The 144,179-nt window shown below is 32.2% G+C and overlaps 6 protein-coding genes across 7 annotated transcripts; 3 read left to right on the forward strand and 3 right to left on the reverse strand.

Moving 5' to 3' along the window:
* Positions 1–326: 326 nt before the first annotated feature.
* LOC134722184 (docking protein 4-like) lies at positions 327–11,636 on the forward strand. 2 transcript variants are annotated; one of them, XM_063585765.1, is made up of 7 exons: positions 327–536; positions 1,309–1,437; positions 2,956–3,184; positions 3,782–3,850; positions 5,970–6,165; positions 6,953–7,092; positions 9,016–11,636. In XM_063585765.1, exons 2-7 carry the CDS (start codon positions 1,360–1,362, stop codon positions 9,045–9,047), a joined length of 744 nt encoding a protein of 247 aa, XP_063441835.1. In that variant the 5' UTR covers positions 327–536; positions 1,309–1,359; the 3' UTR covers positions 9,048–11,636. The 2 variants fall into 2 exon arrangements, with proteins under 2 accessions (XP_063441835.1, XP_063441836.1); XM_063585766.1 differs by having other exon boundaries at positions 327–469.
* A 4,443-nt stretch (positions 11,637–16,079) lies between these two features.
* LOC134722185 (E3 ubiquitin-protein ligase ZNRF2-like) lies at positions 16,080–29,554 on the reverse strand. Its single transcript, XM_063585768.1, has 4 exons — positions 29,087–29,554; positions 24,478–24,573; positions 22,462–22,567; positions 16,080–20,617 (listed from the first exon to the last, which is right to left on the reverse strand). The coding sequence occupies exons 1-4, from the start codon at positions 29,382–29,384 to the stop codon at positions 20,560–20,562; spliced, it is 558 nt and encodes a 185-aa protein (XP_063441838.1). The 5' UTR covers positions 29,385–29,554; the 3' UTR covers positions 16,080–20,559.
* A 120-nt stretch (positions 29,555–29,674) lies between these two features.
* LOC134722186 (bifunctional dihydrofolate reductase-thymidylate synthase-like) lies at positions 29,675–56,552 on the forward strand. Its single transcript, XM_063585769.1, has 12 exons — positions 29,675–29,895; positions 31,091–31,140; positions 33,440–33,545; positions 34,922–35,042; positions 36,490–36,605; positions 37,931–38,000; positions 47,878–47,972; positions 51,974–52,020; positions 53,013–53,118; positions 53,622–53,757; positions 54,322–54,431; positions 55,618–56,552. Exons 1-12 carry the CDS (start codon positions 29,804–29,806, stop codon positions 55,694–55,696), a joined length of 1,128 nt encoding a protein of 375 aa, XP_063441839.1. The 5' UTR covers positions 29,675–29,803; the 3' UTR covers positions 55,697–56,552.
* A 3,485-nt stretch (positions 56,553–60,037) lies between these two features.
* LOC134722187 (sodium-coupled neutral amino acid transporter 7-like) lies at positions 60,038–76,680 on the reverse strand. Its single transcript, XM_063585770.1, has 9 exons — positions 76,375–76,680; positions 72,605–72,726; positions 71,984–72,182; positions 69,477–69,618; positions 65,436–65,528; positions 64,524–64,581; positions 63,523–63,782; positions 62,708–62,907; positions 60,038–62,395 (listed from the first exon to the last, which is right to left on the reverse strand). The coding sequence occupies exons 1-9, from the start codon at positions 76,484–76,486 to the stop codon at positions 62,205–62,207; spliced, it is 1,377 nt and encodes a 458-aa protein (XP_063441840.1). The 5' UTR covers positions 76,487–76,680; the 3' UTR covers positions 60,038–62,204.
* Positions 76,681–92,135: 15,455 nt separating this feature from the next.
* On the forward strand, positions 92,136–108,949 carry LOC134722188 (uncharacterized). Its single transcript, XM_063585771.1, has 8 exons — positions 92,136–92,253; positions 94,711–95,700; positions 97,565–97,694; positions 98,962–99,127; positions 101,961–102,981; positions 104,546–104,663; positions 105,277–105,431; positions 108,149–108,949. Exons 2-8 carry the CDS (start codon positions 94,742–94,744, stop codon positions 108,252–108,254), a joined length of 2,655 nt encoding a protein of 884 aa, XP_063441841.1. The 5' UTR covers positions 92,136–92,253; positions 94,711–94,741; the 3' UTR covers positions 108,255–108,949.
* An 8,026-nt stretch (positions 108,950–116,975) lies between these two features.
* LOC134722189 (laminin subunit alpha-4-like) lies at positions 116,976–130,498 on the reverse strand. The gene is made up of 5 exons (XM_063585772.1): positions 130,068–130,498; positions 122,729–122,826; positions 121,333–121,525; positions 120,481–120,636; positions 116,976–118,177 (listed from the first exon to the last, which is right to left on the reverse strand). The coding sequence occupies exons 1-5, from the start codon at positions 130,158–130,160 to the stop codon at positions 118,079–118,081; spliced, it is 639 nt and encodes a 212-aa protein (XP_063441842.1). The 5' UTR covers positions 130,161–130,498; the 3' UTR covers positions 116,976–118,078.
* Between the last annotated feature and the right edge of the window lie 13,681 nt (positions 130,499–144,179).

Consider the following 144,179-nt stretch of genomic DNA (forward strand, 5'->3'; position numbering starts at 1 on the left):
TCTGTAATGGACAATAGTCTGTCTCCTTTGGTCTGTAATGGACAGTAGTCTGTCTCCTTTTGTCTGTAATGGACTGTAGTCTGTCAGGCTCCTTTGGTCTGTAATGGACAGTAGTCAGTCTCTTTTTGTCTGTAATCGACAGTAGTCAGTCTCCTTTGGTCTTGGATGGACATTTATCTCGGTCTATTATGGTCTCCAGGGGATAGTAAAATCAGTCTCCTTTGGTCTGTATTAAGATACCAAATTTATACCCCTGTTTCAACATAAATAAACCGGATAAAAATCCGCGTTTTCCGAAATTGTTTTTTTAATTAGTCACACCGGAAGTAACAACCGGATTTTTTTAACAAGTAAAAATACTTTCAAACTTTAAAATACATCTCTGCATTTCATATACTATAGTAGGGAAAGTAAAGATATTTAACAGTTCTCTTTTTGAAATCTTCAAGATACATTGTTGTTAGCTCAGGTACAATAAACTTAATTTCATAGAATTGGACGGGTTTCAAGGTTTTTAATGAATCATTGGCACGAAGGTAAATATATATACTGATATAGTTCAATAACTTTTGTACTTAATGAATGGCTATTGTTTATTTTGAATTTATTGAACCATAAAACTAATTTTTGACTCTTCACATTTTACATAATCCGCTTAAAATGTGAAGAGTCAAAAATTAGTTTTATGGTTCAATAAAATCAAAATCAATAATTGCCATTCGTCATGTAATAAATTTCTATAAAAAATAAGGCTCAAAGAACTTTATATACTATTTATCTTGACAATAACAACATACACACATGTTGGCGTATGAATACACAACGTCAGAGTGGGCGTGTCGCCATCAAAATTGACAACATTAAAAATAAAACTACTAATTTTAACCAATCAGACGTCAGAAGACAGTAAATTCACAAAATTTATTTATTGTACAATACATCTTTTCTTCCGTTTAGCATGCTTAGAAATATTAGGGAATTTATTGTAGGACAACTATTTGAGTATGTGTGTACACTTTACAAAAGGTTATCCGTAAATCCTCATAAATAAAAAACAACCCACATTTCATACCTTTTACTTCTACTTCTACAAGCATGACCAGATGCATGTAATACATGTAGGTCATTTCTGGAATCATGTCTTTCACCAGTAAAGATGGTCAATTTTGCACACCTTTATGATGTCATTTACCAGACAGAAGACACACCTGTATCCCTGCTCTAGTAAAAGTTTCCAGCACTTTCCACTGTTTAATCTGTTAAACATGTATAAATCAAATATAATTAGATAATTCTTTACTTTCGTAGATATGTAGTTAACTAAGTGTTGGACATTCAGTAAACAGTATTGGCTTGAAGATGGCAGATCCTCAATATGATAAAACTATGATCAAGAAAGGAAATGTCAGGGTAAAGGGACGAATACCTATAGGCAAGGTATGTTAGGGTAAAGGGACGAATACCTTTAGGCAAGGTACATGTACAATGTATGTCAGGGTAAAGGGACCAATACCTATAGTCAAGGTATGTCAGGGTAAAGGGACGAATACCTATAGGCAAGGTATGTCAGGGTAAAGGGACGAATACCTTTAGGCAAGGTACATGTATGTCAGGGTAAAGGGACCAATACCTATAGTCAAGGTATGTTAGGGTAAAGGGACATTACCTACAGGCAAGGTATGTCAGGGTAAAGGGATGAATACCTATAGGCAAGGTACATGTATGTTAGGGTAAAGGGACGAACACCTATAGGCAAGGTATGTCAGGGTAAAGGGACAAATACCTATAGGCATGGTATGTCAGGGTAAAGGGACAAATACCTATAGGCAAGGTATGTCAGGGTAAAGGGACGAATACCTATAGGCAAGGGCAGGGTAAATGGACGAATACATATAGGCAAGGGCAGGGTAAATGGACCAATACCAATAGTCAAGGTATGTCAGGGTAAAGGGACCAATACCTATAGTCAAGGTATGTCAGGGTAAAGGGACCAATACCTATAGTCAAGGTATGTCAGGGTAAAGGGAACAATACCTATAGGCAAGGTATGTCAGGGTAAAGGGACCAATACCTAGAGGCAAGGGCAGGGTTAAGAGACAAATTCCTATAGGCAAGGTATGTTAGATTGAAGGGTTACCTTGCCTGAAGCCCAAGTACATGTATTTTGAGATAAAGGGAAGCATAACCTAGGGGCCAGATGTGTCATTAGGGTACATTTTGTAATGGTATTTTTTTCTAGAAGCAAGCTACAATGTATTTGAGCATAATGAGAGTGACAGGCTTTTTTTAATATTGAATAGAATACAATAGAATATTTTTATTTTCTAAATTACAGGGCCATAAAGGTCTTAAAATCAGTTACAATTGATTAACATTTAATTGGTAGCAACAACAATAATAGCGGTAAATACATACATGTATATATTTAGTATATAAGCATTAGTTAGAATTAGAGCCAAAAACCCCATATATATTGTGAATAAAATTATGAATAAAGATACATGTATAACAAGTACAGACATTTTGATATTGAGCATAACCTCATTTTGATTTCCTCTCAGGATTATTTATTCACATTGTTTCAGTATTGCCACTGCTTTCATGCTGTTCTTGATCATATCTATAAAATGTCATGCTTTTTAACACTTTACTGTAATACACAATTAGTCATAGATTGTAGATACATTTTGTACAGATATTTTTTACTTTATCATAAAATTGAGAAAGGAAATGGGGAATGTGTCAAAGCGACCCGACCATAGAGCAGACAACAGCCAAAGGCCACCAATGGGTCTTTAATGTAGAGAAAAACTCTCGCACCAGTAGGCGTCCTTCAGCTGGCCCCTTAAGAAATATGTATACTAGTATAGTGATAATGGATGTCATAGTAAACTCTGAATTATACAAAAGAAACTAAAATTAAAAATCATACATGTTTATTAATATCTATTTCAGTCCTGGAAGAAAAAAATGTTAGTGTTATATGGTCCGTCTAGTAATGGAGCTGCACGATTGGTCAAGTATTCAGGAGAGCAGGCATTTGCAGAGGATGAGCCTTCATCACAGATTCCACTCAAAGATGTTGGTAGTGCTCTCAGATGTAAAATGTCTGAAGGGTCGCATGGAGACGGCATTACTTTACATATGTCTGATCGCAGCATTAAACAGTTCCTTTGTGATACAGGTAACTATATATATATTCCTTCTTCAGTTGTCATATGGATAAAGATTTTTATAACTAACTGTATGATACTAGATTAGCTTTACACAACCACTTTTATAATTAAAAGGTAATTGTGCAAATATAAATTAACTAAACCGTGAAAAAAGAGGTAAGATTGACCCATTTTTAGTTTTTGGCTTCCAACTTGTTTAAACATGTTGAAAGGCCATACTTTTCCTTCTGTTTAGTGCTTGAAACATCCTAAATCAGTTAATCATGTTAATACATGTAATACAGAATAAAAAGAATTTATAACATTTTTTTTGTCTGAATGAAAATTTTTGTAATAAACTAAATTTGATATCATTATAAACCTTTACATACTCAGGATAACACTTGTTACAGCTTCATACCAACATGAACAAGCAAAGTGTAGAGAGCATGAATCTATTTCATATTCCATAAAAAAAATAACAAAAACTGAGAAATATTAAACATGTTACGTCATAGTACTTAATTTGCAATCTCGTTAATAGGAGAATAAAAGAAGCAAAATTATTTTATGTTTTCTTAAGAGTCTACATAATTTTATTTACCTAAAGCTTTTATTGATTACAGAATCTGAATCTACAGAATGGTTGACTGCCATACAGACAGAATTGACCAGAAATGATAATCTGCCTTCAGGTTTGTATATATATTTACAGGAAACAAATTTACATTATTCTTCCCCGATTGTTATTTCTTCTTAAAATTTGTGAGAACACAAAAATGAAAAAAAAAACAGTTAACAAGCATCAAACAACTTTATTAAGGTCAAGGAACAGTAAATGGGCTATGTCACAGATTTTTCTAAAAATTCACATACAACCTTGGCTCGTTGAACTACAACTGAAAATCGAAAAAATAATACATTTATCTCTTTTATTATCAGAAAAATTGCAGATTGATTTCTTTTAATGTGGGTGAATATTTGTATAGAAAGCACATAAAATCGGAGAAAAACCTTCTAAAATTTGTCTTAAAATCGCCAAATCTCTAATTCCACTCCATAGATTTTTCTTAAAAAACTATATATTGTTTACACATAAATTTCTGTTTTAATGATATAAAATAATCATAGGGTCACCGACTTCGTTTTTTGTCTAATAATCAATCTGTTACCTTGTTGGTAGTGAAAAACGTCAAAAATCAACGTTTTACGGCCTGCAACGTGATAACGTTACGATTATTTCGACGTTTTGTTGGATTTTTTCACAAAGAACGCAACTTTAAATGAAGCATACCATAAAAACGAAGTCGGTGACCCTATCTTTATTTTGCATCATTATAACGAAAATTTATGTATCAACAACATATAGTTTTTTAAGAAAAATCTATGGAGTAGAATTAGAGATTTGGCGATTTCAAGACAAATTTTAGAAGGGTTTTTGCCGATTTTATGTGCTTTCTATACAAATGTTCACCCATTTTGTAAGAATTCAATCAGTAATATTTCAAATGATAATTGAGATAAATGCATTATTTTTTCGATTTTCAGTTGAAGTTCATAGAGCCAGAGTTGTATGCCAAATTTTACTGAAATCTGTGACATAGCCCATTTACTGTTACTTGACCTTAAGTTATAAATTAAGTAAAATATATATATACTCAAAATTGACAACAACACTTCAAATGGTCTGCAATTGTATTTGCTATGGTCTACATGTTTTGCCTGTAATCATGGTAGTTTTGAGTATATTTTAAATGTTGCAATTATTTGCATAATTTGACAACTCTGCATACCAAGGTATCCACTTCAAAATTATTCACACAGGCATTGGTTCACCATACAGAGTTTAATGAAATATATATAGTATTAGAAATTAAAATGGTCTTACAAATTTATTGTTCTGTTTTTTCAGGCATTTTTGAAATCGTGGAGATGACTTTATTTATACTGTATTTACACCACAATCTGTAATAAAAGTACATTCAATTTTTTATACAATCAGTATAGGTTTAGTAAGACTATATATGAATGATATGTATTAAAAGTAAAAATTTCAACAGGAAAAATAAATTAGAATACATATCTTAAAAAGTAGATGAAAAGAATTTTTATCAGAAGTTGAAGTTTGATACCTCTCTGTTTAGAAAGTATCTAAAACATAGTAGGAAATCATGTTTTTATATTTAAATAAAGACCATTGTAAGAAATTGACAACTTTTTACGTAGACATTATTGAACAAATTTGAGATCAATGACTTTCAGGAAATAAAAAGAAAAATTGGTATTCTTTCTTATTCTCTTGCTACTGTTGATCAGGGCTTCCAAAATTATTTTCAGCCAGCCGGAGAATTTAAATATTATCCCGATTTTAATCTCTTAAGACAAAATATACAAAAGGCAATTATGGTAATCAGTTGGCTATCCCAATGAATGGCATTTAAAAAACCAGTATTAAACATTCTTTGATACAAATTTGAAGAGTTGAAGTTAACAGTTAAATTGTCAGTGCATCATTTTGAAATAAATCCACAGTATTCTTAAAGTAAAGTAAAATGTATCAATATTTAGTTGATTTTCAGTTAGATATCTCCCCTGAATTGGTTGTTAATTGGCAAACATATATCTCATAGCAAAATCCCATAATTTAAAAATTATTATAAATTGATACAGACTTATAAGGAATACTTGAAGTATAGTCTGAACTTTAAAACATTTTAACTAATTAAAATTTTGATTTGTTAGTAGATGAACAAACTTCAAAACAAGAGTTTGCAATACAATATCATTACATTAAAATGTTTCTCTACATTTCAGGCATGTTCCGAGTCTTTCTTTTACCATGTGCCACATTAAATGACAGTGGAGAGTGTATATTATATGTGACTTCTGATTGTGTATATATTTATGATAATGAACAGAAAAATAAACAAATAACTGCATGTGATATCACTCATATACGAAGATATGGTGCCGATGCTAAAAGGAAGCAATTTCTTATAGAAGCTGGAAGGTAAACAATTGTATTTTAGAATGATTAATGTGGTACATAACTCTACAGGGAGATAACTGTAAAGTTTACCTGAACATTTTAATCACATTTTATAGTTAAGGAAATATAACACTCCTCAATGATTAAGATGTTTGTCAAACTGCTATATATCCAATGAAATTTTTCTGATAAAGGTTTTAAAAAATTTTTTTTTTATCAAAGGGTCAAAGTTGACATTTGTTCTTTATTTTATGAAAATTAAGCGGGCCAAATCAATTTTAGTCAAGGTGTTTGGTAACATCTTCATGATTGCTTTGGTTTGAGACAACACCATATTGTTTGCTATACACTTTATCTCTATTTGTTCGTCCTTACTGGACATCACAAAAGTTCCATAAAAATTTTTGTATAATAGAAAATATCTGACGTCACAATAGAATAGTGATTGTTGTATTACATCAAAAATTCCAGTAGAACAGATTCTCTGGTCAAGCAGCACAAATTTCTAAAAGCGATCAGGTGTAATATTACAAGCTGATTATTCCAAAAGAGACCACACTGCTAAGGGCACTTAGAGAAATTATCAATTCAAGTATCATGAATATCAAAGTCTTTGTGCATCTCTGTTGTCATTTTCTTTGCATCTTTGGCTATAATCATGATGAATTTTAATACTTAAATGGTTAAGAGTTAAACAGCAAATATGATCAGAAATAGTTTCAACACTGTATTGATTGAATGCTACACTTATATATGTCATATTGATATTAATGTATGTGTGGTAATTTATTGAATTTTCCTATTACAGTAAGAATCCTACTGGAGAGGGAATCTATTTATTCAGAACAGTTTTTAACCAAGAAATTCATGATCAAATAGAAGAGGCTGCTGACAGAATAAAGAAAAAAGTAGCAGGACGACAAAGAAGTGTTCCAACTATACCTGCAAGTAAGTCTTTTAAAACACATTTATATTTCTGTGAGATATCTCTGGCAATTAGTATATATAAGAAGATGTGGTTTGAGAGCTAATGAGGCAGCTCTCCATCAAAATTACAATTTGTAAAAAGTAAACCAAAATAGGTCAAAGTATGGCTGTCAATACGGAGCCTATGTTCACATGGAACACAAAGGTCTAACCAACAAAAACAAGGAAATGAGAAACACTTATGAATCACATAAACAAGCAACAACCACTGACTTAGGACAGGTGCCAACAAATGCAGCAGGTTCATAGTTGCTACATGCAATTTTTTAACCGGATTTTTGTGACAAAAATGTCGGTTATTGATTTGGGGATGTACGGGTGGCGGTCGGTCGGTCAGGCAGGTGGCAATCAAATGTTGTCCCTGCATTAACTCATGAACCGTTCAACCAAAGCTTTGGAGTTTCCAGTCGTCTCCGTGCATTTGTGCATGAACTGTTATTCCAAAGCTTCCCAAATTTTAATATGTTGTTACTGATGACAAAATGGAGGTCAAGTTCAATAATGACGATTTTGACTTTTACAGTTCAGGAGTTATGGTTCTTGAAAGATTGAAAAATGGTGTTTCCAGTCGTGTCCGTGCATTTTCTCATGAACCATTCAACCAAAGCTTTTGAAATTTTTATATGTTGTTACTGATGACAAAAAAGAGGTCAAGTTCAATAATGACCATTTTGACTTTTACCGTTCAGGAGTTATGGTTCTTGATAGATCGTAAAATGGCGTTTCCATTCACGTTGTTACATTTACTCATGAACTTTTCAATCTAAGCTTTTCAAATTTTAATATGTTGATACTGATGACAAAATGGAGGTCAAATTTGATATTGACGATTTTCACTTTCACCATTCATCAGTAATGATTCTTGTGATATTGCCAGGACACAAATAAAAGTTAATAAATCCGGTTTGCTGATTTTGTGACAGCCTCTTGTTTAAAGTTGAGTTAGTGGAAATTAAATTAATCCTTTGCGTTTGTTGAATGACTATATGGTGAATCAGTATGTTATCAATCAAATAAAGAAGAACAAACTCTTGTTTTTTTACACTAAAATATCTCTCCTGCTTGGAGTATATTTTAAAGTCTATAGATTTCAAAAATAGGTCTTAGTTGATGTTAATAGACAACTTTTGAGTTTGATGCATTTCCGTCAAAAACTGGTTTTAGTGAACGTCATTTGAGCGTTTAGAGGCATCGTGACTTGCATTCAATGTTGAGCTAGTGGTTGGAAAACTATAATTTTATATTGTACCAATTATACTGCAAATTGAATTCTCAAAATTGACAATCAGCACTGCTGTCATTAGGGAATTGTCATTAAGTACCTACAGAACAACCATTATTTCTAGTTTATCCTACCAATGACAATCACTAAGACGCTTGATGAACGTAAATAGTGCAGGGATACAGGCAATCCCCTCTATCTGGTAAATGATGTCATAAAGGCGCGCATAATTGAAAGTTTTTTCCGGTGACAGATGAACTCGAAAGTTGTCTACTTAGGTCTTCCTTACTCTTGTACAATGGGGACACAGTAATACTGATCTTCTGTCTGTTCGTTCCTCCTACAATTATTTTTGTCAAACTTTTTCTTGTAACACTGAACAGAATGACTTAAAAGTTTATATTTATTCAGCTTTTACAATGCTTAAAAGTTTTTTTATATTGTGAATGGTTTTTTTTCCATTATATATGTTCATGTTTTTTATAAGTATATATTCTCGGCTGAAGCCCTTGATCATGTAGAAACTTTTTCTCAGGGATTTCTTTCAGGTGCCAAAACACCATGATTTTATTTTTAAATTACGGAAAACTCTATGGTAGTCAATATTATGCATAGACAACATGTGAGCCTCTTGTTGATATATATATTTTTTTCTTCTCCAGAGCAGCCTATTTATATGAACCAGAAACCCTAAAGATACATCGGAAAATTAATCAAACCATGTTAGGCCTTCACAGACATTCCTATTGGAATTTGCTCAAGATATTGAAGTGGTGATTTTGTTGTTAGGACTATTCCACTATTATGGACTATTCCTATTAATATAATAGCCCTTAGTCATGTTTACAAGCATTTTTAAAAGACTATATTTTTATATTATTAAGTTATGAAAAAGTGATGTAATTAGTGCTTTAGCACACTCGGTATGATTTCATTAACTGATCATGTGTTGATGTTAATCTGTTGTATGCAAAGGCTTATATTTGTACTGGAACTCAGGGTCCTTGTTCAGACTATTCTCTTATTTAAATTTGTTATATTAGAATGTTCTAACGTTGTGGTTCCTATGTTATTAATTATATTTATAATACAACATTAAGTCATGCAAAATAGTTATCAATTTTCCAAGCTATATTACTACTTTTCAGATTTAAAAAAAAAATTAGTATATTTTGAACAACGTTATATGCATATTATTCCTTAACATTTCAAGAATTTATCAATTAGATATTTAACTTGCAAAATCTGTTCTAAAATTAAATCAATGATTTCATTGTAACACATGTTAGAGTATTATTCAAAATTTGAGTTATCTCCCTTTGTCCATAATTGTAATGAAACCAACTACAACAGACTCCAATTCATAATATATTGCCTTCCAATATTAATACAATGGAATGTTTAAGTTTTAGTTTGCACTGCAATCTTTGCCCTTCACTGTTCATGACAAGCACTTTAATTAGGTATGCTATGAAGTGTGCAACGTTCAGTTTCATTTAATTTACTCTGACAATCTGCATCAACAAAGTTTTGTTTTTTTAATTTAGATGTTCAAAAATATTCTTTACAAAAATTTATACAGCCATTTTAATTATAAAGCTTAACATTAGGGTAGTTTTGGAGCATGATAAAAAAGAAATATATAGAATATTTTATTGTTTGCTGAAATGTAGATTATGTAACTCCTGCTTCTTACCACCAATAAATGGTGTGAATCTCTCAAATATAAGCAATTAATCATTCAGAAAATGGTAAATGGGACCATTTGTAAAAGTTAAGGCTGCTTTGTGTCCAATGACCTGTACTATAGAGTCATTGTCATGATAATCTTATACTAACAGCAACCAAGATCAAAATAGTCTTATTTTTCACATTCTGCAAAGCCAGCAAACATTTCTTGATGGGGGGAAATAATGGCCAATATTATTATAGTATATTATATAAATGACTTATCATATACCACCAATGTATTTTAATGAGATATTTGCATGCTTTTTTCATCGAAGAATATATATCTGCTATGTAACTTTTACATTTTTTTTTAAAGAAATTTTGCTAATTATCAAAAAACATATTTTTTTGCTATTTGTAAATTGTGCATCTTTAAAAAAAAAAGTAAGCAATAGCTTGTTACTTCTTTCTTGATCTTATAAAAATACATAATTATTTTACCCCGTTCTCCCCAGGAAACAAAACATAACAACAAAACAGCACCCAGTATTGTACTGTTTTGTTATCAGGGTCTATACATTGTACCAAGGGGATACAATCATAGCAACCTAGCAAAGGGGGGAGGAGGGTTTCAATAGCTGCTGCCAATCATAGGAAGAATGATTTCATGATTGTTGTGTCCCCCACCTTACGTATGTTGTTATACAGTATATGTTAATATGCATAATGTTATGTATATATATTTATATGAGATTTCACCTGTAACGATGTATTGATGTGCAATGTTCTGTCGTGTGATGAATCATTCTTAAGTTTTTGTTGGTAATCTTTGTTTGATAATGTTACAATACTATCAATGTTAGTGATTCATAATGGGGCATTAATAATACATTTAAATCATATAGGGTTAACTGTTGTAAAAATATTCAAATTAAAATGCATATTATACTCGATCATTAGAAATAAAGTTCAATATAATTTTCCAAATGTTCCAAGGTTCCCATCTGTCATGGCTATGTATTCAGGATTAGCTGAAGGGATTTTTTGTTTTTGTTAAAGTCATATGAAAGGAGTGACCGGTGAAAAATAATGTTATTCCAATTCTTACACCAATGTATACAAACATCATAAACTTAGTCTTCTGTGCATAATTTTTTACGCATAAATTTCATATATTCGTCAATTTTTTTTTCAATCGGTCAGTGTTGTTGTGAAAATATGGCAGGTGATTAAAATTAGTGTTTTGAAGTGGAAGTTTAACAATTGTTACCTGTTTGTCAACAATCACAAAAAAAGGGAAATTGAGCAAGTATTTAACATGTACAATCAGGTAATAGTTTATTTAAAGGGCATCCATGCATATTGCGATCAATGGATTTTTTCGAGATGGGGTCACTCTGAGGTCAATTTGCATACAGAAAATATGTCGGGGGAATTGCTTCCTTCGAATTGCTTCCACGAAGGAAGCAGGAAGCAATTAAAATAAAATAAACTTCTTTTAAATGTGGATAAATTAAAGAATTTTCTTCAAAAAAAAGGATATGTACATAAGTTTTATACTGAAAACTATCCATTGAGTTTTAAAAAACATATGCATAATTTTTTTAAATTTGAGGTTTCTTATGACTTTAAGTCTTGTTTGTTTTATTTTAATCATTAGAGATAGTTCATGTTGACATCTTTAAAAAGGGAAATAATGATAAAAGTATTTATGAAATACTTTAAAAGTGTGCAAGAAAATCTTGTCACCCTCTGTGTTATGATTATGATTAAGTGAAGTGATTTTTTTGTAATTTTTTTTAGAAAAGGGACCAAACACTTCTGTTTTAATTTAAAAGATACCTATGTGTAAACTATAGACGAATTTTTGTTTTGGGTTTTACAGTAACTATACTCTTTCGTTAATTCAGAAATGAATGCATTTTTATTATTGCAGATAACTTATACTGGTACACATGCAATATCTAATTCAAGTTTTTTTATTGGATGAACAAACTTGTAAAAAAGAGAGTTCATATGTTTGTAGAGCCTAACTTGCATTTGCTGTTTGCAATTATTGGATATTTGTATTTTATTTTTGTTCACAAGACTTCCTGAAGATTTACAAATACTACACAACAAAAAAATGTGATTTTATTTATTAAATAGCTTGCTTGCATGTTACAGATAAAACTGTTTATACTTTAGTAGCCCAGTACCGCTTATCAGAAGTAGAGAAAAAGTTGAGGAATAGGCTTCTTTTAGCCATTGTTTATTTAGTTAGTTTTTTTCTTTGTTTATTAATATCAGTTGGATTTAATCACATCATAAATCAATAGCAAAGTGTTTGCATATAAAACACAACAGACAGGTTTATCAAATTAAGCATCCTAAAATTATTAACTTTTATTCTTTATTTTGATATACATAGAAGAAAATTAATATTTTTGAAAGAAATGTTTTTATACTTGCATATTTTGTAACACTAAGAACATTATAATTAAGAATTTTTTCTGTGTTGTGTAATGATAATCTTGATAAAATGATAATAATCAGATTCATTGATACGTTACATAAATGGCCATGCTAGAATTCATGTAAAACAATTCATTCTATTTACCTATAGCATGTTAAATATTGTACCTTTATTTCTTTGCTTTCTATTTTTTTTTTATAAATTATTGAGATTTTAAAGATACTGTAAATTCAGGATTTTTATTAAAATGTTTTAATTATTGCTAAAATTGTGACATAAAGCGATTTAGAAAACATCCAAAAAGCTACATTCTTTTTATTTGTAAAGAATTTCTAGAAATTGTAATAATAATTCTCACAATTTTGTCATTTGTTTATATCAATTGCAATTATAAATGCTTTTTAACAAAAATCTGAATTTACAGTAGTTACTTTGGTGAACAATGAAATTATACGCTATTTTTTAAATTATTAATCATGTTATATATCTTTTTGGAAATAAATTTATTCATGGAAGTTTGTTGTTCAAATTCTTGTAGCTTATTGCTATTAGATGATGGTCATTCTTAAACTGATCAGAATGCCTACGGTTTTTAATTTCAAACTAAATTTGGTTTTATTTTGGTAGAATTATTAATATTTTATTGCTGGTTTGGTAAAATGAAGAATACTTTCAAACCAGAATAATGTCCAATTAAATCTAATAATAATAATGGAAGTGCAGAACTGTGAGTTCACTGCCAAATTTCAATTCCATTCTGATTTTATGGTTCCTTTCGTGTCCTCTTAAAGAGATTCTTGAAAGGTCATAAGTCATTTAAGAGATTAATAAATAATATAAGATGTGATATGAATGCCTACTTTCCATCAAAGACTGGAGAGAAACAGTACAGAGATATAACCAACTTCAGGTCCAGCCTTCAGCAATGAGCAAAACCCATTCCATAAACCAGTACATGTAGTAAATTATAATAGGCTATGATACAACAAAGTGTAAAACAATTCAAAAGGAAAAAACAAACAAACTACTTTATTTTTTAAAGCAAATAATATGTAACCCTTTTCTGTATAAATGAGGAGTTATAAAATAGTGTGATGAATGTCAAAATTTGAGCTTCGCACTCACCCACATATGGATTTACTGATCCCGTATATACTGATCACCAGCACACTATGTACACAATTGTATTAGCATTGGCACATCTTCTTTCCATGGAGATTGTTTGGCCCTGTCCCTACTGTCATGGTTCATGGGCTTTAAATATTTTGCATAACTTTACATGTTAAATATTGCTACTTTTATTTCAACATAACACAAACATATCTCTATATCAACAGTTTATTAGAAAAACATTTTGGCACTAAGGGGCCTAGCAGCAGTCTGCACAGTTAACCACTGGTCTAATGCCCCAGACTAGTAAAATTTCATTCAGACGAGTGAGTTTTGTCAAAACTTTGTTTGGACAAATAAAAAAAATGTCTGAATATTGGTCTGCGGACTAGTAGCAGAAAACGTTTTTGGTGCAGACTGTAGCAGTCTTCTGTATTACTAGCTTGTTTAACACTGGGGCTGTGAGTTTGATATCCTACACATGGTCAATGACACAAGATGTCAAAAAACACAGAGCTTAAATGTTTCCTTCTAATGTATCAGAATATTTGCAATTACAAAGTGACCTGTTGTCACTGTAAAAAGGTGAGCTAAAAATAGATGCAATGAAATGACAATATAGTGGGATCAACTACATATGATGACAAAGATACAACCAAATAAATCTATCTGTAACATAATCAGGAGAAACAATTCATAAGGTACTTTTGTAACAATACTCCAACAACTATTAGTCCCATTTCTGCCATAATTATTTCAAAAACAAAATGGTGGTAAAAACCGTCAGCTATTTGTGATGGCAAACAGTAGTATATATACTAATTATCAGAGCTTTCTGAAACACTGTCTCATTCACAAGGTCTAATTGTCTCAAAACTAGGTTCATTTATTCAAGGGTACCAATTTTTGTGGTTACAAGAAAACTTGCCTATTCATGGATATTTAATTTCATGGTTTTGGCAAAGTCTGCATTCCTTTAAAAGTTGTTGTTCTCCTGAACCAGCAAAATCCACAAAAAATGAATCTACAGTACTCCAAAATTGTTGAAAGTCTTTTAAAATTTATAATAATTGTCAAATGAAAATGACAGAACAATATTGCACACAATCCTTAACAAGTAAAATAGCTTTCGTTTAAAGGATTCAAAGGAGTTGGATTTGCAAGGTGCCAATGTTACATTACTTAAACAAAATGGCAATTGTCAAATCATGCTAATAATATAGCATGTACAACAGAATATGATAAAAAAAATAACCAAACCAAGTATGAAAGCTTTCTGTTGAATTTTCACTGAGTTTTGGGACTAATAGACAGAGAACATTAAAATATCCCTCGCTAAACATACCGGCGTGGGGACAATTATTTTGGATGACAGCAGACACAGGAACTATCAAACATGTTAAACCCCGCTATATTCTATATATAGCCAACTGTTCCAAGTCAGGACTTTCAGTTGTTGTTATTGGTTCAGGTTTGTCATATTTGTTTTTTCTGTATTTGTTGTTGTTAATTAGACTTAGTTTCTTTGTTTCATATTTTTTTTGTCCAGGCATTTTGGAGAAGACTATAATGTATAGGTTTTTCTCATTGAAGAAGGCTGTATAATTAAGAAATAATTCATGGGGGCTTGAATATATCGTGATTTTACCACGGGTTGGCCCTTAAAGACAAATATTTTACCCTGAGCGATAGCTAATAGGTCTAATACGGCAATTCTTTTGGATCGAAGCGCTCTAGGTGTAGGCAAATATGTTCCATTCCCATAAATGAACGCACTATCAAATTGGCGTAAAAGAACGGAGCAAACTGAATTAGTGACATGCTTAAACTATTTAAAATAACATATATAGATAGTTTTTGATTAATTTAAATGATAATTGACTTATATGTCTTAAATGTTTCAAAAGATGTGGCTTATAACACATTTTAGCACCGTTTGTTTACGTTTCCATGTTGTGATGATTTTCAGATTTAAAAGCGTGTATTTTCCCGTAAAATGCTCATATTCTAACGTCATCGTTTTATGACGTCGCGAAACTCATTCATAAAAAAACATATGACGTGGGAGTACGATCGGAACAGCCCATGCAATATATTCAAATTTTACCACGGGTGTGTACTCAAAGCGTTTGAAGGACGTCATGTTAGAATTGCCTATAATGGATTAGATCTACTTCATTTGAGCTTTGGGGGGGGGGGGGGGGGGTTGTTCTCTCATTGGCTATCATATCACATCTCCTTATTTTCATACAAAAAGAGTGTTACAGGGTCAAACATGTTTGTAAGCACTCAACCTTTCCCTGACCTTAGACTGTGGGCTAACAGTTTAACATAGTAGCAATTGTAATGGACTGGATTCACCAGATCAGCAGTAAGCACAAAAATCAAAGCAAAGGATTTGGCCATACTTTTGGTCTTTTTTGATAATATTGTCTTGCCTGTAACAAATGTGTATATATGTGATAAATAAATAACTGAACAAACAAACAATTATTTGAAGTCAATCTGTATTTTCATTATAATAAGTAACAACAACTGAAGCATTATATAAATACTGTCAAATTACTTACATTATACATTTCATGATTTATTTTACAAATGGTGCACATTTCACTCTCAGGCCAGTTATAAATAAGTTTTAGTAGTTTAACATTTAGTAGTCAGATTATATCTGATTATTATTGTAACATGTTGAGTATGAAATGTACCTAGGAACGTGTTTAAATTATAACAGGTATATCAAATTACTAAGGAATTAATCGTTTAAAGTAAATTATATATACTCTTTACCCTACAACCTCCTTATTCATATACTTATATTTAACCTCCTAAGGCTCCTTCAATTCATAATTTAATTATTTTTTCATATTTGTTTTTTATAGAAAAGTATATATATTTTAAATTTATTCACAACTGGCCACTGGTAGCTAACAAAAGTTATTAGCCAAATTTCCAACCTGATTTTCAATAAAATGAAAAAAATGATCTCTTATCTTATAAATAGATTATATTGTATTGCTTTGAATGGAACTATCATTGATGATAAATGTATTACAAAAATCACAGCTGGATGTCAACAATGAAAAAAAATATATAAAGCATTCTGTAGAAATATGAAAAACTTTTCTGTGTCAACATTATTTCAAACATTTCATCAATTTTACATTTAAAATTAATTTTAAAATCTATAAAATAATAAAATAATTTAAATTGAGAAATGACATTGGGAATGTGTCAAAGAGACAACAACCCGACCAACCTGTGTACTCTGAACACTTAGAAATCACCTTTATAAGTTACATAATAATATGGGCACCTTGTACTTTACTTGACATTATTTTGTATACCTAACGAAATACAAATATTACTTTTACACAAGTGAAGCTTATATTCACCACATATCTATTTTGACATTAGCCCAATAAAGATTTTCAGTAACAGTGAAAAGTGATTTTTTTTATAGAAATGTTATTTTTTGTGTGTTAAGAAACATTTAAAATTGAGAATGGAAATTCAAAATGTGTTAAAGAGACTTAAACCCAAACAAAAAACAGAAAACAGCAATGGGTCTTGTTGAATATTTAATTTAATACATTTTCTTTTAGTATAAACATGAAAAGACATCAATCAACACAAAAGATTACAGTGGTGGTGAAACAAAGATTAAATCAGTAAAATTAATGATAGAAAGGCACTAAATTAAACTTTTCCATGAGTGACAATTGTTCAAGTATCATTTCAAGATTTATATTTGCAAGGCAATTTCAATGAATTTGATGTCAGTTCAATGTATTGTCATGAATTTTCAACCTTATTAAATCAATGATAAAATGAACTAAGAAGTTAATTTATAGAAACAAAGGTAGACCGTAAATTATCATACATGAGAAACCAAAAGTTTTAGTATATGTGAATATAGGAGTTAAGTTATTAATTTAACATGGTAAAAGTAACTGATTTTCCGGATATTCTTGTCCTTAATTTGATTTCAACTTTTCTTACAGCAATTTCACACAACTTGACACTGGAGAGGTTTTTTTATGCTGTAAATAGTAGTGGTATTTTTTGTTGTAGATAGCAGACATGATAAAGAAACAAAATTCTTTTAAATATTGACTGTGAAGATACTAAACGATAAAAGACAAATCTATAAACCATCTAACAATGTAAGTATATGGGTTTTTATTACCCATAATCCATCCCTTCAATGTCACTCTCAGAGTATTATATGATTTACATCTATAAATGATAAAAACATGCAACATAATTTTTCAATTCCTTTCTGTGAGAATCTTCAAAAAACAAAATGATATAAAATGAATTTAAATGCTTATTTGCTGCAAATATCTTTTGCATTTTCTGTATACAAAATAATGAGACCTGAATCAAGTGAATGTCAACTAACATCTAAAATATCACAACATAACACATAAACATGAGAGCACTGTATACTGTTAATGTAGATGTACTTTGAACATCCTGTTAATAGAATAACATCAATAGATTTTCTTGGTACATAAGTTTTGAGGCACATAGACTAACAGTCATATCAAGCACATTTTTCGTTTCAGTTTTAAAAGAAGAAATGTTATTGCAGAGAATTAAGAACTGTATATAATTTTCCATGTAAAGTATTTTTTAAAACAAGTGTAAAACCAATTCCTGCAATGTTAATTTTCAATTGGTAATATATATTGAGCCTTTATACTTTAATTTAAAGAATTTCATCCAAATCCAAGGGGTATATTCAGTGAATTTTGTTTTAAGCTGTTGCCCTTTTTTTTTGTGAAATCTCCAGCAAACTGAGAAAAAAAAAATAGATAAATAAAAAAAATTAAAATTAATGTTTTCACTCACTGAATTAAATTCATATAGCACTATAAATTCTCAAAAATATTTGTTGACCTCAAAACTAAATTTTCATAATTGAAAAATGTCTAGACCTACAAAATTTTCTTTATTATCATAATTAATATTAAGAATGGAAAAATGTATATGGCAAAAACGTGTAGAAAAAATAAATGTATGTACCCTTTTTTCAGTTCTACCGATTCTAACATACATGTATGACAGCACAGCAATAAAAAGGAAGAAAATTTTGATTACAAAATTTCTCTGACTGTAACAACTCAACATTAATTCCTTAAGAGTAAAATAATAAACAAAATACATGTAAACTTGCATGTGTACATGTCTTACAATGCATGATTAAAAGTAAACATAATTTACATATTAATAAAATAAGATATCTGATAAAAACAAAATGGAAGATGTGTTTAAACATAAAATAAATACGGCAAACTATGATCAGTATCAATAGCAATATTTTACAACTTAAATCATCTCTTTGGTTTCTTTGTCAAATTCTTGTTTTTAGTCAAGTAAATTATCAACTGACCTTTAAAAATATTTAGAAACCTATTGTCTGGTTCTAAGATACTAAATTTAGGTATTTTACTCTATGATTATATCAATGTCAACTTGTATTGACCATCAGAGTTTTTGTCATTCAAGTGTAATCCTTTTTCTAAATATGTCAAATTACTGCTTTGTATCTTTTGGTATCAAGTTGAAGAGACCATGTATAAAACACCGAACATAGAAATAAAAGTAGATAAGTATACAGATCCATTTTATACAGCTTTGATTTGACTAATTTAGCAAGAATTCATCAAAGCTACACAATTCTGTTAACCATTCATTTTTCTCACTCAGGCGTGTAGAACAATTACATGAATACCTGGATGTAATCTTTGATTTATGAATTGTAACTCAACAGGTCAAAACTGGATACAAGAAAAAGAATGATAGAGAAATATACACATCCATCCATCTAATATTCAATCAATTACCCCGGTATACATGTAGTTGACGTATAACATAGTGATCTCAGCTTAAACCTAAATACAGTGTATATAAAACATCCATTCAGACAACAGATTTATACAGTTTAGAATTTATAACTGTGGATTTATTATTATTCCAAATGTTTGTGGATTACTCTAGTAAAAGTGAACCATGAATCTAAATGTTCATTAGGATTCTCTGCATACTGTCACAATACCAAGATATAAAATATCCACAAGAATTACAATTAAAACCAGTCCCAGGTTTATTTGTAGACAATCGGTACATTATGAAACAAGCAAAATATTACATGCTTTAAATCAGATCAATTCAATTATAACATACATTTAACTCTAGCAAGACACTTTATATACAGATATAAGCTTTGCAATTAAGTGTAGTTTTTGTGTACTGAAAATTTGACACAAAAATCACTATATATACTGGTACATTTTTAACACAAAAATATCATAAGAAAAACAAATGCACTTGTCAAGGCCCTTTTCAAATAGATTTTTCATCTCATAATGTACTTTAATGATGAGTCAAGCCATTTTCAACTGATAATTTAAGCTTGTTCATATTTAATCATCCTGGGACCTGCTACTACTATATGGTATAAATTTTGCTCTTTTTTTGAAGGCTGTATAATATAAGTTGTTTACATTTGTGTCAGTTAATCTTTGTTGTTATCACATCAAATGTTCTTATTTTTATTTTAATAATTTTCAAACACACACATTAGAAAGAAGATTTTGACTTCACAGTCAGTAGTGTCTTTGCTGGACTCGAATGTATGTTGCAACCGAAAAGTTCTATAAATGGTGAGTTACATAAATACATCTATCTGTTGTGACTCTGCAATTAGATGTTTGTTAACAAAAATATAACCATGAGATGATCACTGTATCTATTTTTGTTTGATAGCTATCATGCGCTCCTCTTTATAAAATGCACCATCTCAGGAACGATAAGAATAGTGTTAAAATGTTCAATATACACAATGTATATATCAGATCATTTCTGTTACCATGGTAACACACATCACACAAATTCTCCTAATAGTCTGTAATGACTTGTGTATAAAAAATGAAAGCCCAAGTATACTGTTTTATTGTTTGTCTCAGTCTTGTGGATGTTCTGGACAGGATCGGTTTCTTTCAAACCATTTGTCTATACACCTACAAGTCACAGAATAAAACATTAAGACAGCGTGAGCATGTGTTTACTACTATTACTAGTCATAGATACTCTATTGTTTACAGTATATTACCAAAATAAAGTGTGGACACAGAGATATATCATGCCTTTCTGATAGTAATTTTGACAGTGTATTTTTTTATTCACAAAAAAAGTATGTAAGAGAAGATCATGCATTTAAAAAAACAGATTTTCTTTAGTCAAGATTTTCATAAAAATTGGCTCTTTAATTTATACCCACTTCAGTTGAACTCTGGAGGATAGGTGTCTCATTGCCAACCATACCACATCTCCTTGTTTCTATAGTAAGAAACTGTATAAAATATGTTGACTGCAGTATTACCAATCAAGTGAAAAATGAGCAGAAAGATCATCCTATGTTTATAACTTTAGCTGACATCATAAACTTATGCTTTATGGTATTTACATATGCATGGTCATCTTAAGCTTGCTATAGCTATTTATCGCTATTCTAAGAAATTTTCCTTTGATCTTAGGCCACGTTTTTTTTAATTTGTTGGTTTACGGATCCGCCGACCTGATTTTGCTGATTTTCAAAATAAAAATAAAATTGACTTTTCACGTTTTTTATTCCCGCCGACCCTTATAAATGCATTATCCCTGAAAAATAATTAAAATTTTCTTCTATTATGAAATGAAATGCATTAATCATTAACAAAGTTGATAACACTTTCTGTTGTGAAAAATAAAGCTTCCAATTTACGTTTCTAAAAATAGACAAATCCATTATAACTGACCTTGAAATGTCTATTGCACAAATAATTTTGCGGAACGAAACCTGTGTTTAAAACCAATTACAAAATAAGTTCGTTTCCCTTATTTGTCATCAGTCCGTAAGATGCATCATCTCAGAGAAATAGACTTGTCCAAATGTGGACAGGGGGAATATATCAATTAAAGTACTGAATATTAACAAATCATTTGAAATTTTCTTGTTTCATAGATAACAAAAAATATCGATCATTGGGATAAAAACTAACCCGATATTGTCGTTTTTCCAGTGGACGAGTCTATTACGTTTTTCGACACTTGTGTTGAAACTTATTTTTGTACGACGTTTTTATATTTTTTTTCTTTATCAGTTTTTGTGCTTAAAGATCACTATTCACAAAGTTTTCTGGAATTGATTGAGAGCTACGCGAATCTGTTTTTCTTGTTTGTGAAATGACGATTTAATTTCGTCTTTGTCCGTGCAACCCCCCTTTTTTACAGGAAATTATTAAACGATGTCATGCGATGTTCATGATCACTGATCAATAATATTTCATCGAACTTAATATTAAGAAATGATGACAAAACAGCAGATAAGACAAACATTTTGTTAGTAAGGTGAAATTATTAATATATATTTATTTTGCATATTTTTTCTGTTTTGAAAGATATTTTTTTTCTTTTTTTTTCTGACGGACCCACCCGACTTTTTTATGCGAAAAATCCATAAACCAACAAATTAAGAAACCGTGGCCTTACTGTCTGATAATTTTCTTACTCAGTGGAGTCGAGTGATATGAAAATTATTGCTAGAAACTAAGGGGGCACTTGGCGTTGCTAATGAAATTGACAACATGGTCATAGGTAAAATAGCAATAAACAGATTATCATTGGTCACCTCAACTTGATTGCTTTTCTCACTTTCGCGAAATCTCAGTAGCATGGGTTCGAATCCCCGTGAGGGAAGAACAAAAAAATTGTAACATTGTTTGGTTGGTGTTTAAACAAGTTGTATATAAACATATATTATATAGTGTTTTCTTGATTTAAACTCATACATTGTATCAAAGTTTAGCTGGCATGACAAACTTACGCTTTATGATATATACATAGGCATGGTAATCGTGCTATAGTGTCTCCTTGATTTAATTCATCAAAACATATCACACATTCCCCTTTATCTTCTGTTAGAACATCCTCTGCAAATAAATAGACATATATATCTAGTACATATTTTTTTATTTTGTGAAAGCGTTTTCTTGAACATAATACAACTGAGAATGGAAATGGGGAATGTGTCAAAGAGACAACAACCCGACCAAATAAAAAAACAACAGCAGAAGGTCACCAACAGGTCTTCAATGTAGCGAGAAATTCCCGCACCCAGAGGCGTCCTTCAGCTGGCCCTTAAACAAATGTAAACTAGTTCAGTGATAATGAACGCCATACCAATTTCCATATTTGTCATCAGTGGCAAAAAAGAAATTTTCACTTGAAAACATACACAAAATTTGATTTATCAAGAACTATTTATTTTCTAAAAGTTCTTTTGTGTGATTATCTACTATGTAATAATACAAAGCATATTATATAAACTGTTATCACAGAGATATGTCTCGCCTTTTTGTAATTTTGGCAATGAATTGTGCCAATTAATGCTAATACAATTGCAAACCAAATATCAATGACCTACCACAAGTGGATCCCCATAAATTGACCTAATCACAAACTAATACATGTAATGTAAGCAAACCAATCAAAGTCAATAGACCATGACTGAGGGGGCGGAGCCAAATAATCTCCATGGCAATGAGATGTGACAATGCTAATACATCTGCATACCAATTATCAATGATGTACCACAAGTGGATCTCCATAAACTGACCTAATCACAAAGTAATACATGTAAAGTAAGCAAACCATTCAAAGTCAATAGACCATGACTGAGGGGGCGGAGCCAAAAAATCTCCATGGTAATGAGATGTGGCAATGGTAATACATCTGCATACCAATTATCATTGACGTACCACAAGTGGATCTCCATAAACTGATCTAATCACAAACTAATACATGTAAAGTAAGCAAACCATTCAAAGTCAATAGACCATGACTGAGGGGGCGGAGCCAAATAATCTTCACGGCAATGAGATGTGGCAATGGTAATACATCTGCATACCAATTATCATTGACATACCACTAGTGGTTCCCCATAAAACTGAGCTAAACACAAACTAATACATTGTTGACGCCGTCACCGACGCCGGAAACAGCATACCTATGTCTTGCTTTTTGACTCCGTCAAGGCGAGACAATAAGAGATTATGCATCCAATTGGCTCTAAAATCAAGTGTCTTTCATACTGTCTTTACAGGTTAAGAAGTTTTTGGGAAACACACTGTATACAATACCTCATTTTGTTATAAGACTCTATACATGCTCTACATCTTTTTTATAGTTTTATGATTAGACCTTTGGTTTTCCCCATTTGAATTGTTTTACACTACTTATTTTTGGGACCCTTTATAGAATGCTGTTCAGTGTGAGCCACTTGAGGCTCCGTGTTGAAGGCAATACTTTGACATATAATAGTTTACTTTTATAAAATGTGACTTGGATTGAGATATTTCAAATTGGCACTCAAACCACATCTTCCTAAATACAAGTAACAGAATTACACAATTACAATCATGACAACTGAACATGCTGAAAGGAAAAATGATTACATTACTATTGAGAGTTCAATTTGTGGCCATGCAACAGCTGGGACTAATAGGTATTTGATATGACATTCTGGGAATGACTGGTATCTTTGTACAATCAAACATGTACATGGTCTGACAAGGCAGTGTCAAACCTATAAAATGATAATCTTGTAAAAAAAAAAAAATCAATGATGTTTACGTTGCAATACTTAAACACAATTCTTGAAAGTGAAAAGTTCTGCAATATTTCCCCCAAGGTTTGAAAGTTCTAACAATTTTTTCTTCTTCATCATGATCATATTTTATTGACTATATCTTACCATTATAAGTAATCTGAGGTTTGGTTAAACATATCTTACCATTATAAGTACATGAAGTAATCCGAGGTTTGGTTAAACATATCTTACCATTATAAGTAATCCGAGGCTTGGTTAAACATATGACTAGGTGACATTCTAGATCATCTGGGGGTACAAATTTAGAACACACAGGACACTTTATACCTGAAATAGAAATCAACAAAATGTCAGTGAATGGTGAAATCTTCAAGATGGAAACTCTGCAGGTACACACAGGGTAACTATCTTACTTTTTATAAAAAAAAAATTATAAAAATTAATGTTTCCAACTTATGACAAACATTACAGGGCTCACACTACTTCAGAATTATAGAGAGAAGTGACTTCTCTTTTAGAAACTGATAGTGAGAAGTGGTGAGATTTGAAAGAGAAGTGTGCAGTACACTACAATGTTTGGATTTTACTTTAGTATAAATGGTCATTTGTAAATAATGTTCTTTTTATATTGTTCAATTTATATCTGAGTATACAATTAAAGTAACATTTTAAATTAAAAGTTCTTTAAGTTTTACTAAGGTCCTTGTGAGAAACTACCAACTAAATATCTAACAATAAATTTGTTTTTAAAAAGGTAAAGAAATTATAATATATCAATTCCAATTTAATTGAAAACTATCTTGTGTATGAAATTCAGCGTTTCTCATCAAAAGATATATAAAGTTAAGTTGGGCCATAGTATACTAGTCAACAAAAGAAACGATACACGACTTTCAAATAAAATTTATCAAAAAGTATTAAATATAAAAAAAAAATGAGATACACTATTTTAAAACGCCTTCATTTGCAATGTATTCACATGTAATAATGAAAATCAAAACTTGTCGGAAAGCATCTTAATTTAGTGTAAACGATTGTAGGGTGCAAATTAGTTTTGCGGAAAGTTGAATAAATCAAAGAGCTGAAAGCTCTGAAGAAAAATGACGCCACTGTCTCTAATATTGGGATAGTTTTTATGCAAGTCTTGATTTTCACATACTGTAATTAGTTTAACAATGCAACATGTATCGTAAGCATATAATTGATATTCGTATATGTGTGTGTGTGTGAAGTGAAGGTGACAACTGGCTGGTTTTTTAAGACAAATGAATAGGTCAAGACTAGCTGAATTGTACAAATAAATGCCGTAGAAAGGCTTGTATATTTCTCACTGGTACATAGTCTGAATCTGAGTCCGTTCGCTTCCATTCACGTTTGCGCCCACTCATTTTCACCCCTTTCACTTTCACACCCATGTTCGCACCCAATCTTAATTGGTTTTGTGTTTAATAGCTATGTAAGCAAGTGTTTTCTTAAAAGTATAATTGTTGTCATTGTCTCAAAATAAAGTGAGACAGCAATTTTTTTTTTGTGTTGAATAAATCTTAATTATGTTTTGGATAAGGTATTGCTAAAAATAATAATAATCCTTTCTAAATAAAATGGTATTTTGTCAACATTTTATTTTGTGTTGAATAACTCTTAATCATGTTTTGGTTAGTGTATTGCTATAACTTGTTTCATTGACTTGTTTCAAAATGAAGTGAGATTCTGACTATGTTTGTTTCTGCGTGTTGAATAAATTTTATCATGTTTTGGTTATATTAGTGGATTGCTATATTTTGGTTTCAAAGTTTTATTGTTTCGTTGTTTCAGATCAATGGGACCAAGCTGTTAAAAACAATTATCTTTTGTGTTTTTTCCTTTAAAATCTTCAATGTTTTACTCATACCAAGCTATAAATACATTCAGTATTTACACCAAAGCAATTTAAAACAACAACCATAATTTTCCAATTATTCAACTTGAATTTGAATTAAAATTGGGCGTGAATGAGTAGAGTGTGAATGTGCGAACGTGTAGGGTGCGAAAATGTATTGGGCACAAACAGACCTGATGCCACACAGTCTGAACCCCCTTCTCCCACAAAATATTAAGTAAATAATCTTTTTGTTACTGCTATCAAAGGTCTAATGAAACTCAGATAGTTTCAAACATTTGTCAAAGAATTCTAGTCAAACTGGCACCTAGTCAAATTGGCACCTGAACGTCGTAGGAAGGCGTCCCAGAAAAATAATAAAATAGCCTTGCCAGACGTCATAATTATTTGGACTAATACATGAGATATTGTGTATTTTTCTGCATTATTTTAACCAGTTGAGCATTTTACAGGATTGTTGGTTTAATGCTGTTTAAACTTTACTGAAAAACAAACACCTTAAATTTGCTAATTATTTGGCATGAAAGTTTGATTTATTGAAAGGGACTCATAGTTTTCCATTTTATTTTAATAATTGACTTGTTTTTACAATTACACAAATTGTCTAATTGTTAAAACAACAGCTTTGGTAAGGGCTTCGTTGTTTACCTTTATACACTACATATTCACTTTCGTTTCGTGGTTTACCAAAATACACAACAACATATTCACTATGTACTTGGTAACAGTAATTAATTAATTGAATAGAAAATATTATATCAAATATTATTGGATGCCGAATTGACGTCGAATAGGTGCCGATTTGACTAGATGCCAATTTAACCAGGTGCCGACTTGACTTGTACGTTTCAATTCCTCTGCGATCGTTTGCGGTATTTTCTTGAGAAAACCTATTTTCCATCATCAAAGAGAAGAAGAAACTGCTTTAAAATGATTCTGGAACGCTTCATGATTGTTAAAATAAGTTTAATTCACTCAAAAACAATTTCAAAACTTGCGATTAAACAGGAAGTTTCCAAAGCACGTGTAAAAGAAGAAATTAACCGGTAAGAGTGGAAATCCGTATATGACAGATATCCCTATAGTACGACTTTGAAAGTAAAACAGTTCAATCCTTTTGTAAAACAATCTTTAATATACCTATCACATTAATGTTTGAATGGTCTTAAGCTTATTCAAACCATATAAGTCGGTATGAAACACCAAAACGGAATGAACAATAACCGATTACGTTTTGTAGTTTACAAATTCTAAAACTGGTTCCCGTCAATCTACAACACTTTGTTCGAGTGTAGTGGAATACAAGCAAAAACCAGTGTAAACTGGGTCCTGGCTGGTTTAATACTACACAATGATGCATAATGATAACACAAGCAGATTCCAGTTTGTTTGGAAAATAGGAAATACGAAACCAAGCGCGGTAGGCAGAGCAATGTAATGAAGTTCAGGTCGGCAGTTATGGAACAATGACTGCGTCATTTTCCAAAAATCGACACATAATTTTCTAAGTTCTAAATTAAATTTCAAATTTGTTTAAAAATATTCAATATGCTAATCAAGTAATGTTCATGTTGTAAGTAATGGGTTGAAATATTGGGTTTTTTTTCAAATTTTTGAGAAAAAAAGTGTTTTTTGAAATCTCAAAAAATGCAAAAATATTTTTTTTACTTTCGTCTCAAATCAATGCTTTAGATATGAAAACAACACAAAGTAAATTTGGAACCTTTCAGATAAGTTTTAAGATTGTTACTGCTTTTTGAATATCACTTTACACATACTGTCTATGGTAAATCAGTCGATAATGTTTACATTTTAACGATTTCTCGTGGGGACTAACTTTGCTTAACAAATAAACTGTATGATTTTTAAAAACAACTTGATGGCAAACACTGTCTTTACCTTTAAATAAGAGGTTGGCATCATTATTTGGAACTTCCTTTTTTTTAAATTGTCGTTTTATGTAAATTTTGTAAAAAACAAAAAATCGTGAAAAAAACGTCACGAAAGGAAAAAAAATAAAAATTTTAATGGATTTATATTTCCATAATGATTAAGTATTACTACCTTCAATATTGGTCTATTGAATGGAAAACTTTATCTTTAATTTGAAAAAAAGTCTTGTATTGTTTCTTTTGTTGACCAGTATATAATGATATTAGTATAATAGTCCAGGGCTCACGCTACCAGGCGACTTGGGCGAAGAAGTCGCTTTCCTGACCGTCACTTCCCTTTCCCCGACCCCCAAAAGCGAAAACAAGTCACCCTGTTGTTTACAATAATCGCTTTTAGTGGCTTCCGTCATCGGACATTTTCAATTTTTACCAAGTTGATGAAACACCAATTTTTTATTGGTAATTAAAGAACTTAAGGAGGTAGACCTAGGTGAAGGGAAATAACTCTTAAAATCATCAGTACGTTTGTGTCAACCATTTTCATAAATATATTTTAAGCTTCTAGGTTACATAGATTATTTTCAATCTGTATCAGGTAAATGCTTACCATACATTGATGAAACGTGACTTTTACAAACACATAACTGATTTAAAGAGTTATCTCCCTGAACCAAGGTCTTCTACCTTAAGACTTAAACAATTCATTATCTTAAGAAATTAGGTTGAAGCATTGTTTTTGCAGTGTGTAGAAAGTTATTGAATAAAAATACAACTTTGTATCACTTCTTGCACTTCCGCAACGGCACAAATGAACGGTGCAATTTCCAGTGCTCGTTACTCGAAAACGTACATCAACCTAACTATCGGCTGCAAATAAGTTTGTTACTTCATTTAAACGTGATAAAAGTTGCCTCCAGTAAACGTTTTCAAGTAACAAGCTTTATTGCTTTCGCTTGCAAAATTGAGGTCTAAGACTGTAACCGTATAAATGTAAATGACAATTGAATACTTCCCATAAAACCTTTATTCATAATATTCATTTTCTTGCAAACTGCATTTAAATACTCACCATGAAGGGCAAATAAATGTAATGGTAAAGAATGTGCTATGTTAGTTCTTCCAAAAATGGGGCCATCCTCAGGGGTACTAGAATCCGAGTCTGGAGAACCAGCTCCTCTCGCATCACCATTCCCATTCGGGATTCCCATTGAAGAACCTGCAACAAATGCACCTAAACTTCGTGCTCTCTGACGAGCGCCATTAGCTGTGCCAGACAACCCCATTTCAGAAGCACCATGACTTGTTCCAGGAGCACTTCCAGAAAAAGTTCGACCCCTTGGAGCGTTTGTACTTTGTTTTCCTCCCATTTTATTACGACATTTCTATTGAAATCATAGTATCTTTTCTTACAACTGTCAAATTAAGGTAAGGGACACACGTTTTCATTTTCATGATAAATTGTTTGTTTATGTGGAATCATTGTCTTCCGCCATGTTGTCTTCCCTGTTTGCGTCATGGAACCAACACAATAAATGACGTCAGTCATGTGATCAAAGTAAACTGAAACAAACTAAAAACTAAATGATAATATGTAAACATTGGGTGCTTTCTTTGAGGTCCGCGTTTTAATTTGTTGTCGACACGTGCAATGCATGGAGGTCCGCAATTATAACGAAATATCAACCAATATTATTTCGGGTTTAGGCAATGTTTTTTGGGGGATAAAGGGAAGCTACTGCATATTTCCCGCCTAAATGGATGAAAGTGAAACTAAAGGTTGACAAACATGTCCCAAACCAAATCAACATTGAATTTAGTAGTAGCAGCTTGTAAAAGTAGAGGCATAGGTAAAAATGGACAACTCCCATGGAGAATAAGGTATATATATGCATGATATGAGACAATTCTCCACAAGAGAAAATGTATACTAATTAAATATATGACTGACAATAAAATATATTTGATTTTTTTTTATATTCATGTGTATATACATGTCTTTGACTACATGTAGTATTTAAACATGGTATATGATATGCAGACAGCTCTTTCACAAGCAAAAAACCCTTACTGACAAATATAAAGGTGTACACTATACACATGATACAGGTACAGCACATATTTTACGGTAGTCCAAATAATGAGGACATCCTGAAAGTCTATTTTAATTTTTTTCTGTGAAGCCTTCTTATGACACGTCATAGGAAAATAAAAATAAAAAGGTCTTCAAGATGTCATAAATATTTGGACTACTGCTTTGTATTAATTCTACTGTAACCTTAGGTAGCATTTTGAGATTAACACATTTCATGAGTGGTACAACTCCAGACACACATTTAGCAAACTATTAGATCAACCAACCACAAATTGAAATCTTACTCATTTGTATCCATGCTTAAATGCTTAACATGCTTGAGAATAGTGAGCAGTTTAATGGAACTTCTAAGGCAAAAGTGAATGTGAATTGATCAATACATAAAGAAATTTAATCATATAAATGGTTTTGGTTGTGTCATAATTGAATTGTTAATTTAAATTTTGACAGAAAGCCATGATCAATACTTTCTAGATTGATATACAATGTATATGATAAAAAAAAAGTGATAGCATTGGTACCTGCATTTTTAGCATGTTCAGTATGAAATTGGATCCCTGTCAGTAAATACATCTCAGTAGTTAGTCTCTGAAGTAACAACAAAAAAACATGATCACAGAATTTAAAGTTAACAGATAATTCCACATGTTTTATACAACAACAGAATTGTAGTTAAATTGAGCAAGACTACACATGTACATCATTTTTAACCTTAAACATGACTCATCATGCTCTGTTGTAAAGTCTGCTTACTAGATGTATAGTAAAGCGCGCCACTCGATTGTAACGTCACTATAGTTGACGTACTTCCTTTAGCTTTCATTACATTATCAAACTAGCAAGACATCTGTTATTTTACTTCATGCCATTGTACGAAATCTTACCCACTATACGCAATCCTGGTCACGGTACCAATATTGCATATAGTGGATAATATGCTCACTGCACAAATGTTTGTTTGACTTTCTCATTTTTTTTCAGGAAAGATATAGACTTTTTCAAAAAGATTACTATGGAAACAAAGGACCCAGGTAAACATACCAAGTTTCTGGTCACTTTCATGTTTATATGTATTGCATCACTATGAGTAAGAATATCATTTTGTGCTGTAAACATTTTCTGAAAAGCTTTTTCTATGTTTTCCAACACAACAGTCAAGAGGAAGAACATCTATTTACTGTAAATTCAAACATTATTGGTTTATATTATTGCGAAAAAAGCCACAAGGGTTCAAAACACAATGATTTAAACTTCTTTTAAAAATAATTTACATGAAATAAACAGGAGTTTTCTCAAAATGGTAAAAATTAAAATCGCATTGAAGGAGGCCCAAGGGTATAAAAAAATCAGCAAAAAATTAAACATTTGTATTTTCATTACAAATTTAATTTATTACCTTATTAGCTATTAATTTATAATATGGTACAAAAATCACCCAGACAAATCGATATGGATTGGCCACAGATGACTTTCAAAATATTTATATCATTGAAAAAGCTCCACATGATCTCTCTTTGGTGCAAAAATGTCATTTTTTTACGTTTAATTTGAAATATCTTTTTTACCTCATTGGTGACATATATTTTTTATTACTGTTTTCAAACATGCTGTGCATAAACTAAATAATTGTAAAATTATATGATTTCTATAATTTAGTTCTTTTTTTTATTTCGATATAACCAATATTTCTGCTATTAGTTTAATAGTAAAAAAGGTCATTAACAAAAATGCATGCTTCTTTTGCAGGCATATTGTGAACTTAAATGAACGGTGACCCCATATTTTTATTTTTATTTCTATTATAAGATAAAGTTTAATCATAGAAAAAAAAAGCAAAATCCTATATAAGAAAAAAAAGTTAATTTAGGCCTGTGAGTCCCCTTCAGACTTAGAAATGACAAAATCGCAATAATAAATAAATGCACACAATAATTTCTGAATTTTACAGTATAACAAGAAGTGAGTTCCCTTCGGTTTATCTTAAATCTGTACAGATTCAGATATAAGATAGACTGCTCAAGATAGTTTGAACATGTTTCAAACTTAATATTGTCTAAGAATATCACTTGATAAGGGAAAGTTTTGACAAAAGATTTACTCTCCTGCATGACAAAAAACAGGTTTCAGTTATCATGATTATGGCTGCAAATGAAATATTCATCATAAAAAAGTTTTGTATCATTATATTGAGGATGCAGATGCACTAGCTATAAGTTGGTTGACCGTTATGGAATAACCATTTCACAAATGATATCAGATAGGTTCCTTACATTGTAACTACAATCCCCTTCCCTTTCATGAATGTGACCTACTGAATTAGACTATTTACCGAATTTGTTTTCACATAAGCAACACGACAGGTGCCACATGTGGAGCAGGTTCTGCTCACCCTTCCGGGGCACCTGAGATCACCCTTAGTTTTTGGTGAGGTTCGTGTTGTTTATTCTTTAGTTCTCTATGTTGTGTCATGTGTACTATTGTTTGTCTGTTTGTGTTTTTCATTTTTAGCCATGGCGTTGTCAGTTTATTTTCGATTTATGAGTTTGACTGTCCCTGGTATCTTTTGTCCCTCTTCTATAACATGTATACCTAGATATAGGAAGATATACCTAGTCTTTTCAGTTTGTCAACAATTTTTTAAAATGCAAAAATGCAAAAAGCATTGAAGTTCCAACAAAAAAGATTTTTTTTTACCCATTTTAGAAGAAACCATAATGAAAAGAGAGAAACTGTGAACAGCAGATATGTTCAGCAATGTAAGATGAACATGTAAATTAATTGAGATGTGCATTATTCATGTTATTAGCTTTTGGTTAAAATTTGTGAATGAACTTAGGGAAAACATAAATATTGAGAAATATCTTATTATGAAATTATAGAAATTACCTGTTGCAACTTGTTTTCCAATGTCAAAAAATATTTTTGTGATATAAGAAAAAAATTATCGTTATCCTTTGTTGAAAATAAAGAATGAAACATATTTATCAGTGCTCAGGATTAAAAAAAATTTGGTAAATATACAGAATATAATTTTTTCTCTCGATTATTTTAATATGTATAAACCAATGCTTTTCAGATTTCAAAATTGAGGTAAATTTTCACTCTGCTTTTCAGGATTTATGGACCTAGATGTTTAAAAATTTATAGGAATCCAGATATTAATGTATTACACAATCTCTTACTTTTTACTTACTAATATTTTTTTTTTCAGATATAAATGTTGCCAGCTGAAGGCTAGAATTTTGTAGTGCACATTATTGAACACAAATATCAAGTGTAGTAGTTTGACTGAAGAATGAATCTTGAATTTGAATCCTATTATTTTTGCAGACAAGAAGAATGTTGTGATCATGGGAAGGAAGACATGGTTTTCTATACCAGAAAAGTTCAGGCCACTTCCTAAAAGAATCAATATAGTACTTAGCAGAGAAATGAAGTAAATACTAACAAATATCACCTTACTTTTGTAAAATTTACACTTCATTGTAACTGTTTATTGCAAATTTCCAGTATACCAATTTTGTATATTCTTCTTATCAATTTTCATAGATACTGTATGTACTAGGGTAGACAAATGTAATGGACTCTTGCTAATATAAGACTTTTTAAGTTGTTAAATTTTTATGAATACATAGGAAAAATAAGAAGATATCAAGTGGGGAATAAAATCATGTCAAAATAAAAATTATCAAAGTTCAAATGAAGTGGATGTTGGTCATGTATGTTAGACAACACAATGGCAAAATATACCAAAATGAGAAACAATAACCTCAAAACATTATAATTTATACAGAACACTGGTGACTGCACACAAATGAAATATACACATACATGTACTAGCAAACTGTTACCAACATTTGGCATCATTAAGTATATCATGCAGCCAAGACATTTTGAATTTCATTTTTCCCATCAAGCTCTACTGAACCACCGTTTAATAGATGAATAACTTAATAGCTAAATTTACTATGCATTACATAGGAATGTGTACTAACTGTATTGGATTGGGACATGCTCAACCATTGTCAACAGAATAAATGAAACAATAATGTTATATTTTCGTTTGAGTAAAATTAAGAATGGAAATGGGGAATGTGTCAAAGAGACAACAACCCAACCGTAGAAAAAAAAAACAGTAGAAGGTCACCAACAGGTCTTCAATGTAGCGAGAAATTCCCACACCTGGAGGCGTCGTTCAGCTGGCCCCTAAACAAATATATACCAGTTCAGTGATAAGGAACGCCATACTAATTTCCAAATTGTACACAAGAAACTAAAATTAAAATAATACAAGACTTACAGAGGCTCCTGACTTGGGACAGGCGCAAAAATGCGGCGGGGTTAAACATATTTGTGAGATCTCAACCCTACCCCTATACCTCTAGCCAATGTAGATAAGTTAACGCATAACAATACGCAAATTAAAATTCAATTCAAGAGAAGTCAGAGTCTGATGTCAGAAGATGTAACCAAAGAAAATAAACAAAATGACAACATTACATAAATAACAACAGACTACTAGCAGTTAACTGACAAGCGACCATGTGACATTAGAAGTTAGCAACAGTTTTCATAGTACAGCCTATAACTACAAAAAAAACTATACAGTATAGCAAGCTATAAAAGGCCCACAAAATTGAAAAACTAATTCAAAAATTCAAATATCTAGAAATATTCAACTAGTGACCTCAGTCTCCTGACAACAGTATAAGTTCACTTATGCACCATGGTTTCACAATGTGTTTTTTGGTCACTCATTGGCTTGTATATTGCAATTCTTGAATTATAATTATTGTCAACCTTATATCACAGAGAAGCTCCACCTGGTGTGTACATAGCCAGAAGTTTTGAAGAAGCTATCACCATGGTGAACAAAGACTTGTCAGACAAAGTAGAATCTATATATATCATTGGTGGCAGTTCTATATATAAGGTTAGTATATATACACATTTTTGGCTGATATAATTGGTTATTTGGTATCAACCATTTGGTTATAATCATAGCAATTAGTTAATGTTTGTGTTAACTATAAACCATATACTTATGTAATGTGCTGTAAGCACTGTTTGAAATGTATTTTGTTTAATGTTAACATAATATATACAGGAAGATGTGGTGTGAGTGCCAATGAGACAACTCTCCATCCAAACAACAATTTAAAAAAAGGTAAACCATTATAGGTCAATGTATGGCCTTCAACACAGAGCCGCGGCTCACACCGAACAACAAGCTATAAAGGGCCCCAGAATTACTAGTGTAAAACCATTCAAACGGGAAAACCAACAGTTTAATCTATATAAAAAAGGAACTGTTCAAGCATTATTTTTGTCTCACCTTGACGGAGTCAAAAAGCGAGACATAGGTATGCTGTTTCCGGCGTCGGCGACAGCGATGGTGTCAACAATGTATTAGTTTGTGATTAGCTCAGTTTTATTGGGAACCACTAGTGGTATGTCAATGATAATTGGTATGCAGATGTATTACCATTGCCACATCTCATTGCCATGGAGATTATTTGGCTCCGCCCCCTCAGTCATGGTCTATTGACTTTGAATGGTTTTCTTACTGTACATGTATTAGTTTGTGATTAGGTCAGTTTATGGAGATCCACTTGTGGTACGTCAATGATAATTGGTATGCAGATGTATTACCATTGCCACATCTCTTGCCATGGAGATTTGTTGGCTCCGCCTTCCAGTCATGGTCTATTGACTTTGAATGGTTTGCTTACTTTACATGTATTAGTTTGTGATTAGGTCAGTTTATGGAGATCCACTTGTGGTACGTCAATGATAATTGGCATGCAGATGTATTACCATTGCCACATCTCATTGCCATGGAGATTATTTGGCTCCGCCCCCTCAGTCATGGGCTTTTGACTTTGATTGGTTTGCTTACATTACATGTATTAGTTTGTGATTAAAATTACAAAAAGGCGAGACATATCTCTGTGATAACAGTTTATTACATTAATTGCCATCCTTGACCTTTGGTCAACACAATCAACTACAAGCATAGTATTGATAGTATTGATATTTTATTTCTCAATTTAAAGCTTCTAGTCATAAAATTGTACAGAGTACATTGGCAAAAGAATAAATTGTACTGGATAATGACCTGATGTTAATATTTTCCCTTGTTGTGCAAATTTAACATATTCAGTAGACACTTGAAAGTTTTAAAAAATGTCAAAAATTCTTTCATCAGACGTAGTTTGAATTTAAGGCCTAAATTAGCCCTTATATGATTTTATTCTTTGGTAAGACAAATTTGTATGAAAGAAAAAGGACAAATGTTTGCAATGAAATTTAGAATAAATATTTTCATCTTGTGGAAATTTAAAAAGTGTCTTAAAAATTTCCAATGTTGATCTTTTCAGGCAGCAATGGATTCAGACTATAATATAAGAATATTTCTGACCAAGATTTTAGCAGATTATGATTGTGATACATTCCTTCCACAGTTTGATGAGAACCTTTACAAGATTATAGAAAAGTGAGTCAATTAAGATTTATAATTGGTGAAGGATTTTTTTAAGTTTGTATATGGGATGATAACTTCTACATGACTGGCAGTGGGGTCTTCCTTTTGTATTGGTGCCTTTAGAAAACTATTCCTGATAACCATTAAAACAATTGAAAGAAATTCACCATTTCAGAATCTAGTGCATTCTGGGTAATATTTTTAAAAGCGTACATTAAAACGTTTTATAGGTTTAGAATAGAAAATATTCAATGGAGTAATGTTTTCATTTTGGTGTACAAACAATGAGATTACCCATAATCCTTTAAATTCTGAAAAAGCAATTAGTCACAAAGCTTCCTTGTGTGGTATTACTACAGTTATTATGTAGGTGATAATTCAGCATCCAACATAACCAAGAGTCAGCATGCTAGTTAACAGCAATATCATCTTTGATATACCATTTAACCTTTATAACACTTGGAATAAATTAGTCTGCTAGAAATAATTATTTTGTTTATATAACTTGGAACATGTATCTTATCAAAATAACTAACTATATAAAAAAAAAGATGTGGTATGATTGCCTTGCCAACTGAAGACTACTGAACTCTCCACAAGAGAACAAATGACACAGAAATTTACAACTTTAGGTCACCATAAGGTCTTCAACAATGAGCAAATCTCATACTGCATAGTTAGCTTTAAAAGGCCCAGAAATGACAATGTAACACAATCCAAAAGAGAAAACTAGCGGCCTAATTTATGTACAAAAAATGAAAAACAAATATGTAACAAATAAACAAACAACAACCACTGATGTACAGGCTCCTGACTTGGGACAGACACATATATACAAAATGTGGTTAAGTTAAACATGTTAGCGGGATCCCAACTCTCCCCTTACCTGGGACAGTGATGAAACTGTACAACATAAGAATTTATATCATTCAATGAAAAAGTTAGAATGCATAGTTAACATGGTAAATGATGCAAGATCCTTGATATCTAGCTTGAATCTCATACAAATAATTTTTTAAGGAGGTTAGTATCAGTATGTCGACAACAAATGTCATCAAAATTCAGATCCAAATACTGTAAATTCAGAAGTTATTGCATGCATTTATTATTGCGATTTTGTCATATTAGACTTAAATGCGATTTTTAAATTTTACTATTTTGAGAAAAATCCTGTTAAATTCATATAAAATATTTCAAAATGCAAGTTTAAATTATTGCGTTTACAACTTAGTTGCATTTTTCGCAATAATAAAAACCTCACATTAATTCCTCATAACTTGCCATCGGAATGTTGTATGTATAAACAAAATGTATATATCTTTTTGCTCTTATTTCAGTTATGAAGGAGTCCCAACGGGAACACAGACTGAAAAGGATATTGACTTTATTTTTGAAGTTTATGAAAAGGTCAGCTAATTAAAACTATCTTCCATTCCTGTTGTTCATATTCATATATTCATTTCCACTTCATTGCACTGTATGTTGTTTAGATTTTCCACTCCAAGGTGTTGCTATTATAGAACTATTATAGGACTGTTCATAACATTTAGCCATCTTTAGATATGAATATTGTATGTTGTTTATGATAAAGTTCAATTTTTGTTATCATTGTTTGCCTTTTCATTTTATTTACGTGCACCAAATATCATTCCTTTACCTATAAATTGAAAATTGAAAACACTTATTGCTGATGGTTATCAAAGCCTCTGTCTCTCTCAATATGTCATATGCTTTATTGTGTTTCTTTGTTACTTATGGAATGGCTCTGTACCTCCCATCATTGTGTTTTTGTGCCATGGTAAATGTTTGTTTATATATATTTGTTTGTTTTATAGAGATTAAGATAATAACATAATGTTGACAAGTGAGAGATTTAGGTAGCTATAAAACCAGGTTTAAACCACCATTTACTACATAAGAAAATGCCAGTACCAAGTCATACTTATCATGAATATATTAAAGAGTAGAGAATGGAAATGGGGAATGTTTCAAAAAGAAGATAAACCAAACAAAGGGCAGAAAACAGCCCAAGGCCACCAATTGTTCTGTATAGCAGAGAGAAAATCCTGCAACATCAGGTGCAATTCAGTCTGCCCCTACACAATAAGCCTAATGTATATTTTTTTAGGAAAATGGACCGAAATTTAAAAACTGACCAAAATTTAAAAATACACATAACTAACAAAGGCTTTGTAAGTATGCAGAAATGATTTTTAGGGATAGTGATCCGGCAGCGGCTGCCATGGCCGCAGTGGTAGCAAACTTCTTAAAAGCTTTATATTTTAGAAGGTGGAAGACCTGAATGTATCGTACTTTGTTTATAGATGCCTCATGTTATGAAGTTTCCGTCAGTCACATGTCAAATGTCATTGACCTCATTTTCATGGTGATTTATTGGTTTAAGAAAAATGTCGAGAACAAAGTAATAGGATAACTATATTTGGTATGTGCATACCTTGCAAGGTCCCCATGCCCGTCACCTGACCTCGACCTCATTTCATGGTGATTTATTTGTTTAAGAAAACTGTTGAGAACATAACCTGTACCAGTAAAAATACAAGTGGGGAATTTTTCATGACTTTATGTTGCACCAAGTCAGGAAAATGACAGTTGTTATCTTCTAGTTTGTTTGCTTTTTGTTGCACTTCATTGTTTCTGATGTATTTTTTTTTTTTACAGTTGATGAGTTTCCCTTGGTTTTAGTTTGTAACCCAGATTTGATTTTCCTCAATCAATTTATGACTTACAAACAGCGGTATACTACTGATGTCTTCATTTAACTTATAAAGTACATGTGATTCCTTTTCTGTTAAGGCAGCAACCATTTGATTTTCTGGGGGGGGGGGGCTATGGTTTTTTTTCTGTGCAAACTTTTTTTTTCGCCTTCGGCGACAAACCGAAAACATTTTTTTTCTTTCAATTTTAGCATTACATATAGTGGCAGCTGAGGGTGAAACAAACAATTTTTTGTCTCAGGGACCAAAACAAATTATTTTTTTCACCAAAACCTGGAAACAAACTTTTTTTTCTAAAAAAAAAACATAGCCCCCCTCAGAAAATCAAATGGTTGCTGCCTTAGAAGATTGTAAAATTTTACACTTCAAACTTAATGTAATTAGATAAAATATTAAGTTGCAATTTAAATGGAGTTATAATACAAATTTAGTGACCCATCCTTTGCTCTATCAAGCTCATCTAACTACTAAGTAATTGCTCATCATTCTTAAAATCATCCAGCTACGTAACTTACAAACAATTCATTAGTGCTAGTATGTTTATGTCATTGTGTGTATATTGTGACTCTATACACCACAGTGCAGACATTTTTTTATTTCACAATACTCTGTTCTTCAATTATTATTTCATTGGCCTTTAAGTTCGTCAATCTCAGATTTTAGGATTGGTCAGAATTTTAAATATTGTCATACACTTTGACAATATTTCTGTCTATAAATTGTAGAAAGCATGCAACGCAATTTTAAACAGATACTACCAACATTCGTAAAGTAATTATACCCTAGCTCCAAAAGAGGGTGATCTACAGGATAATATGTCCCTTGATTCTGTCCATCCCTTGAAGTTTTGGAAATAAATTTCTCATGACATACAAATTAGAACTTCCAGAAATTTGGTATCATGCTTCATGTGAGCATGCTATGTAGTGCAATGCATTTTCACATGAATAGTTCAGCAACTTCCTGTTAACTGGATACATAAACTCATATATACCAGGATTAAATTTTTGAATTTGCACCAGATGTGCTTTTTGCCTATAATAGTTATCAAAGGTACCAGGTTGATAAGTTATTCTCCAGATGCGTGTTCTTCTCCAAAAGACTTGTCAATGACCCTCAGATCAAAATAGTTATGCAGCCAAACAAGTACAAAGTTGAAGAGCATTGAGGACCCAAAAGTCCAAAAAGTTGTGCCAAATACGGCTAAGGTAATTTATACCTCGGATGAGAAAATCCCTAGTATTTCGAAAAAAATCACACTTGAAATAGAGATTTATAAAAAAAAAAATGACCATAAAATTGATATTCATGTCAACAACAAAGAACTGACTACTGGGCTGGTGATACCCTCGGGGTAGATACGTCCACCAGCAGTGGTATCTACCCAGTTGTGGTAATAATTGTCAAAGGTACCAGGCAGATAATTTATTAAGCCAGACTCGTGTTTCGTCTCTATAAGACTCATCAGTGACACTCAGATCAAAATTGTTATAAATAGCTAGCTAAACATCTCACTTGTATGACAGTCGCACAGAAGTCCGTTATATTGACACCAGTGTGTAAACAAAACAAACAGACATAATAGGCATCCTCATGTAGTTTTAGTTTATTCAAACACAAAACTCCCCTAAACAATGGTGCACAAAGTCTTTCTTTCATATTTTTGTTTAGTTGATTTTATGTCAATGAATACGTTACCATCACAAAAATCTGAGTACATCCACCGGCACAAGTCTGACAGGCTGAAAACCTCAAATAAAAATATCATCCAATGAGAAGATGGATGACCAAGCAGTGCCGGTATACTCATGCCTTTATATCATCCATTTAATTTCGCCTGCGCATCGAGACATACATGTTACAACTTACAGAGAAGACTTAGAAGTGTTACTTATTTGCAATAGTGAATATTGTAGGTATCCCCATACCCTTGTTTATTTGACATTTTTTTTTATCAAATATTGTTGTTTATAAGTGCTTAACTTCATACTTCTTTAATTTTTATGGAGTTTGATGCTCCCAGTCCTTACCAGGCCATTACAGGTAGTGATGTTTATATAGACGGTTCGTAACCCTTTCATGTTACCACAACAACGGTAAGGCAGGGAACCCCTCCTAATAGTAGTCAACTAACCGACATTTTTACCTTTGAGACTTCTAAGACTGGTCAACAGACCCTCAATGCAGGTTTAGTCGGTTATCATGGAGGTGTCCCCACCATTACCACTGTTACGCATACTTTTTCTAGGCCAGTTGACACCACAGGATCAATTTCATCTTACCCTGCTACCTCTATGGGTTTAAACTTACCTGGTTTAGAGCACCAGCGTCTTATTGTGGCTTCACTTTACCCGCTTCGGCTAGTAATGCCATGTCTTGGTCTAGACCTCCTTGGTCTCAGGGTTATACTTATTCAGGCTTTCCTGGTCAGGGGTTTCCTGGTCAAGGTTTTCCTAATCAGATTTTTCCAAGTCAGGTTGCTGGTCAGCCCTTTCCTGGTTGTTGGCCTTATTGTGGACCAATACCAGTTATTGTTCCTCAGAGTGATACATCTAATCTGTCAGTTCCTGCTCCTCCTTTAGCAGTGTCTAGTAGTTGTAGTAGTATATCTGCACCTGCTGCTCTGCTTACCTCTTCTGTTAGGCATCAGTGTAATCAGATAGCTGACTCTGGCCCCTCCTTAGATGGGTTCAAGAGTATTCTGAACGATTTTCGCCAGTTTGTTTCTTTTGAATTGATGTCTTTCTCCAACCACCTGGGTACACTAGAGAACAATGCCAATAAGTAAAATTCTCAAGTGATTTCACTCCGTCCAGATCATGATAGTGGCCCCAGGCAGTCAAGAAGAAGGTTTTACTTCTGATGAAGAAGAGGAGAATTCAGTTCAGGTCCCTCAAAATGTTTCTCAGCCTACTGTTCCTGTGTCTATATATATTACAGATGTAATTGGTCAATCTTCTACCAATTCGGTTTATACAATAATGAAAGATGTCAACAAGGTGCCATTTCAGTCTCCACCCAGACACAAGAAACTAACCTCTACTCTCGAGGCTTCATGTGGTCTGTCCGTAGACGATAATAAGTCGCATACTAGTTTCCCACAATCTAACCATATGTCTAACTCCCTACAGATCATCAATGATGGGATTGTGGCTAATGAGTTCCAATTTTCCGAAGTTAGTGGTTTTGGGCTTGCCTCATTCACTGAGCAACTCCGCTCTAAAGACTATGACATTTTTGACTCTAACTTGGATAAACTGGTACCCAAGTGTGACAAGGTTTTTTCATCTACAATTGCTTCCAAACCTGCCAATGGACTGCGTCTATCTCAGTCTGGTCCAAAACGGAGAACCTTCTTAGGAACGCATGTAGTGTTTTAGGCACTGCTAAACACTTTTTATGAGTTCTTAAAGACTCTTCTCTTCCACCAGACGTCAAACCTTTTATATTACAGTTAGACAAGGCTTTGGGTTCCTCCCAATTGTTGATAATGGGTTCCATCGCCAACTGCAATTTATCTTAAAGATCTGAAATTTTGGATAAGGCAAAGTTGTCAGATAATCTTCATGATGCTTTAATCAAGTCTCCATTGGATGCGAAGATTTTCGGATTACAGAGGTACAGAAGCATCGCAATCAAACCCCAGCCACAGTGAAGGTAAATGTATCTCTTTCTGGAAATAATTCTAAACGAGGTAGTTATTCTTCCGCTGGAGGCTCATCTTAAAATTCTCAAGAGAAGACGAGGAAAATTACGAACGAAGGAGGTAATAAACCTAAGAAATCTTCAATCCCTAGGTCTAAACCTAACACTTTTAAGAGAGGTGGCAAGAGGGCCAATCCCTCTTCATATGAAGTTACCACCTCGTACGTTACTGTCAGAACCCAATCCAGAGATGTACTACAAAACTCCTCTTCCTCAATTGCCAGTAGGGGGCGGTTAACTCATTTTCTAAAAATATAGATAAGTATTACCTCAGATTCTGTCAGTAATTCGAGTGGGATTGACTCTTCAATTCAACGAGCAACCACCTCTTTTTCCTGCTACAATTCTTTGTCCAATACTAGTACTCAAGATCCACAGAAGTTTTTTTTATAAAGAGGACAGTGTAGGAAGTCCCTGTATCTTCAATAGATCTAGGTTTCTATTCTCGTCTCTTCCTTGTATCGAAGGAGACAGGAGGAATGAGACCAATCATCGATTTGTCTATCCTCAATTCTTACATGACTATTCCCCATTTCAAAATGGAGACCAATCGTTCAATAAGAGCTTCTATTTTCCCAGGTATGTAGAGAATATCCCTGGATCTGACGGACGCTTATTTTCATGTTCCAGTTTGCCATTCATACCGTAAATTCCTTTGGTTTGTTTGGAACAAAAGGGTTTATCAATTCAGAGCTCTCCCTTTTGATCTGTCAACTGCACCACTAGCCTAAGTTACCAAACTCATGCAGGTAGCAATTGCTTACCTTCATTTACAGCTATGCAGATTCATTCTTACCTTGACGACTCACTGATCAAGGAACTTTCTCCCTAGAAACTCTACTCAATACCGATGCAGTCATCAAATTGCTGCTTTCTCTGGGGTTTCTCATCTCTTTGGAAAAGTCAGAACTCATTCCGTCTCAGGACTTTATTTTCTTAGGCGAACATTATCTTACTCATCAGTGCATAGTTCGACCTTCTCAGGAAAAGTTTCAGAATCTTTGTTAAAAAATTCATCTGTTTTTATCTCAAAAAACAGTTACTGCTTGCTAGTTTTCACAACGGCTAGGTCTCTTGAAATCACTAGCGGATGTTGTTCCACATTGTCGCCTTCACATTCAACCTCTTCAATTTTAACCACATCAACATTGGCTCACAGGATTGGGAATTTTCAGTTCCAATTATTCATCAGGAATTGTTTCCTCATTTCGTTTGGTGGACTTCTCAAGCAAACGTTTTGAGAGACCAACTTCTGTCCTCTCCAGTTCCAAATCAGACTCTGTTCACAGATGCCTCCAACCGCGGTTGGGGAGCTTATCTGGAAGATCTTACAGTGTCAGGAGTGTGGACTCAAGATATTTTGAAGGAACACATCAACATACTAGAAATGAAGGCAGTTCTTCTTGCACTGTCTCATTGTCAGTCCCTTCTTCAGAACAAATCTCTGGTTCTAGCAACTGACAACACCACTGTGGTGGATTATTTGCGAAACCAAGGGAGAACTCATTGTTACGAGCTGTATCTTTTAGCAAGAGAAATCCTCCTTCTTTGCAATCACTTTCATCTACAGATTGTAGTTCGTCATGTCCAAGGGAACCTCAATGTGTTAGCAGATGTTCAAGAACACTTACCCGAGTCAATACATAGTGGGAACTTCTATCAGTATTTCAGACAATAACACTTCATTGGGGGTCTCCTCATGTAGACCTGTTTGCAACAAGCCTCATCTATAAAGTTCAAGTGTTCATGTCTCCTGTGCCAGATCCGAAAGCTTATGCAGTAGACTGCATGACCTTGGACGGGAGGTTCGCTTACGCCTTCCCTCCGTTTAGATTTCTGTCACAAGTTCTTCGGATGATCTCAGCAGAGCGAGGGTTGTTCATTCTTATTGCTCCAGCTTGGCCCAAACAAGCTTGGTTTCTAGATCTTCTTCATCTGTCTTGTGCTCGTCCACTGGTTCTACCAGTACGACACAATCTTCTGTCCCAGTTCAAGGGCAAGATTCTTCATCCAAATCAAGAGACGCTACATCTGTTCGCGTGGCCTATTTCAGGGATAGCTTCAAGGAGAGACGTTTTTTTTCTGAATGCGCAGCCAGACATCTCTCCAGTGCAGTTAGAGATTCCACTAACATTGTCTATGATGCCAAGTAGACTATCTTCAGTAGTTGGTGTAGTGAGAAGGAAATTGATCCTTTTCAAATTTCTGAACAACAACTAGCAGACTTTCTGATTCACCGTTTTGAAGTGAAAGGATTATCTCCCTCTACTATTAAAGGCCAAAGATCACCTATTTCTATGACGGTTCAACTGTCTAGAGGTCCAGACTTTGGTAAAAATAAATTCATTTCTTTTTTAGTAAAGAATTTCACTCTTGAACGCCCTAGACAGAGTTTTAATACCGTCTTTGAATTTGAGTTGTTTTATCAGCTTTAAAACCCCTTTGCTGAAAAGGATGAAAGTGTTGATGTCTTCTTGCCTTGGCCTCGGCCTCTGGTAGAAGAAGTGAAATTCATGCTTTTTCCACTGCTGATTACTGCCTTCGTTTTAATAGGTATAAGTCATCTGTTACCCTATTAAACCTCCTCAAATTCCAGGTTATTTATTCCTAATAACAAAGGAAAACAAGATTTGTCTTCTAAAACCCTTTCAACTTGGATCTGTAAAACTATTGAATTAGCCTACAGTTTTTCTTATGAAGAACTTCTGAATAGTATGCATGTTAAAGCCCATGATGTTAGAGCTATTTCTACCTCCTGGGGCCTTTTTATTAATGATTCTTTAGAGGAAGTCTTATAGTCTTATATTCACTTATAGGTTCTTTGCATCGGAACTAAACACATTTATTTCTAAAAAGCAGTTGTTGGCATGACACGGGTTATGTTCTTCTCATTTATTTTAAGATAGTCTGATACTAAACCCCTTACGAGAGGGATTGTGCCTGATATTGATATGATGAAGACATACCCTTTCAATCAGTTTAATTGAGGTCTGGAGCTGGCCTGTCAGTTAACTGCTAGTAGTTTGTTGTTATTTAAGCCTCGGTCACACCTTAACGGATAGCTCGAACGGACGCCTAACGGATAACTTTTTTTCAATCCGTTCATGTCCGTTAAACGTCCGTTCTTATCCGTTAGGCGTCCGTCCATATCCGTTGCATGTCCGTTAAGCGTCCGTTTTATCCGTTGACGTCAGTTCTGTCAGGTGGAAAACTTTGAGCATGTTCAAAACTTTGAACGGACGTCCAACGGATAAACTGTCCGTTGAACGTCCGTTAGGCGTCCGTTTTGTATCCGTTACGTGTCCATTATGCATCCGTTACGTGTCCATTATGCATCCGTTGGAGATCCGGTAGACCAATTCACCAACGGACGTCTACCGGACGCCTAACGGATAAAACGGATCTTAAACGGACATTAACGGAAGGATAACGGATGCCTACCGGATGTAAAACGGACAAATGCCAATTGAAATTTCGCATGGTTTATTGCCTAAAAGTTTTAAATGGTTTATTGCCTTTAATAATCAGATTATTTTGTTCATCCGTTTTATCCGTTACGCTTCCGTTAGGTGTCCGTTTCATCCGGTACTCGTCCGTTGGATGTACGTTCGACGTCAGTTTTGTCCGGTACGTATCCGTTTCACGTACGTTCAATGTCCGTTGTGTGTCCGTTAGTCATTCGTTACATGTCCGTTAGTAAACCAACGGACTCTCAACCGATAAAAATTTTGTCAACGTATAACTTTTTTTTTATCCGTTAGGCGTCCGTTCGAGCTATCCGGCAAGGTGTGACCGAGGCTTTATGTATTATTGTCATTTTATTTATTTTCTTTTGTTACATCTTATGACATCGGACTCGGACTTCTCTTGAACTGAATTTTAATGTGCGTATTGTTATGCGTTTTCTTTTCTAAATTGGCTAGAGGTATAGGGAGAGGGTTTGAGATCTCATCATCATGTTTAATCCAGCCGCAATTTTGCGCCTGTTTCAAGTCAGGAGCCTGTGGCCTTTGTTAGTCTTGTATGTTTTTAATTTAAGTTTCTTGTGTATAATTCGGAGTTTAGTATGACGTCCATTATCACTGTACTAGTATACATATTTTTTAGGGGCCAACTGAAGGACACCTACGGGTTCGGGAATTCTCGCTACATTGAAGACCCTTCGGTGGCCTTCGGCTGTTGTCTGCTCTATGTCGAGTTGTTGTCGCTTTGACACATTCACCATTTCCTTTCTCAGTTTTATTATCTGCAGGTTTCTGGAGAACTGAAAACTCTTTCATTTCTCAGTATCTACAGTCTTTAGCTACTCAAGCTCAGAGTTTGTAGTATTCAGAACTTTTAGTTTCCCGACAAAGAGTTGTTTTCCTTCTGCATTTTCTGGTTCAGGGGATTCAGCTTTGTGATAGATTTTACTCAGAATTTATGATGGTAACGTTTTTATTGATATAAAATTGTACATTTTTAAAGTAAAATGAGATTTTTTTTAATTAATACTTACCATCATAAATTAAAGGTCACTCCCAACCTCCCCTTCATCCCCTGGTTTGTTTTTTTCCTACGGCGTCTTGCTTATTATAGGAAATTAAATGCATGGTTAAACGAGCACTGCTTGGCCATCCCTCTTCTCATTTGATGATATTTTTATTTGGGATTTTCCACCTGTCAGACTTGCACAGATGGATGTACACAGAATTTATGATGGTAAGTATTTATTTAATAAAATCTCATTTTACTTTAAAAATGTACAATTTCCTTCCCAGTCCATACTAGAAATATCATTGAGTGATTCTACTAACATTTAAATGAATATGATCAGAAATAAAATGCATGTTTTTTTCCCTTAGAATATAAACCAGATGTGTGAATTTGATATCATGGCGGCAATGTGTAGCAACAGAGGAATTGGAATGAACAATAAACTTCCTTGGCCATGCATAGAGTGAGTGTATGTTTACCTGTTTTGTCGGCATGTCTTATACGTAGTCACATGGAATTAGCTGAATGCAATATCTTTTCTCTACACTTTTTCATAGCATTTTGACTTTCATTCAATAATAGTGGTTTCTTTTTAAAAGCGAGTAAAACAAAATTGCAGTTTGAAGTCCTTATTAATTTGATCTACTGCACTCACGTTGAAAGTAGATGTTACAGATTAAGAACCTCTTTCCCAAAAAAACTTTCTAGAAATAATTGAAGAAGTTCAATGGATATAAAAAGAGACTTTTGAATGAGGAATAGCTACGAGACAAAGAAAGAAATAAACCATATTGCTTTTGTTTAATCATTAATGAAAGAGAAATAGTGAGGTAAAAATTCGCTTTTAGCAGCTAGTTTGATTCATTTTGGTCAAAATAAGCACCGGATTTCAGTGTCTATAAAATGTACACTTTACAATCTTATAGTCATGATACCTTATAAATGTAGTATTTGAGATACAGACGTGACTATGAAAACATAGCCTTGATCAATGATCAATGCAATGAGGTCAGGTAAATTCTATCTCTCAAATATGTCGACCTTGCAAGGATCATATATCAAATAAAGTTATCCTATTACACATACATACATAAGCAAAATATTCACATGACAAAATATTTCTTATAGCCAATATTAAACCATGAAAATTGGGCATATATATATTATTAAAATATAAAAAAGAAGATGTGGTATGATTGTGAATAGGAAAACTTTCCACAAGAGACAAATGACACAAAATATAACATCCATAGGTCACGTGGCAGACTATACACCCAGGTCTTCTATTTCCTGATAAACAAGGCTTGAACATGTTGAAACAGATAGCTAATGCCAATGATGTCACCAGATTTAGACACCCTATCATGTCTTACATTTTCAAGGAAGAAAATTTCTGTTAACAGTGCTTGGATTTAATAGAGAAACTTTCTATTTATACAAAACCTGAATCTTTATTCAGTGTAAAAATTTAGGAAAAGCAATAAAAAGTGAGCATGTACTGCTTTGTTAAAATCAAAATTGAGAATGGAAATGGGGAATGTGTCAAAGAGACAACAACCCGACCATAGAAAACACAACAGCAGGAGGTCACCAACAGGTCTTCAATGTAGCGAGAAATTCCCGCACTCGGAGGCGTCCTTCAGTATTGTACAGTATAATACTTCCAAGAAAATGATAAGGATATTGTCTGTGTTCCTTAGACTTCATTTTACTGTTCAATTACACAAAAAAACTATACTATCACTTGAACCTTTAGTTGTTGTGAGTAGTAGGACTTCCTTTTGTATATATGTATATTCATTCCAATGTGGGGTATACATGTGTATCAGTGTTCTACTGATCTACATCAATTCACAGTTCAGTCATCAACTTTATGTAAACAGGACAATGATTGTTTCCCATATATAAGTAATAAGTCAATCGTATAAGGTATAATAAAATTGAGAATGGAAATGGGGAATGTGTCAAAGAGACAACAACCCGACCAAATAAAAAAACAACAGCAGAAGGTATAATGCATATTTCATGTATTTATTTTTCCAGACAAGATTCGTCTAAATTTTGAAAAAAAGGTGAAATATTCTAAAGGGATATACTCTAAACCAAATGTCGCAGACAAACTGACGAAAAGACAAACAGTCTACAAAATAAACATATTATATATTGAAAACCGAGCTAGACGAACCCAGCGAAAAAACCTGAACCTACAAAACTCATTATTGTTAAGTTTTCGTGATCATTGGGTCCGTTTCAAGTAATTTTAACTAAAACGTCAGTTATATTTGGTGTCGTGACCTTCTGTCATGTTTCGTGTGACCTTAGACTTATTTCAATGATCTTTTGATTATGTTACTTTTGTGTAATACATGTAGTTGGAACTTGATTTAAAATACTCTTCCAGCATAATTTCAATCATAATCAGTAAAGCTGGCGAGACATTTCAAATGTGCACTCTGTTTCTGTTCAGTTGTAAAGGAGGTCGATATAACAAGATAATTGTTGACACTAAATGCTTGTATTCTTTTTATGTCTTTCAGCTTTTGATTTTGCCATTTGATTAGGGATTTAACGTTTTTAGCTCACCTGGCCCAAAGGGCCAAGTGAGCTTATGCCATCACTTGGCGGCCGTCGTCGTTAATTATTTCAAGAATCTTCTCCTCTGAATCTACTAGGCCAAATAATTCCAAACTTTTACCGAATGTTCCTTCGGGTATCTAGATTATAAATTGTATCCGAAGTTTTGATCTATCAACAAACATGGTCGCCATTGCTAAAAATAGAAATTTAGGGGTCAAATGCAGTTCATGGCTTATATCTCAAAAACGAAAGCATTTAGAGCAAATCTGACAGGGGGGTAAAAATGTTCATTAGGTCAAGATCTATCAGCCCTGAAATTTTCAGATGAATCAAACAACCCATTGTTGGTTTGCTGCCACTTTATTGGTAATTTTAAGGAAATTTTGCAGTTTTTGGTCATTATCTTGAATATTATTATAGATAAGGATAAACTGTAAACAGCAAAAATGATCAGCAAAGTAAGATCTACAAATAAGTTAATATGAGCAAAATTGTCAATTGACCCCTTAAGGGGTTATTGTCCTTTAATGACGATTTTTCACAATTTGTTCATCATATTTGCCAACTTTAAAAAATCTTCTCCTCTAAAACTTCTCAACCAAATTCAACCAAACTTCAACTGAATGATCAGTAGGGTGTATAAAATAAAGTTTGTGTTTTATTTTCCATTTCGTCAAAAAACATGGCCGTCATGGCTAAAAATAGAACACAGGGTAAAATGCAGTTTTTGGCTTATATCTCAAAAACTCCAGCATTTAGAGCAAATAAGACAAGAAGTTAAAGTATTAGGTCAAGGTCTACCTGTCCTGAAATTTTCAGCCGAATTGGGTAAATGTTTTTTCAGGTATAATGCCCCTGAATTGATGATTTTAGAGAAATTTTGCAGTTTTTGGTTATTATCTTAAATAGTATTATAGATACAGATAAACTGTTAATAGCAAAAATGTTAAGCAAAGTAAGATCTACAAATAAGTCGAATTGACCAAAATTGTCAATTGACCCATTAAGGAGTTATTGCCCTTTAAAGACTTTTTTCACAATTTGTTCATCATGTTGACTTACTTTAAAAAATCTTCTCCTTTGAAACTGCTGTATCAATTTCAGCCAAACTTAGGCTAAATGAGATTCAAAGTATCTTGTAAAAAATTTATATTTTATTTCCTTGTATGTCAAGAAACATAGCTCCTATGGCTTAAATAGAACATAGGAGAAAATGATTATTTTTTTTTTGCTTTTGAAGAAAATAGGACGATTCAAAGATCTTTAAAAATAAATTGAAAAGCCAAAATAATCATTGATGAGAGATTTAACAAAAAAATTAAGGTGAGCGATTCAGGCTCTTGAGATCCTCTTGTTAGTTTTCATGAGAGTTCGGTATTTTTGTTATTCTTACTTTTCATTGTCTCCGGAGGAGCTTGTTGACCTAGATTTGTGAGAAGTGTTTAATGCTTGTTGTTTGTAAGATAATATATAAAATGCTGAAGATTCCACAGAGCTGGTTATGTAAATGCCTACTATGTTAAACTTGAAGCTGATTACTTTCGAGTAGTATTGCCAAAGTAAAACGGCAACATTGAATAGTTGTTTAATTTAAATAATTCGATTAGGAACAGAGAAATCAATAAAACGGAGGAAAACTGAGGAAATCCAATAAACTAAAAAAAAAAATCCAAAAAGAGTGAGACCCGATGCTCATCTTGTTATGCTTTGCAAGGACGTATGTTAGTTAAACGTCCTTGTGCATGAATAACCCGCCATTGTAATTTTCACACAATATAAATATCAGAGTCTGGAATAGGACACATGCAAACGGTATAATAACAAATCATAATACCATATTCCTTCATTTGTCATATGATGAACAATTGGTTGAAATACTATTTTCAGGAAAGACTACAAATATTTTACGCAGAAATGTAGTCCAACCATTAAAGGTAAGATATTCGGACAAAATGAGAACTATTACATCCTGTTGGTTGATGCAGATAATTCAGATAATTGATTTATTGCATGATTGATGTGTAACGATGTACACCATCATTAATAAAAACATACCTTGCAGCAGAAAGTTTGAAGTTTGATTGAAGTAGTGTCTTTTGTATTAACGACATTTTTCGCTTTTCTTTATTTCAAAGATCGTCAGAAATTACTGTGTCGGACGTTTGATTGATATTAATAGTTATCAAAGGTACCAGGATTATAAGATATTGTCTTACTGAAAATGCTGATCTAAATTCAAGCTGGTGATCCTGACATTAGGTTCTGAAGCCAATGAGTTACGTGTTAAATAATGTTATAGAATACTGCTTGATAGATTTTACTGTTAAGCATCCATAATGCTAAAACTCTTTTGGTGATGATCTTAAACTAAAACTGTATATTACGTTGAATCTTGTCGAAAACACATGTAAACATCTTAAAAGTTGTCGTACAGATTGTAGAAAAACGATGAAATATTGATGCTGTCATTGTCATGCATCCATGATTTCTGTGTCGGATGCAGAACCAAGTTTTATAAGAGGCCACTGCGGAACACATTCTAAGTTGCAGGCATTACGCAATGTTTGCTGATGTCTTTTACATTAATTTGTTACAAATTAAATCAATACGATTAATTGTTTCATCCCCATAGAATGGTTTTGGTTTTTGGATGATTTGATTCTCATTATGGCTGCGGTCACAAACCGTATAGTTTCAAACAGATTTTCATTCAAAATACGTGAGCCAAATTTTAAACTTCCATCAGTTTCAAATGAAACCAAACAGTCTATCACAAGCTAAGAATGCTCACTTTTCTTTTGTTTTAATGTTTTTACGTAGATGATGATAACTAAACAAATGTTAGCATGCTGTAATCTGCTTATATGCTCAATCGTAAATTGCATAAAAGCACTCATTGACAAATTTCATTTGTAACATTTTACAGGAAATCACACAGTTGTAATAAAAGGGCGAATGACATGGGAAAGCACCATAGGTTGGGAACGGACATACCCTGGCTATCTGAACGTCATTATTTCTCAGTCAAAAAGGTGAGGAAGTATGAACCTTCGGCTTGTTCAAGGTTAAATATAATACAATGCAATTTCCAAAATAGAGAAAACCCTTTTGATTATAGATAATTTTTCAATTTCAAATACCTTTCGAGTACACCAGATTTCCTATACTGACCCTTTAACTAAATAATTTGATTAAGCATTTGAAAATGTTGGGAATTGTGTTTCTACATATCTGTTATAAAACGAACGGTTTAATAAAAACATGTGAAGAAAAAACAATTGGATTTACACAGCTAAACAGTGCTGTTTCATTTCCAGTACATGTCACAGGACATTACTAACTTTTACGATTGATTGTGCCTCAAAATTGGCAAAATAAGATCAGTTAATTTCAGGAGGATAAAAATGAAAGCAAAGTTTATTTGAAGGGATACAATGAAACGAGTATAAATGTGGACTCTGGTTAGCTTTTAAGTATCGATTGATACAGGGACTGAGAGATACCTGGATATAGCTTCTTTTTTTTCATTCAACAGGGATCAATTAGAATCCGATGAGTTTGTAAATAAAGTAACAGACAACTTAGAAACAGCCTTGATATATGCAAATAAATTAAAACGAGAAGGAAAATGTGAACGAGTATGGGTGTTAGGTGGTCAAAAAGTATATGATGTAAGTATAAACTTCGACAATTAGGCATATATTACCTTAGTAGTACTTGACACAACTTGTTGGAATTTTTTATCCTCAATGCTTTCAACTTTGCACTTGTTTGGCTTTATAAATATTTTGATATGAGCGTCACTGATGAGTCTTGTGTAGACGAAACTCTGAATTATAATCCTGGTACCTTTGATAACTTTTAGTGTTTTTGGGGATCAAAATGTACAGGATGAAAGTATAAACATTGACAATTGAGTGCTTTTCTGGAACCTGGAACGCTCAAATCAAATAAGAAGCTATATAAGGTTCACATATTATACATTTTGTTTCTTAATTAATATTAATAACTGTTGATATAAATGTCCTTTGTTTTTTATGATTCTTTGTTTACTCCTTGGTTTTGATTGTTATTGTCTTTCAGTAAAAGATGAAGGACTCTTTTTAACTTTTATCTTTATATTAATCAATTTATAACTCTGCACAGTTTTTTTTAACCTTTTCATTTTGGTGTGTAAATGAAGGCAACATACTTGATTTCAAGGTCAATGTCTAATGTGTCATTTATTATTTTAGGATGCAATACACCACCCATGTTGTACGAAAATATACCTTACAGAAATATACAAGGAATTCCCAAGTGATACATTCTTTCCTCCAATACCAAGCTGTTTCAAGGAAACTGGGTATGTTTTTGAGGTTTTACATTTGCAGAATATATCATATGTGCATAACAAATGCTTTGGAAATGAGGACACAAAGTGGTTGAGTCAGAACAAGTGCTTTGGAAATGAGGATACAGAGTGGTTTAATCAGAACAATTATAAACGGAACTCTGTCTACATACATCATTAGTTAACATTTTAAAAATGTAAAAAGTAAAATCACAAAAATACCGATGATTCAATGAATTAATAACACATGAGTTGACTTGCATTGCCAATTCTGATTTAAAGACTCATTTGGTCAAGTTGAAAATATTCCTCCAAAAGAGGGGCGAAAAATACCAGAGGAACAATCAAACTCATAATCGAAAATGAACTGACAGCGATCGTTCACATGACCTAAGGGCATACGATACAGTTACAGGGAAGATGATGACGTTGCTAACGTAATTTGTTATTTTCGCGACGTCAAACTGTGACATATCGAGAAAAGATGCATTTTTCGACTGATTTTTATCATTCAAACTGATTTAATTTGAAAACGAGTTCATGGACCCCTATTTTTCAAAACGGCATTTTATTTCATTTTGCAGGGAGATTATGTGACTCAAATTTTATAAAACTGTAAATAGAGGGTTTTTTTTAATTTTGATAAACACGCAGTAAAAAATGACGTTTTTCCTCAAATCATGAACATTTAACAAATATGAGTTATTTCTGAATAAAAAAATGCATATTTTTTTAGGATATTTATAAAATACAGCAATTACCGAGTATTTAACTAAAAACAATTTGTGTTTATCTTATATAACAAAAAAGTTATGTCTTTCTTTCGAAAAAGAAATTACGGCCACAATCTGAATTTCGAGCAAATATACAAAATTTCGACCTCATTTTACCCAAAAAGTAGCACATGAAGGTATATTTTTTATTACATATTTGATTTAATCAGGTAAAAAATAGCCTATATGCAAATTTTTATAAACTTGTAAATACAGAATCAAAACTGTATCGTATGCCCTTAATGCAGTATTAGCGTTAGGGACAGTTATATTGAATGATTCTGGGTGAAATAAGGCACAGGTTATGAAAAAAAACGTGACTATTTCTCCTGGTTACTCACATAAATTTTCTAACTATGCTTTTAATGTTTTTATAAATATTTTCGCCTACTAGTATCTTTATATTTATGAAATTTATGTTACAGGGAGGCAGGAGTTGACCCAGACATACAGGAAGATAATGAAGTACAATTCCAGTTTAAAGTGTTCACACGAACAGAATGATTTATCATTTACTTTTAATATTGTCTGTAACGTTTTTCGTTTATTACACGCATCGCTGCGTGTTATGATCATGATATAATTAGATTCCTTATTCTCATTACCGTTATAAAGTAATTCCTTACAATCTATGTATATCGCCTTTAATCAGAGTGTTCTTTTTAAATGTCAAATCAATCATGTTAAGCAACTGGTGCCCCGTTGTTTTGTGTATACAGGTGCCTCGGTTGACCTCCGATTCAGTCCGGGCTCTTGTAGTATAGCTACTGTAGAATATTTCTTTGTTCAGAGATATTTAACCATATTGTAATCAGGTTACTAGAGTAGTATAAAAGTAAGAGAGAAATAGCTGAGAGACGAGATACGATATACGAGGAGGAGAGACGATTTTCTGTACGAGAGGTGCGTACGTAGGAGATTTATGATTATGTCACTGTATTGTTGAGCCTGCAGTTTAGATGTTGTAAACTTGTATTACGGTAATGTGTACTTTGGATTTTGCATAATATAGTATTGAGCTTTTAATCGCCTTTGTGTTAATGTTAACTTGCAAGACTTCGTTCAGACTACACCAGGATCCATTTATTTATTTTTGTGACCAGGATTCCTTAATCACACTACCAGAGATTTTTAGGGTAACCCTGTCAAAGAGAATACTTGGCATTTGTCGTCCGTTGACGTGTGAAACGTAGACATCAAACAACAAAGCACAAACACAAGAATACACATTAGAGTTTAAGTCCTCATACTTAAACTACTTTTTCGTCACATGTCTTTTGATAAACTTAATTTATCGAAATGCTCACCTGGTTCTTTAACATTGGTACCTTTAATGTTATTGTATGTTTAGTCGTTTTACATGTGCAATAAAACAAATACGTCTTACACAGTTCTTTTTAATTTCTGAATCACACAGGTCCACGGTCAACTTTACATTATAATAGAATTAACTTGTTCTTGGCTTCGACATTAACTTTTTCGACAATATATTTGTTTAATTTGGTGTTCCATTTGGTACTTATTGTACATCACTATTTGCCGACTTGCTTTTATACTAATTTGAAACACGCATTATGCAAAAGCATCTTGCAAAAATTAAAATAACAAATATCGAATTCCGAGGAAAATTCAAAACGGAATGTCCGTAATCAAATGGCAAAATCAAAAGCTCAGACACCTCAAACAAATGGATATCAATTGTCACGTCCTGAATTGGTACAGGCATTTTCGTATGTAGAAACTGGTGGAGTAAACCTGCTTTAAAGTTAGCTAACCCTATCACTTGTATGTCAGTCGCATAACATTCCATTATATTGACAACGATGTGTGATTAAAAAAAAACAAAAAACAAATGTAAAACTGTCAAAAATTTGGGTACATCAATCAACATTGTGTTATCATCTTAATCACTATAAAAACAAACAAATATGCAACAAAGAATCACAAAAGGGTAAAGAAGTAAATATGTTAGACAAGAATACAAAAATCAATAGTACAATGATGTATAAATAACGAGTAACGTCATATCTTTCAAAGAACCACAAAATTCCATACAGACAAAGCACATTTGAAAAATTAGACAATTCAAAATGTTACGATAGCACAATAAAACAGTGCCGGTATGTACAAGTACAGGGTCAATTTGAATGGATATAAGCAAAAACAGACTAAACATTTTTGATTGAGTTAAGTCTGCCAATTGATATTTTATCGTATGTTTTTCTATGTTGTGATGTAATGCTATTGTTTCAGAAAAAGGGAGAAGGTTTGGATCCATTAAAACGTTTAATCCCGCTGCAAATGTTTGCACCTGTCCTAAGTCAGGAATCTGATGTACAGTAGTTGTCGTTTGTTTATGTAATATATACGTGTTTCTCGTTTCTCGTTTTGTTTATATAGATTAGACCGTTGGTTTTCCCGTTTGAATGGTTTTACACTAGTAATTTTGGGGCCCTTTATAGCTTGTTGTTCGGTGTGAGCCAAGGCTCCGTGTTGAAGGCCGTACTTTAACCTATAATGGTTTAATTTTTAAATTGTTATTTGGATGGAGAGTTGTCTCATTGGCACTCACACCACATCTTCCTATATCTATAAACAGTAAAAAAAGTATCAATGAGGGGAAAAAATAAGTAAAACACGTTATTTAAGATGATAAACAACGCCAGTACGAATGTCAAGACCCTCTTGTATTATTTGTGAGTTGGACCAAATATTTATCAACAAGGTTGTATGGTTCCTTCCGATATTTATTCTTTTCAGAAAAAAGGACGAGACATTCTTTAACATACTCCTGGTTCATCAACTTTATACTCAGACACTGGTGACGTGTCACAAAGTCTGAGTAGCAGCTTCAAGCTCTTCAATATCGAATAAGTTGGGGAAATTTTATATCCCATTTGCAGATGAAATTGGTATATTGCTATTTAGGTGGAGAACATTGATATTTTCAACATTAAAATCGTTTTGTTTGTTATAGATTCTGGTACTGAGATGACCGCGTATCTCAAATTCGAGGTATAGGTCTTAACATGAGGCAGAAGAATCCTTGTCTGTTGTTACCTCAATTTTAAGTTCTGGGGGACATATGAACGGAATTCAATTAGAAAAGTATAAATTGCAAAATAAAAAGAACATCATCAATAAAGGTGATGTTAAATGATGTGGTTTCTTTGATCTTCTTGTTTTTGACAAGTGTTATAAGGAACTCATACTTACATGAACATCAGAAATTTTTTAATTCAAATTCAGATATACCAATGATGTTCCATCAAACCTTTCCGTTGTTACTTTGAATCTCATATGTCTTAGGAAACTGGAAATTAAGACTACTATCGAAACAAGAGGGTCTGTGTTATGTCTCCATCTTTTCTTCGGTTCTTACATTGATGAACTGCATAAAACTAGAATCTATGACAGATGTGGCGATTTCAATGTTTCAATAGCCAACTTTCCATTCTAGCAGAAGTATACCCTCTGCCCATTCTATGGTGTCTATATATCTCGAATGATTCGTAACAATTATGCATGTTTATACTAAATAGTAGGGATATAATTCTTACACACAAAAATACGTCCAAAAAGTTAATAGAAGAAAAGAACCACTTAAATCAAATTAACAAGGATAATAACATTAACGGTACCAATTTTCTATCTGAAAACAACGTGCAAATTTTAAAATAAAATATGGTTCATGCATTATTCTTGGCGAGTTCCTATTTGAAACATAATTCACCGATTTTTCACTCTTAGCAGTGTGGACAATAAGCGATATGAGAAAATAATATACATGGTCCAAATTATAGAGCCATTTTGGAACATAGCATTTATCAAATAAACTTTGGTCACTTATAAGTGAAGCCGACGATTCAGTCAAGGATGACATCATTCTGGCAATGACATGTAGGGCATATTTGCAGTCACCTGTGACACCAATATCCAAAAAAGGTCAACCAAATATAGTTAGTGTCAGTAAAATGTTCGATGGAATGACCTCAACATTACGATTTGAAACTTTTGGTTCAGTAGTTTTTTTTGTTTTCTTTTTACAGTTACCCTCTATTAATGTTATTTTGACTAGTAGTTACAAATACCCCATATGGAAATGCTATTGAATTGTTATTACAATAAATAGAGGGTTCACAATGGAGAAATTGAAATCTCTTTTGTCAAAGATCAGTTCTAACCCCCATTTAAATTTGCTTGTCAATTTCTAGATGTAAGAAAATATTTGAACAAGAGATAACTGCATCATTGCTATCATCTTTTCTTTTTGTTTTTGTATATTATTAACCTTGACTACTAAGTCAATTTGAGCGTGGCTCGGTTTTCATAAATCCCGCAATTGTGTTATTGTGCTCCTACTGGACATTAAGCAACCAATAATCAATCAATCAATGCAATTTTGTTAAGGCATTTTTTTTTTTGTTCTCTTCCATATTTGCTTATATGTGCTTTGTCGGTAATGTCTCAATATGTCATTTTGTTTTTTTCTTTGTTGCCATAGTTGCTTGGATTTATTGTCATTAAGATTATAGCACTTTTTATACTGCTGTTTCCCAAATTCTTGTCAATATAATGGAATTAATGTGACTGTTATTCAAGTAAAAGGTTGAGCTAGGTTTAAAACCAGGATTAATCCTATACTTTCTACAACAGAAACTGCCTGGTCCGAGTTAAGAATGTGAAAGTTGTTTTACATTTGAATAGTTTGAGCTTTTGATTTTGCCTTTTGATTAGGGAATTTTCATTTTGAATTTTCCTTGCAGTGTCTTATTTTTTATATTTGACTTTTCAATAAACATAACTCGGGTTAAAATGACTCTGGTATAAAAATCAAGACATATAAAAATTTAATTGTTTTTATATAAATTATATGTGCATAAACTAAAACTAAAATCATACAGTTTCAAATATCACAATTATTGAACAGATATTGCATATCATTGTAAAGTGTTTGCTACATGCAAACAAGTAAAGATTCCAGTGTCAATCAACTGACATTTTTGTTCCATAAATAAAAAGAACACAAAGTATAATGAAAGAAAAATATAAAATAAAATTGCACTTAACATGGTAACTACGTGTGTCAAATAGATATATTCTACTCCTTCATCTGCTACAAATGGTAGATCTCATTAAACATGTTAAATAATTGTACCATCTGTCTATAAAGTTGTCAACTGGGGCCTTATCGATTCTTTTAATATCATTAAAGCCAAAATAATTGAAGTTTTTGAAATTCTTTTAATGTTATATAAAGGCAACAGTAGTATACCCCTGTTCAAAACTCATAAATCCATGGACCAAAAAAAAATCGGGGTAACAAACTAAAACTGAGGGAAACACATTAAATATAAGAGGAGAATAACAGTTAATAATTAGCATATGTTGTGGCTCACTTATTATAAGTCACAATTTATAGTACTGTAGATTGTCAAATTGTGAAATTAATATTTGAAAACTTTTTTTCACAAAACAATCACTAGGGTTTGTGTAATAATGTGTAAAGTACTTTAACGCTTTCTTTGATTGTGGAGAATGCATCAACATATTTATCATACTAAGAATCATTATGATTTTTGGACTTTTAAGAGAGTTACACTATTTTATCAGCCAAACTTGATTACAAATCACAATGAAAATTTGGAAATTTATAAATAATCTCATGGACTATCTCTACACAATACAAATTTAGATGATACAATGCCTCCTATTAAGAAGTGAATGGCAAATCCTATGATATCAAGTTCTGTAACAATAAAAAGATAAAGTGTGTGATCTGACAGGAAAACTGAATTATCTAATATTTAATATGCAATGCAAAATAATATACATTAAATGACAGTTTCAGACAGTTGGGTATCAACACTTTTTAAGCTTCCTTATAATTTGTAACATTTCCAACATGTCCAGGTAGTAGTACATATTACAACAATACAATAATAAACAATATCACTTAGAAATACAATAAATTGATTGGCAGGTGAAAACAGTTGAAATGCCCATTATTACAAAGAACTAAATCATGACTTCAAAAATAACAGCTTACACTAAAATTCCTGCCTTATCAAAAACTTGTGTATATGTCTCAGACCATGCAATACTTGGACCATATATGTATATACTGGTTTAATCATCAATGGGCTAAACCATATAAGTATTTCAACCATAAATATATTTTTATTAAACAAATAGAAATTTCACTTGCAGATTCTCAAAGCTCATACTATAACAATTCTAAAAGTAAACTTAGCATCCAGATTTTACCAGATTCTTTATTTTCTTATAAAACCAATTTAATGGTACAAAGAAGGATATTTTTACATATTATAACATACAGATTTTGCGCATGACAAGTTTGCAAAAAAGGAACAACAAAAACGAGAAATTGGTGATCAACCTGGAGAACATACTTCTTTATTGATAATTCTAATTAATTTACACAAATATTTTAATACCCGAATATTTTTTAAATAAATAAAGCACTGAATTTCAAAATATAGCGCAGTTAAAATGGATGTATAAGAGGTTCATTTATCTTACCAAGAAATACTTGTCTAATTTAATTGGCAAAACACTAATTACCAAATGTTAATAATTTTCATAGCAGGTAAATTGTGATTTGAGTTCGGTTGATTGAAAGTCTCTATCTTAATATGATAGAATCTGATGAACAATTAAATTTCTAATATCTAATACAAATATTAGTCAGCCAGACTTTGTGCAAATCATTCATACTGGCAGTTTTATGAAATATATAGTGATAGATAAAATCATGGCAGTAAAATAATCGTGGTCATGAACATTTCAACTATACACAATAACGAGACATGAGTATTCCTTTTGTTGCAGACTAGTGACACAAACATTAACATGTATACTTCGATTTATCTGCCTTGACGCCATTCTTATCTGCTATAACAGACTAGTGACACAAACATTAACATGTATACTTAGATTTATCTGCATTCACGCCATTCTTATCTGCTATAACAGACTAGTGACACAATCATTAACATGTATACTTTGATTTATCTGCCTTGACGCCATTCTTATCTGCTATAACAGACTGGGTCAATGTCAAACCAAATATAAAAGCTCCTATTAAAATGAATGCACAGGCAAATATGGCTAATCCTCTCAATCTTCTCGTCCAGATTCCATCGTCCACTAAATTCTGTACTGCTGACATCATACACATTCCTGTTTAAAGAAAAATATATATTGGTTTTAAAAAGTTCACATTCAAAACGAAATGATAAAAAAAGTTTCAATAAATTTAAGAAGATGTGGTATGAGTGTCAATGAGACAACTCTAAATCCAAGTCACAATTTCAAAGAAAAGTACATCCTTCAACATGGAGCATAATAAAGTTCAATACCCTTGTTTTAAATGAACACCTGTCTTCATGTTGAACTCTAGACCCCTTATTATTTTTGGTTGTTTTATGGTTTTATTGGCTTCCTGCCAAATTGACATGTACCCTATATTTTATTTTATAAAAACTTTCTTACCTGGGAAGATAAATATAAAAACAGCAGCAAATGCCCCTAGTATCTGTATAACTACACCTATATTAGGTATAAACACTGCTAGTAGTAAAGTCAGTATGAACCAAACTATGGTAACTATAATTCGTCTATTCTTCTCAGAGTCTTCTATCTCATGCAGGCTCATTTTCCTGATATCTACCCATAAACTGACTAAGGCAGCCCTGAAAAAAAAGTTTAACGAAAAGTATGTTTAATGATAAATAATGGCAACATTTGTATACTTGTTATGCCCCACCAACCATAATAAAGGGGCATTATGTTTTCTGGTCTGTCTGTCTGTAACCCAAATTCAAGGTCCATTAAACATTGAAATGATAAAGCAAGTGGGACATCCCTGTACTTTGGACACATTCTTGTTATTGATTAAGATATGAAGAAAAACAGTTTGCATACAAGAAATAGGTTCTTACAGCAATGATGATATGTTTTGCTGTTTTCCTGTTGAAATTAACATGAATTGCTCACAATCATGGTACAGTGTACCTGTAAATCCTATTGACTAAAGTGTATAAAACATATATATAAGGATAAATTTGAATCCTGGTATCTATGATGAGTTATTACTCAATAACTATTACCAGTCTTGTAGCCAGGATGTTTTAAGTATTGCAAAAATTAGATAATTAAAATTAGGGCAGGATATATAGGTTTTACTTAATTATAAACTTGCATTTTGAAATAAAATTTGGTAATATTATTAAATGCCAAACTATTTCAGATTTTTATCAATTGTTCAACAGTTTCTATAATAAATACAAATTACAGTATGCACATACCTTCCACAGAAAAGTAGAATTGGGTAGGTGGTATATGTCTTGAATGCAATAAGTATCACAGCAATTATCACACATATATCTGGATCATATGACAGTAAGATGTCTGCTGTTATGTTCTCACCAAACGTCAAGTATCCACATACAGCCGTACCTGTATAAGTTATTATACATAACAACATGGCACAGGATATTGTTTTGGAAAACTCCTTCAGATTTCTATTCTCCATACAGGAATATATAGGTATAATACTAACATGGCACTGGAAATATAAAAAGTTTAATATATTTTATTATTTTATTTTCATGATATAGACACATTTTTGAATCAAGCTCATCCCAAATATTTAAAAAAAAAGTAAAAAAAAAGTAGACAAAATTAGCTACTAATGAAGAAAAAAAATATCATAAGAAACCAGCTCTAGGCTCTCTAGAGCCTGAATCGCTTACTTAAATTGTTCATCAATGATCATTTTTGCTTTTCAATAATATATCAAAGAGTGGCTAAAAAATTCCATTTAAATGTTCTTTGTATCTGTAATATTGTCTTTAAATTGACTCTTATCTGTCCTGGACAGGCTATATTAATTACTAGTGTTCATCTATATCATCTAGACTTTATTTACTCTCTAAAATCAAGACATTTCTAAATATTGATCTTAGAAAATTATTTTATAATGGTTAGAACTCTATATATGTTCACTGTTTTGTCAAAAACAGGCCATATTCATGTAGCAGAAGCATTCTACTGTCCAATATATAACTAAAATGTTACATTTTAACAATTTTGTAAAACTGCTAAATATTGGGGCCAAAAAGGGGTCTTACTGGAATTACTCCTTTGTTCATAATATACCTTAAAATTACCTATTATAGTGGCAGCAATCCAACAATTGGTTTTATTACATCTTAATGATTGTGAAAGTAAAGTGTATAAGGAGTAAAAAAAGAAACTGACGAAGGTCAGTAGCTAAAACATCTTAAATGTCACTACAATAACTTACTTGGTAAGCAAAACATATAGTTGGCACAACTAGAAACACATCAATAAAGTGGTCAGGCCTAAAATGTAAATAATATAAATAAGAAGATGTCGTAAGAGTGCCAATATATTAGCTCCCCATCCAAAGTCATAATATGTTAAAGTAAAAAATTATAAGTCGAAGTACAGCCTTTAACATGCATTACATTAACTAGAGAAACACATCAATAATGTGGCGGTGTCTGGCCTAAAATAATTAACACATTAAAACAACAATGGTTTTTTTTCTTCAACTAAATTATTATTACATGCAGGTGAATTATAAAAAAAAAAGAATGTGTCCATAGTACACAGTTGCCCCACTCACACTATCATTGTCCATGTTCAGTGGATAGTGAAATAGGGGTAAAAACTCTAATTTGTCATTATAAATAGAAAGGTCATATCAGAAGGAAAATGTGTACTAAGTTTCAAGTTGTTTGTAATTCAAATTCATCAAAAACTACCTTGACCAAAAACTTTAACCTGAAGCGGGACAGACTGACAGACGGACCGACAAATAAATGAATGGACGAACAGAGGAACACACCCACAGACCAAAAAACATAATGCCCCTTCTGCTATCATAGATGGGTATAGTTATATACAGGTTAATTACAATACTAGACTTGAACTTTAAAGTGGAACTCAAGATTAGAAAACATGAAATAATATATCTAGCACTTTCTAGTGATAACTAGTCTTCGACCAATATACTAAATAAGTATCTAAGTAGAGAAATGTTATGCTTTGAGAGAAGACAATGTTTTCAAAGCAAGTTATTCCGAAATGCTATAAATATGTGTTTAAATGCAGTTTAGTTTAACAGGGTATTGAGACAGGTCAGGATCTCAATATATGATAGAAGTGCTGAAATTAGAGATGCTTTACTTACTTTGTTTTTATAGGGCCTGGTGGTATCTGGTGATAAAAATATTTGTAAAAAACTAAAATCTCCACATACAATATAGCAACCACTCCAAACATACTGTCAAAAGACAAAATCATAATAAATTATTTATATTTACAATATTACGTGTCAGTTTATTACAAGTAATAAAATTCAAGATACTGTAAAATCAGAAATTATTGCGAGGTTTTCATTGTTGCAAAAAATGCGACAGAGTTGTAAATGCAATAATTTAAACTCGCATTTTGAAATATTTGAATGTTTAAACAGGATTTTGATTAAAATCGTTAAAATTAAAATCGCTTTTAAGTCTAAAATGACAAAATCACAATAATAAATGCAGGCAATAATTTCTGAATTTACAGTAATCAAAATGTTATATTATGAATCTTACATTCCAGGTATTGTTATAGATACGTGAAGTTTCCATATATATCTTGAGCACCATATTCCTTACCAAAGCCTTCATAAAAATAATGGTTTTCAGATATTTTTCATATCTATGACAAACTGTGCATCTTGTTAACACTAAAATCTACCAAACACCATCTAGTGCATAAAAATGCCAATAATCACTTTGGATGATAATTTATGTATGTTTTATTAAGAACATTGAAGAGTGTGTATATTTCCTTGGTATAGAAGGCTATGATCAAAGCAATTTTCATTCTGAGTCATTTCAAAAGATACCACTGAAATCAGTCATTTGTATACTAACGTTCTTGCTTGAAAAATGTTATTGTTTCAATGCAAATATTCCCACTTTGAAACAAATGTCATCACTTTTAAGACTGTTCTCTTTCTGAGTTTTCTTGTACATTTAAATTGTATATTAAATGATCTTTAAGCATGTCAAAATGTTTCAACCTTGGGGTACTAGACATGCTAAAGAATTTAGTTCTTTAGAAGTTAATTTACAGTTTGGTTTTATGTCACCTGACATCATGTACAAATAATGGACATGGGGTATCATTCTGTTTACAATTGACATTAGTGTACTAACTAAATTATATTTTAAATGTCTAAATGATATTTCAGAAGCAATGCTAATAAATAATGTTACATTTATTTTGAACGTGTTCTGTATGTGCTTTGAAAATGTGCTTTTTGTATAGTGTTCTGTGGTAAAAATATGTGCCCATTCAGTGCTGATTCCCTTCTAATTGGTATATTGAGGACCCATAGGTGGCCTTCAGCTGTTATCTGCTCTTTGGGTGGGTTGTTATTCCCTATTGCCATTCTCAATTTTAAACTATACAAAACAATGAGTCCCTATAATACTATATAAATAACACATAGCTGAGACGGTGATAGAGCAGATTGGTACCCTGAGAAAATATTGCCAATCCCAATCTACTGAATTATACTCAATTATACTGAATGTCCTATCATTATTGGCTTTTACAGATTACTTTTATCAAAAAGTATTTTCTATGACGTCACGTTCATAACAATGTTACAGGCATTAGAAAAAACCCAACAAAAGTCAAGCAAGATGTTTTATTTTATTTATTTTTACAGTCGATAATAAAATCTGAGCCAAAAAATAGAACTGAAGCATTGTATTTAATTCCTTGATGTTAATTCAATTCATTGTTTTTTTGAATTATTGATTTCTGATTGGTCTAGACGAGCGGTAACATTGTGTCGCTCACCTTGGTCTATGTGCATATTAAACAAACGACACAAATGGATTCATGACAAAATTGTATTTTGGTGATGGTGATGTGTTTGAAGTTCTTACTTTACTGAACGATTTTGCTTCTTACAATTATATCTATCATGAACTTTGCCCATTAGTAACAGAGAACTATATTTGGTAAAAATTTACATAAATTTACCAAATTAATGAAAATTGTTAAAAATTGACTATAAAGGGCAATAACTCCTTAAGGGGTCAATTGACCATTTAGGTCATGTTGACTTATTTGTAGATCTTACTTTGCTGAACATTATTGCTGTTTACAGTTTATCGCTATCTATAATAGTATTCAAGATAACCAAAAACGGCAAAATTTCTTTAAAAATTACCAATTGGAGGGCAGCAACCCAACAACCAGTTGTCCAATTCATCTGAAAAATTCAGGGCAGATAGATATTGACTTGATTAACAATTTAACTTCTTGTCAGATTTGCTCTAAATGCTTTGGTTTCATAGTTATAAGCAAAAAACTGCATTTTACCCCTATGTTCTATTTTTAGCCTTGGCGGCCATCTTGGTTGAATGGCCAGGTCATCAGACACATTTTTCAAACTAGATACCCCAAAGATGATTGTGGCCTAGTAGTTTCAGTGGAGATTTTGTAAAAGATTACTTAGATTTATGAAAAATGGTTAAAGATTGACTATAAAGGGCAATAACTCCTAAAGGGGTCAACTGACCATTTTGGTCATGTTGACTTATTTGTAGATCTTACTTTGCTGAACATTATTGCTGTTTACAATTTATCTCTATCTATAATAATATTCAAGATAATAACCAAAAACAGCAAAATTTCCTCAAAATTACCAATTCAGGGGCAGCAACCCAACAACCGATTGACCGATTCATCTGAAAATTTCAGGGCAGATAGTTCTTGACCTGATAAACATTTTTATCCCATGTCAGATTTCCTCAAAATGCTTTGGTTTTTGAGTTATAAGCCAAAAACTGCATTTTACCCCTATGTTCTATTTTTAGCGGTGGCGGCCATCTTGGTTGGTTGACCAGGTCACGCCACACATTTTTTAAACTAGATACCCCAAAGATGATTGTGGCCAAGTTTGGATTAATTTGGCCAAGTAGTTTCAGAGGAGAAGATTTTTGTAAAAGACTACTTTAATTTACGAAAAATGGTTAAAAATTGACTATAAAGGGCAATAACTCCTAAACGGGTCAACTGACCATTTTGGTCATGTTGACTTATTTGTAGATCTTACTTTGCTGAACATTATTGCTGTTTACAGTTTATCTCTATCTATAATAATATTCAAGATAATAACCAAAAACAGCAAAATTTCCTCAAAATTACCAATTCAGGGGCAGCAACCCAACAACCGATTGACCGATTCATCTGAAAATTTTAGGGCAGATAGATCTTGACCTGATAAACATTTTTATCCCATGTCAGATTTCCTCAAAATGCTTTGGTTTTTGAGTTATAAGCCAAAAACTGCATTTTACCCCTTTGTTCTAATTTTAGCCGTGGCGGCCATCTTGGTTGGTTGACCAGGTCACACCATACATTTTTTAAACTAGATACCCCAAAGATGATTGTGGCCAAGTTTGGATTAATTTGGCCATGTAGTTTCAGAGGAGAAGATTTTTGTAAAAGATTACTTTAATTAACGAAAAATGGTTAAAAATTGACTATAAAGGGCAATAACTCCTAAACGGGTCAACTGACCATTTTGGTCATGTTGACTTATTTGTAGATCTTACTTTGCTGAACATTATTGCTGTTTACAGTTTATCTCTAACTATAAAAATATTCAAGATAATAACCAAAAACAGCAAAATTTCTTCAAAATTACCAATTCAGGGGCAGCAACCCAACAACCGATTGACCGATTCATCTGAAAATTTCAGGGCAGATAGATCTTGACCTAATGAACATTTTTACCCAATGTCAGATTGCTCTAAATGCTTTGGTTTTTGAGTTATAAGCCAAAAACTCCATTTTACCCCTATGTTCTATTTTTAGCTGTGGCGGCCATCTTGGTTGGTTGACCGGGTCACGCCACACATTTTTTAAACTAGATACCCCAATGATGATTGTGGCCAAGTTTGGTTTGATTTGGCCCAGTAGTTTCAGAGGAGAAGATTTTTGTAAAAGTTAACGACGACGGACGACGATGGACGACGATGGACGACGACGGACGACGGACGCCAAGTGATGAGAAAAGCTCACTTGGCCCTTCGGGCCAGGTGAGCTAAAAAAATTGTCACCCGCTCAGCCATGTGATAGAGTAAATTGACACCCTCGTCTTAGCCAATCAAAATATGGCATTTTAAAGTGAAGTATAATAAAATAAATATATCTATACCTTGGATATTTAAGAAAATCTATCCTTTTAGGGAAGCATATAGGTAGAATAAATAAGAACGATGTAACACATATTGTACTGATTCTGTCCAAATACCAGGGATGCTCTTTACAGTAAAAATCTCTGGCAATAAACAGTAAGACTGAAATATACAAATAAAATATCTGGTATTGTTGTATTTTGCTCTTATGATTGTAAGATAATGTTAAGATGTTTATCACTGCCAAATTAAAATTTATTTCTACAGCATGATATTTTTATTTACGAATTTGAATGCTTCCTTTTGTAATAGTATCAGAGTGTAAAAATGTTGACCGAAGCACATTTTCTATGAAGTATTGAAGTACATCATTTTAAAAATGTGCAAAAGATCAACACTTTCACACCTTATAATATTATAAACAAGAATGTGTCCAAAGTACACAGTTGCCCCATCGACACTATCATGTTTTATGTTCAGTGGACCGTGAGAATGGGATAAAATCTCTAATTTGGCATAAAAATTAAAAAGATCATATCATAGGGAACATGTTTACTAAGTTTCAAGTTGATTGGACTGCAACTTCACCAAAAACTACCTCGACCATTCATTATGATTCATTTTTATCAAATCCACTATGGCTAAATAATAATATTAAGATTGGTCATAAATCAGTATTTTATCAAGATTGGTTCAAAAGTGGTATTAGATTTGTAAATGATATAGTTGACCAAAATGGATTGTATATTTCATTTGATCAATTTAAGCAAATATATAACATTAACACAGATTTTCTTAAATTTAGCAGTGTTATTTCGGCAGTGAAAGAGGCATCCAAATCTTTCCCTAAAGGATCTTACAAATTAGCTTGTCCTTTTATACCATCATGTCTACAAATATTTTTAAAACATTGTAAAGGATCAAAAGATATGTATTCTGTACTGACAAGAAATAATGTTATTCCTACTGGACAGCTTAAGTGGGTTAAAATTTTAGGTGAACAGAACTTGAACTGGAAAAAGATTTTCAGACTGCCTTTTGCTGTTACTAAAAATAGTAAATTACAGTGGCTGCAATATAGGATTAACCATTGCATTATTGCCACAAATCAGTATTTAGTTAAAATAAAATTGACTGATGATCCTTTGTGTACATTTTGTAAATCAGATAATGAGTCTATAGAACACCTATTTTGGAATTGCAATACTGTACAAGATTTTCTACAGGATGTTGATAACTGGTTCCTTTCCGGTGGAATAAGTCTCCCAATGAATAAATTAAACTTTCTTTTTGGAGACTTATCCAAGATATTTCCCAACAACCCATATAACATGATTTTTCTTTATATTAAACAATATATGTATAATTCTAGATGCTTTAAAAACAATCTCTCATTGCAAGCAATTATAATGAAACTGAAAGACATGTATAAATTAGAGAGTATGATAGCTGTAAAAAATAAAAAGATAACTGAATTTGACAATGTATGGAATGTTTTTGAAAACTATTATTGTATACCGGCTAATGTCTTTTTTGTTGTTGTTACAATTACTTATGACAACTTAATTATAATCTTTTTTAAAGAAAATATTATTGCCATGTTATGTACTTGATCGTGTTGATGGCTGTTACGAAAGAAATATGTCTCGTAAATTTTCAATTTTTTTTTTCAGCATAATTATGTGATATTAAAAATAAAGATAGGGATGTAACTGGATAATCCCTTTGAGTTTTGTTTTTATTTTTTGTTTTTTTGTTTTCCTTCTTTATTTATTTTCTATTTCATTTTACTTTTTTTTATTCTTTTTTACTTTTTTATCTTTTCAATAGAAAATGTAAAATATTTCCAATTAAGATTTATTTATAAAAATGACATTGTATTTATCTTATATGTATTATATTGTATGTATATCATGTATATGTTGTAATTGTTGGAAATAAAAAATTCAAAAGTTAAAAAAAAAAAAAAACTACCTCGACCAAGAACTTTAACCTGAAGCAGGACAGACAGATGGACAAAAGGACAGACACACAGACCAGAAAATATAATGCCCATAAATAGGCCATAAAAGAAGTATTCAATTCTTATATATATGTTTTCATGCTACAACCGTCATTACCATGAAATTAATAGTTATATGAAAATATCTTATTCACATTTCTTTGCATTTTTGTGATGTTTTTCTGAGAAGCATGTTCTGTCATAAATGTTGTATTAGATTGGGAAAGTAAAATAAAATCGAATTCTTGAATGCCTTTCAAATATTGTCAGCAAATCAAAAGTATAGATTCTTACAAAAAAAACATACATGAAAAGTCATTATTACAAATTGTCTGTATACATTTACTCTTTCTGCATGTTCTGTCTGTCATTATTTTTACATACAAACTTTTTTTAATTTCTGGACTAAACACATAATGCATGCCATTAATAATGCTGATACTGCATAAAATTGAATGCCTCCAATATTTTAAAAGCAACAAAACAATATCTTACATAATTTTCAATTTTTTTCTTTTTACTTACATTCTTCCCACTGGTCTCCTATTATAATTAGGAATGTAATACAAGTTCCAAAACAGTAAGTCATTACCACGAAGGCACACAGTCTCTGGGCATTCCTACCACACACAGACAGGACCACATCCTGGTAGGTATCTGTACTCTTAATGTCAGAACAATATGCCAGGATCAGTATAGCAAATACAACGAACACCAAAAATATCTAAAATAAAATCATTGGCATCCTAAAATACTGTAATACATGAACCACAAACACCACACCAAAGTTCTCTGAAATAAATCACTAGCTAGCTATAAAACCAGGTTCAATCCACCATTTTCTACATTGTACATAAGAATATGCCTTTACCAAGTCAGAAATTTGACAGTCATTATCCATTTATTTGATGTGTTTGAGCTTTTGATATTGCCATTTGATTAGTGACTTTCCTTTTTTGGAATTTTCAGTTCAGTATTTTTTTTATTTTACTTTCCCTCACATTCTTCTACTTTTACTTCTACAACTAAGTGACCATCGTCATGGTTGACTATCCTGTTACTATAAAATGCAGATCAAGTGTTAGAATACACTATTTAGATTTGTTTTGATGAGTTGGCCTTTTACATCTGATGCAGAATACTTACTGCCTGTATAACTACTGCTATCATGACTCCTCCAGCTTGTCTGTAGGAGTCAGGGAAATTTAAAAGTCCAGCTCCTAATGCTGCATTCACTACCAAAAATACTGAGGCATACCATGATGATCCTAAAATTAACAATGTATGAAACATTAGACAGATAACATAATCATGATAATGATTCTGGCAAAAAATTAAAAGGCAAAACAAGATTATCCCACAATTGTAAAACCCTGTTTAAACTGACAAAAAAGATCGATCTTTGGTCCAATGTAAAGAGATTATTTTGATCTTCAATCAGACTTAAAAAGTCTACATCTAGTGGTGGTCTTAAAAAGATCTTATTTGAATCAATTTTTTTTTGGTGTAAACGCTTAAATTGATCGGGATCGATCCTTTATTCACGTGAATGTTATATTTAGATATGAAAATAAAGGTCAGATCAGTTCTTTTTATGTTGCAGTGTAAATGCACTGGATTAAATAAGATCAATCTTGATCGATCTTGCTTGTGCAATGTAAACACAAACTGGTCTTTTCAAGATCGATTCAATTTCATTGCCAGTGTAAACGGTGTCTAAGTTAACTGGTGATATCATTTAAATATGTAATCTAACAAGTAATTAATGGAAACTGATCAGTAGAGTTCAACTGATAATCATTGATAATCCAACATGTCCAATAAGAAAAGACAAAATTAGGAAGCTTCAAGGCGGACATTAAGAAGTGGTCAATTAAACAAATCTAATAGACTGTTTTCATATTACCGCCTTTTGACTCCAGTTTGTGTTATTTTTCTACAGGTTACCTACAACATTCTGTCAATTAAGAGCACTTGTAATAAGAAATTTTCTGATGAGTTTGTGGTATACATGTATATAGAAAATATGAAGCAGTATATTTTCCCCAAGAATTGTACAGAATAAATGCTTGATGTCACTACTTTACGTTTCTCTAACTTGGTATTCGGTAACGCGTTGAAAAAATATAAAATTCTGAGTCAAAAGCTGATAATTTAAAAGAATATATGTTTCTTAAAAAAAAATTAAGAAAAATCCAAAATTTACCATGTTTACCAAATTATCCAGCATGATCAGTCATGTCAGTATAGTAATAATAATAATAATAATAATGAAAATTTATAGAGCGCCCTATATAAAAAATAAAAATTACTCTAAGGCGCTGTACATTAAGCATAATAATAAAAACAAATCAAAGACAAAAACATAAAACATATACTGTGTTAGATTCAAGTACTAACATAAAAAATAAAATAAAAATGCCTACCATAATATAAAAGGTCCATTCAAAAGAAACATTGTAAAACAACAAATTAAAAAATAAATAGCAATCTAGGTTAAAAACATGCAAAACAAGCAAAAATCACAAATAAGATGCATTAAAAGTTTATACAAAACTACATAAACTAGTAAAAACCCGTAAAAGAGAAAGGAAAAAGTCTGATTAAAAAGCAATGCGATAAAAGTGAGTTTTTAGCTTGGATTTAAAACACCCCAAGGACTTGCATTGTCTTAAACTGTTCGGGAGATTATTCCAAAGAGATGCCGCTGCCCAATCGAATTGTCTTTCACCGTACGTCTTTGTCCGCACTTTTGGAACGGTAAGTAGTTTAGTTGTGCTTGAACGCAGAGATCGGTTTGGTACGTGCAAATTGACTAGTTCCCGAATGTACGCAGGACCAATGCCATTCAAAGCGCAGTGCACATAAGTTAGTATTTTGAATTGTGGTCTGTATTGGACGGGTAACCAATGTAAATCGGCAAGTATCGGCGTAATATGTTCATGTTTTCTTGTCCTGGTGATAAGACGAGCTGCTGTATTTTGTACCTTTTGTAATCTGTTCATCGTAGTTTTGTTAATACCGTTCAGCAGAATGTTCCCATAATCAAGTCTGGATGTAACTAGACTGTTCACTAGCGTCTTGCAAGCAGATGTTGTTATATAGCTGCGAATACGCCCAATGTTACTGATGTGAAAATGACAAGATTTTACTATGGCAGAAATTTGCCGTTCCATCGTAAGGTGTTGATCAAAGTATACACCTAGGTTTTTCACGCAGGATACACTATTTATCACTGTATTGCCGACTTTGAGTTGGAGATTTGGTACACTTGCCTTCAGATGCTTCGGTGTGAAAATGATAAGTTCGGTTTTATCTTGATTAAGTTTGAGCATATTTGTTGACATCCATGAACTAATGTCGGAAAGGCACAATTCAAGTTTAGAAAAATAATTCTCCCAGTTGTCTATCGGCTTGATAACCATGTACACTTGTGTATCGTCCGCATAGCAGTGATATGTCATGTCATGACGACGGCATATTTCACCAATTGGCTTCGAGAAAAGACAGTACAATTTCGGGCCCAGCACGGAACCTTGTGGAACACCGAATGTAAGATGACATTTCTTTGATGTAGTTGTTCCAATTACAACACGCTGATGTCTATCTGTCAGATACGACTTAATCCATTCGAGAGCGCAACCAGTTATACCATACGCAAACGACAGACGTTCCAGGAGAATTCTGTGATCTATGACATCGAATGCAGCGGAAAGGTCCAGAAGCACTAATACCACTGATGAATGTTTGTCTAAAGCTGCATTTATATCATGATGTACTCTAGCTAATGCTGTTTCAGTTGAATGGCGTGGTCTGTATGCTGACTGGAGTGGATCACACAATGAGTTAGAGTCCAAATGAACATCAAGTCTATTATCAACTACCTTTTCTAGAGTTTTTGAAATAAAAGGTAAATTTGACACCGGTCTGTAGTTTTTGTAAATTTCAGAATCAAGTCCCGGTTTTTTCAGAAGGGGTCTCACAATAGCCTGTTTGAAACCTGACGGCACGATTTTCTCGTCGAATGATGCATTCACGATATCTGAAATTAGTGGCACGACAACTTCGGAACACTGTTTCAAGAGGTTCGACGGAATCGGATCAAGCTCGCAGGACTTGTTAGGTGCCTTTTGTATGATAGTTCGAATCTCATCATTGGTTGTGTGTTTAAATGACAACAAAGGTGTACCAGTGAATTCAACATCAGCCTGTAAAAATGCAATGTTGTCACCCTTCACTACGTTTTGGTCTCTTAGTCCATCTCTTATTGTGACGACCTTGTGTGTATATTTGAAACAAGAAAGCAACAGAAATAAATAAAACTTTCTTAAATTAAATTACACCTACCTATAAGATATTTTCCTTTTTATAATTTATTTAGATTGGTCCACTTCATCTTGGTAATATTGAATTGATAAAAAGAGTTTAATTCTGACACTGTTACTGTAATTTTTTTTCATGACAACAGCCCACAAATGGGTAAAAATTGATGAAAAATGGAAAAATCATCAACTGCATTGGCTGCAGTATAAAGGGAAGTGCACCGCTATGGTCTTTTCTCAATGACTTTTAGCAAGGACGTATAACTAACATAATTTACGTCCTTGCTTTTAGGTTAAGAAAAAAAAGTTAAATTGTAGAAATGTTTGGCTCCTCCTTGTCCTCAGAGGTGTACATATTTTTAAAATAGTTTACTTAAAAGATTTTTCATTATTAGCACTTTAGAAGTATAAATCAATTGTGGGGTTGTTATTCATTTTGGGAACTATTCGTCCTGAACATTCATGAAATATTTGCAACTGGACAATTTATAACATACTTTGGTCAGCTGTCCCAAGCCTGTCGATTTATAATTAATGTGGGAAGTTATATAATATTTTCATAGTATAATGGTAATTTTATAAACGTAGACGTGCCTCTGCCTGTTCTATTTCCTGAGTCTTGTACTCTATCCAGCAACGAATTCAACTCCCCTTCATCTATGATACTTGCATTCACTGAATAGTGTCTGTTTTGAACTGAAGTCATTTTGATTAAAACAATGTTATTTTTCTGTATTCCGAATTGTGATGATTAAGTCATGCTGTTAAGGATCTCGCCCTCTAGAACTATATTGTATACATTTTCAAACGATCAGGAGGCAGACATTTTGAACTATCACGTGATAATGACAAGAGGCGTACAGAGAAAGTAAATGATAACAGCATTCTTGTCACTAATAATCCAGTTTTCATAGCAACGCACTACGTTTGCTCGTATATATTCGTTGACAACCTTTGGAATAAACACTGTGTACATTTCACCCTGATTACAAGTTACGTAAAATAATGTCCACTTGTTATATATTTGGGACAAATTTAGTGACCACATTCACGTATTTATTTATTTTTATATAACATGTATAAAGTAAAGTAAAGTAAAGAAAAGTAATCTTTATTTAAAGTCGGGTTGCATATATACATAATAACAAAGAACATGAGCTCTTAAGAGCTCTTTAACCGACTGATATTTAAAACAAACAAAACATACATGTAATAACATCAGTTACACAAACAAACCAAACATACAGACAGACAGCACATATAATATCTATCAATGCATAGATAGCACATGCAGAATAAAAGCTTAGCAAGATATATTAAAACAAATGTCTAATATCAGCACATATATAGTAGCACATAGTATTTATATCAGAGTAGCACTGACATGCAAAATTTAAGTACTATGAGCCATGACAAACAAAAGACTGCATGCAGCTATATATAGCGAAGGTAATGCATAAGCAGAAGAATAAATGGCTAAACAAAAAATAAAATAACTGCAAAAGGATCATAATAAAAACACAAAACAAACAGCAGCTTAGAGATCAAGTTGTGGGGCAGCAAATAAGTACATTATTTACAAGAACTGCATGTACATTTCTCTGAAAGACACCAGGTGGAGTTAACATTTTTGAACTGGCCAAACGTTGATAGTTCCAGAGTTTTTGCTGCCTCATAACTGAAGCTTTTCTTACCATACCTTGTTGTTTTGGCCGTGGTATATCTGCTATGCCTTTGTTCCTGAAGTTATATGAATTTTCTTTAATATTTATCAAATTATGTAGGAATTCTGGACTAGATTTATTAATTATTTTATATGTATCTATAATGCCATGGTTCTCAATCTTCTAATTGTTAGTGCTGGTAGCTTAGAATGTTCAAGAAGTGTATCATAGGAATGTGTGTAGTCGTCGTAAATAAATCTGAGTGCTCTTTCTTGTATTTTTTCTATTTTCTTTGTATTTTGTTCACTGCAGAAGTGCCATGTAAGAGGACAGTAGCTGAGGTTTGACATAATAAATGAGTGGTATATTGTTAGTTTAGAAAGTCTGGTGAGATGGGTGCCAATTCTTTTTAGAACGTTTAGTTGTCGTGCAGCTTTTTTGCAAATATTTGAGATTGAGAGTTGAAGTCCAGTTTAAAGTCTACTGTTACATCAAGAAGTTTCACTTCATCGTCACATTTTATGTTGAAAATAATATTTTGAGTGTGTGTTTTTTACCTATTGAATTTGCCTGGAATTTTTCTGGGTATGCATGCATTTTGTTGAAAGAGAACAATGAGATTAGGGAATTACTATCTTCCTCTAAGAGTTTAATTACTGATTCCAAAGTAGTACCTGTTTTTGAGAGGGTGTTATCATCAGCATAGTTGTATAAATCACAGTGTTTGACAAAAAGAAAAATATCAGAAATCAAAAATATATAATAAATTTTACGTAGTTTTTGAAATATTCGACTCCATGAAGATAAAGAAAATTGATACTGACAGAGGGTCCCTTATCAAATGTGAGACATATGTTCTATATATGTCTCTGTCAAATGGCAAAATCAAAAGCTAAATGACATCAACTTGCCTGACTTATGCCTTGAACACATATTCCTGATTTAGTACCGGAATTTCTTTCAATGTAGAGAATGCCATGTTTTTTAAACTCTATTTTGTAGCCGGTTTAACTCTCCTTGCTTGACAATCGCATAGAAGAATTCTTATCACTTCGGCACATGTATGTTTAAATCTGCATATCATGCATGAGCCATACAATTCGGCACCAGCTAGGTTCGTTATACTTCCAATCCAGGTGTTGGTGGACGAACTATAAATACACACTTAGCCTGCTATGATTCCTAGAATAAAAGTAGGCGTATTACACTCGGTGCAGATAAATCAATTTACATGTAGATTTACGACAGAACTGAAAAGTTTTATTGCTAAGGGTTTGCTTACTGAGAAATCCAAATATAACGGAATTTCGCGACCTGGTGACATGTTTAAACTACATGTAGATGTGTCAAAGCGACATAAATGGCCCCGTCTAAAAAATTTGAAAAATCTGCAGTTTCAATAACATAAACATGATGGTATTCTCACATATAAAAAATCAGCCCAATATCCAGGCTCCAATATCGGAAAGCATTTACAAAAAAAGTCCGTATCACTGTGATTTTTATATAAGTCCAAAGCTTCAAATTACAGCAAAGCCGAGAGGAACGAAACTGAAGCTTGACTCTGTAACTCATCAAGAAAAACTCACATTCCAAAAAACCGCCTAATATCTGAAAGCGTTTAGAAAAAATCTCCATAGCCCGTTATTTTGTCAAAAAATAGCCGAGCGGAACAAAACTAAACTTGATCTGTGACTCATCTTGGTTAACTCAGATGCCAAAAAATCATCCCAATATCTGAAAGCGTTTAGAAAAAAAGTCCGTGTAACCATGGTAACTGTGATTTTCAACAATTTATCAAAGCCCAAAGTTCGTAATTTCGGTAAAAATTAGCGAAGCGAAATAAAATTTGAACTTGATCTGTTACTCATCATGGTTAACGCACATACTGGCCAAAAATCGGCCCAATATCTGAAGGCGTAATTTCAGTAAAAACTAGCGGAGCGGAACGGTTAACTCACATACCAAAAATCAGCCCAATATCTGAAGGCTTTTAGAAAAAAACCTCCGTATAATGTTTTTTTGCGGAATGACAGGATGACGGAATGACGGAATTACAGACAATGGTAAACTATATGGCACCGACAACTTCGTTGCAGTGCAATAAAAAAATATGCGAGTCAAGTACCTTGCGTTATATTACTTAAAGGTATATAGGGGATGGGGTTCTGAGACAAGTGCCTGTGATTGAAGACTCCTGTTTTCCCTTATTAATTTTTTTAGCTCATCTGGCCCGAAGGTTTTGGGCTCATATCTCTGAAACCGAAGCAGTTAGGGCAAATCTGTCTACATGTTTTCATTTGTAAATTTTTACAAAATATTTTCCACTGTTTCTACTGGACCAAATTCATTATAGATAGAGATAATTGTAAGCAAACACATCACCATCACCAAAACACAATTTTGTCAATATAGACCAAGGTGAGCGACACATGCTCTTTAGAGCCTTTAGTTTTTTTCACTCTCGTAATATGTCTCGCATAAGAGAAGATGAAATAGACATTTTGTTTTAAATAGTGCCTTAACTAATATCTATTCCGTTAACCAAATATATAGATGCCGATTTGACTTGATGCCGATTTGACTTTATGCCGATTTGACTTGATGCCGATTTGACTTGATGCCGATTTGACTTGATGCCGATTTGACTTGATGCCGATTTGACATGTACATGTATCCACCGATATCGAGAATTCCATTGTGTGAGCAAAATAAACCGAGACAATAGATAAAAATGTCAAAATATGGGGTTCAGCTGTCACTATAAAACAAATAACTATGTCAACAAAGAAAAATAAAATGGCATATAGACACAGTCACTATAGATAAAACACTTAAAGCAAAATTGAAAGACACGAAATACTAAAAATCATAGCACAATAACAAAAAACATCAAAATGACATTTTTTGGTGATGGAAATAAATAAACTCATGATTTGAACATAATTAATATAAAACTGTTTGTATTTAGATAAATCCTCGTTTATTTCCCTTATTAATTTTTTTAGCTCATCTGGCCCGAAGGTTTTGGGCTCATATCTCTGAAACCGAAGCAGTTAGGGCAAATCTGTCTACATGTTTTCATTTGTAAATTTTTACAAAATATTTTCCACTGTTTCTACTGGACCAAATTCATTATAGATAGAGATAATTGTAAGCAAACACATCACCATCACCAAAACACAATTTTGTCAATATAGACCAAGGTGAGCGACACATGCTCTTTAGAGCCTTTAGTTTTTTTCACTCTCGTAATATGTCTCGCATAAGAGAAGATGAAATAGACATTTTGTTTTAAATAGTGCCTTAACTAATATCTATTCCGTTAACCAAATATATAGATGCCGATTTGACTTGATGCCGATTTGACTTTATGCCGATTTGACTTGATGCCGATTTGACTTGATGCCGATTTGACTTGATGCCGATTTGACTTGATGCCGATTTGACTTGATGCCGATTTGACATGTACATGTATCCACCGATATCGAGAATTCCATTGTGTGAGCAAAATAAACCGAGACAATAGATAAAAATGTCAAAATATGGGGTTCAGCTGTCACTATAAAACAAATAACTATGTCAACAAAGAAAAATAAAATGGCATATAGACACAGTCACTATAGATAAAACACTTAAAGCAAAATTGAAAGACACGAAATACTAAAAATCATAGCACAATAACAAAAAACATCAAAATGACATTTTTTGGTGATGGAAATAAATAAACTCATGATTTGAACATAATTAATATAAAACTGTTTGTATTTAGATAAATCCTCGTTTATTTCCCTTATTAATTTTTTTAGCTCATCTGGCCCGAAGGTTTTGGGCTCATATCTCTGAAACCGAAGCAGTTAGGGCAAATCTGTCTACATGTTTTCATTTGTAAATTTTTACAAAATATTTTCCACTGTTTCTACTGGACCAAATTCATTATAGATAGAGATAATTGTAAGCAAACACATCACCATCACCAAAACACAATTTTGTCAATATAGACCAAGGTGAGCGACACATGCTCTTTAGAGCCTTTAGTTTTTTTCACTCTCGTAATATGTCTCGCATAAGAGAAGATGAAATAGACATTTTGTTTTAAATAGTGCCTTAACTAATATCTATTCCGTTAACCAAATATATAGATGCCGATTTGACTTGATGCCGATTTGACTTTATGCCGATTTGACTTGATGCCGATTTGACTTGATGCCGATTTGACTTGATGCCGATTTGACTTGATGCCGATTTGACATGTACATGTATCCACCGATATCGAGAATTCCATTGTGTGAGCAAAATAAACCGAGACAATAGATAAAAATGTCAAAATATGGGGTTCAGCTGTCACTATAAAACAAATAACTATGTCAACAAAGAAAAATAAAATGGCATATAGACACAGTCACTATAGATAAAACACTTAAAGCAAAATTGAAAGACACGAAATACTAAAAATCATAGCACAATAACAAAAAACATCAAAATGACATTTTTTGGTGATGGAAATAAATAAACTCATGATTTGAACATAATTAATATAAAACTGTTTGTATTTAGATAAATCCTCGTTTATTTCCCTTATTAATTTTTTTAGCTCATCTGGCCCGAAGGTTTTGGGCTCATATCTCTGAAACCGAAGCAGTTAGGGCAAATCTGTCTACATGTTTTCATTTGTAAATTTTTACAAAATATTTTCCACTGTTTCTACTGGACCAAATTCATTATAGATAGAGATAATTGTAAGCAAACACATCACCATCACCAAAACACAATTTTGTCAATATAGACCAAGGTGAGCGACACATGCTCTTTAGAGCCTTTAGTTTTTTTCACTCTCGTAATATGTCTCGCATAAGAGAAGATGAAATAGACATTTTGTTTTAAATAGTGCCTTAACTAATATCTATTCCGTTAACCAAATATATAGATGCCGATTTGACTTGATGCCGATTTGACTTTATGCCGATTTGACTTGATGCCGATTTGACTTGATGCCGATTTGACTTGATGCCGATTTGACTTGATGCCGATTTGACTTGATGCCGATTTGACATGTACATGTATCCACCGATATCGAGAATTCCATTGTGTGAGCAAAATAAACCGAGACAATAGATAAAAATGTCAAAATATGGGGTTCAGCTGTCACTATAAAACAAATAACTATGTCAACAAAGAAAAATAAAATGGCATATAGACACAGTCACTATAGATAAAACACTTAAAGCAAAATTGAAAGACACGAAATACTAAAAATCATAGCACAATAACAAAAAACATCAAAATGACATTTTTTGGTGATGGAAATAAATAAACTCATGATTTGAACATAATTAATATAAAACTGTTTGTATTTAGATAAATCCTCGTTTATTTCCCTTATTAATTTTTTTAGCTCATCTGGCCCGAAGGTTTTGGGCTCATATCTCTGAAACCGAAGCAGTTAGGGCAAATCTGTCTACATGTTTTCATTTGTAAATTTTTACAAAATATTTTCCACTGTTTCTACTGGACCAAATTCATTATAGATAGAGATAATTGTAAGCAAACACATCACCATCACCAAAACACAATTTTGTCAATATAGACCAAGGTGAGCGACACATGCTCTTTAGAGCCTTTAGTTTTTTTCACTCTCGTAATATGTCTCGCATAAGAGAAGATGAAATAGACATTTTGTTTTAAATAGTGCCTTAACTAATATCTATTCCGTTAACCAAATATATAGATGCCGATTTGACTTGATGCCGATTTGACATGTACATGTATCCACCGATATCGAGAATTCCATTGTGTGAGCAAAATAAACCGAGACAATAGATAAAAATGTCAAAATATGGGGTTCAGCAGTCACTATAAAACAAATAACTATGTCAACAAAGAAAAATAAAATGGCATATAGACACAGTCACTATAGATAAAACACTTAAAGCAAAATTGAAAGACACGAAATACTAAAAATCATAGCACAATAACAAAAAAACATCAAAATGACATTTTTTGGTGATGGAAATAAATAAACTCATGATTTGAACATAATTAATATAAAACTGTTTGTATTTAGATAAATCCTCGTTTATTTCTAATCAATTTCACGATTTTAAAAACAAATTTGTATGGTAGAAAATGAACCAATCGACTTACAAAATGTAAACTTATCAAATCACAACTAAACATATATTTAAGTAATATTAAGACATTCATGTTTTACCGATATGAACAAAAACCAAATGACAAACAACCACAAACAATGTAAAATCCTACTATTTAGAAGAAAATACTGAACAGTATGAAATTGCTTTATTTTAGAGAAGAAAAAATCTGAACAAAGGAACAAACACCATACTATCTATAATTAAATTTGATCATGGCCATATTTACCACCGCACATGTCACAGTGTTTTGATTTTTCAAGGTCGCCCTAAAACTGTTTATATTTTAAAATTAAACACATCCTCCCGAAGTTTATTTCTAATCAAATGCACGTTTTGGTTTCAATATGTAAAATGAACCAAACGACTTGCAAATGTAAACTTATACAATAACAATTGAAAAAGTTTTTTTTTTAGAATATAGATGTAACATGTGTAATACTAGTACACACCTGTAATTCCAGAACATGGTTTTGTGTATGTAGATATAACCACCAATCAAATGATAAACAACCATAAGCAAAGACAAATCCAACTGTATAGAAGAGCAAAATGAGAAAGCATTAAAGAAGATAGTAGACAACTATGAACTTGTTCTAAGAGAAGACAATCTGAACAAAGAATCAACACTTAAGTACTCTATGGCAAATGTTTAAGGGCGGCTTCGAAAAATGAAAGCTTCACTTTATAAATTCCATGCATACGTTTGAAACGTATTTCTTGAGCAAAATCACTAGATCAGGAGCGCTGAAAGCAGAACGTTTGAAGATTTTAAAAAGGTAAATTTGGGCTAAGTGTGTTGGACCCTTAGTTTCTTAATTCTTAAAACCGTCAATTTGAGAAAAGTTTCTTTACAAAAGACTATTTAGCTGAACTAACATATACCTTAAAAAAACCTGCAAAATAACAGATTAAAACACATGGATAATGCAGTAAAGCATGCAAGATTAAAGATTAAAACCCATGGATAATTCAGGGAAAACAACACGTATGAGACGAGAGACGAAGCTGCAAAAATCCCACCAAAAGCAAACAACTTCCTAAAATCAAAAGATATAAGCAAACATAGCAAACGATCAGAGAAAATCAAGACAAACTTATTGGACATAACCACTACAGAAGACAGGGAGACATTCATCTACCAACGAAAAGTATCGGTCTACTTATTTGAATGTTCATTTTTTTATTGTATTTTATATTTTACAGAAATCGATACCTTTTGTACGATGACACAGAAGAGGCACTAACATGAACTTTCAAATATTTGTGCATTCCGGAAGCATACTGGATATTTTACGTAAAGGACAAAAGAGGGTCGAAAGATACCAAAGGGACAGTTAAACTCATAAATCGAAAATAAACTGACAATGCCATGGCTAAACTGAAAAAGACAAACAGACAAACAATAGTACACATGCCTTAACATAGAAAACTAAAGAATAAACAACACGAACCCCACCAAAAACTACGGGTAACATAGAAAACTAAAGAATAAACGACACGAACCCCACCAAAAACTACGGGTGATCTCAGGTGCTCCGGAAGGGTAAGCAGATCCTGCTCCACATGTGGCACCAGCATTGCATACGTCTTCTTCAAAAGTAGTTTTGAATTAAATCAAGCTAAAACTATCGGCCAATAATTTCAGTTTCTTAGGCAGAATATAACCAAACAAAAAGAAGTTATGTGCACATATTGCTTGCCTCTGTTATGCTTGTATGAATAAAAGTAGACGATGGGGAAATTTGACAACATTTCCGAAAGATATTAAGATTACTTTATTTTAAATTAGAGCAACGTCATTCAGATATAGGTGACGATGTAGATCAGTGATGACTCTAAATGTATCATACCTAATCAATTACATGTGTTACAGGAAGGCATTTAGGCTCATTAAACATGGTATCATTCGCTAGTAACCACTTTCAATACTGAAACATTAGTTTCTTTTGACTGCAACCGAAAATAAAAATTACAACAAGAGGCAAACATATGGTTTGTATTGTATTGTATTGTATTGTATTGTATTGTATTGTATTGTATTGTATTGTATTGTATTGTATTGTATTGTATTGTATTGTATTGTATTGTATTGTATTGTATTGTATTGTATTGTATTGTATTGTATTGTATTGTATTGTATTGTATTGTATTGTATCGTTTGACATGATTAGCCATTTTAAAATTGTATTGTTTTGTATCGTATCGTGAATACTTGAAACTTATAATTTACTTGATATCATGGGAAACTAATTTTCATTGCGTACACATTTCTTTTGAATTCCTATGCATTTTAGATTCAGAGAACTCACATACATCAGTTCATTAAAGACTAATTTGACTCACACTTCATTAATTATGCAAAAAATACCCATACGATCCAACCAACGGTCTAAATATTGATATGGCGGGGAAATTATGAAATTAATAAGACAGCCACTTCTTTGTACAGTTAAAGAATAAATAAGGTGGTATCATGAAAGTATCTCATGTAGTATTTACATACTGTTACCAACTTTTAAATGTATAAATGAAATACGATCGACACGTGGTGTATACGGTTTTCGTGTTTTACATAATATATTGTATCAATCATATGACCAAGGACGTCATGTTGTACTGTACTTTAGGTGAAAGGATGCACAGTGTACAACACCTTTTAAACCTGTATTCCGGTTATACTACGCAGTATTTACAATAGATGAATAAGATTGTTTACCATGTTAACAAAAAATAAATGCAAAAAATGTTAAAAAGGTGAATTGATTGTTTTTAGAACACCTCGACACGAAAACGTAGTTTATGGTTTAATGAAATGATTTATATAAGTCGGTTAATTATACTGTACTGACAATTAGAACACATTAATTACTAAAATATTGAACAGGCATCAAAACTGCATTGAACAGACATTGATTTATCCACCTGTTTGTCAAACTTGGTTTCTATAAAGTCGTTGGTTATGGGATGACCAATTGTATGCTTTATTTGCCCTTTTTTTGGAATGTTGATGGAAATAAAATGAAGAACGATAGACAGGACAACTTAGAATTTTGTAACATTTTAATTATGTTGTTGTTCTTCAGAAAGAAACATCAAATCCTCTTCTAAATCCAAGAATAAAGAAAACATAGTGTGTTGAATCTGTTTTATGGCTTGCTAAAGCTCCCGCGTGTATGGCAATGTTAAATGACATTACCACGTAACAGAAATACAACACAAGCATTCGCAAGAACACTCAACATAGAGAAACGCACAAATACATAATATAATAGTCGTTCCAACATGTAATCCGCAGAATAACAACGAAACTACAAGTTCGATATTGTATAACGTGTCGTTTACTTTTTAAATGCTGATCCAATTTGTAGTTCTGTTTTCGGCTGTTACAAATTACATGGTAATATGTAGAACTTTGAGGGCTTAAATATGTATATGTACACGCATCATTTCAAGGCCCTAACCTGCGACAGTGGTTATACAGCACAACATAAAAAACAAACCGTAAACAAATTAGTTGGAAATGGATTGACTAATCAGATCGACACTCAGCACAAGCACCTCTAACATAAAGACAAAAGACATACAGTGCCGTACTAAGAGTAATTGACGTTAGTGGAAGCGTGTTCAAAGCTAATAACAACACAATAATAGATAAATCATCTTCTACCAGACTTAATTTCTGTGTCATTTGGTCTGTTGTGGAGAGTTGATTCAATGGAAAACATACCACATCTTCTTTTTATATAAATGATCATCTACACATATCCGTAACATTTTTATTGAAAAAGTATACTGTAAAAGACAAATTTTAAAATCAATTAAATTCAATATTTAATTTATATCACAAAGTATAGGAATTCATATCCTTCTGTACCCATATTGTGAATATTTTATTTATTATGTCTGTTTAGTTCTCGCATCATTGTAAATATAACGGAATTGGATGACACTGTCGTACAAAGTGAGAGGTTGAGCGCTATAAAACCATGTTTAATCCACCATTTAACATTTGAAAATGCCTGCAACAAGTCAGAAATATGACAGTTGTCCATTCGTTTTTGGTGTGTTTTGTCATTTGATTTTGCCATTATTAGAGATTTTCCTCTGAGTTCAGTATTTTTGTCACTTTACTTTTTTTTTGTCCAGCTTGACAGTTTTAATCAATTTTAGTTTTATCTTAATCAGTAAAGAACAAATTAGCATAATTTTTCCAGTTATAAGTTTTAATAGCCATCGAAAAAGAGTCAGCTCACATCTAAAATAAAATAAGGGATGAGTATGGCCAATCAAATTACAAGTAAAGCATTATGGTTTCTTGGATACCTTTGTAAATCGGCGAATGAACATTACAGTTCATATAAATTAGAAAATCCTAACGTTTGACGATGCCATCAAAAATACAAAAAACATTTCATTATACAATTATAGATTATAATATTTTATGTTTTCAAATATGTTGCCTTATTTAATAATATGTCAGTAAATAAATGACCTTTTCAATTTTATTTATTTTCACTGTTCAATTTCGATTTTATCAACTTAGAGTTCGGATTTACTATGTCATGGCAAGTGAAATGAATTTATACTTATACTGAAATTAATTTATAATGTAAGAATAAGCATTGGTATGATTGTCAATGAGAACAGAAATCCACCAAGAGGTTGAGTATGTAAATGATGAAAAGGTACGTGCGGTATTTTTTTCAAAGTATAATTTATAGACTGACACATGTACACCGAGCTCTTAACACAACCTCAACTTATCTGGCTGCATAAATACTTTAGTTATATGATGTTTAATATGATTATCATCATATTGTATAACCATCACTAAGATTGGTTCAAAAACGCAATAGAAATAAATGCACCGTAAGTAACTTTAAGATACATTAGCGTTTTCGAGCTGCACAGTCATAAAAACGAATACCACAATGTACACATAAAAAATGAAGAGATATAAAATGATACAATTATCAAACAAAATGGCGTAGATTGAAGCAACTACACATTCTTACCATCATTAGACAGATAGAGAACAACGCTAGAGCATGTGTAGAGGGAAAACAAGTTTTGAATTGCACCACCAAATCTGTTTTCGGAATCATTATCATTCTGGAAAGTATCAATATTTATATTGAATAATATTAAAATCTATCAGAGCACATTTGAATTTTTAACCAAATACAAAAGTTTACTTTTACTACAAATCATCAGATCCAGAGTAAATTTGAACATGAAAATGTAAGAATAAAACATGAATGATAAAAGTTGACAATGATTTCATTGTAAATGAAACTTTTCATTTCAGTAGTTATACGAATAGTTATTATAATATTAAAACAAGAAATATAAATCGATTTACGTTTATAATAACTATTCGCATCAATTATATTAATTTTTTATATACATACATTGAAACATAGATGAAACAATAAGCCTTCACTTGAAATTCTTTTTAATTCTTTTATTGAGAAATTTAGAATTTGAATAAGACACACGAATCCGTCACAAGGTGCATTTAAATACGGAGTTGTGGTCCGAAACTTTTGTTTCCATTTAATCCTCATCCCGATCTGTTCTACCACTCACATAGGCAAATCACATGCACATTATTTGTTTATATTACAAGGTGCGTTTAAATACGGAGTTGTGATCCGAAACTTATATTTTCACTTAATCCTCAACCCGATCAGTTCCATCACTCATATATGCAAATCACGTGTACTTGTTCATTTTAAGTTCGTGTTAGTGGGTTTTAAACATTGGTTCTTATGTTTTGGTTAATTTCGTTGTTTTTGCTACTTTAAAAGACTAGAGGGGTTTTTATCGTTGTTTTCTGAAATTGTTTACATTGTGTTGAAATTTGCGTTTAAAACCTTTTTTTAGGATCTTTTATGAAAAAATTCCGACAAATGTCGCAGTCGATTTGTCCAGTGAATCAACATGTTTGATTGCCAGGAATGTATTATTTGTCAAACTAAAAGTCTTGGAAAATTATTCATTTTCACTGACAATAACAAAGTAAGTTTTATTGAAGCATACTGAAGTACGAAAATAAGAGATAAATAAGAAGACTGAAGATTTTTGGTTCTGTCAATCATTATTTCGGAAAAAATAAGTAATGTAAGTAAGTAGGTAATATGTAATGCCATAAATTATACTAAAGCAAACATAATCTTGCTCGCTATTTACAAACAAGAATTAGTGGAAACGGTTGGTTTTAATCATATCTAGAATAACAACCCAATTTTATTGAAATTCCTGCATATTTGGTAAGACTAACAGAAAAAACACGACTGCCTCCATTTTAACCAGAAAACAGAATAAAAAAATATCATAGAGGCAACCAGAAATAAATCCTGAAATTGAATCAACAGTTTTGCTTATTTTTGTTCTATGGAAATATAACTCGTCATTCGCCCTGTTTAAATGCCTTAGTATCTATTGAATACATGTAAACAAAATACAAAAAAAAATCAACAGTAGAAAACTTTAAACCGGAATAAACCGAATTTGTGAATTTGATATCAGAATTTGATTCTTATCTAATAATGTGATGTATAAAGCCTTCGTGTAGTCATTAATTGAAACATGTGTGTGGGTGTCTCCAAAAGAACATTATTGTAAAATTCACAGCTGAAGGACGCCTCCGGGTGCGGGAATTTCTCGTTGCATTGAAGACCTGTTGGTGACCTTCTGCTGTTGTCTGCACTATTGTCGGGTTGTTGTCTCTTTGGTACATTCCCCATTTCCATTCTTCATTTTATTTACAAAGGATACATTGCCGAAAATTGGTTTCGAAATTATTACGGCGATTATACAACTACACCACAGCCATGGTCAATCTAACATCGCATTCAGCAGTTTCATATCTATGGCATATGTAATGCAGACACCGTTAATGTTATCATTACCAATGTGTTATTAAAATTTCCTGTTGTAAAAAGCTTTGAAATTATTTGAAGATAAAGAAAGTATCTTCTTAATGCAATGCATTGATACTTTGCACGGCTTTCGCAGTACATTTATCTTTTTGGTTTATAATATCTGCATTTGTTTTAAGAAGTTTTGAATTTTCAAATATTTTGAAATTCAATCTCTTATACTCGTCTGAAGTCTAGAATAAGTTCTACTCATGAATGTGAGTAAGGACAACTATAAGACCAAGGTGCACAATTCCCACTCAAAACCATTATTTCGTGAATATCTAAATCAAAACAAAAATGAAATATTTTTGTGACTCGCCGGTGGTGCTCGCATCGAAACATTTGGAAGTATAAAAAATATTAAGTTGAAACTGAATGTAAACCCAATAAAGTTATGCGTGGGAGCATTACATACATTTTATTAATGGTAAACATACAGAACATGACTGCTGTGTTGACTAATGGACTCGTAATGACATTTGAGTTATTTAACCGTCTCTGCACGGGCCAAAATTTTAAACAGAAACAAGTGTTAATATATTTTTGTTTTAGATAACCTATAAATAAAATTAAGTTGAAAAAGACGAGTCACTTAAGATTTGGCGGGAAATAGGCCTGTAATGATGCGTGAATAGCTGCAAGTCACCTTCTAACTTGTTTGGTTTTATGTTTGTTGTTTTTGAACTGATTTGCATTTAATTTTGTCGGTGCCTCTTATAGCTTGATGTGCACTATGCGTTTGATCATTGTCAAAGGCTGTACAGTGACCATATTAACGTCATTTAGTCTCGCGTGGATAGTTGTCTCATTGGCAACCATACAGCATCTACTTATTATATATAACTATGTAATTTCGTATTGCCGCAAAATAGGGTAGAACAGGGTAAACGCGAAAAAAAAACAGTATCCGCGAGAATATTTGTTTTACAGTATTTCAATAGTTGTAATATTTATAAAAAAAAGATGAGGTATGATTGCCAATGAGACAACTTTAAATTATTAAGTATGTTTACAGTTTCTTCATTACTTTTCATTCATACACGAGAAATATCACAGAACTGAACCATGTCGAACATGAGTCGACCTATACCATGCATTATACTGAATTGTCAGTAAATTGACGTAACAGACACGAAACCAATATTTTTATATTCGCCAGTACTATACTGTGTCAAATAATTAACCATAAAATACAAATTGGAATTTACTTACATATTAGCTATAAACAAAGTATTGACCAGTTTAAATTCATATTCAAAAGTTCCCTTAGCAAAAAATCAGAATGTTTATATTTTAATTGTTTGTCATCAAAAACACTTTACGCAACCATGTCCAACTGAACCAATCTGACTGACACAATTAACGTTCTAAACGCATCTCGGTATGACGATATCTCCACCCTTGTTTTATCAAGGTTTTTTTTTAATTTTGAGTTTTTTTTAATCGGACACATAGAAATTTGATCCCCTATTGCAAAGAATATGTAAGTTTTTATTCAATGTTTGCAAACGATCAATGCTTATCAGGCGTTGTTGTGTTGCTAGATTCGACGACGGACAAAAACAACTGATAACGCGACATTTATCTTCAGATAACATCCATTGGTCTGACTAATATCAACTGATAAATAATTTCAATATGTGATCTTCTGTTGTTGGATTTTCTTTACTTTATTTTAGACATATTTGTACAAACTGAGCACCAAAGAAAGACAAAGAAACCATTAAGGTAAAAATCATATTTTAAAATACAGAACATGTATATTTCATGTTTTGTTTCTTTGATATTTTCTCATACGAAACCTCAAAAATTGTTTTCAAACTGAGGAAAATGGCGGACCGGAAGTATTAGGTTATTTTTTTTTTAATTTTGAAAAGAATATTTTTGAATTTTTCACATCCTTTAAAAAACAAAACCACAAATACTTGTGCATCTATTCACGTCAGTTGTAACTAGTGGTTTTGCATATGTCGTGTTTAATTTGGATAAAACCACTTGAAACTTGACAATTATAAATAGTGCATTTTAAATCGACCTCATCAATCTAGCTCGACAATAAAAAGATTTAAGTTTATAATTACACAACTGATGGTCAAGGGAGTATTTGATATATCTTTTGATTTCAGCTATAATTAAGATTTCAAAATATTTATTTTTAATCTGTCATACATGCATTTGGTCATTTTGTGTCATTATTCAAATCGAATGCTGAACATTAGAAGAACATATTTTGATGCAACAGAAAGCTTTGCCTTCAATTGATTGTGCCGGAAGTATCGAATTCGTATCAACATTATTTATATTCATTTGAAAATATATTGAAAACTAAGAAGTAAATACATGTACGCCAATCATATATTATTGGATGTTGATTATAATATTGAGGTGGTATACTTTCATAAGGAATATGGTTTAGCATATAAAACAAGAATAACACAAAATGCATGCATGATTTAAGGTAAGGTTTGCCTATATATTTAAATAGAAATTAAAAAAAAAACTGCATTTGTATATAGAGTAAACATTTCATCTGAATCATTAAACTCAATTTGTCTGGAAAAAAAAGATGAAATTTACATTTTACCGCTGGATGAAATACATGTATTTGATAACTCTGCACCAGAAAAGGCCAGAGCCAAAATTTTGGAAAGTCAAAACTAATATAGCAAAGAATATATGACCAAAATTATCTTTGGTCAGGAAGATGCAACCTTTGTTTTGTAATGAAAATGGGAAAATGCAAAAAAATACCTGAAAATGTATTGACTTTGAATAAAATTATATGTGATGTATACTCCAGTGCGACAGCAACCCAATACAACAACAAAAAGACATATACAGGTTAACAGAAGGTCTTCAACAGTAACCCAGTTTCTAAACAATGTGTGTAGATCAATGGTGAACTTTCCATTTCTATCTAGCAATTATCATAGTGTATAATTAGCAGCGCTTACATATGTAGAATATTTCTCCCTGTTGATACGATATTACAAATTAAACATGCATAAAGATTTCCCTGATATATGGTCACTTCTGACAAAAATGCTTTTAAAACAAAAGTTCAAAGAGGTGAAGTTATTATCATCCATTCGAAAATCTTTTTGACGCCATAGCGAGTTGATTAACCGTTATGGAATATCTGTTTCACAGATGACGACAGACATGTTTCAATTGTTGTGACTTCAAACCCGTCCTTTTCTCCTCGTATTATTGGATTTGTACTTACATGAGCACCATGACGAGTGCCACAAATGGAGCAGGATCTGCCTACCCTTCTGGAGCACCTTGCAGGGGTTCTATGTTGTATTTGGTTGTCTAGATCTTTCGTCGTTTTTACTTGTTTTGTTCAATTACATTGTTTGTTTGTTTTCAACTAATCAGTTTGAATGTCCGTTTGGCACAGGATTTGCTTCCAGAGCACCAGCAACCATTGAATGTCCTTTGGCGCATGATTTGCTTCCAGAGCACCAGAAATCAACCCTTTGAAGGGATCTTGTTGCTCTGTTTTTGATTTCTATTTTCTGTTGTTTTTTTGTACTGATATTTGTCTTTTAAACTTTGTTTTCCCTTTTCATGCCATGGCACTGTCAGTTGTTTTATATTTTGTGTTTTTTTTTTTACTGTTATTTGTCTTTTAAACTTTGTTTTTCCTTATGTGCCATGGCACTGTCAGTTTTTTCCCCAACTGATGATTTTGTTTACCGGGCCTTTATCGTCTTTCCCCTCTCTCTCTAAATTGCCTTAAAATTCAAAAGATAGGAATTAAAAAGTACAGATATTTGTATGTATTCCGAATTGGCTAAAAACAAATTGTCCTATGCCATTGTTTATATCTATCTGTTGGTATTCTATTGTTTTATCATATGATTATGAGTATTGGTATTTATCGGTTTCTTAAAAAATATTTCATATTAGAAAAAAAATTGGCAGTTCAGTCACCAAAGAAGAACCCCGACAAGGAAGCGTGACACTCTTGTTGTTTTTATGACATTTTGTTCTTTGTCAAATATATCATGCATAGATTAGTAACTGTTGTGAGATATAAATAAATAGAGATCGCAACATGGGAGTGAAAACAAACGGAACCACATTACTCTTAAAAAGGGAGAGAAACGAGATGCATGTCTATTTGTATGTAGGTACAGATCAATTGTAGTAAATAAGTTTTTTCATTTCTCTTTTCAGGCAGCACTATTTGAAACTTCAAATGTGAAAAATGGCGCGAAGAAGTTTAACGGGTTGTTCATTATTGATAAGAGCTGCCCCTTGGGTCATTGTTTTATTTTGTCATTTTGTCTTGGCGGGAAAATATGAATGGATGAAACGTGATAATTTTGACATTATTGATGATTTGTTTCAAGCAGTAAAAGGATCAAATTGTCGAAGTAAGTCAAAAAGAGAAATGTTGCTTCGCCCAGATGTAGTGTCGCAAATTCCAAAGGCAAACCAACTGAAAAGTACAATTATTTATAAAAATCGAACAAATCTTGTTCACATGCATAATATGGCTTTAAATCGAGCTTATTTCATGAGTTACATTTTACAGAAGATGAATGACACCGAGTTATTTTACCAACAACCAAATATTCATTATCTTTATATGTCCGTAACGGCAGATATGAACGCCAATCCGAGCAATATAAACGGAAGTTCTATAGTCTTTGACAACAATTGTTATTATCCAAATTGGTTCGTCACTCTGGATTTCAATAACACAATACCATTATTTGGCGTCAAAGGTTGGCGTTGGGATGACACATATGACCAAGATAACTATTTGCGCGAGCCAACACGCCGAGCGGCATATGTTACGGACATTGGCGCTGGTACCAATAAAAATTACACTACGGATGGTTATAAAATGAACCCTTGGTATAACTTCTGGTTACCTGATACCGACAGTGCCCTCGATAAAAGTAAAAAGTTTACATTTGGTGTAGGAATTAAGTATTCAAATGTCACCGGAAAGTTTACAAATGATAATTTCGACAATTTTAATTTCTTTGGACCTAACTTACCAAAACAACAAAACTCGGACGAAACATTGTTGCCAGTTCGCTTTACACAGCCCTATTTTGATTGCCGTGGGTCTAAGAAGTGGAAAGTTAGTGCTGTGGCTCCAATAGTGGATTTTATGCCAAGATATTCTAACTGGACACATTTAAGGAGACAGAGGTTAGTATTAATCGTTCGTATTCAAACTTCTTTGTAACAACAAACATAAAAGTTTTTGTTTAGTAAGAAATGGATTCTCAATTTGATTTTTAATTTCTAACTTATAATAATAGAAACTGGAAGTTCATGGTAATTGAAGAGGAAAAATTGTACATTTATTTTCGAGTATTGTGTATATAGGTAGAGCTCAATGAGACATCACCTAAAACACGATTGTTCACCATAGTTATCCATTTAGTGTTCGCCATACGTTTTCAGCGTTGTCTACCAAGACCACATTGTAAGTTTTAAATCGTTCATAGATATGAACTAAACTACCAGCGAATAGCGAATACCAAATAACGTACATTATATATATAGTAAATTATAGCTCACTATGCTGTATGGACTTTGCTCATTGTTGAAGGCCATAAGGTGACCTTAAGCTGTTAATTTCTTTCTAATTTGGTCTCTCGTGGAGAGTTGTCTCTTTGGCAATCATTCCACATCTTCAATTATAACACACAATTACAATCTTAAATATATCAGAACAAATAGCCAGTGACAATGACATTTCACACTTAAGATTTGCATAAACATGTATATGTGATGGGGTTAAAAGTAGCCGTTTGCGAGAACCACACCTAGTGCTATTGCTATTTTTTTTTTTAAATTACAGAAGAGAACGATTTATTGCACAATACAATTGAAATTGAGAAACAGTTACAATTATATCACTGCATGCTAAAAATTTCAAAACGCTACATAACAAAGATTAATAAAACCACATCAAAGAATGGTGTTTTAAAAATTGTAAACTAAAAAGTTTAAACTAGATAAAGAAGATTTATCTAAAGTCGATGTACAAGTTCACAAATAACATGAGCCCCGAAGAGCTTTTGAATCCATTACATATATATAACACGGAAATACATATAAAACAAACAAATACAAATAGTACAAGGAGAACGCACATATATATATTGACATACACATGCGTGGTTATAAAACAACACTCCTTTTGCAAACAGATAAGCTGAACAAAACAGCTAATTTTTCATTTCTTAAAAACACTAACTTAATAACACTCTTATAATCATTATAATGTGATTTATCATATATTTAGTACAAAATACAGATATTTTGTATATCTAATAAAGGTTCCTTTTTCCAGTCTGTATCACCTACCCTGTATCGCATACCCCGTATCGCATGGCTAAACCCGTATCGCATGGTAAAACCCGTATCGCATACTTTTTTTTTTTTTTTTTTTTTTATTAAGTAAAGTCAGTTTTTAAGGGGTTGTTTTTGCTTAAGAATTTTTTTTCTAAAAATAGGGTATTTTTTTGGAATGACGTCATTGTTTGGTATGTAACGTCACGTACATCAAGTTTTCATATTGTATGTGACGTCACGAACATCAAGTTTTTACATCATATTTTTTGGCACACTCAATGCAACTATAAAAAAATACAAAACACTTAAATATATACATTAATAAACAAAATATTTTCAAAACAACAGATTGTAAGGTAACCTAGGTCCTTCGTATAAAAAATTGAGCAGTTATTTTAAAGCTTTGAAACAAGACAAAAGCAGAACTGAAGGTAACCCAGTGCTATGGACCAGAAAACAGTTCATATACTCTTCTGTTAAGAAATATATGATAAAGCGTATAATACATGGCAAAATCCGTATCACATGCCGTATCACCCTCGACCAATATCATCCCTCGGGCCTAAAGGCCCTCGGGCTGATATTGATGTCTCGGGATGATACGACATATGATACGGATTTTGCCATGTATTATTCTCTATATATTTAAGCCTAAATATCAGGAATCATTGATTATGAATTTTAGTTAACATTAATATTTATTTTCCAGAATAGTTGGCGTTATTGTCATGGATACAGATTTCCAAGAGATAGACTTTAATGCCTGTGGTACCAGTCCTGGTAACCCTGGACCCAGTTATTTGTCTGGCATTTCAAGATGTAAAGGGCCTTCTACAGGGGTATAATTCCATCCTTTAAAGCTTGTGTGTAACTTTTTCATTACAAATGAATGCGTATAATAATGAATATCGCCTTACTTATCGGTATTTGTCAGACCCAGTTATTTTGGTGTCCAAGTAATTTTAACGATTCATAAACATTCCCTGCTTAATTTGTTGGGTTGGGGTTAGAGTAGGGATAAATATATTTCGCATCTCGAAAATCGTCCGTTTTTAATTATTTTAAGTGATTTGTTAGTCCCTTTTAATAGCATGCTGTTTAAAAAAACTACAAATGGTTTATTTCCTGCTGTTATTACATTCTAACAGGTCTACACAAAAAAATGTAGCACGAATAAACATTAACGAAATAAATCAGTACTATTGACCTGCAAAAGAGGATGTATGTTAGTTAATTAATTCTGGACAAAGGTGATTATGTTTGATGATACTTTTGGTTGAAAAAAGATGTGACATGGGTTTTTACCTACTTGTTATATATGTATACCTTATAAAATGAAAAGCAGAGTTAATTAAATAATGGACCGATTGGAATACAACCCTCCATAGCTGTTTAATAGGAAATAATATTTAGCAGTATTCTATCTGCATTCCTCCTCATCAGCTTTTATATATCAAATGTCAAATTTCAGTGTAAACATAAGATGGGCTATGGGCGAAGACGTGGAGGATATGTTTGTCATTGTTAATGTCTAATTTCAGTGTAAACATAAGATGGGTTATGGGCGAAGACGTGGAGGATATGTTTGTCATTGTCAATGTCTAATTTCAGTGTAAACATAAGATGGGCTATGGGCGAAGACGTGGAGGATATGTTTGTCATTGTTATTGTCTAATTTCAGTGTAAACAAAAAGATGTGTTATGGGAGAAGACGTGGAGGATATGTTTGTCATTGTCAATGTCTAATTTCAGTGTAAACATAAGATGGGTTATGGGCGAAGACGTGGAGGATATGTTTGTCATTGTTAAATTCTAATTTCAGTGTAAATAAACATAAGATGGGTTATGGGCGAAGACGTGGAGGATATGTTTGTCATTGTTATTGTCTAATTTCAGTGTAAACATAAGATGGGTTATGGGCGAAGACGTGGAGGATATGTTTGTCATTGTTATTGTTTAATTTCAGTGTAAACATAAGATGGGTTATGGGCGAAGACGTGGAGGATATGTTTGTCATTGTTATTGTCTAATTTCAGTGTAAACATAAGATGGGTTATGGGCGAAGACGTGGAGGATATGTTTGTCATTGTTATTGTCTAATTTCAGTGTAAACATAAGATGGGTTATGGGCGCAGACGTGGAGGATATGTTTGTCATTGTAAGAATCCATATCGATATCCAAGATGGATATCTCCTCCATTCCAAGGTGATGACGTAGAAAGAGCAACTGATGAAGAATACAAGAATAACTTTGAATGTGTTAAAGATGGACGTAAGTTTTCAAATAAATTTAAAATAAAATTAAGTGATTTCTGTTTACTTTTTATATTGTGGTAATACACGTTGGTTGTAGTCCAGTCAAACTAAGTTTTAACCTCAAACTAATTGCAACAGAACATGGTTTAGTTCTAATCTATATCATTAAGCCCTTAATATGTACAGAAAAGGCTCCATAAAATCTAACTTTAGGAAAACTTAAAATCAGCATTTTTGATATCCTATGAAAATTGGCATTGGAAGGGGAGATAACTCCGTAAGTTTTGGTCAACTAATGAAATACGAAATTTAGATGATAGCTTCGTAAAAGATATGACAACACCTTTATAATTGTTTTTTTGTACTCTAGAGACGGAAAAAATATCAAGAATCAATACATTCTGTTAAATAGATGCGATCAAACTATAATTTTGTATTAATTTTTATTGATTTTTCTGCCTTTTTAGCAGAGTAATTTCACTTTTACAATGCAAATCTCCATTGGAATTTTAAATCATTTTTTTTTAGTCTACCACAAATAAGATTTGAAAATACCTTACACCTTACCAGCAACTACAAAATATGCATGCCTCACGCCAGGAACCGTTTAAAAAGTGCATATTTCAACTTATTTTATTTTAAAGGGGCCCAAAAAAAAAATGTTGCCTCGCTCCGCTCGGCTATCTTTACAAACTACGGCCCCTCTTTCAAAAAACCGAAATCCGCCCCTGTTTATAGCTGACTATGCAGTTGGCTTTTGCTCATTGTTGAATGCCGTACAGTGACCTATAGTTGTTCATTTCTGTGTCACTTGGTCTCTTTGAAGAGTTGTCTCATTGGCAATTAAACCACATCTTCTTATATGTAGTCAAAATCACTGGAAAGAACTGATGAGAACTTGGACTTGTTACTTCAAGGAACTAGCACTTTAATCATGCAGAACAATACATATCAACACGTCATTATTGAGAAACAAATGAAAGCCTTGCTGTTGTTTGTACATCACCGTTCTCATTCATTTAAAAGAAAACTGGGAAAAAAATTAGAGAATAATGCGTAAAAATCACTTTTATAGAATAGACTTATTTTTTCAAAGATTAGAGAAAAAAGGGGCGAAAATTAAATGTTTACAGAATAACATGACATAGAACAACTATAGATCACCGTATGGCCTTCAACAATGAGCAAAGCCCATACCGCACAGTCAGGTATAAAAGGCCCCGATAAGACAATGTAAAACAATTCAAACGAGAAAATTAACGGCCTTATTAATATAAAAAAAAATAACGAAAAACAAATATGTTTCACATAAACAAACGACAAACACTGAATTACAGGCTTCTGGTTAACTTCCTCTATATTTCTTAAGGGTTGGAGCCAAAGATATCGTGTACCATTTTATTGGGAGATATCGTATCAGAATTTGTCTGAATTTCAGAAATTTAAACACATATATAATACAGATTAGAAGATGTAGTGTGAGAGTCAATGAGACAACTCTCAATCCAAGTCACAATCTAAAAACTTAAACAATTATTTATCAAAGAACAGTCATTCCGAACTGGGACTTGGCTCACACCTTACAGCAAGCTGTAAAGGGCTAGTATAAAACAATTCAAACAGGAAAAAAATCACGAACCACACCAACAGTAACCAACCATTTAACAACAGATTCATGACAAGTGTATTCAATATAAAAAAGAAGATGTGGTATGATTGCTAATGAGACAACTATCCACAAAACACTTAATTGACACAGACATTAACAACTATAGGTCACCGTACGGCCTTCAACAATGAGCAAAACCCATACCGCATAGTCAGCTATAAAAGGCCCCGATAAGACAATGTAAAACAATTCAAACGAGAAAACTGCTAACGGCCTTTTTTATGTAAAAAAATAAACAAAAAAACAAATAAGTAACACATAAACAAATGACAACCACTGAATTTACAGGCTCCTGACTTGGAACAGGCACATACATAAATAATGTGGCGGGGTTGAACATGTTAGCGGGATCCCAACCCTCCCCTAACCAGGGACAGTGGTATAACAATACAACATAAGAGCGAACTATAAAAAACAGTCAAATCCGTTTTTTCACTTTATTTGCAAAACGACATATAGAAGAAGCACATCAGCAAAAATGAAAAAAAAAACAAGAATAAAGATGTTTTCACAGAACGTCATGAAACAAAGAAACACAAAGGTCATATAGAAAAAGCCCATTAGAAAAAATGAAAGACAAGCATATACATGTTTTACCAAAGAACAATAACACAATGATGTGATGTATAAGTAAAGAGTCAAGTCAAATGAATATCACAAAAAACCCCCCAGACTAAACAGCAAAAGTAAAATTCATAAAGACAAATAAAAAGATACTATAATACGTTGTTAATTAAGATGACAAACAACGTCAATACCCAGAATATATACTTCAAGAGCCTCGTGTAGTATTTGTGAAATTGATACGGAATATGTATCACCAAAGTCTTGGTTCCCTTCTAAAGAACTCTTTGAAAACAGGACGAGACTGTCACATTAAATTACACTTGTTGGTAAAAAACCTTGTGTTTCGAAAAATTCGACGTTTTATAAACAGAAGAAATGTACATATCAATGACATATTTTTCTTAGAAGAGGGACAAAAGATACCAAAGGGTCAGTCAAACTCAAAAATCGAAAATAATCTGCCAGCGTCATGGCTAAAAATGAAAAAGACAAACAGAAACACAATAATACACACGACACAACATAGAAAACTAAAAGATAAACAACACGAACCCCACTTATTTATAGGAAACTGAGTCAATTACTTATTAAACTATACTTTACATTATTTTAGAGCTTGGAGTGCTTCCTATTGTCGACAAGACAGAACAGGTAGTCGTAGAATTCGGCGTAGGAGATATTAATGTTAGAAGAAGAAGATCGGAAAACTACTTAAACGGGTCTGAACCAAATGTAGTAAGCAGTCGATCGCTAAAATCCATTAATGTGGATGATGGCACGGGTAACAAATATTCGGAAAAAGCACAAAAAAAGTTTGAAAAAAGACAGCAAAAAGAAAAGCTATCGCCAATCCATTTAGAAGATAAGTTAAGAAAAAGGAGAAAGAGAACTGTTAACAGTGGTGAGAGATCCGAGTTTGATCAGATGAGATTTGAAAAAATGATCAGAATTTTCCGTCAGAAAGCCAGTATCAATAAGGTTAGCTGTAGAACTTCAGCACCTAGTCTGTTACATCTGCCAGGAGACGTTGCCTATGGTGTAGACAGACAATTTGATTACCAAGGAAGAACAGCACTTAGACTAGCCCACTTTCTGAGTAATTTCTTACAAAATGTTCAAGCTAGTGACAACTTTGGTAATCTAAGAGGCGGTGGACGATTACACATGGAACAAATGTTTGGAGAGGTCATTGCCAATGTTATGGCTGATCATAAAATTCTTTCATGTGGGCTTTATTTCGAACCATACACATTTGAAAACCAAGATGGTTCCAAAAGAGAAATGTTTGGTCCTTTTGCTTACATGCAAGATGGTCGTGCTCTTGCCCTTGATACTGCTGGTAATCCCAGAAAATACATTTATGAAGATTTCTATGTTAAGATGAAAGCTAACTGGAAAACCAACTTTGAACACTTACATACATATAAGATGAGACCAATGGTAAGATACGATCCCGCTGGAACCAGTCAGATTCGATTTGAATACTTTCCCATGCGATACAAAGCACCAGATTATAACGATGGACAATGGTCACATCCATATTTTAGATGTGACGGTATGGTGGATGAGTGGATCATGACATATTCTGCTCCATTCTTTAAAAAGAACTACATCTCCAATAAGATAGAGTTCGCGTAAGTAATTCAAACAATTATATGAGTACATCACAACGTCGGCCTGTATGGTTGGAAAATTAGTAATCATAAAAATACCGACTGTCTGTTGAAATATCAATCCACCAAACTCAACAAATATGCTGTCGATCAAAACGTCTGATATTTTGATGATATTATTTTTTGGTTTGTTTGATTTTGAATTCAATCAGTTTCTTCACAAAGTTAGATTTTTCTTCGGATACCATATGTTTACAGAACTAGATCTATTTAATTATAATATGCATCATATCTATCAATTTAGTATTGGGCATTAATGGTTTAAAGCACAGACAAACTAAATGTATTGATATTAATGGTTTAAAGCACAGAAAAACTAAATGTATTGATATTAATGGTTTAAAGCACAGAAAAACTAAATGTATTGATATTAATGGTTTAAAGCACAGAAAAACTAAATGTATTGATATTAATGGTTTAAAGCACAGAAAAACTAAATGTATTGATATTAATGGTTTAAAGCACAGAAAAACTAAATGTATTGATATTAATGGTTTAAAGCACAGAAAAACTAAATGTATTGATATTAATGGTTTAAAGCACAGAAAAACTAAATGTATTGATATTAATGGTTTTAAAGCACAGAAAAAACTAAATGTATAGATATTAATTCAAATTGAAAAAATACACTCAGTTGAAGATGTTGCAGTACTTCAGTACAACTTTGAATTATTAACGTAAATTTGGGATTGTTCTTTTTAACTGTATTTCCGAATATCTTTGGATTTTACACCCCTGAGGGTAAAGGTATCTTATTCTCTTCAGTGTTTGAAAATCTTGGATGCAATAGATTTGTTGTATTTTTATGAAATAACAGGTGTAGTTTTATATTTAAAGTGATGAAGCACTGCTGTTTTACACAATTTGGAAGGGAAATATGAAATGAAACAACGTGCAGTGTTTCCTACATGTCTCCTGTTATATTATATTCTGAGAATATATATACCTACTTAGAGAATGATACATACAATGATATGGCCGTTTGTTTGTCATTATGTTCGTGTCATGGTCTGTCCGTTCGTCTGTCATTCGGATGTAAGGTCTCAAACATTATAATGTTGAAATTCCAGATCTACCAGGCAGTCACTAATTGATTGATGTTACTTTGAAATCTTATGAGATTTTAATCAACGTGTATTTTAAAAGAATATGGTATATTAGTTCTGGTATTTATGATGAGTTTATTTACACAACATCGTTTCAGAATATTTCCATACGTTTTGTCTACTTAATAAATACAATAATGTACATTATATAAAATTTATATCTATAAACCAAACCATTTAAAATACAAACCGTACTGACAAAATGATAAACTAATTTACTTTGGGTTTTTTTACGCAGAAGAAGTTCAAAACTTTTGAAAATTTTAGACCCGGAATGTAAATCATGTAAACACTGGTAATGGAATGTTTTAAAATGTAAACTGTACATTTTATAATACGAAATGTATATAAATGTAAACTGAAAATGCATGTAATCACAATGTTTACATTGTAAATGCATGTCCTGTTTCTTGTTACAGGGGAGTTATAACAGTAGACGTACCACTAGACAAACTCGAAGTGAACCAGTGTCCACAACCATTCCATGTTGCCAACGCATTCAAAAATACAGCTAGATGTCATACAAAGTCTACAAAGGTAAACTACTTATCTTAAATATATTTCTCAAATTTATTTAAGGCTTTGTAGTTAATAAAAGAAATTCATCATTTGCGTATTTTAACAAAGCTGTATTTGTCAAAATTTTTAGGACATTTTGGTCCTCAATGCTCTTCAACTTCGTACTTTATTTTGGCTATCTAAAAAAAGATATTCGAGCGTCAGTGATGAGTCTTCTGTAGACGAATCGCGCGTCTGGCGCACATTCAAAATTTCAATTCTGATATCAATGGTGAGTTTATTTACAGGAGTGATCGCTTTGATAGTTCATAAACAAGTTTGTCTTAGCAGTCCTTCCAAATGAGCCAAACTCTTCTTTGCCTAAACCATGTCACGAACATCACGGTTTTGTAAATCGTTTGTTCTGTTGGTTGATATCTTAAAATATAAGCGTTTGATTTGTTAGATTTTATTATCTTCTCTTCCTGAACTTACATTAGAGTAAGAACCCGACAAATTCGAATAAGATGAACCTACTGTTTGAGTTTAGTTTCTGCTGGCTGTATTATTCACACATCGCACCTGGTTAACAATAAATATATAAAAAAATGTTTTTAGATATGATTGATTTTTTATATCAATCTTTTTACAGTGTAAACCACAAGCAGGCTTCAAGTTTTCGCGAGGAGCATACCGATGTGATTGCAAACAAGGACATGAGTATCAAATTAGAGACGGTAAATTCTGGATTGAAGGTTCTCTGATTGAACTTGAGTATGAAAAGAAACAAAAGAAACTGTTCAGCAGGTATGTGTAGAATGAAAATAAGAAGATATGATTAATCCTTGAAATTACAAATTTATAACTTAATGCAAACGAGAAAACAAAGACCTGATTTGTGAAAAACAATAAACACAAAGCAAATATGAGAAATTGAAACAAACGAACACCTTGTTATCTCTTGTTTTTGAAAAAAGAAATAAATCTACATACGAAAAATAAATATGTACGGTGCTATGTATACACCCAAAGGAAAAGGAACATTAGATATGAAAATAAAAAGGTAAATATTAAAATTTTTAGGGTGTCAAGATTTTTCCAGAAAAAAAATGTTGGCTGGAGAGTTTAGCGCCTATGCTACTTCTTGTTATATATATGTAGCCCCTATTTCAAAAGTAACAGTTTGTAAAATAGCTGCAGACATAAAAAGAATCAACGCTAAAAGTTACAATCCTGATCAGGTAGAAACACAAAATCTCGTGTATTTCCAGACACTTTATATACGACATAATATACTGATAGCGCATACTTGTTTCTGGGATTAACCTCATCGGAACGCGGGAGACCAATTTTCCAGAAGCCAAAAAATAAAATGTTGAAATTCTGTATAACCCAAACAATCCAAAATTAATCTGCATATAAGTCAAAAAGTTACAAAATGTCAGAAATTATTATATATTAAGGAATGTATTACCCTCATGCAAAGCTCTGATTCCTTTCACGGATTTGTCTATACTTTTTGGACCTTTTGGATTATAGCTCGTCATCTTTTATATAAGCTTCGGATTTCAAATATTTTGGCCACGATTATCACTGACGAGACATGTATTGTCGAAATGCGCATCTGATGCAGGAAAATTGGTACCTTTAATGTTATTTGCCCAAGTACTCTGGATATTGCCGACAAACAGTCCTAGCTTATTAACGAGTAGTATATACATGTTCTGATAATAACAGTAATGTAATATGATAGTGACAGTAAAGTCATATGATTGGATTCTGTTCACATCAAACCAAATGACACAAAATCAGATATACACATGATATTCATTCAACTTGTCAGATTCCCGATGCTTTATATTTAGACAGCGTCAGAAAACCCGAATTTCCAATACTTTGGCAGTATGACAGCCCTATACACATAGGGTTACTGCATGATAAACATTTCCTGTTAACTACACCTGTCACATTTCCAGATTTCAGGGTTTCAACTAGTATGTCCGAACAAAGAACGATAAGCGTAGAAATACGTATATATATTTGTGAAAAACCTTTAACGTGACGTGACGGTTGGTACACTCACTTATGCAACCATACAATTTCAGTTGTATTAAAACCTCGGGTTTTTTTTTGGTAGGGGTGAGCAGCTGAGACATCAAGTACCCCACCCTTTTCATATATTTTGTTAATGAAAAATATATACCTTGTCATGTATTAATTAACAAAAAACAGACCTATAGATATATTTCAATATTTTTCCCGCTCATCATCACGTTCTTGTTATGAAGCAAAATAGTCGCAATAATATCATTTTCTTTTGCAATTAATTTGTCACATCTTAAACACTTTTTTTTCTTATTGACCATTTCTTTCATTATAAAGATATTTCAATCCCTAAATACAATACATATAAAAGACGTTTGGTCAGATCAAAGATGGTATTACATCTATGGTCAGATAAATGTAATATCACCCAATTCATTGATGTTAACATGTTTAAATATTAATTAATTTCTCTCCTAAAGGACGCTGTCACAATGGAATTTCTTTAAATAATTGTTATCATGTTTTATGTATACAAACCCTTGAATGTTAATTAGGTTCAAATGTCAAAATAGTTGGATTTATTGCATCTATCACTGGCATCAGTGGAAATACCACATCAGAATAAATAGAGCTTAATTGGTTTGACAAATAACTGATGCATTTACGACTGTGGATTAGTTTCAGATACTTATGATATAATCAAGCAAGTGATAATATCAACCTATTGATATATTTAATCTGAATTTCTCACCCTTTTCATATATTATAGAGCATGAAAACATGACCTATTCCAGCGGCTCATCCCAACCACTAATGTTATAGCAAGTGGCCCCTCCGAGATTAAACAAATTAAAACAAGTTATAGCATTGTAATAGTATTGCTTTGTGAAAATAATCGTATATGTTATTAAAGAATTCACAAAACTCGACACAAAGCTTCATCTAGAAATCTATCACAAGTTACATACGTGATAACCAACGCATTTGTGGTTTTGTTCATGCATTAACTATCAACATATGCATAACATACTGATCCAATACGGGTGTGCATATATGTGTTTTAGCAATTTAAAATATATTAGAGGAAACAGTACTATACCGGTGACTAAAACTCTTAACTCAGTTAAGAATACACAAATCAAGATAAAAAAAACAACGAATCTAAGCGAATCTCATGAACTCCAAACGAAGTGTGAACGGTTGCGTGGTAAATAAAGGCAACAGTTGTACACCGCTGTAATCTTTTCACCACTAGATATAAATTACATCAAATTTCCGGAAAAATGAAAGATGCTAACACAAATATACACGAAACAAGCTCTAATATATACAAACTGCATTCACAATTAATAGAAGAAGCTGAAAAGATTGTGCAGTCTCGCATTATATGGGACATAAGCATGTTCTGACGATTAGTTCTAGATCTTTCATGCAGAAATCTTAGCGATTTCAAATTGTTTGCACGTTTTGTATTTCAGATTTGACCAGTTAATCTGCCGTATATCTGGAGCTCCTAGAGTCATGGGATCATTTACTACGGCATTCGTAGTTACTATGTACAGTCTTGTAATGCTACATTTGTGAGGTATTCAACGAAAAGTGCTAAAAAAACATGTCAAGAAATAATATCTATTATGGCAACATTGTAATACACAACTGTGTAGTGAAACTTTAAATCGTAAAAGGAAAACTAAACTATTCAGGAAAAGATTTATATGATGATGTAGACAGTGATTTTAAAATATAACTTTGTTTATTATTTTGCAGCTGGCTGTAATAAAAAAATATTTTCATTGTTCATACTTTTTGTATACCAACATATTCATATCACAATTTTATTTTATAGTCATGCATGTGTACATATTTTAATTGCGTCAGATAGTTACATCTACTGTGACCACTGTAAGTTCGTTTTTTTTTTGTATCCATATATTTCTAATAACGATTATAAGAGACAAGTTTAACAATCTAAAAGGACAGAAGCAAATGTTTCTAGCAATACAATGTATTTAATGAACACCCGCATTCAATCAAGTTCGAAACGTAGCGTCTGTTAATTTTTATTGTGTATTTTACCATTATTTAGACTGTTCCTGTCCTTATTTTGCAGTTTCGTTTGCTTCAATAAATTTAATTGAATTTAATTAAAACAAATAATTGGAATCATACAAATTATCCAAATATTTTGACCGGAATGCATATTTTTTCATTACTCGCTTTCACCAATGTATTTTGTCCTTTAATTTGGGAATAATAATCATAGATTTCTCTTTCAGGTACTATGTTTGTAAATATAAAACTGTATTATATGTAAATAGGATGCTGTATATTTTGTATACTTTTACTAATGATTATTATAATATTTTGTTAGAAATGAATATAAATTTATTATAAAAATTAATATACTTGATTATCTGTACTGGTCTGTACTGATTCAAAGATCCCCCTTCAAACAATTCTCAAAGCAACTAATCCCGTCAAATATTATAATTGATATTCGGAAATAATACAGGTTAATACTTTTTACATCACCTCATCTAAAAAAAAGTAAAATCACAAAAGTACTGAAAATCAAATCGGAAAGTCCCTAATCACATGGCAAATCATAAGACAAAACACATATTTTTTTGGAGTCCTTTGACATATGACTTAAGACAGTATTAGTTTATTGATGTTCAATTTAAGGGAACAACAAAATCTGTGGGAATTACATTGACTTTTCAAAAAGAGCAAGCGCTGTTTCTTAGCTTTTGTATGTGTGTGTTTTTTTTGTGTTGTTATGCATTAACAAATTTTGATTCGTGGATGAACTGGTGGTGGACGTTTCGTCCCCGAGCGTATCACCAGCCCAGTAGTTAGCACTTCGGTGTTGATCAACTATATGGTAATTTTTATAAATTTCATGTTACAAAACTTTGAATTTTTCGAAAAACTAAGGATTTTCATATTCCAGGATAGGATACCTTAGCCGTATTTGGCACAACTTTTTTGAATTTTTGGTCCTCAATGCTCTTCAACTTTGTACTTGTTTGGCTTAACATCTAGTTTGATCGGAGCGTCACTGATGAGTCTTATGTAGACGAAACGCGCGTCTGGCGTATTAAATTATAATCCTGGTACCTTTGATAACTATTTATACTCCACATCCTTTGTTTTTCTATTTAGACCAAGTATATCGACCAGGTAATGCTCTCTTACTATACATAATGTCACTCTTGGGAATAGGACACAATTGATAAATTTACAAATAAGACTACAAAATAAAAGATCGTGAAACAAATTTTCAGTTGAATCTGTAATTTAAGTAAGGCGGTTTCCACTGCTAACATAGTCGGTATAGTGTGCATATACACGATTGTGATGTATTAATTGAGATAATTGAGAAGGTTTGTAACTGCAAAGAAATGGTAAGTTAAAAGTATCAAGTTTGTACAAACCTCTGTCAAATTGTTTGCTAATTAATATTTCAAGTAATTAAGGTTTTACTCCCTCAGGCAAGGTTGCGCGTTTCGTCTTCAAAAAACTCATCAGTGACGCTCGAATCCAAAAATTTGACCTTTCTAGATTCTTTTTTTTAGTATTTTCTTTCAAATATTCGACATTGAATATTTCTGATTAATGTTCAAATCCAGGAAAGCGCTTCGGAGGCATGTTCTCAGTTGTTATTTTTTTTAATGCATCTTTAATTTGGAAGGTCCATTAACAGATTAAAAGACAACATCGATCATCAAAATCCAGCTCCTGGGAGAAGACAAACTTACATTTGGGCTTCAATAATTACAATGTGTAGTGCGAAATTTGTTTTCAAACATTTATTTTTTGCCAGTGTCTTTTGTCAATAATATGATCTTTTTTAAGTTTAAATTATACTACTTGACTTGAGGTATAAAAAAAAAAGAGATTGCTATAGAATTAAAAGACTAAAGGGTAAATAATGCATTTGTAAAGGAGACGCGATTGTGCAACAACAACCTTCCTGTAAACCGGGATGAATTTATGCAACTCAAAAAGGAAAGTAGTACAATGTATATATGTTTTTCCTATGCGAAACATTACATGTTACTTGATTAAATACTGAAATACTTTCATAAGTCATAGCACTGATACAATGAAATTTGGAACATTTAGTTGATGATTAGTAGCATAAACCGGAAATACCGGTCAATCATGTCATAATGGCGAAATGATGAAAACCCATGACACATTAACCCCTTTTGGATATACTGGTTATTATGTAAACATGGTAAACTGACATAAGTGAACAATATCATAATTCTGAAAGACGAATTGATTAAAATGGCTTTAACATCTATTCTATATTTAGAATAAAAGAATGCTTATCCATTACACATCAGAGAACAGACATCCCTTTATATACAAAATACAGCTTTTACAAAACTGTTCAGAATGTCGTTTTAATTGATTCACCTTGATAGTTTACCTCCAATTAATCTTTGAGTCGCCTCTCTTTGATAAAACTTAAGACATTTCCCAGACAATCTATAGCCAGAAAACAAATAAGAAAGTTGTGTACGACTAGGTGTACGTCTTTTGCAGTATTGGTGTCGCAAATAATTAAGGGGAATCAATGCTTAAAAAGCAAGTCGTGGGCTTTGCTATCATATCCATATCACTGACAGAACTGCTACAATATTTCGTTAACTCTAAATTTTGATAACTGTATCAGAATTTTGTGGATCTCTTACATAGAACACCAATTATCAACACTCGAATTTAACAAAATACAACAACATCTTCATTCGGTGTTTTCTAATATGAGAGAAATGAAAAGGTAAATAAAGAAAGGCTCTTCGAAAGAGCGTATAAAGATTTACTTTCATTCATTCATCATGTAATGTGAAATTTATTTTCGAAAAGATGATAAATAGAAGAACATGAATGGAATATTCAGTTGAAAATTTATATTCAGCAAATGTCTTTCATTTTAACAGAATTGTCTTTTTCTCAATAGTGTCAACTATTTAAAGGCATAGTGGCGTAACAAAAAATGGTCACTATCGAACGTGCCAGAAAAGTAGAAATCTGAGAAATGAAATTTGTTCTTCCATCTTACTACTACTAGTAAGTGAAGAAGTTTTTTTTAACAAAAAATAACAGTATTGTGTGCTTATAAATACGACAAATATTTAAAAAAGAAAAACAATCATAATAAAAGAAATACCGTTCTCCGGTTCGTGTTGTTTATTCTTTAGTTTTCTATGTTGTGTCATGTGTACTATTGTTTTTCTGTTTGTCTTTTTTCATTTTTAGCCATGGCGTTGTCGGTTTGTTTTAGATTTGCGAGTTTGACTGTCCCTTTGGTATCTTTCGTCCCTCTTTTATATTCTTAATGGAAATTCATTACGAAAATGGCTAAAACCAAAAGCTCATACACATCAGACGAATGAATAACACAACTGAAGTATTTTTTACTTGGAACAGACATATTCATATATGTAGGTATTGATGGATTAAACCTGGTTTTATAGCTAGCTAAACCTCTCGTTTGTGTGACAGTCGCATCAAATTCCATTATAATGACAACGATGTATGAACAATAAAACCCCAGACATAGCAATTAAAAAGAAAAGGTCTAAATAGGTGTACAGCAGTCAGCACTGTGTTATTACCTTAATAATCATAAAAACCAACAAATATGTCAACAAAGAAAAATACAAATGCATATAGATAATGTACATTAGCAATACGAAAGACAAGAATACTAAAAAAATGTCATTGCACAATAACACAATGACGGTATTTATAAGTACCAAGTCACATCAAATGAGTAATAATCAAAATAGACTAAACAGTGAAAGTAATAAGTTACAAGTACAAATAAAATATTACTATAATAACACGTCATTAAGATAAGAAACAACGTTAGTATCTAGAATCTACACTCAAAGACCATTGTATTTTATTTGTGAAGTGGCTAAATCCTACTTTGTAAAGAATCACTCTTATTCAAACAAAAAAATTCTCTGAAACCGATATTATCAAGATGCTTGATTTCTTGATTGACAACAGATTTGTTACGTTCGGAGGACGTGTTTTTCAACAGACTGTCGGCATCCCAATGGGAACAAACTGTGCCCCTCTACTTGCCTACTTTATTATTATGACGCTGACTTCATGTAGGAACTTCTTAGGAAGAAAGATAAGAAGTTAGCAATATCCTTTAACTCTACTTTCCGCTATATAAATGACGATCTTTCACTAAATAATTCAAAATTTGGTGACTATGTGGAACGCATCTATCCCATCGAATTGGAGATGAAGGATACAACGGATACAGTTAAGTCGGATTCATATCTAGAAATTGACAATGAGGGTCGGTCCATTCATTTTTGATGCGTTATGTTATTTGATTTTGCCATGTGATTATGGACTTTCCTAATTGATTTTCCTCAGAGTTCAGTATTTTTGTGATTTTACTTTTTTTTGAAAACAAAACTTCACGACAAAAGAGATGATTTCAGCTTTCCAATTGTGAACTTTCCATTTCTAAGTATCAACATTCCAGCAGCTCCTGCATACGGGGTATATATCTCCCAATTGATACAATATTCCCGTGCTTGCATTTCCTATCATGATTTTCTTGATAGAGGGTTACTGCTCTTAAGAAAGCTATTAAACCAAGAGTTCCAGATGGTGAAGTTGAAATCATACCTTCGTAAATTTTACGGACGCCATCACGAGTTGGTTGACTGCTATGGAATAACCGTTTCACAAATGATATCGGATATGTTCCTTACGTCGTAACTACAATCCCCTTCCCTTTCATGAATGTGACCTACCGAATTAGACTATTTACCGGATTTTTTATCACACAAACAAGAGGACGGATGCCACATGTGGAGCAGGATCTGCTTACGCTTCCGGAGCACCTGAGATCACCCCTAGATTTCGGTGGAGTTCGTGTTACTTATTCTTCAGTTTTCTATGTTCTGTCATGTGTACTATTATTTGTCTGTTTGTCCTTTTCGTTTTTTAGCCATGCCGTTGTCAGTTTATTTTCGATTTATGAGTTTGAATGTCCCTCTGGTATCTTTCGTCTCTCTCTCGTTATAGATTCTGGTACTGAGATGACCGCTTGTGCTAAATCGAGTTATGTCTAAAAATGAGGCAGATGAATTCTTGTTTGTTGGTATTCTGATTTTTACTGCAAACATTCCAAAATTAAACATTACACAGAAACTGCTTTTGAACAACAAGTTTTACTTCTTCACCTGTGTTTGTTCTAAACAATTAATGTCAGTTTATTCAAATTTCAAGTATATTTATGAATCCAGATCTTGTTATACTTTAAAAAAAATTTACATGTGTAATCTTCAATTTATTTGGCCTTCCAGGTCTTTTACACGTGCGCCATTGTTTAATTTTATAAGTTTTATTAAGACGACACGCTTGCCGTTAAATCAAATCCTGGTAAATTGCATTCGACGAATTTTTTAAAAGGTTATGCTTTTGTTGCTCCGTAAAAATCCAAACAATTCTTATTTTGTTTTTAAAAGCAAGTAGAAAATCTAGATATCGAAATGTTAAAATTAGATATGATGTCAAATTTTTCCTTTATGTTAATGTTTTTGACTTCATTTATCGTTCAAATGGTAGTAACAACAAATGGGATTGTGCCTATACTACTTTCTTTATACTTTAATTCATTAATCAGCTGATGTAGCAGTGATGTTTATATATTGTTGATTTACCGATATTTGGCAAAAACCCTTCGTAAGCTTGGGCCTCCATACTCACTAACTTCGTAATTGGCTTGGTCTTCTGTCTTTTTTGTCACTGTAGATATCATTTCTAGATAGACGAACAAGAGAGGTGACAGGTACCAAGGGAAAATTCAAATTCACAAATTAAAAATAAACTGAAAACATCATTGCTAAAGAATGAAACAGACCAACAGAAAAAAACAATGCAATAGTTATCAAAGGTACCAGGATTATAATTAAGTACGCCAGACGCGCGTTTCGTCTACATAATATGTGTCTGGTTACGAAATTATAAGCCTAGTATCTTTGCTGAGTTTTTAAAATTATCATCCGGAGCAGGAATAGGAAAGATGCGAATACAAACACTAGATTCCGTTTGTAATATCACTTGTTTTCTTCGTTTGAAATTGTGTGTTATGGGAAACATAGATAATGAAAATAGTCGATATCAATCTGATTGAGATTCAAGACTAAAAGACTCTTCCCTTTCCTCGATCTTGATATCTATATCACTAAGGGAAAGCTGAATACTAAAATTTATGATAAAAGGGATGATTTTTCATTTCCTATCGTTAATTATCCGTTTTTAGATGGTGACGTTCCCTTGTCACCATCTTACGGTGTTTATATATCTCAACTTGTACGATTCGCTCGTGTATGTAACAATGTTTTAGATTTTAACGAGAGAAATTTATGTATTACTGAAAAATTATTACACCAGGGTTTTCGATATCACAAACTAGTCACAACATTTACTAAATTTTATCATCGGTATAAAGACATCATTCGTAAATATAGCTCAACATGCAGACTTCTTATACGTTCAGGTATTTCAAATCCAATTTTTTATGGAAATATTCTTTATAAAGCACAAAGGTGTCAGTATTCACCTCAGAAACTTACAAAACCTTTAAATAGACTTATTAAGAAGGGATATAATTACGATACTGTTGTCAAGTCATTTAAGATTGCATATTTTGGCGTTAATATTGAGTCACTGATAAGGTCTTTGCGTCGGAACTAAAGACATTTATTCTAAAAACAGTTGTTGGCATGACACGGGTTATGTTCTTCTCATATATGTTATGATGGTATGATACTATAACCCTAACGGGAAGGATTGTGCCTGATGTTCATATGATGAAATCATAATCTTTCAATCTTTAATTGAAGCCTGGAGCTGGCATGTCAGTTAACTGCTAGTAGTCTGTTGTTATTTCTGTATTATTGTCATTTTGTTTATTTTCTTTGATTACATCTTCTGACATCAGACTCGGACTTCTCTTGAACTGAATTTTAATGTGCGTATTGTTATGCGTTTATATTTCTACATTGGCTAGAGGTACAGGGGGAGGGTTGAGATCTCACAAACATGTTTAACCCCGCCGCATTTTTCGCCTGTCCCAAGTCAGGAACCTCTGGCCTTTGTTAGTCTTGTATTATTTTAATTTTGATTTCTTGTGTACAATTTGGAAATTAGTATGGCGTCCATTATCACTGAACTAGTATATATTTGTTTAGGGGCCAGCTGAAGGAAGCATTCGTGTCTTTGTCTCTTTGACACATTCCCAATTTCCATTCTCAATTTTATATTCTTTTTATTTCAATTTAAGAGTAATTGACGAAATATTACATATAAACAGAGTAGGTATTTTCAAGTTTTTGCAATTTTTTCAACCTTCTCGCACCAATCTTGATTTCCGCTCTATATATGTGTAAGTATTATGTACTTTTGTTGGTTTATTTTCGATTTATGTGTTTGAATGTCCTTCTGGTATCTATCGTCCCCTTTTTACATTACATTGACTGGTTGCGTTGTTTGGATCCTCAATGCTCTTCAACTTTGTATAAATTGTTTGGCTTTTTAACTATTTTGATATGAGCGTCACTGATGAGTCTTATGTAGACGAAACGCGCGTCTGGCGTACTAAATTATAGTCCTGGTAGCTTTGATAACTATTTACACCACTGGGTCGATGCCACTGCTGGTGGACGTTTCTTCCCCGAGGGTATCACCAGCCCATAGTCAACACTTCGGTGTTGGCATGAATATCAATAATGTGTTCATTTTAATAAATTTCCTGTTACAAAACTTTGATTTTTTCTAAAAACTAAGGATTTTCTTATCCCATGCATAGATTACCTTAGCCGTATTTGGCACAACTTTTTGGAATTTTGGATCCTCAATGCTCTTCGACTTTGTATAAATTGTTTTGCTTTTTAACTATTTTGATATGAGCGTCACTGATGAGTCTTATGTAGACGAAACGCGCGTCTGGCGTACTAAATTATAGTCCTGGTACCTTTGATAACTAATTATACTGTTCTTTCTTGTTCACCCATTTAAGATAGTGTGTGTATTACTTGTTTGACTCTTGATAAAGTGTTGTTTCATCTTGTTGTCCTTTCTTCTCAAATGGCGAAAAATCTAAACGGGTTGCAGTTGAAAATTGCAAGTCTCATAAGAACTATTTGGTTGAATCAATTATTCCCCATACACATTTCAGAATATTATAAATTTCAACAACAATTCTTTATTGATCAAAGTAACACAAAATAACATCAAAAGCACAAATTATAACAAAAATAACAAATAATAACTATAGTTTTTTTTTTTACATGTGTTCACAAAAATATATTTCATTAAGTGACAATTGATCATTATGCATTGGCAAAAATCAGTCCAGTTTATAACATATTAAACTGTTACATTCAATTACTAAGATACATCTATAATTTACCCATCACAAGAGTCATAATGTACCAAGTTAAGAATACGACAGTTATTATCAATTCTTTTAATAGTTTGAGTTTTTGATTTTGCATTTGATTAGGGACTCTCCGTTTGGGATTTTCCTAGGAGTTCGGTTTTGTTTTCTTTTTATAATACCGTACAGCAAGCCAAATTTCATTTTTTGCCCCATTTTTTTATATTCATCTTTAGAATTTTGGCCTAGGTCGTACTTGGTATCTGGCCGTAGATAAGTCAAGTAACACGTATAATGCGGTTCGAAATCGAATGAGCTCAGTAATACGTGTATATATATATATATATAATACTATTAATGTACTGGTGATAATTGCCTCCGAATGTGCTATAGAGCAGTTGTATATAAAAATAGAAGGCAACGACTGCTACATACTTAAGATTACACATACAGATTGGAACTCTGTCAATCGAGTTATATTAATGATGATGCAATGATTGAGTATCATAGAAATGCTGCAGTAAAAAAAAACAATGAATATCATTGAAAATAAAATGTTTGGCAGCATTTTGCAATTGTTTGTAGTTGTATTTGACAAGTTCAGAATGTTATGAATTATCGGCACCAAATTATATCATATCGACGAGAAAACATATGGATGAATTAATACGTTCACAAATCGAGGTTCACGATGACAAATAATATGCACAAGGTAATGGTTGCAGTCAGCAAAAAACTTGTCATGTCACATTGTAGCCTCCAGTTGACCACTGTAAAATCGCGTATGCGCATGTCTTTGTTCCTCTATTTACGTCATATTGGAAATGTAATCCTTTATATTGTCTCTTACTCAAAGCAGCAAAGTACGACACAAAGTAAAAACGTAGAGTAGATTTGTTCTACTAGTGAGATCATTGCCTCTGAACACATTATGTTGGAGATAATCATTTAAATCTCATTTCAGTTCACGTCGGGATTACTCACATTCGGAAACCCCCGTGTATTTAGGTAAAGTCAGTATGCCAGCTGTATTGTCTACATTCTTGATACACCCTTCGAAATGTCCAGGTTTACCCTAAAAATAAACAAATGATATTGAACTGTAAACCTTGTAATGTACAATACTAGTAGTTATTAAATATATATATAAAAAAATAAAAGACTTCCAACTCAGTCTACATACCTACTAAGTGATACATATATATTTCTCTAATTCTTAATCGAAGTATCCATTCCTGACCTGTTGATTATTCTAATTCAACCAGCGTGTGTTCGTTTGATCTCAGTTTTTCATTGGTCCAAATTTATTTATGACGTAAAATTTTCTTGCTTTCCTCTGAAATTCCTATTGTGACGTCATGAGAAAAGACGACCATGTCTGTTGACGTCACGTTGAAAAGAACATTGTTTTGAAAAAAACTAAGGATTTTCTTACCCCCAGGAGTAGATTACCTTAGCTGTATTTGGCACAACTTTTTGGAATTTTTGGTCCTCAATGCTCTTCAACTTTGTATTTATTTGGCTTTTTAACTATTTTGATATGAGCGTCACTGATGAGTTTTATGTAGACGAAACGCGTGTCTGGCGTATAAATTGTAATCCTGGTACTTTTGATAACTTTTTGAAGGTCGTTCGAAAAAAAGGACTTCGATAGTCTGCTTATCGTCAAAAAGTAATTAAAGAAACAGATTCCATCACCAAATCGTGTACAATACGATATTCATCCACTCTAGACAGTTATGGTTGCCTTTTTATCATGACGTCACAATAGGAAATTTAAGGGAAAGCAACAAAGTGGGTCTCATTGGGGTCTAAGCGTGACGCGGGATTGCCGATTTTTCGTAAGCGTGAAAACGGGAAATGAGGTCTTGCGGGACCCGGGAAATGACAAAAAAATGAGAATTGGTTGCGTACATAGTGTAAGCGGGATACGGGAATCTGACAAAACAGTAAGCGGGATCCGGGATCGGAACCCCCCAATGAGACCCCCAGCAAAGTTCGACGTCATAATCAAATTTTTACCAATGAAGATCTGAGATCAATCGAATCACACGTTGACAAAATAAAACCAATCAAAAGATCAGAAAAAGGATAAAATCACGTTAGAATTAGAAAAATCTTGTTATATATATAAAAACAATGAAGAAGGAATTTAACACAGATATTTGATATTAGACCTGAATTTAATCTGTAGTGTCCGATAAAATTCATAATTTTAATAAAGCGTTTTGTCAACACTAGTATTTTGTGATTTGTCATTTATTGAATATTTCTTATTTGACAGCAGGAAAGTATAAGCTATGTCAAATTTAAAACACTAAAAATTGGAGAACTTTTATGAATGCTGTCGTATTTCAATTATGATGTGTATGGGCGGATTTAATATTGTATTAATTTGAATACTGACATTTTCATTGCAAGGTTTCGATTTTGAAGCACTGTTTATGACCAAATTAACACCGAAGCAAGTGTCAATTTTCAAGATCATGAAAATCAATACTGTAAATATAAATGATCATGATGTGTATTGAATATTATTTTGACACTTTGACATACAAAGTTAATTTATTTTTTTCAATTAGCCAATTTATTGAAGTCCTTCATTTAAATAACTGATTGATTAAACGTACTTAAATATAAGAACTGTATATACGATTTTAAAATAGCATTGAATTTATGTTAACGAACATTATTGAGAGTTAATTTGATGAAACGTGTCAAAAAGTGACATTTAATATACAGTGCAACGAAAGTACATATAAATATAGTATGCCACGTGCCATAAAATTGTTTAATAAATATGTGGTTTTATATATTTTGTTCGATAACGTCCTTGCTAAGTTATAATTAGCCAATGTGTAAAAAGATACGAGGGCAAAATGACGTCACAAGACAAACACCAACATGACCAGAACTAATAAAGATTTCTATTCGAAGAACGGAAATTACCATCTTCTCCAATTTGGGTTATTTTTATATGTGTTATAACTGAAGCTAATGATACGAAAATTATTTCCAAAACAGGATAGACTATTATTTGTTTGGTTTCATATTACTTTTTTAACAATCAGCTCTTTATATAATGCAACTCGTTCGGTATGCCCGTGTGTATTGTGATGTCATAGATTTTTACAGACATAATTATAGTTTTTTTGTTTAAAACCCAAATTTTCACCTCTAGAGGTTTTTTTTGTGATTTTCTTTCACTTTTACCAAAATAGTCAGAATATGCAATGCGATAAAATGGCCGATAAAGATCCAGTATGATCGATCTTGACGGATCTTAAGATTGTCAAATATATATGTTTTGCATTTAAATAGACAAAGAGTATATTGTTACTAAACATAAGTTATGCTACACTATTAAGTTATTCCTACCTCGAAACTATCGACGAAATCTGCATCACTAGGATGAATACCCCCCAGTGTCATGGAGGCAAATCCTTCAGTATCACAGGCTATTCTATAGTTCTGGAAATAATGTTTACCATCAACAATCAGACGTCCACGCTTCCTCTTCCGTCTGAACACAATCTGTAAACAATAACAGCACAAATAAACAGACTGGGAGTAAAAGGTACATAATTCAGGTTACGAATGGTCATTTTAATGCATTTATTCACGTCTTTACAATCCATTATCAAGCTAACAAGGAACGTAAAAGTCAAAATATATATCAGGATGTATATTTTGATTTTTTGTTGCAAGGAAAGTAACAACTTTTTCGTAACTTACTTCGAACATCTATTTTAGCCACCTTTACAAAGGAAATTTTTGATGATATGTATTGATATTTTGGTCATTTTTATATTTTGTGAAATACCTAAGTACGTAGTTAGAAAATAACTTTTAATTCGATGAAGACAGACCTATGATTAATATAAACGAGACAACTTTACTTAAATATAAAAGAAAGTAACCTCAAACATGGTTAACCACATAGCATTTTTCGTTTGCTTGTCCCAAGGCAAGAACCAGTTATTTAGCTAGTTGTCGGTGGTTCAAGTCTGTCTTTAAGTTTTTCGTAGTTTGTATATTGTATAAATCAGGCCGTTAGTTTTCCTATTTGATTTTTTCTCTCATTTTTCATGCCTTGGTCTATCAAAGCTGACTATAGATTTCGTCGTTGTTAAAGGCCGTACAGTGACCTATAATTGCTTTAATCTTCGTGGTGGCTAATTGTCTTATTGGCATTTATAATATCTCTCCTTATTTCAATGATAAACTTACACTATGCCATTTTCCATCGTCGACCTTGGCAGCGGCTACTGTCAACACGGCTTCTAGACGACGACATTTTATATGGTATGTCAAAAAGCCGGATGCGATCTCAACTCCAACGAATTCTTTGGTATTTGCATTGTTCAAGTAAAACAAAACACCACTTAAGGACGTCGTTTTAAACTCAAAACTCAAAGCATGCCTGAAAAAAGAGTTTTTTATATTTACAATAACATTTTGAATAGGAAATAAACGTGAAATTAATTCGCTCGATTCTTTATTATTCTAATAATGAGAAGCCTTTTGGAATCGCATACAGGATACGCTGTTGTACTTTAAAAGTGATAACATTCAATAAAAAATCAACAATAATTCGATAATGATTTTCAAAAGGGACATACGATCTCACAAACAGAAATATATATTTCTCACGACAGAGTTGGGTTTAAATATGGAATGGAGTGCACCAAGGTTATTTCACGCTTATTATTTTCTGTTCGCTTTTATTTTCCTCGACCCACATTAAATTTTCTGCTTTTGATGCTACTTTTTACGCCCTTTAGTACATATATACATTTTAGGTGTTTTATAAGTGAAGGTATCAAAAGATATCATGGGCTATTGCATTTAAATTACAAAATGAATGATGAAATTTCAATTCTATTTTTTCAATGAATTGGGGGCGCTAATAAGTATATTAGACTGATATTTAATTGAAACAAATTAAATGATGTTATCGCTATAACGAAGTTTAAATTCAAATACCACTTTAAAAGACGTTTGGTGCACATTTTGACGATTTGATAAATAATAATATGATCGTATAGTAGACGCATAAATAAGACATGGAAAATTGCCTTTTAGTTTAAAGTTTCAATTAAATTTAAGTTTTAAAAACTATTATTTAAAATATGAAAACGGTTTTTCCCCAAGGCATAGCCAGGTCAGCCAGATTTGACAAAACTTGTTTTCATTTTTCTAATTCTCCGCAAATGGATAATTGATTTAGCCTTTCATCTGTTTTTTGAAGCGCCATTGTTGCGTTTCTTGTAAACGAAACTCGCGTCTTGTGTTTTAAATCAAATACTGGCCTGGTATACTAGTATATAAATGTACTGGTGATTGTAGCTTTTTCACGTAAAACAAGATGCAGCTTCTTAAGATATTTCTTATTGTATAACTCTTTTATATTTTTAGTTTGTTTTTAACTGACAGTGAGAATGTTGTCATGATGCGAACCCAGGATTATATCCAAGGGTGCATGTTTTAAAGAGAAAAAGACAAAGAATTTGATGTCAAGAAACTTCTTCATTTTTCTTTAATTGGCTGAATGTAATACCCGTTAGCAACAAATGTTCAAACATACATGATGCTCTCTGATTAACTTTAATAAAATACTACTTACCCATTTCCAAATGGTTTCTTTAGTGAGTCTATCCGGACTCTACTTTTCGGTAAAGGTTCGATGTAGGCTCCTTTAGCGCTTAGTATATTGATTGGTGACTGAAAAAAAATAATGCAAGAAATATTGTATTAATAGGTAGAGAAAGAGTTTAAACACGATTTCTGCAATTTAAATATTGTGACCTGTAAATGTTCACATCTCTTTCCTTTGATCTTTATGGATAGCATAGTCTCGTAGACAGTCATACTACAATTCAGTATTTGTCAATAACGTGAAAAAATGACAACTGAGAATAGGTAGTTAGAGGAGGATTCCCATTATGAATTATTAATAAAAATCCTATTGCTGTCTTTGTTATAATCCCCAAACTGGAAAGAAACACGGATAATGTTGTAAATAAAGAAACAAGAAGTTACCAAGAGTGCTCGCAGTATCAGTATAACCGTAGCAGGTGTAAAAGAAACATTACCGTAGAAAAAGGTAAAAATAAAAGAACAGAGAATGACGAGTACCAGTTTGTCAATTATTTTAAGGTTAACGTTAACGAGTTGGTAATAAAAAGTCTTCAATTGACGAAAATAACACGACCTTCAGCAATGAGCAGACCTATTTTTGACTGATATTTAGTATAATGCTTACAAAAAATAAATATCTTTACTTAGTACACTGAATAAATGTGGAGCTATTTTCTTATATTTTATTCGCCTATTATAGTAATATACCGATCACATAAAACATAATGTTAAACGTAAATTAACTCCTGGAGACTGGGAATCGTTGTGGAGGGTACAAACACAAAACTATAGTATTGTTCTCAATAAAGTGAAAGAATTTAAAGTTCACAAAACTTTAATCATGACATTACGGTAAAAACAACAAAAATTTATCTCATACAAATATGAAAAACAATATTGATCATATTAAAACGTGTGCGAAATATTTATAACGAGATAAATAATATGATTCGGCAGTTTATAGTATAAATTATAGGACCGTCCTATCTTTGTTTGTACCTACTGACAGCTGGTTATTGGTCAATGAAGAGCAGCTTGAACTACTTTCACAAATGTATAACAGCCCCTCTACGTCTGGTTAAAATTCTCAGTAGGGGATCTCTGTTTCGGATTTTTTAAACCTATTTTATGTCATCGCTAAGCTGGTGTCACATTTCTTTGCCAAGTTTGTCTTTTAAGTACAAATTATAGTTTACCGTTAAAATTACTCAAACACTTTGTCACGAAATTATAAGTTTTTATGCTCTTGTTCTATTTAGAGTTTTCAACTTAAGTTCCATTTTTGAGTTTTCAGCATTATAAACTGGATCCCTGTTGTGTTCACTTATCGCTACACTGTGCGAAGCTAAAGATAGAACGGCGGACCAGTTTATAAGCATTATTGAATAGTTTGCATTCCCAAACCCCTTTGCCGGTAGTGGTATAGATACATGCAGCTATCAAATTATTTCTAAGCTAACTTTTATTTTATTAATCTTTTTTGTGTATGACTTTGGCTACAAATATGAGACAAGGCTAGACCGTTGGTTTTCCCGTTTGAATGGTTTTACACTAGTAATTTTGGGGCCCTTTATAGCTTTTTGTTCGGTGTGAGCCAAGGCTCCGTGTTGAAGGCCGTACTTTAACCTATAATGGTTTAATTTTTAAATTGTTATTTGGATGGAGAGTTGTCTCATTGGCACTCACACCACATCTTCCTATATCTATTGTGAGATATGCACAGGAAAAAGTATCATGCATGTTTTTAGTATATTTTATATATAAAAAACCTACATTGGAAAACGCATGGAAAATTCACTTTTTTTTTTTACATTTCTCACCCTACATGTAAAACGCATATTTCAAACATGCGTAATCATGTGCATCACGCATACAAAGATAAATTCAAGTAAGATTTTATACACGTGTTTCGTAGCATAATTATGTTTGAAACACTTTTCTAACAAACATGCGTATAATACATGTTGCAAGCTTATAGAAAAATATGTTACAAAAGTCATCCATAAAACTTATTTATCAAGTTAACTAGTTTTTAGTTCATGTTATTTACAACACATGCATTACTTATGCGTTAAACGCACGAATAGCGCATGTATAGCGCGTGTTTAAAACATGCTTTTTACAGCATATGCAATTGTTCATGCGCAATGTGCACTTTATCACGTCTGAAACATGCGTTCTACATGCATGTACGGTAGAAAATAAAAATTGTCAATGCGTTTCCAAAAGAATGTTTTACGAATGTAAATTATACAAAAAAAAATAAATATAAGCTTAATACTCTTGATCTTTTATTAACTGAATGATTTACAAGTTACTAATTGACTTATTTTATTATTTATTGTTAACTTATATTTCAAGGCGTACGATGTTAAAAAAACCTGTATTTTCAAGAACTGAAACGTCACAAGGAGAAACACAGAAGAAGAAGAAACAAGAAAATTGAGAATAGAAATGGGGAATGTTTCAAAGAGACAACAACCCGACCATAGAAAAGACAACTGCAGAAAGTCACCAACAGGTCTTATCAACAGGTATGTATCAAACATACATGCATACATACAAACACAAAAATAAACAAAAAGAAAAGAAAAGAAACCGATTAGTGTTACCTTATTATAGCTTATTAGAATATATATAGTTTAGGAACCTTTTTTTAAACTTAATACGATCATAGTAAAGTACACTGAACCTTTTAAGGAAACCGTTAAAACTATAAAATATTAAAGGTTGTGTGGGCGGAAGTTTCATAAACTATACAAAATGATTTGTTTTAAGAAACCTTTGCAAATTGTGCACTCGAGGCGTTTCTGTATTCTAAAATCCGTTCTCAATAGTTAATCAATGATGAAAAAAACGACTAAACTGTCAAAAGCAGACAAAGTTGTCCGCCTTCTGTAGCAGATAAAATAAAGAATAAACCCACCCACATTGAGATGTTTAATTATTTCTGTAAAAACTAATGTAAATTAATATAGTAAAAGAATCGCAGAAATTAACTAATGCTTTATATAAAAGTGAAAAAAAAAAAATGTTTTCATTGATGGCGAATATAGATTTGTGTTTTTATTTTTCAATAATTTACTGTCTGCAAAATGTTGAATATTATGATTAAAGCAAAATCGTAAGGTTTCTACTTCCAGGTATACCCAGAAACATTTTGCTCTCTACCATTGTTAGTGAAACATAAAAAAGGTTACATTTTTTAAGTTGATTTACAACCGAGGTGCACGCAGCGGCGGATTTTGAACTTTTCATAAAAGGGGGGGGGGGGGGGGGGGGGTGACTGACTTAAAAGGGGGCGGGGTTCCAGTCATGCTTCAGTGATTCCCTATATAATCAACCAACTTTTTCCCACGTAAGGAGGGGGCCTGGACCCCTAGGGCCCTCTGGATCCGCCTATGTGCATGTTATATGAAAATATCGAATGGTATACACAATTCAAAAAGTTTTGTTTTGTTTTTGTATTGTTTTATCTAAACATCAAGTACATACATGCGCTGTTTGACAAAACATTGTTATGGTGTGTATATGTTAAAACTGAGTTAGAAGTACTATAGTGTATATCATGTTAAGGTATTTTATTATTATATAGTGAGTGGGAATATGAATGCGACAAATAACATTTTATGAACTAAAAAATATCGATTATTTTTCTCTTTTAATATATTGCTTTTCAATGTTTTCTCATCCATGCAGCACAATTTTCAGTAATAAGTAATTTTACTTCATTGATTGTGCACTTGAAAACTTGTGATTTACTTGGCTCACACTAAAATTCTCAAAATTATAGATTGAATTGTTTTGACCATGACTAAAACTAAGTGGGTTAGATTTGTTTCATACCTGACCATTTTAATATAGATATATGTGATTTCTGATTCACCCTCAACACAAAACAAATTGTAGTCAATTCCCCATTTACATTCTCAATTCTAATTAATTTAGTAATATTTTCGTTTTTTTTAAATATTGAGTTTCATAGTGGTTTTTAAAGACAACTTTAAAAACATATTTTTTATAGTTCGCTTGCGGTAGTTATTTCGAAATATAGAAGAACATGCAGACTTTTGATATACAGTTATAATAACCTCAACTGCTGAGGTGAACAAGAAGACTTAGTTGTTAATTTCTATGTCATTTTCGTCTTTTGTGGAGAGTTGTCCCAATGGCTATCATACCACATCTCCGTTTTTTATTTATTTTTTATATATATACACAAATGTAAGGCTATTTTAAGATGTTTAATCGTCGTTATATTAATGTATACAAAAAATATGTTTTTATTATGAGATTTAACCCAATAAATGTCTTAAAATATGAACTTCGCCTTCTTTTGTTCCAATAAATCAATGTTAAAACGTTTTCGTTCTACAAAAAAATATCGAAGGAAATTAAAGACCTATTTAGAAGTAAGAGATAACATGGCTGCACTTTAAATGCATGGGCATATCCGCTTACACAAATATTAATCATAACAGCTTAGACATATTTAGTATTTTCACATAGTTTACAACTCACGAAACCTTTGGTCCAATTACCCTGTTTTGTCATCGTGTCGTCAAAAAATACATTAAAACACTAATCTTTAGGACATAGTCTATTTTTGACAATGTTAGGTTTAAAGAATATATTATTAATCTTTTAAATTAAAGATATTAAAAATAACCATTAATTTGCGGTAATATAGATTTTTCAAAAAATGTGTATTTAGTTTACCTGTTTTTTTGTGACTCATGCATCGTTATCTAATGTCGCATGATAGCTCTTACTGGCTTAGGAATTTTGAAGGTCAAATATTGCGGTTAAAATGTGAAACACCAGGGCTGTTATTTAACTAGAGAAAAGATGAATACGAGTACAAGGGGATCTATGGTAATCATCCGTATGACAGAAACCCAACGAAACAAATAAGCAAAGCACATCTAGACACGTGTCTGTACAATATGACACACTCTAGACCTCCCGAGTCAATGAGAAGGAAATATGCTATCAACCACAAATCCTCAAATTAACAAACAAAGCATTGAATTATGACATAAATCAGGTAAATATAACACCAATGAATGCACCGTATATATATGCACAGGTCATTAAATAGTCCGATTTCATTTTCCAACATAAAACGCTCGGCTGGTGCTTTCTTTGCAGAAGGGATTGACAAGAAAAATGTAACGCGAGTTTATAATGTATTAGTACTTCTGTTTATACTGTATTTGCTAATACTTGTCTCGTTAGAAATCATATCTCATCAACTTGTTTTTAAACGTTAAAATTTTGTATTGGGTTCTTTCGAATTATTTATGATGAATTCAGAGTGTTAAGATCTACTGCTGATTCTTTTGAATTCAGTATTGAAATCTGGTCGGCAATTGCAGACACATCGCAATATTTATATTTAAGACCGTATACTGATCTCCTGTTGTCCGTTTTTGTCTCTTTGACATTTACACTTCATTACCAATCAAACCATTTTTGCATCTGCTAGATATACAATATACAAAAAAAAAACAAGACTCGCCAGCATCAATTACTGTAAAATTGGTAGTTAACCAGTCGGTAGTAAACCAGCATCAAATATTGTACGGTAGTTTATTGACAACTACCGTAACATCGACCGTGGTCAGCCTGCATCAAATACTGTAATCTCGACCGTTTAACAGGGTAAATCACATCTTCTTATTTTCTAATAAAATTTGTTTTGTGTCTAGCAATTCGATTTTAGTTTTTAATTTATTTATTTAGGTTTAAAATCGACTTAACATTTAAAAGTTGTTTGAAATAAGCATGAATATGAAAACGTGAAGGAAAAATAAAAAGTATTATTGTTTTTAGTCGTGCTGCTTAGTATAAAGAAAAAACAGTTACTGTAATAGATATTTTACTGTGCAGTATTGTATACATGGTTTAAAAATAAAATTAATTTAACACGTCCGTAATGCAATGGGGTATGACAAAGTCGGTGACTTTGAATTCAGCCCCGGTTGTCGGAAGGTACTTGTGCACATAACCAACGTTTATCTATTTATACTTTCTTCTGATTTCTAGTGTTTTTTTTTGCATTTTGATAACTTATATATTTACTAAAGGACTCAAAAGAGTTAAAATTTGCACTTAAACATTGGATAACATTATCTAAAAAAGGAAGATTAACACTAAAAAAAAAGGCTTCCGAAAAACCTTCACCAAGAATGCTCAAAACCAAAATTGTGAAAGCACAGTGTGTTTAAATACTTGAGACTTACAAGACCAAAAGGGACAAACAATAATAGTTCGAACCAAATAATTGCAACATTACCGGAAAAAGCTGCAACTTTAGCTTCTCAATATTTAGAAATTAACAAAAGGAAAATACCAACAGTTCAATTAATATTCCAAAGATTTTAATGGTACATTGCAATCATTCAGTAATCAAACGTAAAATCACAAAAATACTCCGAGGAAAATTCTAAACGGAAAGTCCCTAATCAAATGGCAAAATCAAAGGATAAAACACATCAATCGAATGGACATCAACTGTCATATTCCTATTTATTACAGGCATTTTCAAATGTAGAAAATGTTTGATTAAACCAGGTTTCATAGCGCTAAACCTCTCACTTATATGACAGTCGCATCAAATTCATCAAATATAGAATACAGATTAAGAATGACGAGGATTTGAAAAAAAAAGTATTGAAATAAAGAATCATTGAACTATATACTCAAGGATAAAACGGTATCGACCATCAAACACAGTCGGCACTGTATAGGGATATGGAAAATTAACGCAAGCAAAATGGATGCTGCCAAAATAAAACGAACACCGTTCGTACGAAATGTCTTTCTCAATAATTCAGTTATGTTGCATCAGCAGGAGAAGATTTTCAGGCAAAATAACATTGCTTCGCTGTCTGAATCGAAAAAAAACCCCAAAAATATTAGATGCGAAAAAGTCCAAAACAATACTTGAACAGATATCTAACAGCCTGTTATCACATACGCGGGATTACATTTTGCTATTCATTGACACTTTTTTTTTAATCAAAACTTTTGTCACTGTTATATGCGTGCATTGTTTATAAGTTGCATGTGTCAATTTCGTGTTATTTGTAACAATAATATTGTTTCGATTGTAAAGCGATAAAATTAATTTTCCCGTGACTTCTAAATTTAAACTTTCTAACCGAAAAGGAAAATAATGGAACCTAGTGTACGCATTTTTTTTTATAGAAAAGTACCATGCTATGATCGTGTCTTTTTAACGAATCTATAGTTTAGAACAACTACAATATCGAAATTTAAAGACAGATTAAAATATCTTCAGAATTAAAAGAGACACTTACCTGACATTTCTGGTTGATGGTCATCCCTCGAACAATTTCAATCATTATCAAAAAGTGAGCTACCAATTCGCCAAATGTCTCCGAAAATTTCATCTTTAAATAATTATTTTTCAAACGATAAAATTAACGATTGAGATATCTGTTGCAGCAACTCTAACTCTTAATAACTTTTATACTTTTGTTAGTTAAATAGCTCCTTGCGTTTAATATTGGCGCGTTCAGGTATATTTATACACTTATGGATTTATTTTTCTTTGGCGGAGTAATACAGGTGCAATTAAATTGCTATGTTTCATGAATGAAAAATAAAATTGTTGTAAAATTCCAGCACGTGGTTAAAATCAATAAAATATTTAATTACTTCAGAAAACGTAAACACAATCCTTTGATGCGTAAATGAACATGTAATGTCAACAAATATTATGAGAAACGTTTTAAAGATAAAATAGTTTTATTCATGGTCAAATATGTATGTGTATTTGACTAACACAAAAATAGCGTACGTGATCCTCCCACGCCTTGTTTAATGTCATTTATCTTTTTTTTTTTATTTGTGTCACTTCCTTATGAAGTTTTATATGTCACTAATGCTACATTATTGTCCCATACCTGATACTAATATTTGGATAAAAAATCAATTACAGGTAAATGTTTCTTTGAATACCAAAAACCCGTTGCATAGTAAATTTAAAATAAATTGTCTAAATTATCGTCATAACAATGGACCCGGTGTTAGACAAATACAATAAAAAGAAATCATTTTTTCAAGACGTTTAGTATCATCTATTTTTCGTTTTATGACAAAAAATATCTAGTCATATAGCCCCATTGCAAAAAGACATTAAAACCTGTATTCATATCATATGACGAATCCATAAAAAAGTTCTATTTACATTGCAAAGCGTATTTACTACACCTGTTCCCAGTATCTGATATGACCCGTTTTCGAAATAATTTGAAATAAAGAAATCAGTCACAAACAAAAACAAGGAAGCACAAAACCAAAAGCGATAGAAATGTCAAAATCTGCTGACAAAGTAATTCATTACCTTGGCAGTATTACGACATAAACTTGGCCTACACCTTTCGCAGCAGACCTTCACATACATTGCAATGTGTATGTAACAATAGACAGGTCATCGAAATAGTAAAAGAAAAATCAACCAGTCCGGAGTTATAAACTGTCTTCGGAAGATATCTCATTTTTTTTTATATATTTTCAACAACCTAGGGGAATTTAATATTATATTTAATCGTCAAGTAGTTTCGTACAGATATAATTTTAACACTTATTAACGGACTCTTTTAGATCAAATTATCATAGATACCCGGACTAAATTTTTTTACTTACGCCAGACGCGCGTTTTGTCTACAAAAGAGTCAGCAGTGACGCTCGAATAAAAAATGTCATAAAAGCCAAAAAAAAACTACGAAGTTGAAGAGCATTGAGGACCAAAAGTTCTTAAAAGTTTTGCAAAATACAGCCAAGGTTATCTATTCATGAGGCATAAAAGCCTTAGTATTTCAAAAATATCAAAGTTTTGTTACAGTTAATTTATTAATATGAACATATCTATAATAACTTAAATCAACACAGAAGTGCTGACTACTGGGCTGGTCATACCCTCGGGGAAATAAATCTCCACCAGCAGTGGCATCGAACCAGTGGTTGTAAGTAAACCCATCATAGATACTAGTACTAAAAATTTTCACTTACGCCAGAGGCGCATTTCGTCTACAAAAGACTCATCAGTGACGCTCGAATAAAAAATGTTCTAAAGGCGGCAAATGTTTGACTGCTGTATATCATTTCAGTACCGAATTATTGACCAAGGAGCTGATACAACCATCGGAAGGACTCAGACTGATAGTCTACCAGCCAATTTATCGAACCATGCAGTGCTGAAAAAAGAGAACATCACGTTGTTAATTGTATGCGTCCGAAGCGTTTTCCTAGAATAACCTTCATTAAGACAAATATTTGAAAGCCAGTGATGTAGTTGATGAAGGCATAATGATTTAATAATACACTTCACCAGGGATTTTCTATACTAACGCTAGTATAGAAAGAAGCGTTAGTATAGAAAGTCCCTGACTTTACCAAGAGAAGGATCCAAAATTAAGCAAGAACTAGAGGAACAAATGACAGAAAGAAACTTGCAGATTATTTGTTCACGATTACTATGCATGAGCATTGTGCGGGGTATAAATGTACTGTTTCCTCTAATTTTCTAGAATGTTATTGACGGAAATGTTTTTAAACAATAATAGAATTCGCGACATTTATCTCAGCATCTTCATGTCATGATTTGCTTGTAACATTTTAAGTAGGCAGACAAGTAATGAACAGGTATTGTGTGAACATTGTATTTTACAGAATAGGCAATCCACGTCATTTACACACATTCAAATAAAGCAGGGCTGTCAGTAGATTTATAGTATAAAGTGTTATTCAAATATACGTGTAATCACATGATATACTATAATGACAGGTTACCTATAATAAATAACCTATTTCAAATTTTAAATCCATTTTACTGTTTTTATATTACACCAAAAGACATCAACAGTTAATCATCTTAATTTTTGCGGGTTTAACTTAAAAAAAAACAATGACGAAACTGAATATCAAATTTATCCATTGAATGCCGTATTTAAGTTTTATAGTCATCTGATCTGTGAATGCACCGATTGTGTCGTATTACATGGCGGGTAATATATGCATAGCAGGAGATGCTTTTCGTCACGTGACGAGCCTTGTCGTTTCACATTGTTTTGCATCTAAGAATTCATGAAATTCCCTCAGTTTATTGTTTTACTTTACATTGATCAGTCTCTCCTGAATCGATTTACAGATTTGAAAATTTAAAATTATTGTCGCCTTTACTATTCGTGTGGTTAGATATTTCTATGCTGAACAATTATGAAGTTTCTAGGGGGTATTTGGGTATTCCTAGCGATGACGTAAAGCAGCAAACTAATGTTAACAGAATATTTCCATCGTTTGGTTAGTAATATTATTAATAAAATTCTAATTGTACCCAGTTCTACGCTTTACACCGAATAGTCATAGATGTGTTTAAAACTGTGAGATTTTGCACGTACATGTTTTGATTCAGAAGACTGAGTTTCATTGGATAGACATTTGACATTATTGACTTTAGATTATCATATAAGTGCATATAATATGCATTTACTAAATCACCTTGCACCAGTAGCAGTTTGTCATTTATATTATTTGCACAACATTTTGGAATTTTGGATCCTCAATGCTCTTCGTACTTGTTTAGCTTGATAAATATTTTGATATGAGCGTCACTGATGAGTATTATGTAGATGAAACGCGCGTCTGGCGTACTAAATTATAATCCTGGTGCCTTTGATAACTATAAACTGTAATGTCCCACCATTATGTGTGTGTAGCACAAGTCTTCTTGTAGGACCAACATAATGTAATAGAGTGACTAAATGAAAATAAGATGTAGTATATAATTGCTTATGAAGAAAAAAAGCACCTTCAAAGAACAATTGTGTGGATGTAAACATCTGTATGGCACTGTGCACCAACGAGCATAAAGCAAAGTAAGCTATACAAATCATGTGAATACAAAAAACAATACACGATTAACAATACAATATAAACAATACAAAATAAAATAAAATAAACAATTACGACTTACGAAAACCAAAGACCACACAAAAGACTGCATACAAGGGCAAGCACTTACAGAAAAAAGTATCAACAAAAATACCGCACTCCATGCTAAATGCAAAAAGGGGAAGTCACTGAAAAAAGGCAACAGTAGTATAACGGTGTTCGAAAGTTATAAATAGATCAGAGTTACAAACTAAAACAGAGGAAAACACATCAAATATAAGAGGAAAACAAAGGAACAACAAGAAACTGAAGTGCACAAAAAACTCACAAAATCAAACGGAAGACCATAGATATATACCAACCAACATAAAAAATGGACAACTGCTGTCATATTCACGATTTGGTAAAGTCATTTATCGAAGAAGAAAAAACGCGGGTTAAACCTCATATAAATCCGTTATGAGTGGATGTTGACAATTTCCCATATATTTACAAGATATTCTGCGACATGAACGTACATAAAGTTTTTAAAAAAGCATGTAGGAATAATATTATATAATGTACTTGTAGCGGTTACAAAATCATTTATCAAAGGAAAACGTAAAGTTAACACTTTCCCACAGAAAGTCTGTGTTAACATCCTATTGGAAAGGAAAGATGTTTTCACGTCTTCTTAATATAACAATAATGGGATGTAGGTAGGAGTAACAGTTGGGCATCATCGTGACCAAATCGACACTGCTTGTATTTTAAGATTCACGTAAAAGGAAATTGTAGTTATGTGATATTAAGACATAAATTTGATGATAGATATAGAAAGATATGGTTTGAGTGCCAATGAGACAACTTTCCGTCCAAGAATTAATTCTTATAGTTTAGGAGTTTGAGTACATTTATACACAAATAAAGACACAGGACACAACGTAATTTTACAGATCAAGCCTAAGTTAATTTTAACCATCAGAGAAACCGTTACATCTCCTCTAAAATCAAGCTTATAAAAAAATGCCTTCATACAAGAAAGAATCGCGGAAATCAAAAAGAAGGGTTGGACTAATTTCAACATAATTTACAATTATTCATATTATCAATGATTGATAAATTGAAGTTTAGCTTCTATATCAACGAACCACTTTACAAGATCAAGTTTTATTGGTTAATGAAATCCTTACTGCCCCGAGAGTGTCATCGACCTTCAGTCAGGAAATTGAAACGAACCCCAGTGATGGCCATATAGGACATATAGTGTGTGTGCGGTTTTTTAAATATAAGCTTTTATAATAAAATTTATTATTGGTAATTAAGTTTATATTTATAGTCCTTAATGATTTTTTTTCTCATCGTCGGCAATCATGTGGTGCTGTCATAACGATTATGTTAGGTGGTAATTATTTCATAGGAAAAAAGGCTATATATAAATAGTAAATATATACATGTATATATATGGATATACATGACGTATTAGAGATATTTTTACATTTGATACACGCATGTAATTATATTTTTTGCAATAATATTGTTATAAGATAGGTAAATGTATCTTAAATTACTATAATTTAAAGCATGAATGCTGTATTTAGGAGAAATTGACACACTTCCGACATTATATTGTGTTTACGTTTGACACGCCTATTCTTTAATAATATCTTCTGTAATTTTAAGAACGAATTTTAAAATCCTTTCACTTAATTCAAGAAAAAACACATGTATAAATCTGAAGTTCCAACAACACACCAGTGAATAGATGTTAAAGACAATCCTTCAAATGTTTACAAACAAAATCAAAGACCCATAAAATGTCAGATTAAACTGTTTTACTGATAAATCTTACTTAGTCTAAACTATTGACACTTAAATTCATCCGCAAATTAATTTTACATATGTAATTTGATTTAAACACGCACACTGTCGCGGGCCTTTAAACCAAACTACAGGGTAAATTATCGTTAATTTCCTTTAAGAGAAGTAAATGTCCTTCAATATTTGTACAACCCATTTAAAGATTTAATCTCTTTAATTCCAGGTGTTATGTCTCTTTATAAATCAATTTTCATGGATGAGATAACTCCAAAAGGTATTTATGAAATTATATCTTTTTCATATTTTCATATTTCATTTCGATGGGTATTATATCTATTGTTGTCTTAAGTTTTTATCTTGATTTTATTTCATTGGACATTGAACCATTATCAGTAATGCATCGATTATATACTTACAAGTCATAGTTTTGTACTTTCTAACAAGATTTACATGAAAAGTTATACTGCAATTATTATTATTTGGAGTCGTATATCTTATTTAAAAAAAATATGATAAAAACTAGTCTCCAAATTTATTTAACCTATTAATCGAATTATCATAGTAATTGTTCACATTTAAAGATAGTTTAAAACTATTAGCACTACTTATTGTTATAATACGTTCACAATGCTGTGTCATCTTTATTTTATTCTTTTCAGCTATTTATCATTTCATTAAAAACAGTGAAAGTAAAAATACCATGGGATATTTAAACTCATAAGTCGAAAACAAATTTAAAAATGTCAAGACAAAAAACGAAAAACGACGAAAAGACAGAAAGCAATACCCAAATCTCAACAAACAAAACTAGACTAAGTAACACAAACCAATTTTAAACCATCGATTATATCCGGAAGGGTAAGCATATCCTTCTTCAGTAGTAAAACCCGTTGTGTTGCTCATGCATGTCCGTTGATTAGTCTCATGTTGTAGGTCTCACTGGAGGGAAATCGGACGGGATTGGAATTACGATATTCCATATCGGTCAAACAACGAGTGATATCGTTCGTCATCATGAAATTTCATGAAACTTTTGATCTAAATGCTGCATTGTAAACAGAAACCTTCTAACAAGGTCTTGAATACAGTATCAAATGGGAGATACATATGCAAAATAAACAAGTAGGTCATTAGAGGTGCAAAATTAACCGACTGTCTATTGAAATTAAAGACCCGCTACAAATATTAAAAGTCTAGATCTAGAATGTTGATACATACAACTAGATAAATACACACACAGTTTACAAAAAATAATTAAGTTTGTCAGAAACTTTTAAGGTTGTAAGAAATAAAGGGAATGGATTTTAAAATGGTTGATTTTTTAATGCCAATATTTCAGTAGATCCACCAATGTCATACAACAGAAAAACACATGCCGTTTTGTGGTATCATCGTTTGCATGTATTAACCACAATGTATTCAAATATATTTCCATATGACCTGACTATCAAGGTAATAACCTTCATAAGCTATTAGGTATGTGGTTAATCATACAATGAAACGATATATCGGGGTGATTTTCATCTTGTGTTGGTTTTGTCGGTCATTACTTTTATTGTTCGTTCTTGTGATATCATAATATCTTCACAATTTCCGTCTGATTGCTTTCAACATAAAAATTTTAATCTCAAGTTCTAAGAATTTTAAAAAAAATACCCGAATTATTATAATGTTAGCTATATTATTGTCATGAGTGAAATTTTATCTTTTAAATTGCTTTCATAGCAATGTAAAATTAAATGTAAAGTAGAGTGTATAAAATATAACATTGCTGTCCTTCTTTTTCTTTTAGTTATGGTGTACTGCTAATATCTCCTTTTGAAATTAAAGACCAATGTCTTATTTGAAAGTTTGTAATTTCCGTTGTATTTTGTTTGTTTCCGTAGGTTTGTATGCTTCATTATGGAAGTAGATTATTTCAAACGTTAGCAATAGATATTTGTTTAAAATCAACAAAGTTTAATATCTAAGTCAATCGCGAATACTAGTAAAACATCGTGATACCATAGGTATATTTCTAATAAGATTGTACAAATTTCAAAACATTAAAATTTTAAATTTAGAATTGGTTTATTTCAGTCCTGATTTCTGTATTTTCCGATTTTAAACGATGTAGTTTATGCTGCTATACTAGTAATTTATGAACTAACAATAGAAGTAACAGTATATTAGTAGTAGAAATACGTACGTCAAACAAGAGTCACTTCTGAGCATATACACAAATCGTAGAGGTTTTCATATCTCATTAAATGCTCTAGAATCGTAATTGTTCACATTTTACGGACTATATTTTCAGCCTTTACACATAAATTATTATGGTTTTATGGTGTATGCACTTCTCAATCAAAGGCATACGTTCGTGCATGTTCGGACCATATTGATAAAAAATCAAATCACAAAATTACCGAACCCCAAGGAAAATTCAAAACAGAAGTCAATAATCAAATGGCAAAGTAAAAAGCCAAGACACATCAAACGAATGAACTGTAATATGCCTGACTTGGTACAGGAAATCGGAATTGGACACAGCCACATTAAGTAATGACAATTAAATTGAGAATGGAAATGGGGAATGTGTCAAAGAGACAACAACCCGACCAAATAAAAAAACAACAGCAGAAGGTCACCAACAGGTCTTAAATGTAGCGAGAAATTCTCGCACCCGGAGGCGTCCTTCAGCTGGCCCCTAAACAAATATATACTAGTTCAGTGATAATGAACGCCATACTAAATTCCAAATTGTACACAAGAAACTAAAATTAAAATAATACAAGACTAACAAAGCCAGAGGCTCCTGACTTGGGACAGGCGCAAAAATGCGGCGGGGTTAAACATGTTTGTGAGATCTCAACCCTCCCCCTATACCTCTAACCAATGTAGAAAAGTAAACGCATAACAATACGCACATTAAAATTCAGTTCAAGAGAAGTCCGAGTCTGATGTCAGAAGATGTAACCAAAGAAAATAAACAAAAATGACAATAATACATAAATAACAACAGACTACTAGCAGTTAACTGACATGCCAGCTCCAGACTTCAATTAAACTGACTGAAAGATTGTGATTTCATCATATGAACATCAGGCACAATCCTTCCCGTTAGGGGTTTAGTATCATACCATCATAACATATATGAGAAGAACATAACCCGTGTCATGCCAACAACTGTTTTTAGAATAAATGTGTTTAGTTCCGACGTAAAGACCTTATCAGTGAATCAATATTAACGCCAAAATATGCAATCTTTAATGACTTGACAACAGTATTGTAATTATATCCCTTCTTAATAAGTCTATTCAAAGGTTTTGTAAGTTTCTGAGGTGAATACTGACACCTTTGTGCTTTATAAAGAATATTTCCATAAAAAATTGGATGTGAAATACCTGAACGTATAAGAAGTCTGCATGTTGAGCTATATTTACGAATGATGTCTTTATACCGATGATAAAATTTAGTAAATGTTTGACTAGTTTGTGATATCGAAAACCCTGGTGTAATAATTTTTCAGTAATACATAAATTTCTCTCGTTAAAATCTAAAACATTGTTACATACACGAGCGAATCGTACAAGTTGAGATATATAAACACCGTAAGATGGTGACAAGGGAACGTCACCATCTAAAAACTGATAATCAACGATAGGAAATGAAAAATCATCCCTTTTATCATAAATTTTAGTATTCAGCTTTCCGTTAGTGATATAAAAATCAAGATCGAGGAATGGGCAGTGGTCCATGTTAGTATTAGCTTTATTTGAAGTAAGTTCAGCAGGATAAATTTCATTAATATACATATTGAAGTCGTCATTATTGAGAGCCAAAATATCATCCAAATATCTAAAAGTATTATTAAATTTGTTTTTCAGATGTTGTTTTGATGGGTCTTTGCTTATTTTTGTCATTAATTGTAACTCATAACAATACAAAAAGACTATATCAAGTCTACACGAAACCATATCGTGTTATATCGAAATATTAGTAAGTAATGACTATTCCATATTTAGTTATATCAAAACATCATTACGTAATTTCAAAACCATATTAAGTAAAGACAAAATATTATGAAGTAAAAGTAAAACAATATAACGCAATACCAGAGTTCCACATAAGTCAGCTGTTGCGTTCCATATATATGGTGTGTCTGTAGCTTAGCTCATTTCTCACTAGAACATGTTCATTATCTTAAAATATTTTAAACTTTAATGTGTTTCCATCCTGTTAATCATTAAATCTAAGTTCGCATTTTCTGCAGGCAAATTTGTCCTCAGACCATTTTGAATGTTTTGGTTTTTAATTTCCGAAACAGTTTATATATTCAGCCTGCAATCCTTAATGACTTTATGTGTAATTGGTTTCTAATAAGTTTAATCAACACACACGTGTCTTGTCACTTCTAGAGACATCTTATGTTTTTTTTTACATTTAATTCTGTCCGCCGTGGACTACCTGTACCCGTTGGAAACCATTAGAAATGTTCTTTGGTGCAGGTGTTATGTAAACAATAGTGTGATTGTAGGTTAACAGTTACTGCTTGAAAAAGAAATAAGGTATTGACAATGCATCTACAAATTCAGCTATCGGTGCCGAGCGACCTATTGGTGGCCTCAGGCGGTTTTCTGTTCTTTGGTCGGGTTGTTGTCTTATTGGATCCATTCTCTGTTTTGAATCTGACGCTATCAAATGATTATCTCGTGATTGGCAATACAGATGTTATATTTAGAGGACGTATTTTGCAACTTACAGGGGCATCACCATGTGAACCAGCTATGCTCGACTTATTTCCGACTTGTTCCTGTATTCCCATAAGGTTGCCTTCAAACAAGAGCCCCATAGGAAAAATTAAAAAGAACTAGCATCATCCCTTAATTTCCGCCATATAGATGATGTTCTCCCAATGAATAAGTGATAACTACATCGAAAGCATCTACAAAACCTAACTTTAAATCCAGGATTCAAAAGAAACAATTAAATCTGCCTCAAATATTGTCTTTCATGTCGAAATGAAAATCAGGGTCGGTTGAAAAGAACCCTTTTCGAAATACAAAATGATTTCAGCTTCTCAATTGCTTAAGAAGCAAAAAAAATATAGATAAAGATAAAATAATGAGGCTGTTCTCATCAAACCATCATTGTCAATTTCTAGATATAAGTCCAGATATGAGGCAAACTTAACTCTGTGATTTATTTCAAAATTGATTGGAAATTTTAATCCGTCAAATTATTGAAGAGATTGAATTGTTATTTGAAGATATATGCCTTTGGTATTGATACATATTATTGTTGTTTTTGTGATTAAAAACAATACATTATATGATTGTGTAAATTGTAATTCAAAGTTTACAGAATACAAGGGATTATTAAAAACTGGATACTTTTCGTACTACCAGATTTTACAAGGAATTCAAACGGGGTTTATATTGTTCTGTTTTTAGCTGTATGTCGATGTTTTCTTCTTTTGGACTTGGGATCAGTTCGTCTATGGCTATTTGATGTCTTTCCCTCGGATTTGATTTATAAATGGATTTGGTTTACCCTGTCGATTTATGACTTTTAAACATCGGTATACTGCTGTTGCCTTTATTTTTCACTGTGTATCCTCATATCCTCAATATTTCATATTTTCTTATTTGTCAGTTTTAGGATTTCCTGACCATTATACCAATTGAACTTGGTGACATGAATGATTCAGATTGTTATCAGTATTTCGTCAGGGACACACACATTCACTTATCGGATTACATATATGTTGACCTTTCCTTATTTATTTGTTTCTTAGTGAGTTCACCTGATAAAACCTCATTATTGATAACTTATTGATGATAAATTTATAGGTAAATATCCAATTAACTTCAGAGACATGTTTACAGTTGACATTTAGTCGTTCCTTGCGAAATTATTATTTAATTATTTCTACAATTTATAATTTACCGTTTGAATACGGGTAACAACAAATAACTTTTTTCTTGTGAAGTTAATAAAATTCCTATCAAAAGTTACTACGAAAAGCAATTTTATTTGCATTAGATAGCATCCGAGATAACATATTACTTGAATAGCGTGACAAATTCCTGTAGTGACAACGCTTGATTTCACAATTTTTACCTGCTTGACGCTTTATGACATCACTGTTTTCATTCGAACCCGTCTGAATTTTTATATTTGTCAAGGTCATGTTTTTTTGCAAACTGATGACTTCATCGTTTTCATCACAACATTAAACGGTTCCAGGATATTTATGGCTGTGTTACATGCAATCAAGCCGAGAATGATGCAACGAGTCCTGCTGTTGTTTCCATGAGTGTATGCAAAATTCAATATTTGCCCGAAAAAATATACTTACAGGGTGAGAAATGACCGAGTTTGGTCAAAATGTCGTGTTCTTGCACACAAAAACAAAGACTGTACTGAATTTAGGACAAGAAGCAATCTTATGATTGAAAATAAGCATATATACAGATCGCGTAGAAATCAATACAATTAGAGTACATACATACCATGGAATCGAAAGTAAAAGTTTAAGAAAAACAAATTTTGATTCATATCTGAGTACTATATGCAACACAACCACATTGATAAACAAATAGATTAACAGGTACAACAATGATACTAAACAGGAAATGCAACTAGATGATTAACGAAAAAACTATTAGACAATTAATAATCATTAGTAACTTGCACAATAACAAACTACAAACACAATAATTTCGTCAGACAAAACCACTTGTCACAATAAACACCTATACACATGACATAACCAAGATAAATAAAAATATGATTTGCCCAATGTGTGACATGTTTTTTAACAGATTAAATAATGCTAGCTGTCCAGTAATGGTTCTTTTGATTAAAGCATTACACAATTATCAGGTGAATTTGATCTCTGATGGTTTACAGGCAACCTAAACATGTACATGACTGACTCGTACGTAATTCTATGCCATATTAAAACAACTATAAACCGAAAACAGTTTAGACTTTTTTTCCATGAATACATAATAAACCTTATTTACCAAATACAAAATTACTAAAATAGCCAGATGGGGACAGGAAATGTTATGATACATGCATGTCAGTTAAGTCAGATAGTACGTTGGAAATTGGCCCTACTGACAATTCTGATGGAATAACAAATATAGACACCATTGACAATTCCAATTGTATAATAGAGTTCTGCCCGAATGAAAATTCAGATACTATATTAGTTTGATAAAAATCAGCACTTAGTGACAACCAGGAGGACACTGACGTTAAAACACTAATCATACGTTCCAGGAAACGTGCACTGTCTAAGCTGAATATCTTACCTTGAAAAATGAATCTGAAATTATCAGAGCTTGCTGTGGGGAATAACATCATTACACTAATAAGTGTTCAATTTTGAAAAGAGTAATTTGATTGATAGCGTCGAAAAACATAAAAAAATAATGCGCGAAAATTATTTTCTGATTCAGACAAACAAATATATCCCCCTTTTGAAGTAAAACGGTTCCACCCTTAAATACACATCTTTAACTGAGACTTTCACTTCGTCAATCAGTGAAAAAGCATTAACAAAACTTGAGGTCAAAAGAAACTTTCATAAAATTTCAAAGGGGGTGCAACACTTCTATATGTAAATGTAAAAAGGAAAATATTTTTTTCAATTCCCGATGCCATAACTTTATTTGTATTTTGTAAATAAGGTTTATTGTTTGGTTGATTGAAGAAACTTTCTATAGTGTGTATCAATAAAAAAAATCTAACAAAATTCATACTATAAATTATTGTACAAGTTATCCCCTTCCCTTTCATGAATGTGACCTACCGAATTAGACTATTAACCGGATTTGTTATCATATAAGCAACTCGACGGGTGCCACATGTGAAGCAGGATCTGCTTACCCTTCCGGAGCACCTGAGATCATCCCTAGTTTTTTGGTGAGCTTCTTGTTGTTTATTCGTTAGTTTTCTATGTTGTGTCATGTGTACTATTGTTTGTCTGTTTGTCTGTTTGTCTTTTCATTTTAAGCCATGGCTTTGTCAGTTTATTTTAGATTTATGAGTTTGACTGTCCTTTTTGTGTCTTTCGTCCCTCTTTTATACGTGAATTTAGTCAATATGTTTACAAATTATAATTTATACAAACACTTTTGTACAAATTAAAATATTTACAAAGTCAAAATCAATCATAATTTGTTCCATTCTTTTATAATTTGTACAAAATGATAACTTGTACACAACATAAGCAACATATTCATACATTCCGAAAATAAAATGTTATCGTGTTTGTTTTTATCGAATATCTGATACAAAGTATAAATCACCGAGGTTTTTCTACAATGAAAAGAAAACAGAGGTTCAATGTGCTTTGTGCCTTGCTTTCATATAAATATAGGACAATTTCTGTGCATTCCTTTTAAAAGTTGAATTATCTAAGTTTTCTTCCCGTATATAGCTATGTTTAAAGATTTCAGAAAAGAATCAAATGTATTCCGTATTTGTAAAACAGTCGTAACTATCAGATAAAGTACATTTTTATATCAATTAAAAGAATAGTGACAATTGAATTGCAAAGCAGCTTGTTAAATTGCTTATTTTCTTTTATAAACACAATTATTATTTGGAAACAAAATGTTCAACCTGACTGACTTTTATAATTTGTCTTCAGTTGGTCTATTTGTCGTGTCGCCAAATAGTTAGTTTGCTATAAAGATACAAAATTGACTGTGTAATGA

Source organism: Mytilus trossulus, chromosome 6 (genome assembly GCF_036588685.1).
Source record: "Mytilus trossulus isolate FHL-02 chromosome 6, PNRI_Mtr1.1.1.hap1, whole genome shotgun sequence".
NCBI lineage: Eukaryota > Metazoa > Mollusca > Bivalvia > Mytilida > Mytilidae > Mytilus > Mytilus trossulus.

What these genes read in the sequence shown, in the direction of transcription:
- LOC134722184 (XM_063585765.1), top strand. Translation starts at nt 1,360, where the DNA reads ATGGCAGATCCTCAATATGATAAAACTATGATCAAGAAAGGAAATGTC. An exon ending in ACAGTTCCTTTGTGATACAG is followed by an intron (nt 3,185 to 3,781) that starts GTAACTATATAT and finishes TATTGATTACAG; the next exon opens with AATCTGAATCTACAGAATGG. An exon ending in TGTTCCAACTATACCTGCAA is followed by an intron (nt 7,093 to 9,015) that starts GTAAGTCTTTTA and finishes TTTCTTCTCCAG; the next exon opens with AGCAGCCTATTTATATGAAC.
- LOC134722185 (XM_063585768.1), bottom strand. Translation starts at nt 29,384, where the DNA reads ATGGGAGGAAAACAAAGTACAAACGCTCCAAGGGGTCGAACTTTTTCT. An exon ending in GCCTCGGATTACTTATAATG is followed by an intron (nt 22,568 to 24,477) that starts GTAAGATATGTT and finishes ATTTATTTGCAG; the next exon opens with AGGATGTTCTAACAGAAGAT. An exon ending in CTATGTATATATCATAAAGC is followed by an intron (nt 20,618 to 22,461) that starts GTAAGTTTGTCA and finishes TGTGACTTGTAG; the next exon opens with GTGTATAGACAAATGGTTTG.
- LOC134722186 (XM_063585769.1), top strand. Translation starts at nt 29,804, where the DNA reads ATGTCCCAAACCAAATCAACATTGAATTTAGTAGTAGCAGCTTGTAAA. An exon ending in CTTCCTTGGCCATGCATAGA is followed by an intron (nt 47,973 to 51,973) that starts GTGAGTGTATGT and finishes TACTATTTTCAG; the next exon opens with GAAAGACTACAAATATTTTA. An exon ending in ATGTAGTCCAACCATTAAAG is followed by an intron (nt 52,021 to 53,012) that starts GTAAGATATTCG and finishes AACATTTTACAG; the next exon opens with GAAATCACACAGTTGTAATA.
- LOC134722187 (XM_063585770.1), bottom strand. Translation starts at nt 76,486, where the DNA reads ATGACTTCAGTTCAAAACAGACACTATTCAGTGAATGCAAGTATCATA. An exon ending in AGGAAATAGAACAGGCAGAG is followed by an intron (nt 72,727 to 76,374) that starts GCACGTCTACGT and finishes TGTTAATTTTAG; the next exon opens with GATCATCATGGTATGCCTCA. An exon ending in ATTCTACTTTTCTGTGGAAG is followed by an intron (nt 62,908 to 63,522) that starts GTATGTGCATAC and finishes CTTTTTTTTCAG; the next exon opens with GGCTGCCTTAGTCAGTTTAT.
- LOC134722188 (XM_063585771.1), top strand. Translation starts at nt 94,742, where the DNA reads ATGGCGCGAAGAAGTTTAACGGGTTGTTCATTATTGATAAGAGCTGCC. An exon ending in TGAATGTGTTAAAGATGGAC is followed by an intron (nt 99,128 to 101,960) that starts GTAAGTTTTCAA and finishes ACATTATTTTAG; the next exon opens with AGCTTGGAGTGCTTCCTATT. An exon ending in CAAAAGAAACTGTTCAGCAG is followed by an intron (nt 105,432 to 108,148) that starts GTATGTGTAGAA and finishes TTTGTATTTCAG; the next exon opens with ATTTGACCAGTTAATCTGCC.
- LOC134722189 (XM_063585772.1), bottom strand. Translation starts at nt 130,160, where the DNA reads ATGAAATTTTCGGAGACATTTGGCGAATTGGTAGCTCACTTTTTGATA. An exon ending in AAGAAACCATTTGGAAATGG is followed by an intron (nt 121,526 to 122,728) that starts GTAAGTAGTATT and finishes CTCTTTTTTCAG; the next exon opens with GCATGCTTTGAGTTTTGAGT. An exon ending in ATTTCGTCGATAGTTTCGAG is followed by an intron (nt 118,178 to 120,480) that starts GTAGGAATAACT and finishes GTTTATTTTTAG; the next exon opens with GGTAAACCTGGACATTTCGA.